The sequence below is a fragment of the Leucopleurus acutus genome, assembly GCF_964270905.1.
Source record: "Leucopleurus acutus genome assembly, chromosome: 3".
NCBI lineage: Eukaryota > Metazoa > Chordata > Mammalia > Artiodactyla > Delphinidae > Leucopleurus > Leucopleurus acutus.
This window is the reverse complement of record NC_139145.1, coordinates 40,031,117-40,175,295: the sequence shown is the minus strand read 5'-3', so window position 1 is coordinate 40,175,295 and position 144,179 is coordinate 40,031,117. Positions and strand designations below refer to the sequence as shown.

The following is a 144,179-nucleotide window of genomic DNA, read 5'->3' as shown; positions in this document are numbered from 1 at the left end:
CAAGGGATATACACAACAATCTGACACCTATCTTTGAGTTGTTCTGATGGAACTTAAGATCCCTCACTCAAGTGGAGGAAGGTGACTTCATGCTGAGCATAAGCACACAGACCCCAGACTGGATGGAACCTGGAGGAAGGTGATTAAGACTTCCAAAACACCATCCTGTTACCTCACCACCAACCAATCAGGAGAAAATCATGCCGTCTGCCACCCTCACCCCAAATGTTACCTTTAAAAACTCTTCTCTGGGCCTCCCTGGTGGCGCAGTGGTTGAGAGTCTGCCTGCCAATAGGGGGGTTGCGGGTTCGTGCCCCGGTCCGGGAGGATCCCGCGTGCCGCGGAGCGGCTGGGCCCGTGGGCCATGGCCGCTGGGCCTGCGCGTCCGGAGCCTGTGCTCCGCGGCGGGAGAGGCCACGGCAGTGAGAGGCCCGCGTACCGCAAAAACAAAAAACAAAAAACTCTTCTCTAAAAGCCATCGAAGAATTCAGGCCTTTTGAGTACAAGCCACTGTACTCCTTGCTTGGTACGCTGCAAATATAGGCTGCACTTTCCTTTACCACAAGCTGGTGTCAGTATATTGGTTTTGCTGCATAGCAGGCGAGTGGACCCAAATTCAGTTCAGTAACATAATTAACTGCTTAATGTCTTTCTTCTCCCCCCTAGACTGAAGCCCCAAGAAGGCAGGGATGGCATATCTTTTAATTCACTTCCCAGACTTGGGCAAATTAATTCTTTTGAGCTTTGGTTTTCTCATCTGTAAAATGCAGGTGTTACTGGTAACCCTCCTTCTTAACTAAGGATTAGGATTAAATGAACAATCCAGCAATTCCACGTGTGGATTGTAAAGAAGAAATGTTGCCTGCCATTCCAGTTTTACAAGAGTCAAGCCATTGGCCACTGCAGGCACCCACCTGAGGGGAATTCAGGATGGAGAAAAAAACAGGAAACATTCTGTGCTTTGGATATACTGGCTCCTAGAGAGTTAAGGTGCATATCTAAGGAAAAAGTTCAAATTACCCCATACATAGAAAAGCACTAAAATCATTAACTTGAGGTGTCTGTTCTTTGTTCTTTGTGATTAGCAGTAATTTTTTCATGCTTGACTACATATTTTCCTGGCAAAAGTTCACAGATATTCTGGCTCCTCCCTTACCTTTTCAGAGCAGTTCCTCACAGCTATCTGAGAGGCTGTATCCCAGGCTACAGTCCTCAGTAAGGTCCCCAAATAAAACTTAACTCACAGGCTTCCCTGGTGGTGCAGTGGTTAAGAATCCGCCTGCCAATGCAGGGGACATGGGTTCGAGCCCTGGTCCGGGAAGATCCCACAGGCTGCGGAGCAACTAAGCCCGTACACCACAACTACTGAGCCTGTGCTCTAGAGTCCGCAAGCCACAACTACTGAGCCCACGTGCCACAGCTACTGAAGTTCGCGCACCTACAGGCCGTGCCCTGCAACAAGAAAAGCCACTGAAATGAGAAGCCTGTGCACCACAACAAAGAGTAACCCCTGCTCACCGCAACTAGAGAAAGCCTGCACGCAGCAACGAAGACCCAATGCTGCCAGAAATTAATTAATTATTTAATTTAAAAAAAATTTAAAAACTTAACTCACAACTTTTACATTATGCATTTTTCCTTCAGTCGATAGGGTATATACCCAAAAGAATTGAAAGCAGGAACCTAAACAGGTATTTGTACACCCATGCTCATAGTAGCACTATTCACAATAGCAAAAAGGTAGAAGCAACCCAAATGTCCATCAATGGATGAATGGATAAACAAAATGTGGTCCATACATACAACAGGATATTATTCATATATGACTAAATGAAATTTTCATACACACTACAACATGAACCTTGAAGATGTCATGCTAAGTGAAATAAGCCAGACATAAAAGGACAAATATTTTGTGATTCTACTTTTATGAGATGCTTAGAATAGGCAAATTCATAGAGACAGAAAGTAGAACAGTGGTTACCATGCACAACAATGTGAGAGTACTTAATGCCACTGAATTGCATGCTTAAAAATGGTTAAGATGGTCAATTTTATGCTACATATATTTTACCACCACCACGACAAAAAGATTAAATGAGATCCTTTTATAAGGCCTCTTAGCATAGGGACAAATATTCATTATTATCACTTTTTTCCTAGAAGTGTTCTCATAAAGAGAGGAACCAAGAGCTAGGGGAGCAGAAGCAAGCAAGCTGGCTAACTGTGTGTGGTCTGCCTCGGGGACCGTTCACAGCTGAGATGATATTGGAGTGAGACTTTGCTGCAGAGTTGGAGGGGGAGGCTCTGAGAGGCCAAAGCTGCAGCTCCTATGAGCCTGAAACGACCACGACCATCAAGCTCTAGAAGGGGGGCTCCGCACAGAGCTGGGGGGCGGGGGTGAGGGGTGCGGTGGTCTGCCTGGGTGAGCCCTTCCCCATAAGGGCCTGAGGGCCCATACTTTGTCTTCACCAGGCAGGAATTTCTGGGCCTGGGGACATCTGCGTTTGGTATCTTGATCGCTGACCTGTCCCAGCAGCTGCTAAACCACGATACGCTTTCTCTGAAACCCAGTGGGCAGACAGAAAACAAGTGAGCCTGGCCTTCCCGGCTTTTGTGTCATAATTAGTATTCTATTCCTCCTGTAGAGAGAAAATAGCCAGAGCACCTGCTCTGAGAGGCGTCCGTCGGCGCCAGATCTCCCCGGGGCATTCTTTACATGTATACCATTTCAGGGGAAAGACCTTCAGGAGCCTTAGTCTAACCCACTCATTTCACAGCGAAGCCAGCACAACGCCAAGGAAGTCGACAGACTTGGAGAGCAAGGGCTATGGTTCAAATCCCAGCTGGCCACTTCCAAACTGTGCAACTTCGAGCAAGTTCTTTAACTTCTGGAAGCCTCATTCCTCCTCAGTAAAGTAAAGATAATAATACCTGTCTCTTGGAGATCTTCTGAGGAATGAAGGTCAAGGAGAAGTTTAAACTTGCGGCAGCTGGCTGGAGGGAGGTTTGGCCGCACCTCCTCCGAGAATGCTCTCTGGACCAGCCACATCTTTTCACGCTCCATCTCTTGCCTGCTTATTGTGTTTTTGTCTCCCTGACATCTATCCTCACCTGACATTGTTTATGTGTATACTCATTGGTTTTATTCTTCCCCCTTCCTCCACCAGAGAGTAACTCTGACCCGTTCTGGCTCAGCAGCTAGGGCTGGATCTAGCCCATTAATGGCATTTAGTAAATGTTTGTGGAGTAAATGGCCCTCAAGAGTTACTCTGGGGTTAGATCAAGCCTCATTTCTTCAAAGTGCCATACAACACATGGGCACTTTAGGCAAATTATTTCAGTAACTGTGGAGAAGTCATCAGCCTAAGAGAGAGACATTTAGCTGTGTGGACCAGAAGTAGTTCATATCTCCAAGGCCTAGACGAGGACAGTAAATGAAATGAAGGCCTCTGGTACCAGTCCCTCCTTTGCTGGAACCCAGTGTCCAGGTAACGTGGGCAAAGCACTGGGGTTCTGAGGGTAGAGGTGGGAAGAAGATGGAAGTGAGAAGGGTAAGGCTGAGTGGGGGGGATAAGATAACCCAGAATGGGGATTGGCTTTTCTAGGATTCTGACTCTTGGCTGTGCAGTACATTGCAGAGTTGCGTTCTTAGAAATCACTGTATTGAACCAGGCCATCATAGTAGCGAAATACGTAGGCTCTGGGTCCAAACCTAGGTTCATCCTTTACCTCCTGTGTGATCTTGTCACCGCAGAACCAGTCCCACAGTGGCCCTATTCTGGTTCTAACAAGACACTGAGCTGTGTTTCAGGGACGACAGAACAAAACCGCAAGTCATGCAGCCAAAGCATGTACAGAGGAAAAAATTTTGACCTCAAACAAATTCATCCCCTTCCCCCATCCCCCCACCCCCTCAAGAAACCAAAGGACCTGGGACATGACCGGAAGTTGAATGACGGAACCCAGAAGGGAAGGATCCATTGTCCAGGAAGATCTGGTGGTGAAGCCCCTTTCCCACACCTTTTACCCTAAATGGCCAAGTTCCAGAGCCCTCCAATCAGAACCTGCCTGGCCAGACCTTCAACATACCAACCGTCCTCCCCTAATTCATAAAAGTTTGACAGAACCCCAGATGGGGAGACAGATTTGAGCTGTGCCTCTTGTTCCCTTGCCGGCCAACCTCGCAATAAAGTTCTTTCTTTTCTCAAATGCCGGTGCCATAGTATTGGCTTCTATGCACGTAGGGCAGTGAGCCCTTTGCTCAGTAACAATCTGGAGTCAGGTTTGTTTCCTCTCTGGGTTTCAGCTTCCTCATCTGTGAAATGGGATGATAACAATACAAGGTACTTTGAAAAGTTATCCCCTGGTTAAATGAGGTCACCCAACAGTTAGCATAGTGTGCTACTGAAATACATTTCGAGTCCCAAGATGGAGTCACTCCCACCTGGGGTGCCAAGTCAGCAAACCAAAACTTAGATAACGTTCATGTCCCAGCAAATGCTCCACCTGACCAGGAACACAGTATACCCAGGCAGCCAATCCCCAAAAGCCGAGCTAACTCTGGGCTCTATACTTATTTCCTTGTTCCTTATTCTTTATCCTATAAAAGCTTCCTGCCTTCTGTCCCATTTCGCAATTCTTTGGAACCTTGGGAACCGAGACTGCCTGCTTCATGAAGTGTTAAATAAAGTGTTTGCATCACCTGAATTGTCCTCTTTTTTTTTTTTTAACATTTATTTATTTATTTATTTGGCTGCACCAAGTCTTTGGTGCAGCATGCGGGATCTTCATTGTCACGTGCGGGATCTTTAGTTGCGGCTTTCAAACTCTTAGTTGCGGCATGCGGGGTCTAGTTCCTTGACCAGGGATTGAACCCGGGCCCCCTTGCATTGGGAGCGCAGAGTCTTAGCCACTGAACCACCAGGGAAGTCCCTATATTGCCTTCTTTACTCATTTGTAACAGCACTCAGCACAGAGGAGCAGCAGAATCCTTCTTAGCTATATTTTCATTCAGATGAAATGTTGAGATCTAGCGTAGAGACATGACGCCAGTTGGTGGCAGAGCTTAGAACTCACTGCTCTCAGTTCATGCTCTGTCCTCTATCTGTGGTGGCTGCCATCTCTTGTCCCCAGGGCCTTGGGTCTAAGAGGGGAGCCTGAATATGTAAACAATAAATCTCAGGAAACTACAAGGATGACAAGTGAGGCTTAGTATGTGTAGTCAAGTAGACCCATGCCTTGTGATATTAGGATCTTCAGAAAGAATCCCCTATCCAGAATGATGGTAACGAATACAGTTTGTTGAGTGCTTTCTCATATGTACAAGACATAGTTTGAGTGCCTAAAACGATTATGTTATTTATTCTCCACAGCAACCCTAGGAAGTAGGAGCTGTCATGACTCCCATTTTATGGATGTGGAAATTAAGACCATAAGGAGTTTAACTGGTTCAAGGCCATAGTAAGAAAGTTCTAGGGAATTCCCTGGTGGTCCAGTAGTTAGGATTCCGCACTTTCACTGCAGAGGGCCCTGGTTCAATCCCTGGTGAGGGAACCAAGATCCCACAAGCCACACGGCACGACCAAAAAAAATAAAGATAAATAAAAAAATTTTTAAATTAAAAATAAGAAAGTTCTAAGTGGAACTATGTGGCATTCCCTCCTTGCCCCACCACAGATTGACATTCCAGTATTAAAGAGTCCTGCCTAAGAATCACAGCATCTTTTTTTTTTCTTATTTTTTGGCCATGCCATGCAACATGTGGGATTTTAGTTCCCCGACCAGGGATCGAACCTGGGCCCTCAATATTGAAAGCATGGAGTCTTAACCACTGTACCGCCAGGGATCATAGCATCTTATACACTATACTTGGTATAGTATATAAGACTATACTAAGTCCTGGCAGTTATGTACATATTCAAAATGTATGAATCTGTTCACAGTAGAATCTCAGAGGTGACAGGAGTATTAGCAATAATAACAGCTAATACTATGTCAACTATTGTTGTAAGTTCATGTAAACTTTAAAAGCAAGACTACAAAGTAGGAACCATTATTATTCTTGTCTAACAGAGGCATAGCGAGGTTAAGAAAGTGGCCACTGGAATGGCGTGGCTGATGGTCAATAAGTGGAGCAGGGAGCTGAACCCAAGGAAAAGCCACAGGCAATCTTGTGTCTGCACTTTGCCCTGTTCTGCCTCTTGGTAAATGACCTGCCCAGTTGCTTGATAACCTGTTGGTAGGCTGTTTGTAGGCTCAGGTGACCCTTTGTGAATCTGAAAAACAAAGCCATAAATACTCTCTTCAGACACATAACTCTCTGTGATTTTAGGGGCTTCCCAAAGCCTCTGTCAGAAAACCTCCAAAAAGTAACCACATTTCAATCCAGACCCTCTACCTCTAATCTCCCCATAACACCCTCCATCATTGCCCTTTAGCCTGGCTCTACCATCTCCAAGAGTGGGAACGTCCTACCTCCCAGGCAGCGCATTCTTCAATCAGCAAGATTCAATAGAAACTTCTCCCCTCTGATGAGATGATGTTGCCTCCCAGAGCCTGCTGCACAGAGCCTGGAGCCTTGGAGAGCAAGTCAGCTTCCAGCTCCCAGACAGCTCTTCAAAGGACAGCCCTGGGTCCATCCCATCCCACCCCTGCTTCCTGCAAAGTTTCTGATAGGCAGGGAGTCCTGGCCTCTCATCTAGTTGTTTGTCTCCCTCTTGAAGCAAGAGAAGTAGAGATGAGGGTGATGCTGCTTCACAAAGGATGTCCTTGTCCCTGCTGAGAGCAGGTATGGATGGAAGGAGCCTAAAGAGTCCTCCTGGGGCTTCCTTGGTGGCACAGTGGTTGAGAGTCCGCCTGCCGATGCAGGGGACACAGGTTCGTGCCCCGGTCCGGGAAGATCCCACATGCTGCGGAGCGGCTGGGCCTGTGAGCCATGGCTGCTGAGCCTGCGCGTCCGGTGCCTGTGCTCCGCAACGGGAGAGGCCACAACAGTGAGAGGCCCGCGTACCGCAAAAACAAACAAACAAAAACCAAGAGCCCTCCTGATCCAAGAACTGCAGGTGCGGATACCCTTCTGCTGGCTTGCTATGCACGCTTGGTCAGAGGCTGGACTGCATGTTTCTGGGCCCAGGTTAGTCTTTCTGCAAAACTAGGGGGGTTGATTAGATTGAGGTTGCAAACCCAAAAGCTCATTGAGGCCAAGCTAATGATAGAAATACCTAGGAATATTCATTTCCTCTACAAAGAAGAAGGTTCTCTTCTGAACCTTCTTCAAAGAAGAAGGCCACTTTCTTTTTCTATTTCTGATGGAGCCCTGGAGGCAAACTATCTAAAGTAATAAAGACAAAACTGCCAGCGGTGAAGAAAATGGCAATGAGCACTTGGTCTCAGTGGAGGGGACCAAAGGGGACTGTCGCCCACTTCCCGTCTGCAGGGGCAGCTGTGGGATGCCGACTCTGTCTATAGGAGCGTCTGACACTCAGCATCACCAATGTGGACACAGAGACCTGGTGATAGTAGATCTTATCCACTTTCTTTTTTTTTTTTTTTTACAAATTTTATTATTATTATTTTTGGCTGTGTTGAGTCTTTGTTGTTGTGCGTGTGAGCTTTCTCTAGTTGCGGCGAGCAGGGGCTACTCTTCATTGTGGTGCGTGCACTTCTCATTGTGGTGGCTTCTCTTGTTGCAGAGCATGGGCTCTAGGTGCGCACGCTTCGGTAGTTGTGGCTCGTGGGCTCAGCAGCTGTGGCTCATGGGCTCTAGAGCGCAGGCTCAGTAGTTTTGGCTCACAGGCTTCGTTGCTCCATGGCACGTGGGATCTTCCTGGACCAGGGCTCGAACCCGTGTCCCCTGTATTGGCAGGCGGATTCTTAACCACTGCGCCACCAGGGAAGTCCCTTACCCACTTTCTAAAGAAGCCAGACACATGAATTTTTATGTGAAACTCCCAATTTTTAGAATGTTGGCTCAAATTTTTCTTAAACAGTGGGAGGGCCAAATACATGTTCTGAACTGTGATCCACCGGTTTGCAATCTCTGGAGCCGGTGGTTTTAAAGCTCCCTTTCTGCTGGAACATTCTGTGGAGGGAGAAGTGAAGAGAGCAGGAGGGCAGGAAAGAAGGAAAGATGGCAGGAGCCACAGGGGAATCTCTCTGAGACCTGGTTTGGCCTCTGCTGAGCCTCTGAACCTCTGCTAGTTCAGCAGAGGGCAGGGGGAGGGGGAAAAGGAGAGGAAGGCCTGGCCTTTCTAGGCCAGGAGAGGCTGTGTTCAGTAAACCATCCTTTCCATTGCTTTCAGTTCTCACTTGGGAGAAACATAATGGCCCCAGGCCTCAGGAGTGTCTGAGCAGGTCTGAACGGGAGGCCCAGGTCTGTGGCTGGAGAGGCGGTGCCCTGGCTCCCAGGGCTGATGGAGAGGGGGAGGGGAGGGGGCACTCAGCATCCTAGGCCAGAGGCGGGCCCTGGGCCTCAGCCTCAGGCTGGACTGCTGCCTGCTCCCTGGCTTGCTTCTAGCTCCCAAGGAGCCCTGGATATCTTTCCAACTGGGCCTCTGTGTCAAGAAGGGAGTTTATAGCCCATGGTTAGCATGGCTGACCGCCAGCCTGGCAGATGGCCAGAGCCCAGAGCACATTGGGAAGGAGCATAAACAAGGCTCCTGGTGGGCAGCTGTGACCCAGAATCTTCCAGCAGAACAGAAGTAAGCAGGGAGGAAGAACACCAGGGGGACCCTTCCCCTGACCTCTCAGGCTCCCTGGGCTCAGGCATCAGCCAGGGACAGGATGGTGCTCCCTGAGGCCCCAGGCAAGCAGCCGTCACAAAAGGGCTGCAGGAGTTCACTTTTAAGGGGCCTTTCAACCTTCTGAGACTGTGAGTCCATGACTATGATCCAGCTTTTCTCACACTGTCCTCTGTACAGAGGACATCTGTGGTTTCCCCTCGCCTGGAATCCACTTCGCTCCTTTTGTTAGAGGCACCCTAGTTATCCTTCCAGAAACAATCCCTCCTCCACTCTCAGTCCACGTGGATCAGGTGAGGCTAACCTGGCCTTTCTACCTGCCTGGCTCCAGGGTGGAGGAGGGATTGTTTATATGTGCCAGGCCTGGCCTGGCCTGGCTGATCAGCCGATTTCTACCTCTGCTGGGTCCAATGAGACCACCCGAAGGAATTTTGCTGGAACTCTTGGGAAAAGAGACATTGTCAGCAGTCAGCTTCCTGCACATCTGGAGGTGCTGGAGACCATCTGGCCATGACACCGGAGGAGCTTCCTTGAGGACGACGCCATCACAGAAGGAGACCCCATGGAAAGAGAGGGAGAGAAAGAGATGGAGAGAGAGGGGACCAGATTGATGGATGCACTGATGTGTATAAGAGAGAGATAGAGACCTGAGACTTGATGAAACAGTTTAAGCCCCTGGATCCAGCTTTAACTGATGAAGTGTTGGATCCCTGGACTTTTCAGTGAAACAGTGAAGAATATGCCACTGTGGCATAAAAATTACTTTGAGCAGAAGGCATTTGAGTTCCTGATATTTTTTATCTGCTTGAAAGCATAGCTTCTCAAAAGAACTCAATTGTCCTAAATCCCTCCCTGGGGAGCAACAAGGGAAGATTGACTAGAGACTAGAATTACCCACCTAAACAGACACTGTCATAAAGTGATCATATCTCCCATCTAGTCTCCTAAGGGCCCATTTCTCTTTCCTCATAGTAATTTGTTTTCCTGTAACTGCCCTCCTCCCTCCTCCCCTTCCTCTAATAAGATGGTATATAGGGACTTCCCTGGTGGTCCAGTGGGTAAGACTCCGCACTCCCAATGCAGGGGCTCTGGGTTAGATCCCTGGTTGGGGAACTAGATCCCACATGTATGTCGCAACTAAGAGTCCACATGCTGCAACTAAGAGTCTGCATGCCACAACTAAGAGTCCACATGCTGCAACTAAGACCCAGCGCAGCCAAAATAAATAAATAAATAAAATAAATTAAAAAAAAAAAAGATGGTATATAAACCCCAAATTCTTTTTTTTTTTGGCTGCACCGGGTCTTTGTTGCTACGCACGGGCTTTCTCTAGTTGTGGCGAGTGGGAGCTACTCTTCGTTGCGGTGCGTGGGCTTCTCATTGTGGTGGCTTCTCTTGTTGCGGAGCACAGGCTCTAGGTGCGTGGGCTTCAGTAGATGCGGTGTGCGGGCTTAGTAGTTGTGATGCATGGGCTTAGCTGCTCCGTGGCATGTGGTATCTTCCCAGACCAGGGCTCAAACCATGTCCCTGCACTGGCAGGCGGATTCTTAACCACTGTGCCACCAGGCAAGTCCCTAAACCCCAAATTCTAACCACCTCCTTGAGTCACATTTTTCTGTAAACTTCTGTATATTATGTGATTAAACCTATCTCTTTTTCTTACTAATCTGTCTGTTGTTGGTTTAATCCACAGGCCCCCATTTACATAACCTAAGAGGGCAGAAGAAACGTTTTTCCTCTCTTACATCAGTTATATAAGCAAAAAAAAAAAAAAAAAATCTACCTCTGACATCAGCTTCCAGGACTCCAACATTCCACACGAGATTATATAATTATATTATGTAATTATACAGTAAATCTGTGATTTACTCTATAATTTGCTTAAGGAGTAAATTCTACTTTACCTAACTTTTTTTAGGACATAGAGAAGCCAGCAATAACCCAGGCCTCTGAAATCCTGCTCTGGTTGACTGAAACTAGGGGAATTTGCCCAAGAAGCCTCAAGGACCCTGGCTGCATTCCTGACCTGCCTGCACGTCCAGCATACACCCTAGACAGCCCTGGTCAGTACCGAGACCTGCAAAAGAGAATGTCACAGGTCCCAGTGGTGCCCTTTATTCATTCATTTGCCAATTGAACACATATTTATGGAGCACCAACTGTGTTCAGATATGATGTTCTTATCCTCAGAGATCTTAGAATTTGGTGAGGAAAACAGACCAGTAAGAAGAATTTCATCAGAATGTGATGACTGCTATGCTAGAAATAAACACAGAGAGAGAAGGGACCTCTAGACTGGGGAGAGTGGCAGGCATGTCATAGAAACTTCCTGAAGGAAATGACCCTTGAGATGAGTTCCACAGGATGAGAAGGAGTCAGCTGGATAGGGGGTAGAGGAAATGCTTTCCAGGCAGGCAGAAGGAACAGCACGAGGTACAAACTCCAGGGGATGGGAAAGGCTGTGGCCTGTCAGTGGGAGTGACTGGGGTAGAGACGGAGTGGGGGGAAGTACAGGGGATTCCCATCAGGGAGCAGGGCCTGTCTGACAAGCTGGCTTTGATGAGGACTGCTTCCCTGCGCATACATCACACAGGTGGCTCAGACCCGAATCTGAGGCCAGGGCAAAGCCTGACTCATGCCGCAGGGGAAGAAACAAACTGGAGGAGCCCCAGGCAGGGCCCCAGGTCAAGGGTGTGCAACAGAGCCCTGGCCACAGAGAAAGCCTGGACCTCCCTATTGGGAATGATTGAAGGCAGGGCCTGTAATCTCATCTTCCATCTCCGGATTCCTCCCTTTCCCACACGTGTCCTTGAGCTCTGCAGGGTCTATAAGGATGGGAGAGATCATGGGTAAAAGTAAGGACTTTTGAAGCCAGGCAATCCTGGCCCCCAGCCCTAGCTGTGTCACGACGCGTGGCCTTCTTCCTCAACCTCTGTGTGTCTGTCTCCTTGTCTGCAAAATAAAGCTAGTACTAGTACAGATTCAATAAAGTAATGCGTATCTGGTGACACAGTCATGCATTCATTCATTTACTCTTTCTTTTTATGTTGTCTCTTAGCATCCCTTTCTTCGGGGATCCACACCACTCTCTGTGTTTTGTTAAGACTTTCAGGGGACGTCCCTGGTTGTCCAGTGGCTAAGACTCCACACTTCCGATGCAGGGGGCGCGGGTTCAATCCCTGGTCGGGCAACTAGATCCCACATGCCGCAACTAAGAGTTCACATGCCGCAACGATAAATAAGTAAATAAATAAACATTAAAAAAAAAAAAAAAGACTGTAGGTTACAGAGCCTTGGCCTCTTCCGGGCCACAGGGATGGGGCACAGACTATGTCCATCCAGTCATGCTATCCCCTTCTTGGCAACAGTGATTGGTCCCTAGGGTGGACCTGAGATTCAAGCAGGCCAACCAGAGACTGGATTTCTCTTCCCCACTGTTACTGAGCTGGAAGAATATGAGTTTGGAGAGAGAGCGCATCTACCTGTGGGTGACGTCACTTCTTACAAGGAAATAGAGCCAAGATCACGATGATGATAATGATGAGGATGATGAGGATGATGACATCACCATGCTTTGCTTGAAGCCAAATCTGTTCCAGAACTTCCCAGTTTGAAGAACATATTCATTCACATTTTCCTTAAGCCAATCTAGTTTGGTTTCCTTTATATGCAGCTCCAAGACTCTTAAGCCATTTGGCATGTGAAACGCTGACCACAATATCTGTCCCCATAGGAAGAGCTCAGTGAACTGTCACTACAATGACGAGGGTGAAAATATCTTAAGCTCCTTCACCATCACCCCTTTCCCTCCCAGAACACAGTCTCAGCCCTTACCTTCTGGCCTGGGGAACATGCTACTAGCTGTGTTGGCTTCCCATTTGCAAGAATGGCCTGGGGGTGAGGGATATGGTGACAGGCAGGCCAAATACCCAGTGCCTACCAGTTAGCATGGGAGCTGCAGCAGCCCCGCCGAGGTCCCCAGCTGCCCACTGAATGTGATTTGGATCGACTGCCTGGTAGAGTGGCCAACAGCTGGAGTCCCACTGGAGACCACTGGCCTGGTCTGCATCCCGTCACTACAGGAGTGTGTCTCAGTCACTTTATCTTTCTGGGCTTCTGTTTTCTTTTCTATAAAACTGGCTCAATAAAAGCCCCTGTCGCTCAGAGAAGGAGGACTTCTCTGAGGACTTCTTGTGAGGACTAAATGAGAAAAAATTAATAACAAGCCTAGTATTGACAGTATGCTCAATATATTCTAGGCATTGTTCTAACCACTTTACAAACTATTAGTCCAATTGACCTCCACAGTAAGCCAAGGGGATAGGTACTATTATTATTCCCGTTTTACAGATGAAGGAACTGAGGCTCGGAGAGGTTAATAACATGCCCAGCGTCTCAAAACTAGGAAGGGGTAGAGCTGGGATTTGAATCCAGGCATTCTGACCTGAGTCCACATCAGTAGAGGTCGAGGCAGGATCAAAACCCACGGCAGAGGGTTGAAGCAAAGGAATTTAATAGGGGCAACTAGTTAGAGAGGGGCTAAAAGAGACGAAAACCAAGGAAAGATGGGGCAACCTAGAGGTTAACAACTGCAGGAAATCACTATTTCCCCAGGGCTGATGGGACAAAGGGAGGAGTCAGTGTCACTGCAGCCCAAGGAGAGCCCTGGCTGCCTGGCAGGAGCTAGGACATTGGAGGAAGGGGCCATCCTCTGGAGTCACTGCCCGAGGTTGCACGAGTGGTGGTGTCAGGGGTAGGGGATGGGGTGGATACATCTCAACTTCTCCCCACCCCCTGCTCTCTAAGCTGCTGGCACCTTCCATTAGCCAAACTGAAAAGGAAGCCAGTGGGCAGGGGAGCCTGGGAAACATAGTTCAGCCCCCTAGATGTGAGCCCAGCAGAGGAAGGGCAGGGTATGGGTCTGAGAGCAAACAGTAAATGACCTGCATACCCACCATGCCATACAGCCTCTTCATCAGAATGCAGGGCACATAAGGGCAAGTGCACCCATAAATGGGAATTGTGAGGACAAGAATTTAGGTCTCTGACTCCTGGTTCAATGTTGTGTCTGGTACAGGAGCAGAACCCAACAGTTACCGGCATCCTGTGACACTGAAAAGCAGAGGAAGGGGCAACTGGGGCTCCGGATGGTGCCTCCTGTTCTTGGCCTTTGCACATCTGGAAACTTCTACAGACGGCTCTACGCAGCAAAGTGCAGATCCGCAGCAAGAAGCAAGCACTGTTTTTCTCTTTCAGGGGTATGAGAGCAGCCTGAATATCCCCAGCAACTGCTTTGGGATCTGAGAGAAACAGATGCAGCTGCTGCTGAAAAACAGGAGGCAAATACGTGGGGTGAGGCGCCTCTCAGCTCCCCACGCCCTCCTTTCCCAAAGGCCGTCACCTCTGTCCCTGTGGAGTTCCCTCATTCCCCTCACCCCTGCAGGCCCCATATAACCTCGGTGAGTAGCTGGGAAGCAGCTGCCACCTGCTGCCCTGGAAGCCGGCAGGATCCTACAGGTGACAGCATGAGCAAGGGCAGAAGGTCCAAGCCAGAGCGCAAGAGATGTGGAGTTGAGCAGGTCCCGCCAGGATGGAGTAGAGATGGTCATGGGAACCCTTCCCTTTGACCAGAATTCTGCCTCTAGGGATTTATCACACAGGTAATCTTACACAAGCGCATAAAGACTTCTGGACAGGGCTATTCACTGCAGTGTGGGTTATGATTCACAGAAGACGAGGACAAAAAAGCCAATCGGAGGTGATTTGATTAAGCAAATAATGGTGTACTTCAACAATGGAACGTTCTGTGCACCTACAGGGAATGAAACATCTACATATGCTGAAACAGGCTCATCTTCCAGACAGGCTGTTAAGTGAAAAAGGCAAAGGCCAGAACAGTGTGTCTAATATGCTGGGGCGGAGCCAGGGGTTGGGGAAGAAATGTTCTTACGGGTATTCATGCAAGCACCTCTTGCTATCCAAATCTGTTTGGTTTCTGAATTCAGATAGCAGGGGTTCCAAGCAAGGGATGCTACATTATTGGAATCTTTGACTCCTGTCTTTCATTCCCGATAGCAAATAGCAAGAGTTCATTAGTAACGAGTTCATCCAAGAGGCTATCTGAATCTATTTTGTTCCGAGTTGGAATAGTGTTTGGATAACCAGAGTAGACAGTAGGGATATCTGTATATGTAAGGCTCTCACCCTGTGTACATGTGTATTTTCTCTCTGGGAGGATACACAGGGAATTGGTTAGCAGTGGTTGCTGCGAGGGAGGGTAATTCAGCCCTGGGGGAATGGGGTAGAAGTGAGACTTATTTTTCAGTTCACACATATGTGTGGTGGTTTTAATACATGGCCCCGCAATTTTTTAAGAGGTGGGATCTGTGTCCTGTCCTGTTCCATCTGAGGGGCTTTGCATCTGCTTAGTCCGATGAATAATGGTGGAAGTGATACTACATGACTTTGAAGGTTAGGTCATAAAAGGTCATGCAGCTAGATCTGGGACACTTTCTCTCAGACCCCAGCCACCATGCTGGGAGAAGTCTAAGGCACGTGGAGAGGCCCTGTGCAGGCACTGTGGTCCCCAGTGCCACCTGGGCTCCAGCTCCAGCTAACATCATATGCAGCCGTGTGAGTGAGCCATCTTGAAGTTCAGCCCCCATCAAGCATTCAAATGACTGCACTCTCAACTGCCATGTGACCACATCAATGCCAGAGACCCCAAGTGAGAGCCACCCATATGAACCAACTCAGCAACAGAACTGCAAGAGACAACAATACATTGTTGTTTCAAGCCACTGAGTTTTGGTGTAGTTCTTTGTATGTGAATATTAACTGGACCATATATATCATCACACATATTACCTATTCAAAATTAAGAATATCAGGCTTCCCTGGTGGCGCAGTGGCTAAGAATCCACCTGCCAATGTAGGGGACACGGGTTCGAGCCCTGGTCCTGAAAGATCCCACATGCCGCGGAGCAACTAAGCCCGTGCACCACAACTACTGAGCCTGTGCTCTAGAGCCTGCCAGCCACAACTACTGAGCCCACATGCCACAACTACTGAAGCCTGCATGCCTAGAGCCTGCACACCGCAACAAAGAGTAGCCCCTGCTTGCCGCAACTAGAGAAAGCCTGCGCGCAGCAATGGAGACCCAACGCAGCCAAAACTAATAAATAAAATAAATATATTTTTTAAAAAACTAAGAGTATCTTCCTTGTAAACATACAGGGATGGTGCTAAATGTTAAATGTACAGTATCTCGGGCTTCCCTGGTGGCGCAGTGGTTGAGAGTCCGCCTGCCGATGCAAGGGACACAGGTTCGTGCCCCGGTCCGGGAAGATCCCACATGCTGCGGAGCGGCTGGGCCCGTGAGCCGTGGCCACTGAGCCTGCGCATCCGGAGCCTGTGCTCCACAACGGGAGTGGCCACAACAGTGAGAGGCCAGTGTACTGCAAATAAATAAATAAATAAACGTACAGTATCTCATTTATTCCTCACAAGTTCACTGTAGTTATCTCCATTTTACCAATGAGAAAACTGAAGCTCTGAGGGGTTCTCTGGTTACCTGCCCAAGATCACACCTCACAAAAAGCAGCCCTAGGATAAGAAACCAGGAGGCCTCTCAGTCCCAGGGTAACTGTCCCTCCCGGGACCCTGCTCTCATTCCTTCCCACTGCGGGCCTCACCTTCTCCAGTGACGGGTTGGGAAGAGGTGAGGGGTGGAAACTCACAGCCCACAGAGGCCTGGTCAGTAACACAGAGGGGTGAAGTGGGCGTGGTGGGCTCAGCTCTGGGAAAACCAGCTCAGAGTTGCCAGATCGTTGGATTTTTTGAATAGAATCCAGAAATCGGATTTTTTTTTTTTTTTTTTTTTGCGGTACGCGGGCCCCTCACTGTTGTGGCCTCTCCCGTTGTGGAGCACAGGCTCCAGACGTGCAGGCTCAGCGGCCATGGCTCACAGGCCCAGCCGCTCCGTGGCATGTGGGATCCTCCCGGACTGGGGCATGAACCCGTGTCCCCTGCATTGGCAGGCGGACTCTCAACCACTGCGCCACCAGGGAAGCCCCCCAGAAATCAGATTTTTATGTGCACTTTCTGTTTTAATGTTGGCAACTAGTTATGTGTGTGTGTATTGTTATTTTTGTTTTTTTCATTGTGTAGACTGACAGGCAAAACAAAAACAAAAGCCTGCGGATTTGCCTCTTTGGACTAGAAGATCCCCAAGGAGTCTTTGGCGCAGACGTTCTGACTTTCGGCAGAGCCTCTCCGGAGAGACAGTGCAATTCCAATCCCAGGAGGCTCAGATCTGAGAAAGGAGAGGGGTGATAAAGACGGAGATGTCCCAGCCTCTCCAGCAGTGGGGAGGGGAGGCAGGGGGTGCCGGGAAGCCAGGCCACAGGGACCCACAGCAGTGCTGGAGGGCAGCTGAGCCTGTGGCCAAGCAGCCGCCATAAGCTGCCCGCCTTCCCAGAGCTGTCGGTCTGCTCCCCGGGGCCGTGGAAGGCAGCCAGGGCACCGGGGGAGACTGAATTTCCATTGCAATGGGAAAGCACCTCCGCCTGCCCACACCAGCCATTTTCTCCACTTCTTCTGCTCACCCCACTGCTTTTCCAACAGGAACGCTGTCCCCACCTCTTCCCCATCGACCCTTCTTAGCGGAGGGGGGGATCGATCCCGACCTCAGCTGTCTCCCTGGGCCTCTCCCTCCCCACTCCCCACTCCCCAGTGTCTTCGATTCCCTCCTGAGCTTGCGGCCCATTCCATTTTCAGCTGACTTGTCTTCCTCTGAGATCCAGCCTGGCAGAGCGCTGTGGAGTGATTGATGAGCTAGGGAGCTCTGGCTGGCAGGCGGGTGGGCAGCCAGCCAGAGACACGGCTCTCACAAGACAGCCCGGCCGCCCAGGGAGAGCCCCCAGCTACTGGGGTTCTCCCTGAGGTCCCCCCGCCGCCACCCAGGTTGACATGGCAGCCGCTCTGGACAAAGCAGATAACCACGAGGGCCACCGCGTACAGTACCTGGCACACAGCAGTCCCTTAGGCAATGAGAGCGCTCTATTCTCCCCTCCAAAAACAGACCCAAGAAAATGAAGACCGTGAGCTCCTTCAAGCTGGGAATGTTCTCATTCAGCCATGCCTCTCAGTCCAGGTGTTTATAATGTGTACACTCATTCATTCGTTCATTAATGCAGCATGAGTCTTTGCTATGAGGATCAGCTCTTCATTACAATTGCTAGTGAGGTCTTGGAGGACAGGGTGCTTTGAATCCAGGCTCCGTCGCCTCCTAGCTCCGTAAACTTGGGCTCGTCACTTCAGCTCTCTAAGCTGCAGCTTCTCTCTCAGGGTTGCCGCCATGAGATTGTTAGATAATATGGAAAAAGTGCTTAGGACAGACCCTGGCATATAAAGGAGATCAAGAAATGTTTTCAGCTGGGGCTTCCCTGGTGGCACAATGCTTAAGATCTGCCTGCCAATGCAGGGGACGTGGGTTCGAGCCCTGGTCGGGGAAGATCCCACATGCTGCAGAGCAACTAACCCCGTGCACCACAACTACTGAGCCTGTGCTCTAGAGCTCGCCAGCCACAACTACTGAGCCCATGTGCCACAACAAGCCCGTGCTTGAAGCCCGTGCACCTAGAGCCCGTGCTCCACAACGAGAGAAGCTACCACAATGAGAAGCCCACGCACTGCGACCAAGAGTAGCCCCCGATCACCACACCTAGAGAAAGCCCTCCTGCAGCAATGAAGACCCAATGCAGCCAAAAATAAATAAATTAATTAAAACAAAAAAAGAGAAATGTTGTCAATAAACAGCAAATAAATGAGGGCCTACCACGTGCCAGGTTCTGGGGCTACAGCTCTGAGCGAGGCAGATAAGATCCCTGCTCTCATGCAGTTCACCTTGGAGAGAGTCTGGAAGACCAACAACAAAAAAATAACTGAATGGACAAACAGGAAATAGCAGGTAGAGCTAAAAGGGCATAGGATGGAGAATGGCAAGGAACGACGGTGATGGGAGCGATGGCCTGAAGGCCCCTCCAAGGAGGTGACACTGGAGTTGAGTTGGGACGAGGCGGACAGGTAAAAATCTGAGGAGACAGCATTTTAGGCAGAGGGAACAGCACATGTAAAGCTCCTGAGGCAGGAGCAAAGCTTGGAGTATGTAAGAATCAGAAAAAGAAGAGAGAGGGGCCCACGTGGCCAGAAGAGCAAAAAAGAGAAGGTAGGAGATGAGCTTGGAGACCTAGAACAGGCCAGAGCAGCACGGACATGTAGGTCAGGATGATGGTTTTATTTTAAGCACAGTGAAGTGGCTATGCTTTTGTTTCTGTTTTGCTTTTCAGTCTTCACAATTTAAAAAAAGAAAATGCCACAACTAAGTAGCCCGTGTGCCGCAACGAAGATCCCGCGTGCTGCATCTAAGGCCCGGCACAGCCAAAGTAAATAAAAATAAACAAATAAATAAATATTAAAAAATAATAATAAAATAAAAATTAAACAAACAAACAAAAAGGATTAGTTGCCAACATTTTAAGCAGGGGAGTGGTGTGATGAGGGAATAGAAGAGGGAGCAGCTGAGAGGTTCTCATGGTGACTTGGACCAGGGAGGTGGCCATGGCAGGTGCAGGATGGTCTGAGAAGTAGCAGGGACAGGTCTTTTCCTAGATTCCCAGGAGGAGAGAAATTGGACCAGGTGTCCATGATGATTCCTGGGGTTTTCATTTGAGCTGCTGGATCAATGGTGGTGCTGTTTACTGAGATGGGGCAGCTCCATAAAGTGTATGTTGCTTTATGCCATCAGTCAAGAACAGGAGGCACAGTACTTAACCAGAGGTGATCTCTGCCCTTAGGAACTCGTGGTCCGGATGGGGAATCAAAGAAATGAGCAAGCAATGACGATTTAGCGTGACAGGTACTATGACAGGGAAGGAGAGGAGGAGAACCCACCCAGACATGGGGGAGGGGCCCAGCTCCCCGAGGAAGGACCTCCGGGCCGATGTGCTCCAGCCCTTCCCTCCAGCCTCCCTCTGCCCTCCTCCCTCACTATACTCCAGCCACACTGATCTTTCTACTCTTCTAAAAAGCCACTTTGGGGGCTTCCCTGGTGGCACAGTGGTTAAGAATCCGCCTGCCAATGCAGGGGACACGGGTTCAATCCTTGGTCTGGGAAGATCCCACATGCCGCAGAGCAACAAAGCCCGTGCGCCACAACTACTGAGCCTGTGCTCTAGAGCCTGCGAGCCGCAACTACTGAGCCCCCAGGCCTGGAGCCTGTGCTCTGCAACAGGAGAAGCCACTGCAATGAGAAGCCTGCGCACCGCAATGAAGAGTAGCCCCTGCTCACTGCAACTAGAGAAAGCCCGCACACAGCAACAAAGACCCAACACAGCCAAAAATCAAAATAAAAATATATAAATTTTAAAAAAGGGCTTTTTCTTTCCTGTCTCTGAGCTGTGCACATGTGCTTGCATCTTTTAGGAGTGCCCACTTCTATCTCAGCCTGTTTCTATCCCCCTCTATGTTCATCTCAACTTAATTTTTTTTCCTGCTGAAATTGTTGAATTGACCATCTCCTCCTATAAGAATCTGTAAGGGAATAGGAACAGATCTGTGTCTTATTCACTCCTGGATCCCAAATCCTCAGCACAGCCCTGCACACGATAAGTACTCTATAAGTATGGGGGGACTTTCTTGGCAGTCCAATGGTTAAGACTCCACACTTCCAATGCAGGGGGCACGGGTTTGATCCCTGGTCGGGGAACTAAGATACTGCATGCTGCATGGCGTGGCCAAAAAAAAAGCACTCTATAAGTATGGGTTGAATGAAGGAGTGAACAGATAAATGAAGGTAAGGCCTGAAAAATGAATTGAGTTAGACAGGCAAAGAGCAGGGGAGGTAAGACTAGTCCAGGCAGGGGGGATGGCTTGTGGAAAGGCCAGGAGGCAAGACAACACAGTATAATCAGAAAACCAAAAGTACTGACATATCGGCAGCTACCTGTATTTTCTCCATGCCCTCGGCCTGGCCAGCACACAGGGGGTCCTCAGTAAGCATGGAGGCCTCCCTGCTCTCTCCCGTGTGGTGAACAGAGAAACTGCAGCAGGATGGCCAGAGCCCAGGAGCTCCCGGGGTAGGGACTGTGCCTCACTCTGGGCCAGGCCCAGACCAGCACATCATAGGTTTTGGACGTTGACTGATGCTGAGAGGACATTCACACCTCAGCTGCAAAAGTGACGGGACTTGATAATTCCAGAATGTTAGCTCCAACAAAGTCTTTAGAGCCCAACCTGCCCCTTGTTACCAATGAGGAAACTGAGGCCCAGAAAAGGGAATGGATTTGTGCAAGGTCACACAGCAAGTCAGTGAGGTGGGAGCCCAGATGTCCTGACTGCTGATGCAGAGCCTCTCCCACCCTGTCCCCACTTCTACCAGTCCCCCTCCTTCCCTCTCCATCCTTCTGCCTTTCAAGATGTCAGAAACCAGCAGATTGGAGCCAACAGAAAATCCCTGAGTGCCTTTTACCAGGGTGAAGGCATTGTGTTACAGGGAGGGCAGATGGGGCGACCCATTAGCAAGCAAACACTGAGTTCCTGTGGGTTCCATTAGTGCTTCTAATTAACCCATTAGCACCCACTGGAAACGGGAAGCACAGAGATCCCCAGAGGGGATGAGTAATGGAGTAAGACAGCTTTGATAAGGCCAAGGGAGCAGAGTTGGAGAGACAGAGAAGGGGTCTTTCCTCTTTCCTTAGAGAGGGTGCCAGGTACTGTCAGGGATGAAGAAGACCAGGCAGGACTCAGAAGCCTGGCATTTCAGAGCTGCAGGGAACCAGCTGAGCTGACCCTTTGTACAGATATGAAAACTGAACAACAGAGAGGAAGAATTTGTCTCTGAGTCACTCATGGAGAACCCAGGATTCCTGGCCATCACACTACATTACAGGACTCAAGTGTGTACCAGGAATTATGGCTAAAAATACAGCAAACCATTATTGGAGCACCAAGCTAACTGTTTTACATATTTATCTTATTCTCAGCAATCCTGGGAGGCAGGTACTATTACCTCAAAACTGAGGCTCAGAGTGGTTGAGTCACTGCCCCAAATCACACAGTTAATATGTGGAAGAGCCAATATTCAGACCCAGGCAGACTGATCACCAAATTCTCATCTTCATCGTCATGCCATCTTGGGGAGCAGCAGAAAGAGACAGAACCACCATTTGATACATTGTCTGCACAGCCCTTCACTGGGTCATGCTTTTTATTTTAAGCACTTAAAGATGATACTATTGTCCTATTTTACAAGTGGAAAACCCAAGGCACAGTGAGGCCAAGGAGCCCACCTAATGTCACACACACAGATACTGTCAGAGTCAGGATGCAAACCGGCTGATCTCACTTCATCGCCAAGGCTCTGGGCCACTCCACTGCATGCGTGTGAGGACCCCTACTCTAGGACAACCGTGTAAATGTGCCTACCTCTCTGCTTGGCATCCAGACTGAGCCTTCTGCTTACTCGGGGAACCACTGAATGAAACCGCCTGCCCTGGCCAGGCACCATAGCAAGCACCTGTATGAGTTACGTTAAACAGGCGGTCCTGGTACGGAATGCGGAACTAACAAGCTACCACCAACCAGAAGAATTTGGGAAAGGACAAAAGGAGAGAGGAGACTCCAGTCCACATGCCCTACCAACCTCCCAGAATCCTTCTCGCTGGAATCCATCTTGGCTGAGTGATGTGCGCACCACCAGGAAGGACCCCGAGTCAGAGTGACTGGCCAGAGACAAGCCGGAAGCTAACCCCATTACCATAAAACCTGAGACTGCAAGCCACGTGGCAGAGCAGTCCTCCTGCGTTTCCTTACCCTGCTGCTCTCCACCCGGGCCCCCTTCCCAATAAAGCGTCTTGCTTTGTCAGCACGTGTATCTCCTCGGACAATTCATTTCCAAGTGTTAGGCCCACTCTCAGGCCCTGGAAGGGGTCCCCCTTCCTGCAACACACTTTTTCCTCTATTCATTCACTCAGACAACAAATGTAATATTGCGTGCCTGCTGTGTCTGCCAGGCCCTTGCTGACGAGACCAGTGGGATTCCAGCACTTGTGCAGCTACCATTCTACTTGGGGGGCAGGAGAGACAGATAGCGATTCCAACAGGGTAGGGATGAGCATTGGGTGTCATGGCATCACCTAGTCCTAGGGGACAGAGAAGGCCGAGCTGAGTCTTGTAGGCCAATTAAGCATTGTCCAAGCGGAGAGGAGCTAGAAGCAGCCCACACAGAGGCCCAGAGGTATGAGAGCCCCAATTCCAGTAGAAGCTGGCTGGGAGCTTTTACTGGAGGAGGCAGGTGGAACTGGAGAATCAAGAAGTGGCTGGAGTGTGGACTTTACCCCCAAGACAATGGGGAACCACTGTAGGATATTACATGTATCATGAAGATTTGCATTTAGAAAGCTTGACTCTGGAAGAAGGATGTGATGGGTTGGGGGTAGATACCTGGAGGTGGGTTTGGTGGTGGAGTTTCCAAAGATAAGGAGGACTAGGGTGATTGATTTGATCCAGGAGTGAGAGGCAGGGACGTGGCCTGTTACTGACTAGGATGACAGGAGAATCAGGGTGGGGGTTGGGAGGATGAGAGACAAGTTCCTTAGACCTGTTGGGTATGAGATGCCTAAGGGCGTCCAAGAGACTCTGTCTAGAGCGTGCCTGCACTTACTGGCCTGGATTTCAGGCCTACTGGTCTTAAGATTTTGCAGAGAACTGACTCCAGACCTTCTTACCCTGTGCCTCAACTTCTTCATCTGAGGACTTCCCTGGTGGTCCAGTGGGGAAGACTCACGCTCCCAATGCAGGGGGCCTGGGTTCAATCCCTGGTCAGGGAACAAGATCCCACATGCATGCTGCAACTAAGAGTCCACAAGCTGCAACTAAGAAGTCCGCATGCTGCAATTAAGAAGTCCGTGTGCCACAACGAAAGATCCCACGTGCCATAACTAAGACCGGGCACAGCCAAAATAAATTAATTAATTAATTTTAAAAAATTAAAAAAAATTTTCCTCATCAGTACAATGGGTAATAACATGATCTCGTAGAGTTGTGAAGATTAAAAGGATATAAAATATATAATTAATGTATAAAGCATTTGACACAGTCCCTGGTACATGGGGATGCTTCATAAAGGTTAGTTGAATAAATATATGAATGGATGATTCTTTGGGCTGTGGCTGCTAGAAGTTATTTGGGAAGAAAGAGTTGATTTAAAAATTCATGGACCTTATTCACACACCATGATCAGGTGGGATTTATCCCAGGGACGCAAGGATTTTTCAATATCTGCAAATCAATTAGTGTGATACAACACATTAAGAAATTAAAGAATAAACACCATATGATCATCTCAATAGAGGCAGAAAAAGCTTTGACAAAATTCAATACCCATTTATGATAAAAACTCTCTAGAAAGTGGGCATAGAGGGAACCTACCTCAACATAATAAAGGCCATATATGACAAACCCACAGCTAACATCATTCTCAGTGGTGAAAAGCTGAAAGCATTTCCTTTAAGATCAGGAACAAGAAAATGATGTTCACTCTCACCACCTTTATTCAACATAGTTTTGGAAGTCCTAGCTATGATAATCAGAGAAGAAAAAGAAATAAAAGGAATCCAAACTGGAAAAGAAAAAGTAAAACTGTCACTGTTTGCAGATGACATGATACTATACACAGAAGATCCTAAAGATACTACCAGACAACTACTAGAGCTCATCAGTGAACCTGGTAAAGTTGCAGGATATAAAGTTAATGCACAGAAATCTCTTGCATTACTATACACTAACAATGAAAGATCAGAAAGAGAAGTTAAGGAACCAATCCCATTCACCACTGCAACAAAAAGAATAAAATACCTAGGAATAAACCTACCTAAGGAGGCAAAAGACCTGTACTCAGAAAACTATAAGACACTGATGAAAGAAATCAAAGATGGCACAAACAGATGGAGAGATATACCATGTTCTTGAATTGGAAGAATCAATACTGTGAAAATGACTATACTACCCAAGGCAATCTAAAGATTCAATGCAATACCTATCAAATTACCAATGGCATTTTTCACAGAACTAAAACAAAAATTTTTTAAAATTTGTATGGAAACACAAAAGACCTCAAATAGCCAAAGCAATCCTGAGAAAGAAAAATGGTGCTGGAGGAGCAGGCTTCCTGACTTCATACTATACTACAAAACTACAGTCATCAAAACAGTATGGTGTTGGCACAAAAACAGAAATATAGATCAATGGAACACGATAGAAACCCCAGAAATAAACCCACGCAACTATGGCCAATTAATCTATGACAAAGGAGGCAAGAATATACAATGAAGAAATGACAGTCTCTTCAATAAATGGTGCTAGGAAAACTGGACAGCTGCATGTAAAAGAATGAAGTTAGAACATTCTCTAACACCATACGCAAAAATAAACTCAAAATGGATTAAGGATCTAAATGTAAGACCAGATACTATAAAACTCAGAGGAAAACATAGGCAGAACACTCTTTGACATATCTTTATGGATCCACCTCCTAGAGTAATGAAAATAACAAAAATAAACAAATGGGACCTAATGAAACTTAAAAGCTTTTGCACAGCAAAGGAAACCATAAACAAAACGAAAAGACAACCACAGATTGGGAGAAAATTTTTGCAAATGATGTTACTGACAAGGGATTAGTCTCCAAAATTTACATACAGCTCATGCGGCTTAATATCATTAAAACAAATCATCAAACAACCCAACCCCAAAACGGGCAGAAGACCTAAATAGACATTTCTCCAAAAAAGACATACACGTGGCCAAGAGGCACATGAAAAGATGTTCAACATCACTAATTATTAGAGAAATGTAAATCAAAACTACAATGAGATACCACCTCACTCCAGTCAAAATGGCTTATCATCAAAAAAATCCACAAACGGGACTTCCCTGGTGGCACAGTGGTTAAGAATCTGCCTGCCAATGCAGGGGACATGGGTTTGAGCCCTGGTCTGGGGAGATCCCAGATGCCACGGAGCAACTAAGCCCGTATGCCACAACTACTGAGCCTGCACTCCAGAGCACACGAGCCACAACTACTGAGCCCATGAGCCACAACTACTGAAGTCCACACACCTAGAGTCCATGCTCCACAAGAGAAGCCACCACAATGAGAAGCCCATGCACCACAACAAAGAGCAGCCCCCGCTCGCTGCAACTAGAGAAAGCCTATGCACAGCAATAAAGACCCAATGCAGACAAAAATAAACAAATTAATTAATTAAGAAAAAAAAAGATGTGGTACATATATACAATGGAATATTACTCAGCCATTAAAAAGAATGAAATAATACCATTTGCAGCAACATGGATGGACATAGAGATTGTCATACTGAGTGAAATAAGTCAAACAGAGAAAGAGAAATATTGTATGATATCGCTTATATGCAGAATCTAAAAAGAAATGATACAAATGAACTTATTAACAAAACAGAAACAGACTCACAGACTTCAAAAACAAACTTATGGTTACCAAAGGGAAAAGGTGGTGGAGGAAGGATAAATTAGGGGTTTGGGATTAACATATATACACTATTATATATAAAACAAATAATCAACAAGGACCTACTGTATAGCACAGGGAATTCTACTCAATATTCTGTAATAACCTGTATGGGAAAAGAATCTGAAAAAAGAATGGATATATATGTGTGTGTGTGTGTGTGTGTGTGTGTATATATATATATATATATATATATATATATAAACTGAATCACTTTGCTGTACACCTGAAACTAACACAATATTGTAAATCAACTATACTCAATATAAAATAGAAATTAAAGTTTTAAGAAAGAGAAAAAATAAAAATTCATGGACATTTTTCCTCCTTCTTCAGCATTCAGGGCTGGGTTGGAGGGTAGGGGAGAAGTGTAGTAATGCCAGTGTTAACCTGGAAACGACTGGGTAAGGGAGGGGATGGTTCCATCTTCCATCCTCACCCCTACCCTGGAGAGACACATACACACCTCTAGGTATTGAATAATTATAAAACTATAAAACTGGGGGGAATGGTGCGGGGGTGGTTGGTTGGAGGACATTAGAGCCCTTATAAAGGAGGCTCCAGAGAGATCCTTGTCCGCCATGGTGGCACCCTGATCTCTGACTTCCAGCCTCCAGAACAGGGTGTAAGGCTTTGGGACATTTGTTTTGGGAGGAAAGGAATGGCCAGGCCTTTTCTGTGCTCTCTCTCAATGGAGCTGGGGATCTTTCTGCAGGAAAGCACTTTTTAAGCTAGGGAATAGAAAAAAGAGCTCAAGGTAGAGCTCAGAATTGAGTGCATTCATTCATTCATTCACTCATTCATCCATTCATTCAACTAATTAAGTGGTTCTCAACCAGGGGTGATTTTGCCCCTTGGTGAACATTTGTCAATACCTGGAGACATTTTTGGGTGTCGTAACTGGTGGGGAGGGGGAGGTGTGCTATTGGTATTGAGTGGGTAGAGGCCAGGGATGCTGCTAAATACCCCAAATGCACAAGACAATCCCCACAACAAAGAATTTTCCAACCCCAAATGTCAATAGTGTGGCATTGGAGAAATTCGGATCTAGTTAGTACTTACTGAGAGCCTATTGTGTGCCTACTAGGAGATACTAGGAAGAGGAGACAGTCAACTTTACTACCAGGTAGGGGAGACACACACTAAATTTATCAGGTGATGATAAGAGTTATCAGGAAAACGTGAGAGATGCTGGGGGCTGCAGCACAGGGAAGGGACCTTGACTTTTCTTTTTCTTCTTCTTTTCTTTAATTTATTCATTTTTTGGCTGCATTGGATCTTTGTTGCTGCATGCAGGCTTTCTCGAGTTGAGGCGAGCAGGGGCTACTCTTCGTTGTGGTGCACAGGCTTCTCATTGCGGTGGCTTCTCTTGTTGTGGAGCATAGGCTCTAGGCTCATGGGCTTCAGCAGTTGCAGCATGTGGGCTCAGTAGTTGTGGCTCGCAGTCTCTAGAGCACAGGCTCAATAATTGTGGTGCAGGGGCTTTGTTGTTCTGCGGCATGTGGGATCTTCCTGGACCAGGGCTCGAACCCATGTCCCCTGCATTGCAGGCAGATTCTTAACCACTGCACCACCAGGGAAGTCCCACCTTGACTTTTCAACTGCAAAGAGCTGGAGGAATGGAACTGCTAAGGCAAAGCCCCTAAAGGCTGTGGAGAATCTGGTTTCATTTATTCTGAAACTACTACTGAAGTCCTTCCTGTGTGTTAGGCACTGTCCCAGGTGCAGAGTATAGATCACAGGGCAATACAGATACAAATTCCTTCCCTCTTCAACAGCACAGCCTCTGGCCCCTAAGGAGACTAAAATAATGCGGAAAAGTGCCTCCTGTGGGCACTGAGAAGGTGACTGAAGCAAATATGGGAGGTGAGGGAGTGAGCTTCCCAGGAAGCAAGGACCACCAGTGCAATGGTCCTGTGGTGGGAGCGCAAGCATGTGGAGGAAATGGGGAAGGCCAGTGTGGCCGACTGGAGTAGCAGGAGATGAGTCAGAAAAGGTCTATGGTCTGAACGTTTGTGTTCTCCCCAAATTTATATGTTAAAATCACCCAAGGTGAAGGTATTAGTGAAACAGGAGGGAAGGGGGCAGGGCACAACCTTTAAAAGAATGACATAGCCATAGGACATGACAAAAACTGGTTAGAGCGAACTAGGTCCAAGATGGCGGATGAGTCAACTTCTAGTAGACCTTGAGCCTTATTACAGGCTCACTGTAACACATCAGGACTCTAAATGACACACCCACAGGCACCATGACAGTCCCAAGGCCGACCAAAGATGGTAAAAAATTGGGTGGTGGCCCCAATTCCTGGAAATCCCCATCCCTTCCCCAAAATATTGATAGTTGGAATAATCCTCCCACTCATTAGCCTATGAAATCACTCACCCCTACAAAAACTGACAACCCCATACCCTGAGGCCTCTCTTGTCTTCTGAGATGGCCCACACTGTGCCTGTGGAATGTGTTTCTCCCAAGGCCTATCGCCTTCTGAGATGGCCCACACTCTGTCTGCGGAGTCTGTTTCTCCCTAAATAAATCCACTTCTTATCTATCACCCTTTCCCTCACTGAATTCTTTCTGTGATGAGGTATCAAACACCTGAGCTTCATTAAGTCCTGAGGCCAGGTGTGTGATCTCAATTAATAGACTGTGGGATTAAAAGACCACGGGTTTGGGCTTCCCTGGTGGTGCAGTGGTTGAGAGTCCACCTGCTGATGCAGAGGACACAGGTTCGTGCCCTGGTCTGGGAAGATCCCACATGCTGCGGAGCGGCTAGGCCCGTGAGCCATGGCTGCTGAGCCTGTGCGTCCGGAGTCTGTGCTCCGCAACGGGAGAGGCCACAACAGTGAGAGACCCGCGTACCACAAAAAAAAAAAAAAAAAAAAAAAGACCGTGGGTTCAAGTTCCAATCTGAGTTCCATGGTTTCATTAGGAGGTGGGGCCTTTGAGAGGTGATCAGGTCAGAAGGGCTCTCATGGGATTAGTGCCCTTATAAGGGAGGCTCCAGAGAGTTCCTTGTCCCCCACGGTGGCACCCTGACCTCTGACTTTCAGCCTCCAGAACTATAAGAAATAAATTTCTGTTGTTTATAAGCCAGTAGTCAGTCTGTAGTATTTGGTTACAGCAGCCCTAACAGACTAAGACAAGAGGTCATGGGGCCCAGATCATTGGGCCTTGTAGGTCACCATAGCGATGTAAGCAGATAGGGTAGGGGGAACCCGGAGAAAGAGAACCAGGCATGGCTTTCTTGACATAAAAGAAGCCATTTTTGGCCTAAGCCATTTTGTAATCTATGCCTAGCCACAAAGCTTGCCCTTGAGCAGGTCTCAGTAATCAGTGATCTTAAGGGAAGCAAGGGAATGCAGGAACAAAGGAAAAGCAAAGAAGAAACAATAGTTCAGTGAAAAAAGTGTCCTAGTTCCTCCTCAAGGGATATACATAACAATTTAATACAGTCCTTGAGTTCTGCAGGAACTGAGGCCCGCACCCAGGTGAAGGATGGAATGATGATGTTGACCCACAGGACTTCAATCAACTAACACCTGGACTCTTATCCATCATGGCCCCAATTCTATGCTGAATTCTCCTCTGCTCAGGCCCCTTCACGAATATGCATGTACCCTTAGCTTAAAACTTCCCCAAGTTTGCTGTTTGGGGGAGACACTATTTTAGGGAAGATCCCCAAGTGTTATTACTTGCTGCGAGTAATAAACCTTTCCTTTTCTCGATCTTTGGCTTGGTTGTATCTTTTTCTGACCCCCACCAAAAGGCGAACCCAGTTTTCGGGTAACAACAGGATTAAAGGAGAAGATGTCTGACCAGCAAGAGCTGACTGTGAGAAGCTTGTAGAAAAGAGTAACAAGAGGGGTTGTGGGCTGTCTACACTGGCAGTAATAAGTCCACAGGAAGCAATATGGAAGGAGAGGGGAGGAGAAATGGGTTGCAAAGCTCCACAAGGAGAAAGCAAAGGAGTGACCTTACCCCCTAGACCCTGATCTACCGGGAGTACCTGGGAAAATTAACAGCTTCCCTTGAGGGGACAGTAAGGGAACAGGGTCCTGGGGTGGTGGGCAGGGGAGGGCAGGTTTCAGGCCAGGAAGGGGAAGAGAACGTGCAGAGAAGAGGCTGAGAATCAGCAGTTTTCTGATGAGGACTGTGGGCTCCTGACAGCACCATGGCAGGGTGGTCGCAGAACGGGAGTCAGATTAGCTGTGCCCGGGCTTGTGGGAATCAGGGTCTCGGTGATGGAGGATAGACGCCGAGGGAAGCTCGGGCTCCTGGTGGGGAAGGATGTAACAGTTCCACAAATGGTTACTCTCACAGCTCCTATTCTGAGCCACACCTTTAATAAATGTTTGCTATTACTTCTATTATTTCGCCAGGAAGCAGAGGAAGGAGCTTCTGAATTCCTCCGGGGCGGCCCTCCCAGTTCACCCCGGAGGAAAACAGGCTGGGGCGGGTCTCGGATTCCAGCCGCGCGGCTGGAGCCACAGCGCACCCCACGGCTGCCCTCCGGCGGCTCCTCCCGATTCCTTATCAGCCAGGAGATCCCCAACCAGGCGCGGACCAGATGCTGCTTTCAGAGCCCTAGGCAGCTGGGTGTGTCTTCCCTGCTTTGCAAAATCGGGGAGCAAAAAAAAAAAAAAGAAAAGCCTGGACGAATATGCTGGCTCAGGTGTGGGACTCGCCTTAGAACTGGGCGGCAGCGGAGTCGGGTCAGAAGCCGCGTGCGGCACCACGCGGAGAGTGGAGCGCGGGGGACGGAGGCCGAGACGCAGGCACCTCCCCTTCCCCGCCAGCTAAGGGCCTCTGCCAACCCCCGCTGCAGCCCCGGTCCTGGCCCAACTGAACCTTACAGGCCCCGGGGGCCGAGGCGCCCGCATCCCGGCCCGCTGGCCCACTCCTCCCCGAGGGAGGCAGCCCCCAACCTGGCTGTTGGCCACATGCTGAGTGGCCTTGGGCAGGTTGCCTCCAGTCTCTGGGCCTAAGCTTTTCTCATGTTAAAAGAGGACGCTGGGACTTCCCTGGTGGCGCAGTGGTTAAAAATGCGCCTGCCAATGCAGGGGCACACGGGGTCGAGCCCTGGTCCCAGGTCCCACGTGCCGCGGAGCAACTAAGCCCGTGAACCACAACTGCTGAGCCCCTGTGCCACAACTACTGAAGCCCGCGCAGCTACAGCCCGTGCTCCATAACAAGAGAAGCCACCACAATGAGAAGCTCGCGCACCGCAACGAAGAGTAGCCCCTGCTCACTGCAACTAGAGAAAGCCCACGCAGCAACAAACACCCAACTCAGCCAAAAAATAAATAAATAAAATAAATTTATAAAAAATACATAAAGAGGACGCTGGACTCAATTTCTCCAAGGTCCCTCCAGGTTGGGGCAGTCCCTGCAACGACCTACCTTCTCCGGATTTGAAACTCTTCCCTCCTGGCAGCCTTCAGGTGGACCCTGGGTTATCTCGGATGGTATTTATCGTTTCTGCATCCTTGGGGGCAGAACAGTTGCAGTGCAGCTGTGCTTCCCAGCAGAGGTCAGCATACTTTTTCTAAGAAGGGCCAGATGATAAATATTTTAGCCTTTCTAGGCCAGGCGTTCTCTGTCACAACTATTCTACTCTGCCCTTGTAGCAAAAGCAACCATGGAGGATGGTAAACTAATGAGCGGGGCTGTGTTCCCATAAGCCTTTGTTTATGGCAGCTGATTTGAATTTCTTATAATTCTCAGGTGTCAAGAAAATTTTCTTTTTATATATTTTTTTCTTTCACTTAAAAACACAGAAAGTGTTCCTAACCTAGCAGGCTGCACTAAATCAGTTTGTAACCCCAGGCTTTGTAATGTGGGCTTTGGGGCTGATTCCTTCACTTTTCTGGAGCTGTTTCTCATCTGCAAAACACTGACAAACTTCAGCATGGTTGTGGGGATGATGTCAGACCACAGATGAAACTACTACATAATTGATGTCATTCTCCCTGTTGTAGCTGGTACGTGTCCCCAGCAGAAGATGGGGGCTTAGAGGTCAGGATGGTGTCTTGTTGCGTCCCACACTCCCCTCATTTCCTGAGTGCAATTATGTGACAGGCACTGTGTTAGCTGCTCAACATGCAAATCTCATTCAATCAGCTCAGGCTCAGGAGATAGAAATTGTAGGCAGATAGGGTAAGGGGTCCTGGATAGGGAGAACCGGGCATGGCTTTCCTGACATAAAAGAAGCCATTTTTGGCCTAAATCATTTTGTGATCTAAGCCTGGGGCACAAAGCTTGCCCTTGAACAGGTCTCAGTAATCAGTGACCTTAAGGGAGGTGACGGAATGCAGAACAAAGGAAAAGCAGCCATGAAACAATATAGCTCAGTGATAAAACAGTCCCAGTTCCTCCTCAAGGGGTATACGTAACAATCTGATTATGTTTTTGCATTCTGCAGGAACTAAGGCCCCCACCCAGGTGGAAGAGGGAATGGTGATGTTGACCCTCCTGACTTCAATCAACTAAAGTTTGGACTGCCCAGGCCCCTTCATAAATATGCATGTACCTTTAGCTTAAAACTTCCCCAATTTTGCTGTTGGGGAGAAAATCCCCAGTGTTCTCCTTACTTGTTGTAAGTGATAAATCCTTCCTTCTTCCTTTCTTTGGCTTGGTTGTTTCTTTTGGCTCAACACCCAACGAGAGGCGAACCCAGTTTTGGGGTAACAAGATGACATATTTCTACTTTACCGGTAAGAAGGTGAGGCTCAGAGCCCAGATTTGAACTGGGTGTTAGGTCAGCCTCCGGAACCCCTTTCTTTGTTTCCTTGTTTTTCTGTCTGATAAAACTTAGAGTTGCTTAGTCTAGCAATGTGACCTCAAACAGAATACTATTTTTCTAGATATCTGTAAACTCTTTGGTCAAAGGACAAGCTATAATTAATACCCGTTATGTGCACCTGTCATTTGCTCCCATTTTTCAGAACAGAAAACTGAGGCTTGAAGAGGTTGAGGATTGAAATCTGGGCCTGTCTGACCCGTAAACTGAGCCCTTTCAACTGAGAACAGTTTCCATGTAACTGGTTGCATAGGCTCCAAACCTAGGAGCCCTCTAGGTCTCCTCCCGTCCCTTCCCCCATGCCCAAGTTGTTTTGATTCATCCTCGAAAATATATCCTGAATCTATCATTTGGGGTAGGGAAAAGAGCTGCTTTGGGGCTACTGTGATCTTTTGAAAATGCATATTAGAACCTTGGAAGCCTTCCTAGTTGACTTGGAATAAAATCCCAAGCCTTACCTAGAGGGCCCTGGGCCATCTAGCCCATCTCTCTCCCCTGTCCCCCACTCATGGCCACATTCCCTTAGCTCCAGCCTCAGTGGCTTCCTACCTTCCAGTGCAGCGAGAGGCTGCAAGAGATAACGCAGGCGCCGTGTGGTCACAGAGAGATCGCCTGGTAAATGGCAGTGTGATGGGAGTGTGACTGCGATCAAGAGGACAGTCTCTTCCGGGCTCTCAACCTCAGCACTGTGGACATTTGGGGCCAGATCCTTTTTTTGTTGTGGGTGGGCCATCCTGTGCCTCGAAGGATATTTAGCAGCATCCCTGGCCTCCACCCACTAGAGGCCGACCCTCTTCAATTATGATAACCAAAAATGTTTCCAGACATTGCCAAATGACCCAAGGAGACAAAACTGCCTCCAGCTGAGAATCCTGGGTCTTGGGGGAAATGCTGCAGGAGCCGAGAGGGTGGCGTGGAGGCAGCAAGAGCAGGAGGTGGAATGTGAAAGGCAGCAGAGGCTGCCTCCCCTCCTTGCACAACTCCACAGTCAGCTCCTCTGGCTCTGTCCCTGGAGACCCTCTGTCTCTGCTGGAGGCTTCCTTCCCATAAGGCTGCAGTAAACTGCGTGTGTGTGTGTGTGTGTGTGTGTCTGTGTGCAAGAGCTAGAGAGGGAAGGGAGAGAGGGAGAGAGAGATTGGGAGGAGAAAGAGAGAGACTGCAGATGGAGAAGAGATAAAAGCTCTTTGAGGCTGGAAGCCCCTCTGGCCCCAGGTCCCAAGCCTCTGAACACACCAAGCTACAGCCCTGGGGGCCTCTGGCAATGGAGTCTAGGGTCCTTTGCCCCTCCACTAAGTGACCTGAGGGAGATGACTTAGTGGCCCCATCCCCAGGCTGGAAGGGGTGGGGGTGGGGGGATGGGGAGGCACCAGCCTGGTCTCCACCATCCCCTCCCCACCAGACAGCCCACCAGCCGGTCCTGTCCAGCCGGCCTCTCAGGTTCATCAGAACCTGACCCCTCCCCGCCCTGGTTCGGCAACCATCCCTCTGTATCCGGAGGCCTGGAGTCTCCCCGTGGCTGCCTCCCTGCTTCCACCCTCACCCTTCCTATCGTTTGTGCTCCAAGAAGCAGATGGAACGACCTACTAAGATTGCAAGTCAGATCACGTCATCCTGGCTCAAAGCACTCCAGTAACTTCCTCGGCCCCCAGAATCAAATCCAAACCCCTGGCACACCTTCAAGCGTATGTGGTCCCCAGCCCCCATCTTTTACCTGAAGCTTCCCCTGCCTGCTCTCCCCAGTCCTGTGTCCTCAGCATTAAGGTGTCCCTTACCTGACAGGCCTTCCTGCCCACCCCGTCTGAAAACAGTCTCCTCAAACTCCGGCACCTCCGCCTGTTGTGTAGTCTTCAAGGCACTTTTGACCACACGTCTTACCTTGTTTCTTTCTTGCCTGCCTCACCTAGAATCTCAATTCCTTGCCTGTCATTAATTTCTGCATCCCCAGGGCCCATGTGGCCGGCACATAGTAGAGCTCCATAAATATTTATCGAATAGACAAACGAATGAACAATTCGACAGCCTCAAGAGCCCCTGTCCTTGCTACGGCTCTGCATCTCATCACAGGCTCTGTGGCCTTGTGCTCAGTGAGGCTCATAGGCAGGGACGGCTCAGCCCATGGTGGTGGGGCAGCAGGCGCAAACAGGACAGCCCTGAAAAGGTGCAAAGATGTCAACAGAGGCAAATGCAAGGATGTCCCTGGTCACAGTGGGGAGGACACTTGGGGGACTTGGACATCTTTCCATGACTCTAATGATGACTCCATGGCTTTCCCTCCTTTTATCAGTCTCTTTGTGACCCTTTTTGAGGGCGACTCATTGTTACTATTATTAAGCTGGCTTCCCTCCACGGAAGTACCCACCCCCGGGAGAAGCCGCGGGCCCGCTTGGGCCCACAGACGGTCGTGGTGGAAAGTAGGTGGCCCCTCCTCCCCTGGGCCCAGCCTTCCCAGGCCAGGCTGCGGAGCGTGCCACCAGAGGGCGTTCCAGGCCACCGCATCCCTGTGCACTGGCGGCCAGAGGCGGGCAGGGCGGTGCTGGGCTCTGCTGCGTGTACGCCTGCTGGGGCCTCTCTCCCTCTCCCTCTCTCTCTCCCATTCAGGTCTTCCTGCAAGAAGTGGGGCTGGACCTGGCCGTCTCTGTGAAGGGGGCTCCATATCTCCACCCCCACCTGCAGTTAGCTCCTCTTTGATTGAACCCCTCCCTGTGTAGTCACAGGCCACGTGACTTTCTGAGCTGGAAGAGGCTTAGTCAGGGTCTCGCTGCCTTACCTCGCTGAGGGTTAATCCAAGGCCGTGAAACACAGTGTTGAGTCTGGCTTTATATCCGCACTCTGTCATTTAAGAGCTGGACCACCTTGAGTGGGTTCCCTAACCTCTCTGAGCTCAGGTTGCAGACGGTCCAGCCTTTTCAGGCTGCGGGAGGTGACACATGCAAAGTGCTTAGCACTGTGCCTGGAGAGAGCCATTATCAATATGAAAGTGGCCTGCTGAAGGCCACCTGTCAAGCTGAGGTGGCAGACTTGGGCCCAGAATCCTCAAACTCTCAGGCCCCAGCTCTTCCTGTTGTGGTGGGCAGAGGCCCCCTCTGCTTGCACCCTTACTTGGGGGAGAGGTCTGTGTTACCAGCCGAGGTCGCAGGACAGTCCCCACGTGCCTCATCTGTGTTTTCCTGCCGTGGGCTTCCCTTGGGAATGGCTCCACCCTTCCTCCTGGCCTGGCTACACCTGAGCTCCCTTCAAACCAGCCCAGGGGTGGGGAGAGGGGGAGGCAGTCTCCAACGTGTTGGGAGGCGGCTCTGCCAGGATCTAGTACATACTCTGTCCCAGCCGTTCTACTTCAGGAGACTTAATCCTACAGACAACAGTAAAATAATGCACAACATTTCCCACTGCAGCTTTGTTTGTGATTACAATAGTTGGAAGTAACATAAACGCCCCTTCAGTAGGTGACTGGTCAAATACGGTGGAGTCATAGAATGAAACACTAGGCAGCTGTAAGAAAGAATGAGGACGTCTTTGGTACCAACATGGAACACCCTTTAAGCTGTATTAAATAAAAAATCAAAGCATTACAAAGGGGGGAATATATATACACATAAAAATGTATACATATTTGTGTACATATGCATCAGATCGCTCTGAAGGACACATACAAAACTGATCATTTTGTTTACCCGGGGTGGGGGGGATCAGGGTGGCAGGAGACCTGGGTGTGAGGGGAGATTTTCTTTTTTCTTTTGGCTTTGCTGCGTGGCTTGTGGGGTCTTAGTTCCCCAACCAGGGATTGAATCTGGGTCCTCGGCAGTGAAAGCGCAGAGTCCTAACCACTGGACCACCAGGGAATTCCCTAGGGAGATTTTCTTTGCAGTCCCTTTTGTTACTCTTGAATATTGAAACGTGCATGTGTTACCTGTTTTGAAAATTAATTTTAAAACTCTCTTTAGGGACTTCCCTGGTGGCACAGTGGTTGGGAGTCCGCCTGCCAATGCAGGGGACATGGGTTTGAGGCCTCGTCCGGGAAGATCCCACATGCCACACAGCAACTAAGCGTGCGCCGTAACTACTGAGCCTGTGCTCTAGAGCCCGCGTGCCGCAACTACTGAAGCCCGTGCACCTAGAGCCCGTGCTCTGCAACAACAGAAGCCATCGCGATGAGAAGCCCGCGCACCACAACGAAGAGTAGCTCCCGCTCGCCGCAACTAGAGAAAGCCTGCGTGCAGCAACGAAGACCCAACGCACCCATAAAAAATAAGAAAAAAAATACCTCTCTTTAATGAAAGGAAATGGTGACCAAAGAAAAAATTATGTAATACAACATAATAGGATATGATATAATGTAATATATTTGGGTTGGAGAGAATCCAGCTGGGATGCTTCTCCCCTCTCTGTCCCCCTCCTTTCTCCTCTTCCCTCTCTTTAGGAAGCTGCCTTTTCTAGACCAGCTTACATGGTGAACTGTCTCTGAACTCATTCATTCATTCACTTGTCATTGATTTATTCACCAAATGAGCTCTGGGACAGAAGCAGGATTTAGGCAGACATAACTACTTTCTGCTGTGTGTGGGGCAGAGAGGTACTGTGAACACGCAACTAGCCAACAATGTCATTACACTCAGCATAAGTGCAGTGAAGGAGAGGTCACATGGCAGCACAGAAAAGGGGACCTGACCTAGCCTCTGGGTTGGAAAGGCTTTTCTGAGGAAATGACTTGTTTTTCCCATTTATTCTTGAACAAGCTCTTATAATCTCTTATGAAAGAATTCAAACACATACAGAAATAGAGAATATATTATCATGAACCCCATATGCACCCATCACCCAGCTCCCACAATGAACAACATGGCTAATCTTGTTTTGCCTCTGCACCACACCCACTCCCTCACTTCACCTCCACCCAGTTATTTTGAAAGAAAATCCCAGGCCTCTTATTATTTCATCTGTAAATATGTATCTCTAAAAGATAAGGACTCTTTAAAAAGAAAAATTTAATCACAACACCATCATCACGCCTAAACAAAATGAACCTTTCCTTAGGAGAGGAAGTGACATTTAAGCTGAGAGCAGGCCAAGCAGGTGCAAAGGCCTGAGGCAGAGACGGGCATATATATGGGCTTCCCTGGCGGTCCAGTGGTTAAGACTCCATGCTTCCAAAGCAGGGGGCACAGGTTCGATCCCTGGTTGGGGAACTAAGATCCCACATGCTGCGTGGCATGGCCCAAAAATTTAAAAAAGAGAGGCATATATATATATAAGTAGATTTAAGGAATAAAGACAAGGCCCGGGTGGCCGAAGCAAAGAAGACAAGGGTGGTGGGCAGCGGCCAGACCATCTGGGGCTTTGTAAGCTGCAATAAGGAGACTGGTTTTAAACGTTATCCTCATAGCAATGGGTAACCCCTGAATGGCTTTAATCAATGTTGAGAGATGATCTGTGGGCAGTAAAAAAAACAATTCTAGCCGAATACCTGGCTCCTCATTGAGCCTGAAATGTGCTTTCATGTTTTGCAGGTTGAGGAGTTATTTCTCTCCTTCAAGATGTTTGGACATCTGTGTTCCTGTTTGACAGAGTGTGAACTCTGGAATCGGGCCGAATGGTGTTCAAATCCCACCTCTGCTCTTTATAAGGGGTGTGACTGTGGGGAAGTCTCTCTCCCTTTCCAAGCATTCTTTCCCTCATCTATAAAAAGACCCACAAAGTCCTTGCTTCAGAGCTCACTGTGGAGATAGAATGAAATTCCATAGGGGAGTCGCAGTGTCAGGCCTTTCCCTCCCTGCTTCCTGCCCCCGCCATACTGTCTTTACTGGGAAATGCGCTGTAGAGAGTGAAAGAGAAGCCAAGGGCTCAGGGCCTACCTGGGGTAGGAGGCCTCACCCTGCCAGCAGCCTTGAGCTCCGCTTCCTAGTCTCTCTGAAGTCCGGTCCTGAGGTTTACAGCCCCACGGGTGGGGCTGGGGTGGGGATCACGGAGGGAGGCAGTATGGCAGCTAAGCTTTCCTATTGGCTGTTGGAGACCAGTGGTGTCCCAAGTAGAAAACGGCAGGCTCTGGGGAATCAAAAAATGTGGCAGGTCTCCTCCTCCACTGCCAGCAGTGTGGTTTTAGTTTATGATAAGGCCTGAGTCTTCTGCCTGGCTCAGAACCCAAGGCCTTCCAGTCAAGGACAAGTTCCCAGTAAAGATTAGATTGTTACCCTTGGCCAGGATTTGCAGTCTCAGGAAGGCCACACCCCGGCAGGTCCACCCCATCAACTTTCCCTCTATGTATGCACACATACGCAGGCCCCTGGCTCAGGCGGACGCTTATACCTGCACACATGTGCACACTGCCTTGTGTGTATATGCACTTTTCTCCACGCATACTTACCCACCTGCCTGTGCATATATGCACATAAACAGGCATGCATGTGTAAACTGACACTTATATACACACCTGCACACTTACATACACACTGCCACCTACACATAACCCACAATCCTTAAAACGCACACACACAAACTGCACACACTCAGATACACTCACCCTCATATTCAAGACATACTCCTGCTGTGGTAGATCATTTCTAAAGATGGCTGCCATTAATTCTTTTCTTCTCTGCACGTGCATGCTGCCTTACCTATCAGAAGGTAAATTCTATTCCCTTCCTCTTGAACGTTTGTGGAAGAAGCAACATTCTGAGATTTCTGAATCCAGGCTTTAAGAGCACTGGCAGCTTTTACTTCCTCCTTGTTGGAAGTCAGCTGCCACGAAAGAATTGCAACCATTCTGAGACTACCATGCTGTGAGGAAGCCCAAGCTATTCATATACAGAGAGAGGGGAGCCATGCTGATGTGCACTAACATGTCAGAAACAGGAGGGAAGCCTTCTTAGACCTTCTAGCTCAGCCTAGCTACTAGTGGAATGTAGCTTTGTGAGTGACCGCCGATGATGCCATTTGGTGCAAATGACTACCCAGCCACACCCTGCCCAAATTTCTGACCCACAGAATGATGGGAAATAATAAATAAAACTTTAAATAGTTGTCTTAAGGCATTATGTTTTGCAATAGTTTGTTATGCAACAATAGGTCATTGAAACACCCATACATATTACATACTCACTTATGTTCATGTATACAAACCCATGTACACAAACATGTGTGACACGTGTGCATACATGCACATACCTTTGTACTAGGCACTTCCTTTTTTTTGGTCATGCCACACAGCTTGCAGGATTCCCCGACCAGGGATAGAACCCAGACCCTCAGCAGTGAAAGCCCAGAGTCCTAACCACAGGAATACCAGGCGATTCCCTGTACTAGACTACCCTTTCTCCAAGCAGCCTCGTGCTTTGAAAGGCTGATACCATCCTCAGTTCCAGCAGAGGGATCCTGAAGAGTCTAAACCAAACTTGGTGGTCTCATCCCCTCCAAGATGGGTTTAGCTTTGGCAACATTTAGTTCTAGCCAATGAGACACGGGGGGAGGTAGGATTGGGCTTCTGGGAAAACTTCCTCATTCTTAGGAAAGTCACCCTAGAAGCAAATATGCGATTATCAGTCGCTGGATTCTTCATGTCTGAGTGTGGGATATGGAAACGCTACAGTCATTTTGTGACCGTGAGGATGCAGAATTAAGCAAAGTGGAGATGTGGACAGGCCCTTAAAGACATTATTGATCGAGGCAATCAGTCAACTTGAGAGTCCTCCCTCCCCACCTCTGGAATTCCTGTCATGAGAGATAAAACTTATTTATTGTTTGGGGAGGGTTGTTTGTTTGTTTTTGCTTGAAGTCTAAGGCATCCAACTAATATCTACCCTCCCTTCAGTAAATAAACACTCTCACATACCTGTGAACAAACAGATCCAAAGCTGAGCACATGTGCACTCTGCTTTGCATGTATATACAAGCACATAATAATACTCCACACGTACACACAGTGATACACACCCATACACAAAGGAAGCATATATCCTTCTACATACAGATACAGGGGGACCTACACATACTTTGTTACACGTGCATGCAATTCCTGTGCACAGTACCACAGACATAAACGCACGTGGGCCACGTGCATTTTTATACAGAGAAGCACAAACACTGGTCACGTTAATGTCAATGTGAATTTACCTATTCCTGCCCACGTCTGAATAGCTGTAACAAACATACAGCTCTGAGGGGCTCCTTGGCTGCAGTGAGAAGCCACTGGCAGAGGCCAACAGCACCTCACCTGGGACTGACAGAAAGTTCTGGATAGAGATAGGAAAGAGGGACTTGCAGACCAGAACATGGCCCAGGAGGCAGGAGGACAATTCCAGTGTGACCTGGATGTGCAGCTCCATAGTCATGGTGGCTGACCTCAACACAGCACCAAAGAAGGCTGTGAGAAGTTCGCTTCCACCCTCAAAGGGGAAAGAAAACCTCCCCGCACCTGCCCAGCATCTCCTTCTACACTGACACAAAACCTATGCTGTGAGGAAGCCTAAGCTAGCTTGCCCTCCAAGGGCCTCTTCTGGCTTTCCTCATAGGCAAACACTTGACCTGGACATTGCATGAAAGTGAATTTTCACCATTTATGGCAGTGGGCACTCTAGGTAGAGAGACAAGTGTATGCAAAGGCACGGAGGTGCAAAACAGCATAGTGAGTGTAGGAGATTCCAGTGACCATGAGTCTGCAGCAGAGAGTCAGTGTGCGACAGAAAATGAGGCCGGGGAGGTGGGCAAGGGCCATGTCGGGCCCCTGGGTTCATCTCTGTACTCCACAGCCCTGTCCACTCACCCTGACCCCCAGTGCCAAGTGACTCTGCACTTAGGCCTTCATCTTCCATCCACTGGTCTTCTCATGCCAAACTCCTGCATCAGACTGAGAAACAAGATGTTTGGTTTCTTTCTTTGGGGGCTGCGCTATGGCTTGTGGGATCTTAGTTCCCCGATCAGGGATCGAACCCGGGCCCCTCAGCAGTGAAAGCGCGGAGTTCTAACCACTGGACCACCAGGGAAGTCCCTAAATGACGTTTTGGAAGATAAGGTAGCAATAAGCAAATTTCCTTTCTGTCTTGCATACGAGGTTATTTGGACTTTATTCTCTCAATCCCCCTTCTTGTATCTTCCCATAACCCAGAGGAGTTACCAAGGAATTTTTTTTTTTTTTTTTTGGCCACACCTCACGGCACGTGGAACTTCCCTGACCAGGGATTGAACCCTCACCCCCTGCAGTGGAAGTGCAGCGTCTTAACCACTGGACCACCAGGGAAGTCCTACCAAGGATATTTTTGTTACATTAGTTTTTATTTATCATCTGATAATGTAAATTCGTCTTCCAGAAATTTCCTATTTCTTTTTTTTTGAATTTTATTTATTTTTTATATGGCAGGTTCTTATTAGTTATCTACTTTATACATTAGTGTATATATGTCAATCCCAATCTCCCAATTCATCCTACCACCACCACCACCCCAGCTTTCTCCCCATAAGTTTGTTCTCTACATCTGTGTCTCTACAGAAATTTCCTATTTCTAAGTTTAAGGAAATGCAAGTTCTAAAATAGCACATATGATACAATCTCATTCTGGGTAAAAGGTTGGCATTGTATATTTACGTGTGCCAATAAGGTCTGGAAGGATACATACACCAACTTGTAAACAATAGTTATATCTGAGTGATGGGATTACAGATGATCCTTATAGGTTTTTAGGCTTTTCTTCATTTTTTAGAATTTTATGCAAAAACATATGTTACTTTTATCAGCAGGAGAAAATGATTTCAAACCTAAAAAAGACTTTAATCTACATTTTAGCCAAAAGTATGAAGTTGGTTGTAAGAAAGTGAGAATAAAGAGAAAACTTCAGGGAGAAGTGGGGAAAGGAGACATGAAATCAACTTGTGCAGGATGGAATCTTCCAGGTGTCTTCAGGAGCCCTGACCTACCCTTAGCAAGGGAGTCTTGCAGCCCATCCTCTGAACCAAGGCCAGTCAAATAGGTGAAGGGGATCACAGAAACAGCTCCCACCTCAAGGAAGGTCTGATCTAGGTGGCAGTATGAGTCATGTGCAGGAAAAGCATGCCAGGCAGTAAATGAGAGGTGAGCTGAAGAGCTAACTCACCTGGGGGTGGGAGACATGGGTTCTGTTCCCAGCTCTGGCACCCAGCGACCTTGGGCAAGTCGTGTCACCTCTGTGAACCTCAGTCTCTTATTTGTCAAGGAGGTATAGTGACAATAATTGGAATGCTGTGATGATCAGATGAGATAACTTACCTGTGACTGCCTTGTGAACTCTGAGGTGTGCCATAGGTCATCTTTCAACCTGCAGCAGGGCCTCTGATGCAAAGGAATCCATCCCTATGATGGAATTTCAGACCCAAGCAGTAGGCAAGTGGAATAGACCATGTGGGGGGCAAGGCCACCTTTGGATGGTCCTTAAAATCCCACCATGCTGGCTACAGCCTGCACAAATCTGACATTTCAGAATATAAAGTCAGGAAGGGCACTCACGTCTTAGCTCAAGGACCCATACAGCCCATTCCTCTCTGTAGAGCAGTACACCCCAAGGAGAAAAAAATAGGAGTGGCTACTTCCTGGCCTCCTCTGAATGTCCAATCCTTTTCATAATTTAACTGCCTACTCCGGATAATTACTTTTCTCCTGCTTATGAGCTTAGAGCAATAGTAGTTCCCAATAACTTAATAAGGCTAAATTATAATGAGTGTCCTGCGGAATTACACACTGCATTAACACCAAATGAATTCGTTAGAAATTCATTAGGAGTGATTCCTAGGGCTGCCACAGGAATTAATCACGGTTAGCCTGCGGCAGGAGAAGGGGCAATGAATAATTGCACAGGAACTGGATGAAGACCTTTGGCATCTGACTTTGGCCTGAAGCAATATTTTTAAGAGTCATGCGGTGCTTTGGTTGTAAGTTTGGAGGCGAGGTTGTTTGGCTGTTGTTGGATCTACCTCCCTTGCTTCCTCCTCCTTGCTGGCTATGGTCCCACCAAGGATCAGACCAGGAGATATGGGGGTGGGCATGCCCAGTTCTGGGGTGTTGAGAAGTTATAGAGAGGACTTAGGGTTCTCGCCTGCCCGGCATGCATTTCCCCTCCCTCTGTATGAGCCTCTCCATGTTCCTTCCACGTTCCTTGAAGAGCTACCCCTCCCCCTCGGCACATGGGTCTTCACGGGACTGTCAGTCAAGAGGCTCCGCCCACCCCCAGGAGTTGCATACAACCTAGCTAGGCCAATTGAACTTTGTCTCTTGGTACTTTTTTTTTATTAGCTAGCATCTATGAAGTATTTGCTAGGTGCCAGGCCCCTTCCTAAGTACCTTCATGTACTGAGTTATCCAGTCCCCCCATGTCTCTAGGAGGCAGGTTTAATTGTTAGCCCCATTCTGCCGACCGGGAATCTCAAACAGGTTAAGTAACATGTCCAAGTGATACAGCCAGTAATTGGTTGAGCTGGAAATTGGAGTCTCAGGTGCAGGGCTATAAGGATGGAGGGTGGTTGAAGATGATTCACCGGATGTCAGTGCCCCATGGGGTCTGTCTCTTCCTTCCTTCTTGCTCTCTAGTGCTATGGGCTTTCGGGAGGTCTGGTGGTTTAGCTTTTCCATCCCTTCTATGAGCTACCCTATACCCTCCAAGAAATCCACTCCCACTTTTTTGCTAGTCACCAAGAATCAGTGTCTGTACTTACATCTGAAAGAGCCCCAAGTCACCCAACAAGTACCTGTAAAGCCCCTTAAGACAGGCCTCGGGACTTACCTGGTGGTGCAGTGGACTCCACGGTCCCAATACAGGGGGCCAGGGTTTGATCCCTGGTCAGGGAACTAGATCCCACATGCATGCTGCAACTAAGAGTTCGCATGCCACAACTAAGGAGCCCATGAGCTGCAACTAAGGAGCCCACCTGCCCCAACTAAGACCTGGTGCAACCAAATAAATAAATATTAAAAAAAAAAAAAAAAAAAGACAGGCCTGCCCTGGCTCAGCTGACATACAGGTCACACAGAAACATAAGGCCAGTTTCCTGCCCTCCAGCTGCTTACATCTCAGATAGAAAAGCAATGGTAACGATTGAATCCCACACCCTCCTATGCAGATTCTAAGCAAAAGAGAGTCAGACCTGGGTGGGCTAGATGCGTGGAGAAAAAGGCTTCATGGAGGGCACAGCATGTGATCTTTGGGGGTAGTCACTGTCGTGGACACCTTTCCATCATCTGCCACGCCACAATCCCTTCTTCAAACACTGTCCCTCTCTACTCAGAACAGCTGGTCCTGATTGCTGAGGTGGTACCTCAGGACCCCATTGGTGGGGCAGAGCACCTGCACCCTGTCTCTGTTCAGAGAACTCCTCACTGCATGGACCCCACCTTCCAGTATGAGGCTGAGAAAGCCAAATGCTCATCTTCTCACCACCCCATTACGTGGCAACGAAGTGCCTGCCTGTCACTTGGGCGCCACCAATCAGACATTCTCACAAAGACATTTTCTCTGCAGCTTGCAATGAGAAGAAGCAGGGGCAAGGGAATCCATTCTGGTGGGGGGGGGGGCCGTGTCCAGTGCCCAGGGGAACGGTGGCTGCAGTGCCAGTATGCAGTGCCGCTGTTGGTAAGGGCTACAAACTGCCCAGTCCAGCTTTTGGTGGTACTGGCAGCGGGATCCTCACAAAACCATTTCTGTGATGTGATTGTGGCTATGGTTCTAGCTGTTTGTCCACTCTCGTCCCTACTTGTTTTCCAAGCCTGAAAATTCTGTGATCTAATTGATATCCTCACAATAAATTTATTTTCTGCTCAAATCAGTTTCCATTGCTTGCAATGAAGAGCTCGGCCTCCCTGCCCACAGCTGATTGGACCAGAGGCGGACACTTGACTCGTGACAGACCAATCAGATTATCTCTCTCCTGACTCAGCTTCTGTTGCGTGTTTTGAAGGCCCTGTTGTCTGCGAGCACATGGACAGCAGAGAAAGGGCGTCTGTGCAGAATCAAGTTGAAAAAGAGAGAAGATGAAGATGAAGAGAGGGGGAGGGGGAGAGAGAGAGAGAGAGATTCCTCTAGTTCCTCATGAAGCCCTCTATTTCCCCTTGGGTTCTCCGAGTTGCCCCTGCATCCTTAAAATATTAGGTTGAATTATATGAAATTGTTGTTTTTATAGGTCAAAAAGGTCAGATAGCAGCAATTATGTGTGCTGTAACCTGGTAAGCTCCCCTTTTGGCCTACGCTGGATCAAGTGGGTTTCTAAGGGCTTTGTCTACAACAGTCAGACATTCCATTAGCTCAAAAATAGGGAGTGGAGGGCTTCCCTGGTGGCGCAGTGGTTGAGAGTCCGCCTGCCGATGCAGGGGACACGGGTTCGTGCCCCGGTCTGGGAGGATCCCACATGCCGCAGAGCGGCTGGGCCCGTGAGCCATGGCCGCTGAGCCTGCGCGTCTGGAGCCTGTGCTCCGCAACGGGAGAGGCCACAACAGTGAGAGGCCCGCGTACCGGAAAAAAAAAAAGGGGAGTGGAGCGGGCAGAGACAGAGCAGAAGCAGGAAATAAGGGTTTTCCATGTCTGGCAAAGACTGTCCCCAGTGAGAAGGCTGCCTTGCAGACCAGTGGCTACAGGACTTCCCATCTCCTCTCTGGGCAGTGACTCTGAGGTCACTGTCCTCTGCTGGTTTGTAATCCATGAACTTCCAGAAGATCTTCAGCCCCACCCTACTCACCTCAAGTAATACCACAGTTGACCCTTGAACAACAGGGGATTGAACTACCTGCCTCCAATTATATGCAGATTTTTAAAAACAGTAAATACTATGGTACTACACAATCTGCAGTTGGTTAATCTGCAAATGCAGAGGAACCACAGATACAGGGGGGAACTAAAAGTTTTTCATGGATTTTCAACTATACAGAGGGTCTGTGCCCCTAATCCCTTGCATTGTCAACTGCATTCATGTTAATATATGATCTTGAATAATGTTTTTGTTTTTGTTTTCTACACATGGTGGTGTTTCCTAGTCACGTGTGCACTTTTCCCTACCTAACCTGACTATCCAATAACAGGGGACTGGTTGAAGAAGTTGTGATATACCCATACAGTGCACTGCTATATGGCCATTAAAGCGATGGCTGGGGCTGCGGTGAGCAGGCGGGCAGTGGGAGTGATGCAGAAGACTTGATAAGGGTAGTTGGCATGGAAAGTGAGGTTGAGAACCACCCACTGATGAAGGGGAGTATCACTGAGCTGTTCAAAACCTGGCTGAGGGCGGACCATGAATTTGTGGTGATGTGCATCCCCCGATCCCATGCCTTTTCTTCTGGTTGTAGCCAGCAGTCCTGGAGATGGGAGGTAGAAAGACACTTATTTTTAGGTCCAAAGATGGGGACCTGGGAAGTCAAGGTGGCCAAAGGACATTGAGGATCCTAGTGAAAGAAGTGAAGCAGCCATGGGCTGGATAGGAAAGGAAGTGAGGCTTAGAGTAGGGGATGAACTGGGGGAAAGGGGATGAGCTGTGAGGCTAGGAGATTCATTCAATGGGGGTGGGGACTATCTTCTATTCTGCTGCATATCTTCCTTCCCTAACACAGCCAGGTGCTCAGTAAATGTATTTTGAATGAACGAATATGTGGGTTATAACTCTGACATTAGAGCCAGAGACTGGCATTCTGCTTTTCGTCAGAGAACCAGCGGTATCCATAGTGGTGGCAAGTAGCACTTCAGGTCAGAGAAAACTGAGTTCAAATCCAAGCTGCATCAACAAGCTGTGTGACCTTGAACAAGTCACCTAACCTTTCTGAGCCTAGGCTTTCTTTTCAGTAAATAGGGATAATGACAGCTTTCTTGGAAATTTGTTGCAGGGATTAAATGAGATGCCATGTGTCGAGCACTTAGCACAGTGTCTGGCACTTTGGGATCACTTGCTAAGTACTGCAGGAGGAATAATGGTCTCCAAGAGCCTGGCTGGTTCTGGAGGCTGCATCCTAATCCAATTGCTGCATTTAGTTAGAGTTCATGAGCGCAAGACCTGAAGCTAAACTGCTTCCTCAGTCAACTAACTGTGACATTTCTGAGCCTGTTTACTCATTTATACAGTGGGAATACTATCAGGACCTATCCAATAGACTGGTGGGTAAAATTGGGTGATAATTTATGGAAAGCATTTAGCATACTGCAGGTGCACAGCAGAGGCTGGCTGCTGGGATTCCTCATTATCTGAGATGCAGAAGGCCATGAGAGGAGCTGACTTTGTTGAGGGCGGAAGAACAGTTTTGGACCTGTCAAACTTTGAGATGGCATAAGACATGAAGTGCAGCTGTTAGGTGGGCAGTTGGATGTAAGTCCAGAGGGGAGGTCTGAGATGGGGAAAATATCTGGGAGTCATCAGCATACAGATGAGATTTAAAGCCATGGACTGGATGACATCACCACGGAAGTGAGGGCTTACAGAAAAGACAAGACTGAGGACTGAACTCGGGGTCATCTGATGCTTTGCAATGATGGGGATAATTGCCACTGCAAAGCTGGTGACCAGACACAGTGGGGCTGAAGCTGCACAGCCAGCCTGCCCCAGCAACATTTACTTAACATGCTCTTATATACTCGGCCAGGCTCTGAAAAAAGCGCTTTACAAAAGTTAACTCATTTCATACTCATAACAACCCTTTAAGTTAGAGGCAATTATTATCTCCATTTTGCAGATGGGAAAACTGTGACACAGGAAGATAGTTAACTTGCCCTTGCATACACAGCCAGCAAGTAGCAGAGCTAGGATTCAAACCCAGGCAGGCTGACCTCTGAGTCTCTATCTCTTCCAATTTTAAACTTCTAATTCTAATTTCTAATTGTGGATAAATAAAGTGCCAACTGGACTTTCCAAGGGAATGCTGAATTTCTTAGTCTCTGACCCTTGAGAGCACAGCTAGGCGAATCATCCTGGAATAAACTACCATCAGAGGTCCCATTGATCCTCCAGGATCAGCCCCAATTAGCATTTCAGATCCTTGGTTGAGGAAAGAAGAGGAAGGGGGGTTTGATCAAGGAATCTAGAGGATTGGCCAAAAAGTCTGTTTGGGTTTTTCTGTAAGGTGTTATGGAAAAACCCCAACGAACTTTTTGGCCAACCCAGTATAACACTGATGGATCAATTACTACACTCACGGCTCTGGAAAGTCCTGGGGTGGGGAGGTCAGGGAGAGGTCAAGGGTTCCTCTTCCAACCAGGGACTCCAGCACCTGCATTTCCTACTTTCTTCACTAGTTACTCTTAGAATAATGGTGGCTGATTTGAGGCAGGAGCCAGAGTCCAGGTGGGAAGTTGGGATGGCCCCGGGAGATTAGCCTTGGGGCCATTCTTTATCTCCATGGGGTATAGCTGCTCTATTCGTTCAACTGCCCCATAAAACCTCACTGTGATAGGGAGGCAGTTTGAGTTCATTTACCCCTCTTGGAAGGTTCTCAATAATGAGTGTCTGAGCAAATAGGTGAACCCCAGTTGAAGAGGGAGAGAGAGAGGGTGTAGACGGGAGGCGTCCACATAAACTCCACACATAAACTCCAGTGAAAGGGAGCACAGCTGAGTCAGGTGTCTCAGTGCCAAGGCTGTCCTTTCCCACACCCTTGCCACTCCCATCCTGCCCTTGACGCTGGCTTTGGATGAGCTACTAAGGAGAAAAAGGTTCTGACCATGCACAAGGAAGTCGATGGGAAAGGGACTTAATTGGGGTTCTGGAGAGCCCATCTGCCAGCTCCTGCCCATGTCCGCTGGCCTGGAGCTTCTCAGGGTAACTGCAGCACAACCAGCAGGGAACTTGTCAGATGCAGATTCCAGGGCCCCACCAGGCCTACCAAATCAGAACTCCTGTGGGTCAGGGCCCAGAGGTTTCTGTTTTTCACAAGCCCTCCCCTCCTGCACCCTCTGCAGTGTATGATAAAGATCACATTTGAAAAACTGTCTCACAGCCTATTCCAGACTGATCTGAACAAATAAAACAAAATCAGAGGGATCCCAGTGCCAACTAGCTGCACAGCCATAAGGAAGTATGAAATTCAGCCTCTTTCCTTAAAGGGGTTATAATCTAATTGGGAGGGACTTCCCTGGTGGTCCAGTGGTTAAGACTCTGCATTTCCATTGCAGGGGGCATGGGTTCAATCCCTGGTTGGGCAACTAAGATGCATATGCTGCGTGGTCAAAAAAAAAAAATCTAATTGGGAGATAAAAGACATACTTTGTGAAGAGTTAAATTAATGCTACAATGAATAATTCAAAACAGTAGGCAGATAGGCTGGACAAACTGCCAATGAGTGGGAAAAACAGTATCATTCAATGAGCAGCTACAAAATACTAGATCCTATGCTAAGCCCTTTATTGATATACTGATTATCTCACTAAAATCCTGGAAAACAGGTATTTTTATCCCCATTTAATAATGAGTAAATTAAGGATTTGGCTTATTTGCCAATCTCTCTCACGTCCGCCTTCCCTGACCCTTAAGAGGTGACCAGGGTGATGCCTCTGTTTTCCCACAATACCCCAATGTTACAGACTTTATCTCAGTTATCACACCGTGTTACAATTGCCTGTTTACTAGGCTGGTTCTCTCACAAGATTTGAGGACAGATACTTGGTAGTTCCAGAATCTAGTGAACAGTAGGTACTCAGTATTTTTTGAATGACTAAAGATTGTGTGTCTGAAGTCTCAGGGCTAATACTGTGACTCACAAGCCCAGGTTTCCCCCTGAGCGATTACAAGCAGCTGGTATACACCTGGGGGATTCCTTTAAAGGACAATCTACAGGTTGGAGTAATCAGAGAAGACTCCCGGGAGGAGGTGGAGTTGGAAAGACAATTCAAATTTGGAAAGACGGGTGAAAAGTGAGCAGTCATTCTATGCAGGCCAAGGCATAAAGGTGAGATTCTGCAAAGGGCACACCTCCTCCGAGCCTAGAGACCCCAGGGGATTTCGGGAGACTACACCCCTTTCCCTTAGCCTCCTTAACCATCTTAAATCGAACCTACATCCCATACTTCTGTGAAATTACAGGCAGATGGCAAATGCTCTATTGTTTCCCCATGCCCAGACCGGTATGACATGTTTTTTATTAGTGGATTTCTCCATTTGGAAAGTCCCTTTTAAGAATTAATGGAAGGGCTTCCCTGGTGGCGCAGTGGTTGAGAGTTCGCCTGCCGATGCAGGGGACGTGGGTTCGTGCCCCGGTCCGGGAAGATCCCACATGCCACGGAGTGGCTGGGCCCGTGAGCCATGGCCGCTGAGCCTGCGTGTCCGGAGCCTGTGCTCCGCAACGGGAGAGGCCACAACAGTGAGAGACCCGCATACCGCAAAAAAAAAAAAAAAAAAAAAAAAAAAAAAAAAATTAATGGAATAGTTATCAGTTTCCATGAAGAAATAAGACTTCACCCAGCTTTGAGCTTTTGTCTTCTTAAACACTGAGTATGTATTAATTTTACAACTGAAAAACAAGACCCCATGGTGGGATTATAGGTAGGTTTTAGTTTATTTGTGCTTTGTTCTTCCCAAAGTATCTACTATGAACAACTATTGCTTTTATAAACAGAAAATTAAAAACCCTTTCCTCCATAAAGATTGTTTAAAGAGGAAAGAAAGAGAATCTCAAGGTGGCACAATTCATGATGTTGGGAAGCAGGATGTTTGGGGGAAAAGAACTAAAGATGTTCTAAATTCTGAGTTCCAAGAACTTCAGCACCCAGGCAATCTGGGGCTAAACCAATTCAGTCTCAACATGGCAAAACACATTAAGAGCTGTAAGAATGTTCCAGATCCCATAACTTTGTAATCCCATCCTGGGGCTTTAGCTCAAGGAAATACTTAAAAAAAATTATCTACATATAAAGAAGCTCACTGTGGCCTCTCAGTTAATGGGGTAACCTGGGCTCCCCCTAAAAGTCCAACAGCAAACATTATGCAGCAATTTCTAACAATAAACATGGCAGCTTAATAGAAACATGGGACTGTGTTTACAAACTAATACCGAACAAAGAAAAAAAGAATGGAATATTGCATTATATAGTGACTATGGCTATTATACACCTGCTATAATTAGAGTGGTGGGAAAGAAAGCAGGGATGAGAGAGGAGAGAGATGAATGAAAGAGGCAGGAAGACAATTAAAAAAGTAAAAATAGTTATAGTGTTAGGGTAATGGGATTATGGAGGACTTTTGGAAATCTGTTTAAATGATGATGAAAGTTGCCTTGGTAGTAAATATGAACTATACATAGGGGCACTGTGACTTTGAGCAAGTTACTTAACTTCTCTGAACCTCAAGTTTCCTCCCTGGCAAGATGGGGACAATAATGGCACCTACTTCACAGAGTTGTTTGGAAGATTAAATGATATAATTCATATAGAGCACTCAGCATCATGCCCAATGCATGATAAATATTCAATAAGTGTCAGCTATTATTGTCATTGTTATTTCATCATTATTATCAATGAGGGGAAATTCTCATATGCTCCAGGTGGGAGTGTAAACTGTTCTAGCCTCTGAGAAAGGCATTAGGGTATAGATATAACTTACATATGAGTTTATATATAACTTTAGATACAAAACCCCTTTAGTTCCAGGAATTGCATGTCTAGGAATTTATCCTTAGCAAATAATCTCAGTAAATAATCTGACATGTACACCAAGGGGTGTGAATGAGAATGTTTATCTCAGAGTTATTTATAATAGAAAAAGACTGGGAACAACCTAAAGACCTGGCAATAGTTACATAAATTATGTTTTGGTTTTTTCATTTTTTCTTTTTTTTTTTTTTGCGGTACACGGCCCTCTCACTGTTGTGGCCTCTCCCGTTGCGGAGCACAGGCGCCGGACGCGCAGGCTCAGCGGCCATGGCTCACGGGCCCAGCCGCTCCGCGGCATGTGGGATCTTCCTGGACCGGGGCACGAATCTGTGTCCCCTGCGTCGGCAGGCGGACTCTCAACCACTGTGCCACCAGGGAAGCCCCTCAGAGTTATTAATAGAAAAAGACTGGGAACAACCTAAAGACCTGGCAATAATTACATAAATTATGAAACATACATACCACAGAATATGTATGATATACCTTTATGTAATGATATACACGTGTACTTACATCATTACATGAAAAAGAAATGATAGAAAAATATAATCTTATTTATAGAAGAAAGTATAGGTGTGCATTTAAAAGTCTAGAAGGATAGCTACCGACCGTTATCAAGGGCCATCTCTGCCAGAACTGTCACTTGCTCTGAATTATGAAATTTTAATATATACAATTCAGCATCAGAAAATCCACGATGAGGTGTGGGTGAGGGGAGTGCGGGTGTGTGGTTTTGTGTTTTTTTAAAGTGAGACACCTGGCTGGAGTGAGGAATTCTAAGATTGGAGATTGCAGACTGGCAAAATGTGGCAAAGCTGGTTTCATCAGTTCAGAAACCACTCAGTCCCAGGTCTGGGGGGTTAGCAACTGTGGTGAATTCTGCTTTGGAAAGAAATGATGGGGATTCTTGGAGAGCCCACTCTGGAAAAGGAGACAGATGCAAAACTTTCCTTATTTATAACAATAAGAGTGACGGCCTTTGTAAGTGCTTCATACTTTCATGGCCAATCGGTTTGATCCAGAGAGCAGTCCCACGAGACAGGCAGGGCAGGAGTTATCACCGAGGAGATGGGAGTCCTTAATGTGAAGTGGTGCCAGAATCAGAACAGGGACAGGAAGTGGGGGCTGAATTACTAGCCCTCCCAGTGGTGAAGCTGGAATAGAGTGAAATTCACCACGCTCCCAGCCCATGCCTGGCACATAGTAGGTCTTCAGCGCACCTGGCACTGCCTCCTCTGATCGGCTCCCTGGGCCCTTGGGCAGCTGCTTCCCTTTGCTCGCACCATCTACACCCATCTCGTGCCTGTTCTCCTTCAAGTGCTCTTTGCTGCAGACAACTCATTGTTTCCTTTCATTGTGGCCCTTCCCACCTTCATCACATTGTTCCCTCAACTTAGAATGTTACCTGCCTCCATTCTCAGTGTCTTCCAACCTTACCACTTCTGTAAACATCCAAATTCCTTCAAGACCTGTATTAAATGCCATCTCCTATGCAAAGCTACACCAGCCAGCTGGACACCATCACTCCTTCCCTAGGCCCCAGGCCCCAGATATGCACGTCTCTCGGGACACATCCCATCCTGCTTGCACAGGGGTTCTCTGCAGGTGTATTTTGTCCCTGGACCAGACTGGAGGCTGTTTTGGGAAGGGGGTATGTCTCACTGCTTCCTCAGTGCTGGCCCCAAAATGAGGTGCCCGAGGCACTTTGGTCGATGAACGCAGGGGTGACTGAGTAAATGAGGGAAGACGGGAGCGTGGATACAGGGAGGGCTGGGCAGAGGTGGATGACACCTCAAACCCTGTGGCAGAGCTGGCCCTGGCCTTGCCAGTGGCAATGGGATTCCAGCCAGCGAGTCCCCAGGGTGAATAACCTCAGGTTTCTGCTGCCTGCCTACATCATAAAATTGCCGGTGCTTCCTCTTCAGGGGTGGGAAGGAGAAGTGGGGTGACTTTGGGGCTGAGCCTCAGCATCTGGGAGGGTTTATAAGCTGAGGCACCAGACCCCTCAGCACCGCAGCCCTGCTTCCTCATCCTTCTTCTCCTGAGCCTCCAGCTCTCCGGCAGCATGTCCTTCACCGGCAGGTATGAGATGGAGAGTGAGAACAACTATGACGAGTTCATGAAGCGCCTGGGTGAGTGAGCTCCTGAAAGCACCTTCCTGGGGCTGGGCTGTCACGGCCAGCTCTGCACAGGGAACCCAAAGTCTGCGAGGCTCAGAGAAGCTGAGTGACTCGTGCAAGGTCACACAGCCAGTAATGGGTAAGGTGGAGAGTTGATTGGTTTATTCATTCAAACATTTACTGAATGCTTGCTACACGCAGGCCAACCCAATGTTACTGATGGGGTGTCTCAGCAAGACTTGCCCGAGGTCACACTGTGCATCAGTGGCAGATGTCATTAGACCCCCTGGACCCGAGGATGAGATGATGAGTGATGTCACCACATCCTGCCTGGGGAGAGGTGACCAAGGGGTGGGAGCACAGAGATCAGGTTTGACAAGCCACTCGTTCACTAAGTCACTGAGCAAACGGGGGCCTCTTACAGTGCTAGGCACTCTGGGTGGAGATCAAAGACCCCACTCTTCTGTTTGATTTGCAGCACTGGTTGTGAAGAACCAAAGAGACAGTGGACTTGACAATCCTGCAGAAATCTTGGTGTGCTAGCTAAGTGTGAGGCAGTGCAGTTTTCTAGATTGAGGACAGCCCCAGGGGACCAGGGCCTACGACCTCCTGGTAGGAAATGGGCCCCAAGAGCGGGATCCGTGTGCCCTGGGGCCTTGGGAAGGCAAGAGCCCTTCTGAGTCAATCACTGGGACTGGCCCTGAAGGAACAGTGACTTGGTTTCACCTACAACAGTCTAGATGTAGCAATCTTTATCTGTAAAACAAGAGCATTTCAAGACAGTCTTGAAGGTCTCATTCATTTTAGAAATTTGTGAGGTTGGCAAATTTCTGTTCTACTACTATCAGAAGAGCAGCTATTATTTATTCTTAACTATATGCCAGCAGTTTTACCAGACACAAACACTGTAATTTAATCCTTGCAACAGCCCTGTGAAATGGGCCTTATTATCCCCATTTTTTGGATGAAAACACTGAGGCTGGGAGAGACAGTGACTTGCCCAAGCCACATGGCTCACGACATGGGGCTTGTGCTCGACTGTCAGGCTAGCCTGCCGTAGGGGAGGCAAGCTCGTGCCCAAAGCCACAAGTCGTAGGCAGCTCTTACATGGCCACTCTGCTTGTCCCCTGGCCCAGGGCTCCCCAGCGACAGTATTGAAAAGGGTCGCGACCTCAAGACTATCTCAGAGGTGCAGCAGGACGGGCAGAACTTCACCTGGTCCCAGAACTACCCCGGGGGCCCCTCCATTACCAACAGTTTCACCGTCGGCAAAGAGTGCGACATGGAGACCGTGATGGGCAAGAAGTTCAAGGTGAGAGGCAGCTGGCCACCCCTCCCTCCTTCGCCAGGACTCTGGCTGACTTCTTGGTCCCCACCATGGCCCTGGGAGCTGCTCCCCGAGCTGAGGCTTCTTCTCGAGTCTAGCCTCCAGCTTTAACAGCTTGAGTTACTTGGCAGTTTAGCCTCTCCTAGTTTTTAATGCTACCGTCAATAATGGACACTATAATGATAGTAAAAATTGTTAACATTTGCTGAATCCTTCACACATATATCCCAGACACTTGCTGGATCTGTCACACATCTTAATGCAGGTAAGCCCGTGAGGTCGCTACAATTACTGCCCCGTTTTACAGATGGGGGAGTTGGGCTGAGTCATAGGATGAAATAGCTGCCTGGATCCCACAGCAGGGGCGGGCCTGCATAACCAGGCAGTCTGGTTCCGTAGAGCATAACCACATTTTTTTTTAAATTAATTTATTTTATTTATTTATTTTTGGCTGCACTGGGTCTTCATTGCTGCACGCGGGCTTTCTCTAGTTGCAGCGAGCAGGGGCCACTCTTCATTGCAGTGCACGGGCTTCTCATTGTGGTGGCTTCTCTTGTTGCGGAGCACAGGCTCTAGGCGTGCGGGCTTTGGTAGTTGTGGCCCATGGGCTTCAGCAGTTGTGGCTCGCGGGCTCTAGAGTGCAGGCTCAGTAGTTGTGGCGCACAGGCTTAGTTGCTCCGCGCCACGTGGGATCTTCCCGAACCAGGGCTTGAACCCGTGTCCCCTGCGTTGGCAGGTGGATTCTTAACCACTGCACCACCAGGGAAGCCTCCATAACCACACTTGAATGCTGCCTCCAGCGTGGCCTAGAGATTAATTGCCCAGGCCCTAGAACCAGACTCATCTGGGTTTGAAACTGCAGTCTTGGGTAGCAAAGAATTGAAAGGTGGTTGTTTGTCCCTTCCTACCCAGACTGGTCCCCCAGGTCTTCCACCCATTCCCCTCTGTAGCCTCCAACCCTGGTCAAGAGAGTACTTTGCTCCTTCAGGCTTCTAGGCTGCCAAGGTGGAGGATACGTAGTCATAATATTCATATTCTGCCACTTGGGTATTTTAAAAATTTAACAATTTCTCACAGATGTCTTTCTGTGTCAGCACATATTGACTTGCCTCTTCTTTTTTAATGGTGGTACAGTATCCTATAGTATGGAAATGCTATCATTTATTTACCACTCCCTCATGAATAGATTTTTAGGTTATTTACCAGTGGATAATACAGCATTGTATTACAAACAATGCTGCAATCAACACCCTTGGATGACATTAGCATCATTCTAAAAATGATGATCATAACTGACTCCATAGTTAACAAGGGGTGCTCAACACCAAGCCAGGCACTGCTCTAAGCACTTTATATGTATCATAGTAAATCATTTAATCCTCCCCATAACTCCAGGAAGTAGGTACAGTTACTACCCCTATTTTAGAGATGAGAAAACCGAGGCACAGGGACTTCCCTGGTGGCGCAGTGGTTAAGAATCCGCCTGCCAATGCAGGGGACACGTGTTCGAGCCCTGGTCCGGGACGGTCCCACGTGCCGCGGAGCAACCAAGCCCGTGCGCAACAACTACTGAAGCCCGCACGCCTAGAGCCCGTGCTCCGCAACAAGAGAAGCGACCGCAATGAGAGCCCGCGCACCGCAACCAAGAGTAGCCCCCGCTCGCTGCAACTAGAAAAAGTCCATGTGCAGCAAAGAAGACCCAACGCAGCCAAAACTAAATAAATAAATGAAGATAAATAAACAAACAAAACCAAGGCACAGAAAGGTTCAGTGACTTGCACAGGTTATCTGTATCTTTGGATGTATGTAATCAGATGTCTATAGGGTAAATTAATTCCCAAAGGGTGATTGCTGAGGCTGCAAGCAGGCCCTTCATCCCTGAGGGGCTGGCCTGTGTTTGGGGGGTGCTCTGCAACTCTGTGTTTTGCTTCTCTTCCAGGCCACTGTGCAGATGGAGGGTGGGAAGGTGGTGGTGAACTTCCCCCACTACAACTACACTGCGGAGATCGTGGATGGCAAGCTGGTGGAGGTGAGTGTCCCACTGGTTCCTGGCAAAATCGATGAGAATGCTTTTCTGCCCCCAGCCACGGCCCCCAAGAGGTGGTCCTCTGGGCAGCTGGCTTTATGGGCAACCCCCCCCCCCCAACCCGCCCAACCATGGGCCAGGCTCTGTGCTGAGCACTGGGTGCACATGACCTCATTTGACCTTCACAATCACCCTGTTAGGTAAGGATTTTTATCCCCATTTTGCAGGTGAGGAAACTGAGACACGGGATGGCTAAGTGATTGGCCGGAGGGCACAGAGCTTTTTTGACAGAGCAGGGATTTGGCTCTGGGCAGTCTGACTCCAGTGCCCACGCTCGGCCACCGCAGGGACGCACGTCTGGACCCCTCCCAGAGTGTGAATGAAGTGGGGAGTCTGGGCGGGCCCTGCAAGGGTAGCCATCGCCATTCCACTTCCACAAGGGACTTTAGGCCCTTGCTGCTAGATGTTCTGGTGTTTCAAGAGAAGCTGGAAATTGGCACTTCCAAGTGAAATTTCCAGTCTAGCAAACGTTGCCAACTAATTAAACATTTATTGAAACGCTGACAGGGACACACCTGTGGACTGACCCCTCCCACACGCCATTCTCTGTAAACACAGGTTGGAGGTGCTGCCCTGGAGGGCCCTCATCTCACATCCCTCTCTTCTCCCTGGGGCTCCAAAGTTTTCCCAAGGTGAAAGAAACAGTGTGAGGTTAAGAGGAAAAGGAAGGCGTTTCTACATGTCATTCTCCCTTCGTGAGCCTGTGTCCTGGGCTAGAGTCCCCCTGGGGGAGGTCTGGTCTGTCCTCCCCAAGCCTCTCCAGAAGGGAAGTGATGAGGAAAGCAGGGTTTGCCTCCCCCTGTCCTCTCTCTCTGTCTCTCAATCTCTCCCTTGTTTCCTTGTTTTCCTCATCTCAAGCCCAGTCTAGAGAAAAGGAGCACGTGGCCCAAGAGGCTCAGTGCCCTCGCATTACTCCCATTTTACAGAGAAGCCATAGAGTCTCAGAGACACGAGTAACTTGCCCAAGGTCACACAGCTACTTTGTGGTGGAGGCAGATCGCATCAGCTGACTTCTAAATTCTCTGCCTGCTCTTCCCAGGCCAACGGGTCTTCTTTCTCCCCTTCATTTTAGTTAAAAAAAAAAAATCTAAAAATAAATAGATGTACAGTGCTTTAAAAATATATCTATGTGTATGTGTATATATATATACATACATATATATACATATATATATGTATGTATATATATGTGTGTGTGTGTGTGTGACATAAGTGACTACACATTTTCTTCTGGATGGAAATCAACCTCTTGGAGAACCTGATGAAAGCTAGAGGCAAAGCTCCCCAGCCTGTAAGGACTGCAGGGAGAACACAGGGCAGGAGAATGGAGCACACGTGTGCCCAACTGAACTGATCTTCCCAAATGGAACAAACCCGTTTCCTAATTCCTAGAGGTGCCTGACTGTGGAGCCTATATGGTATGAGCAGAGCCCAGAGTTCAGGGCCATTATACACACGCACGCGCACGCACACACGCAGGCAGGCACAGGCGTGCACACACGCAAATGCACACGCACACAGACTAGGCACCAGAGACAAGCCGTCTTGGTTGCAGATCTCCCAACTCCGGAGGCCCAGAATCATTCTGGATACCTCCCTTCTTCTCCACCAACATGGGTGCATTTTGCAAGCACCCCTCCTCCCATCTCCACCCACCACCAGCACCCCTTCTCTAGACCGTGCCCCAGCCTCCTCCCCAGCCTCCCCCTCCACTTCATCTTCCATCCATCCCATATGCAAATCACACATCACTTCACACTGCTGCCCTTTGACAAAACTGCTTCCACCAAACTCCATTTGCCACCCACCCCTCCTCAGAAGAAAGCTGCTTTCCTCTGCTGGGGATCTGGACCAACTGATGCTAAGCACACATCCCAAGACAGCGTGTCTTGGCCTTGAGCCCAGGGCACCACACACAGTGGGCCTTGGCCGAACAGTCTCCTCTTGCAGCCTCTTCCATGAATGCTTACACTTCCTGAGGACAGAGAATGTATCTTCCCATCACCGAGCACAGGGGCCCCATAAATGCTAAATGGTGCAGAGGGTGAGCACGGCCCCTCAGACTTACAGGGGTGACTGATTTCTCTAACCTTCAGTTTTCTCATCTGTACAATGGGGACAAGCTTGGTGTCGTGCAGATGGGCCTGGCATGGGTGAACTGATATGGACAGATGGGTGGAAGATTATCCCACGAAAAGCCACATCACGCCAACATCTGTTAGCACTTTGGCCATGTAGAGTCCACACAATGAGTCCTGTAACAAATTGGGAAACTGAGGCCCAGAGAAGCAGTGCAGCAGGCTCACTCCCACTCAGGGCTGGGACTGGAAGCTGGTCTACCTTCTCTGGGCCCCATGGTCACCTTGGGGCCCCTGCACTGACACCCCCTGTTCCTGCTGCTTCTTCCAGACCTCCACTGTTGCAGGTGTGTCCTACGAGCGCGAGAGCAAGAGGATGGCCTGAGCTAGTAGGCAGGGCTCCGCGGGGGCCGCAAAGACACCAATAAAGCTGATGTAACAACAGACATTCTGCTCCTTCCAGAGCCTCTGCCTTTGTTCTCTGCTGTCTTGGGGCAGTTCTGGCTGGTGGGGGTGGGAAACCCCTGACGATGGCTACACAGGCCACACCTTGGCCCTGAGATCTCTGTGGGACCTGTGTCATGGCAGAGGGAGACGGGTATGGACGGAAGACCCCTGGCCCCGGGGAGAGGGCAAAGGCGGTGCTCAGGATGCACGGCGGGCACACTTCTGTGGACCCCTCGCCCCAGCCTGCCATCCACATTCTGCGTGGAGACCAGCCTTTCAAGAGACAAATATCACCTCGGAGGGGTGGCACACTGACTCTCAGATGGGCCACAGCAAGGTGGGGAAGGGCTCCGTGCTGCTGGGTCCCGAGGCTGCACGGACACTGGGATGCACCCCCCAGGGCTTAGCCAGGGAAGGTGTTTCAGCATAGCTGTGGCTCTCTGCTAATCTGCTGTGGAGTCGTTCCTTTGGGTTTCGGTTTACCTGCTGGTACAAGAGGGGGCGAGGAGGACCAATGAGGGACTGAGGAGAAATGGGAGTCTATGAGATGGCAAAGGGGTTATGGGAGTGCCAGGCAGGAAGCGAGCTGTCAGAGTAGGGCTTAGACAAGGGGGTCTGGGAGAAACTTGGAGAAGCTGCAGTGGGCTGGGAAAGGTGGTCAGAAGGGTCACTCTGATCCCCTGGTAGGTGCCTGGAGCCCTGTATCAGGAAGGATTCTGAGGCAGCATTTGGACTGAGCAGGCATCCCTGCCTGATTACAGCATCTGTCCGGGGCATGGAAGAAGAGGAGAGAGCTCTGCCTGTCCCGTGGCTAGATAATCGCTAATCCTGATGTGTTTTTTTTCATTCTCCTCTTTCATACTCCTTGGGAGTATTCCCCATCCGGGTACCACCCTAACTTCTATTTTATTACTTTTTTTGGCCGCGCCATGCAGCATGCAGAATCTTTAGTTCTGGACCAGGGATCAAACCTGTGCCCCCTGCAGTGGAAGCATGGAGTCTTAACCACTGGACAGCCAGGGAAGTCCCCACCCTGACTTTTTTTTTTTTTTTTTTGCGGTATGCGGGCCTCTCACTGTTGTGGCCTCTCCCATTGCGGAGCACAGGCTCCGGATGTGCAGGCTCAGCGGCCCTGGACTTACGGGCCCAGCCGCAACGCGGCATGTGGGATCCTCCCGGACTGGGGCACGAACCCGCGTCCCCTGCATCGGCAGGCGGACCCAACCACTGCGCCACCAGGGAAGCCCCACCCTGACTACTTCTTACCCCATATTTTTCTCTATGGCAACTCACTTATTTTTACTACAATGGAAACTTTATATCACTTATATACATGGAAAGCCAACATCATTTGCCATAAATAGACTAAGACTACTTAAAAAAGTCAAAGCTGAACAATGTTGACTTCTAGCTGGATTCTGCTGCCAAAGCCATGATTTTGAGGCCTCCCTTAGTGAAAAGCGTAAGAACCTTACAAGAGCCAGTAGCATCAAATGGGAAACTCTCTCCTTCCCTAATCAAAAATCCTGCAGGACTCCTTGAAAAGAGAAGAATGCACTCACTATAAGAGTTGAATTATCTAAGTGTCCATCAGTGGATGAATGGATAAAGAAGATGTCTCTCTCTCTCGCTCTCTCTCTCTGTCACACACACACACACACACATACACACACACACACAAACACACACAGGAATACTATTCAGCCATAAAAAAAGAATGAAATCCTGCCATTTGTGACAACACAGATGGACCTTGAAGGTATTATGTTATGTGAAATAAGTCAGATGGAGAAAGACAAATATCGTATGATTTCAAAATAAAACAAAAACTCATAGATGCAGAGAACAGATTAGTGGTTACCGGAAGGGAAGAAGGTTAGGCGGGTGGGTGAAATGGTTAAGGGGGTCAACTGTATGGTGGTAATGGATGCTACCTAAACTGGTGCTGGTGATCTCTCTTCAGTATATACAAATATACCGCAAAGTATATACAAATATACAGCAAAGTTGAATTATAATACTGTATACCCGAAACATATACTACAAAGAGAGTTGAATGATCTAAATTATCTTGAATATACAAGTCCCACATATGGGTTATTAGAAATAAGGTTTGCCCGACACCTTGCGAAGGGTCTGGCACACAGCAGGTGCTTAGCAAGTGCTACCTGACCTCAGGTCCTTGCAGCCTGTGTAATCTATGGCCTTTCACTCTCAGGGGCCAGCCTCAACTTGGACGGACAGCACAGCCCAACTCACTGGCAGCTCAGTCCTCGCCTCCCCCACCACATTGTGCCTGAAACTTGTTGCTTTCCAAGGGCAACACTCAGCCTCCCACACCCACCCACCAAGCCAGGACCCTGTGAATGCCATCATTTTGCCAAGACTTACTGCTAATTAAGTTAACTAGGTAAGCATTAAATTAAACTAGCAGTGTTGCTGTTTCCCCTCCAGACTGAATAATTACTCATAATGAGCTTGGATAAGAAGTCTGTAAATAACAGAGAGGTAACCATAATTCGGCTGAAAATTGAGAGAGAGAGAAGGAAAGGAGAAGAGTAGAAAAGAAAGAAAGACCTGAGGGGGAAGAAAGATTGTTTATACTTTGGTAACCAATTCAAGGACAAATTCAAACACTGCAGCCAGTGTTACAGAGTCACAGATTCATGGAATAGAAGGATCTCAGAGCTCAACTAGTTTAAACTCTGTATTACACAGACATAGAAACCAAGGCTCAGAGAGGGGAAGAAATTCACTAAGGTCACACAGCAGATTAATGAAGGGCTGGGCATCACTGGCTGATGGAGGCTACAGTTTCTCATTCCAGCTTATGCGGGTAAGTGGAGTAAGGTGAGATGGGGTGAAGTGTCCATGTTGCTGGCATCTTGGAAAAGAGGCTTCCTCAGCCAGTAGAAGGGACAGTGGTTAAGAGCTTCGACTCTGGAGTCACATTGCCAGGGTTCAAATCCCTCTTCTACCACCTAGAAGCTGTGTCACCTTGGGGTAAGTTCATCCATTTCTCTGAGCCTCAGTTTCCTACCTTGTCAGTGGGGAAAACAACTGCGCTTACCTAATAGAGTCGTCATGCTACAAATTAAATACTAGCCACTGCGACCGTGACCACCATCATTCCATTCTCAGCACTGTCATTCTCAAGCCAGTGTGATCAAAGTGTTAGGAGTGCCCCCTCCACTCACTTTAAGGCACATGGGCATGCTGCAGTATTTCTTGGCATCTTGTCTTGTCCATGTGTAAAATAGGCTAATAAGACCTTCCCTTCCCGGGTGACAGGAGTTGCAGGAGTTAAAGGTAAAAATCCTCGCTAGTGGCCTCCATAAAGTTAGAGGCGTTTCACCATTTTGCTGTGCTGTTCAAGGTGCGGTAGTGACTCCCTGCTCAGTTCAGGTGCCCTTCACCCTGACCCTTGGAAGTCATCTCTAGCAACCATTTCCCTCCTGCCAAGCTCATCTGGTGAAACGGGGGCTTCTCAAAGCATCTTTAAAGACTACCACTAGGTGGCGTTCCACCACACACCTGTGGCCCCCCCAAGGATACCAAGAGGTGTTTGTATGCTGGGGGTGGGGCAGGGGGGTGAGCAGTGAAATCCCAAGTGATTGGGCCATAGTGTGGGTGTGTGTTTCCTCTGGGGGGGGGGGGCGGCAATGCGGAGGCCACAAGGCTCCTCAGTCTGGCATATCTAAGTGCAAAACTGAGTCCACACCACTTGCCCATGGTGAGACCTTGGGCCTCTCTGAACCTCAGTATCCTCATTTGGAAAATGGTGATAATGATGCTGTCGTGAGGACAAAAGAAGAGCAGGGGGAATAAGAGACCATGAGGAAAGTGTCAAGTACAGGGCATGGAACACAGTAAGTGCTCACTAAACAGGGCCCTTCTTGGAGGTTCTACTGGTGTGACTGGGAACACACTAGGTCAGAGCTTCTAGAGCAGAGAGATGTGGCCAGACCTGGCTGTGCATGTGCATCTCCTGGGGGTCCTATTAAAAGGATAGCCCAGGCCCCACTGCAGACCTGCAGAACAGGACACTTTGGGTATGACAACCAGGGAGATGTCACTGTTCTGAAGTGCTCCCCAGCCAGGTGTGACCTTGGAGACCAATCCAGTCCCAACCCTCCCATTTTGCAGATGAAAAAACTGAGATCTAGAACAGGGGACTGACTGGCCCTCGTCCACACAGCTAGGGAGTAGCAGAAGGCCTGATTCCAGTATATACTGCCTGCTGTGGCTCTGGTAAGGGCAGGGCCTGAAACAATTGTCCGAGCTGGGCCAGCAGATGGCTGACCACTTGAGTTCTTCCTCCTTTAAAGCTAGAGCTGGGACGGGGGGCGGTGAAGCTCTGGGGCTCATCTGGGCCCCTCCTCAAAAGGGAGAGGCCCACTCATCTACAATATTTGTCACAGAACTCACTGCTGAATAATGATGCCACATATTCCATGTTTTCTTATCATAAACCTGAAGTGCAGCCCAGGCTCACAGCTTTCTCACCTTACAAATGAGAAGACGAGTTCAAAGTGGAGAAGCAGCTTTCCTCAAGGTCATCTAGCTAAGAGCAGACTCGCACCTTCCACCTCTCGGGCTAACGTTCTTGTCCGTACACTAGAAGCTGCAAGCTTCCAGCCTAAGAACCACCTTAACCTGCAGTGTGTTTTACTGGTCTTCTATTGCGTTGCAATTTAAAAAAAAAAAATTTTAATCACGAAAAATTAGATTTCCTAGCAAGTGCAGATATCCAGTTTCTCTGAAAATCTGAAGTTGTGGCAACATAAGGCTTATATCCCTGAAAGGTTGTAAATAGCCAGAGCTGAACAGAAGCCACACCCCCTACAGGGGACACACTGGCTTCATCAGTCCCCATCACCTCGCGCTGTCTCAGTCATCCAGCGGATTCACTATGTTACCTGCCTGGTCCTGGTGGGCCTTTGGATTTGAGACGCCTGCCAAACGCTATGGCCTTTCTGCTGAAATTCGTCACAAATGGCTTCCCTGAGGAACAGAGAATGAGGTTAATGAGATTGGTAAGATTCTTTCCCAGGAACTTGCTGCCAGGGATTACCAGAGGCAGCCCAGAGGTGGGGTCCCTCCCAGGGGATGCTCTGGGGAAGCCCCAAGCCTGGTCCCAGATCTTCACCTTCACAGATGGGGCTGGGGGAACCCCTCCCACATCAGAGCCTGTTGGGGGCAGGCAGATGGAGCCGTAAATCACGTTAGCCTGTGGCAGCTGTGCAAAAGCTATGTTTCTGTACGTTTGTTGCTGAGCACACTCTGAGAATCCCCTTGACCCCGTCAGTCAGCAGCACGAATGCCTGGCCACTCTTTTGCGAACCCATATCCATTATTCTGTCGTGTCTTCTTCACCAGGTGAGCAGGACGGCCAGCTGGAGCCTTGCACTTATTCAAAACTCGACTGAGGCATCTCAGGGCGGCGGGGCAGCTCCAGGCTGCCTGGGTTTGAATTGTGCCTCCTTCCTTCACCACACTTTTAGGCAAAGAACTTCTCTGTGGCCCTGTTTTCTGATCTGTAAGGTACAGCTGCCTTGTAGGGTTACTAGGATGATTATAGTAAATAGTATGAGCGAATTCCTTAGCAGAGAGCTTCATAAACAGCAAACGCTTAATAAACGTCAGCTGGGTGATTAGTGTCACGATCACCAGGTATATATTCTGTTGGCTGCAGGTGGTTTAGGGCACGGTCATCAAACCCAGTAAACAAACTAACAAGATCGTTCCAGATGATTTAACAGCTATGATGAAAACAAAAGGGGTAAGGAAAGAGACCTGGGGGATGACAGAGACCTCTTTGGAAGGTGACCTTGTGGGCTGAGGTTTTTCAACCATGGCACGGCGGTCATCTGGGGCCAGTCCATTCTTTAGTGTGGGGGCTGTCCTGTGCGTTGTAGGATGTTGGGCAGCATCCCTGGCTTCTGCCCACTGAATGCCAACCGTGTCCCTCTCCCAACTGTGACGACCAAAAATATGTCCAGACATTGCCGAAAGTCCCCTGGAGGGCACAAATGAGCCCCACTGAGAATCACTGATATAAGGGATTAAGAGAGGGGAGCATTCAGATGACAGAATAGATGGCTTTGGAGAGATGGACTTTGAACCCAGAGGGTATGAGGAAGTGGAACCTTAACCCTGACCTTAATCCAGGCATTTGTGATGTTTAGCCGATTTCCTTAAACTGAATCACTCTCACTACCTCCATAATGGGTTCTGTTTTTCTGGAGAACCCCACCCGATTCAGAGCTGGGATGTCAAGCCTCACTCACTCCCACTGCCCAGCCTGTGTCCCAGGGAGGCCCAGCTCCAGCTCCGAGGGCAGGAGCCCGTCTTGCTGTCACCCAAGCCCACAACCTCTTGGCACCAGTGTGAGTGCCCATCCCCGGAGGCTGACGTGGGAGAGGGAGGGAGGGCTGGCTGAGAGAAGGCCAGGAAGAGAACCCAGAGAGGCCACGAGCAGGTGATGTGTTTATTGCGGGACCACTTTTTTTAGGGGCTGGGCTGGCTGTGAGGTTCTACTGGGGGGGTGACGACGACACGGATGGACGGACCCTCCCAAACGCCCAGCCCCAGAAAAGACAAACACAATAACTTGGAATCCAAACCAGTTGCACATAAATAGAAGGAGGTTGGCAAAAGAAAAAACAACAAATGAATGTGCACTTTCCTATGCTAGTGTGACAAAGCGGCCCCGCACCGCCCACGTCCAGGCTCTTCTTTACTCAGCTTCCACGCTGAGGCTCCCATCTGCTCTGAAAACCGCCTTCAGATCCGACTCCTGGCAGCCCCCCTGCCAGTCTCCTGGACTGGCAACCAAGTCAAGAAAACCAAGATGGGTTCTTCTCAAAAAAAAAAAAAAACCAACCAAAAACCGCCTTCGTGGTTCTCTGCACCTCCCAGTCCTAGGGGGTGAATAATGGGACCTCTGACCCTAAACCAACCAAAAAATAAAACACGCTGAGCACAAGCCGTGAGTCAGAATAAAAACATATTGCACATGCTTCCAAGAGTCTTCCTGAGAGCCCTCTCACTGCAGAGACCCAAATACTGGCTTCTGATCCATCCTGTCACTGGCTGTCAGTCGTGTAACAGACCCTGCACACCCCCAAATCCCCAAAGCCAGTTGGCATCAGGCATACGATCCCACATTATGAGCCTCTGCTCTGAGCCAAACTTGAGGCTGAGGCTGGGTTTAGCCTCAAGCAGGAGATGCATGCGGTGGAAGGACATGAGTATTGCTGGGTTTAAATCTTTGTCTACTTTTCAACAAGCTTCCTCCTCTGGGTGGTTATCGAAGTTCTACAGGTGAACAGAGCATCCAAGACGTGGAATCTTCCAGAACCGAGAGCCTGGAAAGTGGTTCTCCCCAACTATATGCTTTTGCAAAGGGCGCTCTGTGGTTAACCACAGGGCTGCCCCAAGCCGGGTTAAAAATCTACAGCCCTTGCGTGGGACAGGCAGTGTGGCAATCACCATCATCTATTCTCCTAAGGACTTTTCAAGTATCACAAAATCCCTGATACAGCATGTAAACAAGACATCTTACTGAACAGAAAGCTAGGTCACTTTGGGAAGCAGCAGCATGTGAAATATCTAAAAGGCTGAAGAGGGTTTTAGGTTCCATAACAAAGCAACAAGACAGCTGCCCACTGTGCCTCGGAAGGCAGACAGACGCTCGGGCACGAACACACACACAGGCCCCTGTGGATGGAGCCAGGGAAAGAAAAGCACCGCAGATAGCATCTACCGGGGGTCTGGAGACACATCAGGCTGCCCCCTTTTCAGTGGTGTAGCTGCCATCGGCAAAGAATAAAGGAGTCTTTGATGCTAAAACCTGGACGTGCTCATGAACTGCTGGTCTGCATCCAGTCCCCAGTCTCCTGGCCTCTTCCCAGGTCTTTCTCGACCCGCTGGGCCCCTCTCCAGGGGCTGGCCACCGAGCCATCCCCTTGCATCCCAGCCACACGTGGAAGATGTTTTCCAGAGCAATGCTCTTGGGTGAGGTATGTCACTGCCTGTTTTGCCCCAGGTCAGTTTTATTTAAAAAGAGCATGCACCCTCTCCGTTCAAGGGTCCTGAGGCTCTGCGGGGACAGCCTCCCAGGCGCCTCACTGGGCTGAGCTCCCTTCGTCAGCATCCTCTTCCTCTGCCCAGATCTCCAAGGCCTCCCTGCGTGGCTAAAGGTGCCCTATCTGTCGAAACAGCCCGCAGGGAACGCGTGGCTCCCGCTGAAGTAGCTGCTCCCGTAGGTGGCGGCGAGGCAGTGTCTGGGCTCAGCTGCAATAGCCATGTGCATGCTGAGGGACGTGGGCAGCGGCACGGGACACACGTCCAGGGGCTGGAGGGTGGGGTACAGGGCATGGAGGGATGAGCCGCTGCCCCCTGAGAGCAGGGTCCCCGAGTGGTGGGCCTGCAGCGAGTCCCGATAGGCCACGCACAGGTCCTGCACGGGGGTCTGGAACTGGGCCAGGGCCATCGCTGTCGGCTGGCCGAGGCCAGGGTAGGCGGGTGGCTGGAACAGCACCTGGGTGGGAGCTGGGGGTGTGCCGGGCACCATCGCCAGGGCCTGGCTCTTGACCGCGACGGCATCCTTGAGGATGTTGTCATAAGCTCTGAAAGGAAAGGACTTGGGTGAGACTTGGGAGGTCAGAGGCTCCAGCACCAGACACCTGCCTTGCTGAGGGGGATGCCAGGAGACCCATGTGCTGTGACTGCTGGGCCTCTCCCAGCCTGGGCTCACTGCCTGAAGCACCACCTCAGCTGTTCTCTGACTAAACTCAGGCCTCAGATCTCAGCTTGGATCTGCTTCCTACAAAAACCCTCTTCTGACCCCTCAAGACTAGCCTAGCTGTCCCTGCAGCCCCTCTGCACTGCCCCACCTTGGCGGTCAACACCGCAGATGATAACTTCCGGTCACTACCTGGTCCCTCGTGCAGAGTTCGAGCTTCGACCCATCTGCTATTGCTCATCGCTGCATCCCCACACTGGGCACAGCGCCTGCCCTGAGAGGGCAGAGCTCCCGGTGCCTAGGTGAGCACAACCTCTGCCTTCCAGGCACTTCCAGCCAGCTCCATCCCCGGCTAAGCTAGCAGATTTCAAGCAGGTTGCCCCCAGGGACCTAAGTGTCTCCATCTGAAAAGGGGGATGGAACAGGTCTTCTGCCATCTCAAAAAAAAAAAAAAAGCTTCCCGTAGTAAATCTTTTGGGAAAACAAATCAATTCGAGGCTTCGGTAAGAAAGGAACAAGTGGAAGCTGCAGCAGGTCTGAGCAGGGGGCTACCCCAGAGGGACAGCCTCGGGGAAGAGGCAGGGCTGGTGGCTCAGTATCCAGGGGCACCCACCCTCACTCAGGCTAGACCGTGTTCTCCAGCTTTGGGCACCCTCTAGAAGGCAAAGATTCTAAAGTAAGGGCTAGGGAGCAGGACTGATTCCACAGGAATGGGACAAAGGCAGTTGCACCAGGAGGCTGAGAGATGACTCTTCAGGGGCTGGCCCCATGGTCAATGGGGCCAGCATCCAGGAGATGCCACCAGCCGTTGGGTGGAAGAGAGACCAGGTGCAGCCAGGCGAGGGCTTTCTGTCCTCTCTGCCCTCCTCCCTGCAGTCACTACTGAGCTCTTTTGCTTCCGATATCAGTTTCAGGGTGTTCTGTCTATGATGCCTTTAAGCATCCTCTCTGAAACACTGAACACTTCCTCCCCAAGATCCCCAAGGACCCTTACAAGGAGGCTGTGGCCTCTTACGTGAAGCCACTCTGGGCTTAGCTGACTAAGAGTCAGCTTTGTGGCCATGTCTGAGAAAAGCAGCTCATAATGAGAGTGTCTCAATATAATCACCCAGAAGACTGACTGATACACTGGGTCAAAGAGCCCAAGACACTCAGAAAGATGTGCACAGAGCCCTTCTGCTGCTGCACTCTTGACTTACAAATTGCAAACAAAGCTACTCAAAATAGGAAGGACCAACTCCCCGAATCCCAATTCTGTCAGGAGTCACCACGGCCCACTTTCCGTGAGCCATCAGCCCACCATAAGCCTCCAGGAAATTGCCTGAAGTGGGTCTTGTGAGCAAGTGGAACTTCGGTATTTCCGAAACACAAAGGATCAGGAGGGGAACTTACACCAGCAGGATTTCGATGCATGTGCTGAGATGTTCCAGGGAGTAGTTTGAGATCCTCTGCAGATCTCTGGTCCAGTAGGGAGAGAGCTGAAGGCAAATCCTAGAGGCCCCGACGCAGGCTGCGGCCACCACAGAAGGCTGGAATTTGTAGAAAATATGATCTGAAAGAGAATCACAGAGAAAGAGTCAGCATCAGAAAGCCTGGTCCTGGAGCCCTGCATTGTACTCCCCGGCAGACAAATGATTAGGTCCAAGGTTGTTCATTGCTCCCGCAAACACACACACACACACACACACACACACACACACACACACACACACACAATGAAAAATTAAAACAGCATGAATTTCCATTCTTGAATCTTAAAACACCTTGGCTCTCTCAGTCTGGGATTTCTTATGTCAGCCTAGAGCAGCAGTTTTCAAAATACCATCCCTGGCTTCTAGGGGCTGCAGTGGGCTTGCTGATGGGCTACAAGCAGAACTGCCAAACACCTGTTCCTTCCTTTGGCTGTTAGGGGTGACCAACACACTGTTTCAAAGGCTTCTTTTTGAGGTTATGACTGAAGGCTACTTAGTAACAAAGCCTGGCCCTCAGTAGGCACTCACTAACAATCTGTTGAAAGAACTAAAGAATGAATGAATGCCTGTAAGTGTTTGATAGTCTTAACTAAAATTGGAACTTGACTTATGTTTACTGGGGAATCCTCCCCCCCACCACCCCAGCTTTACTGATGTATAATTGACAAATAAAACCTGTACATATTTACAGTGTACAGCGTGATGTTTTGGTACATGTACACACTGGGAAATGATCTGAGAAATCTTAACATCCTACTTTGATATCTGGCAACATGGCAAAGCTGGGACTACTTATGCGCAAAGGCAAACCGTTGAAATTTCCACAATTCTCATGAAGAACAGTCAGTTATCAGCGCATTATTATGCTGTCTTAAACTGTTTATGACTTTCAATGATTTCAACATTTGCCTGTTAAAGTATGAATTAGGCAGGGTGGTACGGTTACAGACACAGAGTCAGACTCCCCAGGTTCAAATTCCAGCAATGGCCTTGGGTAAGTTACTTCACGTCTTGAGTAACAACTAAGGAAACTGATTCATAAAATGAGAATAGCACAAATGATTTTCATGTGAAGTCGCTGTGAGGTTCAAATGAGACAATGCATGCAGAGAACTAAAATAAGGTGCCTGGTACATAGTAAGTGCTCATTTAATGCTTGATATCACAATTGCTGATGTTGTTACTGATATTACTGATATTTGGTTTGCAGTGGGTTATCAGGTGGTTGTATCAACAGTATTTCTGACCTAGTGTTGTACTTAATACCTAGATCTTTAGATACTTCAAATAAAAGTCCCCAAACAGGGCAAAAGTTTATTGCTAAAGCCAATGTAAACATAATCCTCTCTCCCACCCTACCTGTATAATGATAGCTCTTCCGGAGTGACCTACTTGTGGATTTGCATTGTGTTCTAGATTAGTGTATAAAAAACTACCAGGGCTTCCCTGGTGGCACAGTGGTTGAAAGTCCGCCTGCCAATGCAGGGGACGCGGGTTCGTGCCCCGGTCCGGGAAGATCCCACATGCCGCGGAGCGGCTGGGCCCATGAGCCATGGTCGCTGAGCCTGCGCGTCCGGAGCCTGTGCTCCGCAACGGGAGAGGCCACAACAGTGAGAGGCCCGCATACCGCTAAAAAAAAAAAAAAAACAAAAACTACCAGGTGATCAGTAAATAGGCTACCAGCTGCCTGCATACAAGCTGCTACTTCTCTTTTACACGTTACTGCTAACACATGGTTGAATCGTCGCTCCTTCCCTGCTGATCCCTGCCAAGTGGAGTGATCTGGTGATTTGGGTGGATGGGCCCCCATCAGCAAGGACTCCCTGGGGCAGGTCTCTCAGGGCCCCTGACCCCGGCCCCCATGTGTGTGTGGGGGGAAGGGCGGACAGGCCCTGACATCAGCCCCACCTTGCAGGGTGACCTCTAGGAAGTAGTGGGCGTACTCCTTGAGGCACTCTTTGGTCTTGCGGGGGCAGGTGGTGGGCCAGCTGTGGCAGTGGTGGTCCTTCTGGCTGACGGAGGCCAGGAGGTAGTAGTCGAGGAAGTGGGCGGGCGTGGGCAGGCAGAGGTTCCAGCCGAAGGCCTCCAGCAGCAGCAGCTCTGTGCTCAACAGCTCCTTCTTGGTAAGGGAGAAGTTCTGGCTGCTCAGGATCCTCGTGCTGTTTATCTGTTCCAGCTTGGGGACGTGGTCTTCCCTATCCTCGAACTTACCTGAGGGAGAAGCAGAGGTTACTGGGACTTTTACAACACTTGCTGTAAAAGCCCACCTTAAAGTACCTGGACGGTGCTGGCAGGGAGAAGAGCAAGCCCAAAGGCACACATTCCAGATCTGTCACACCTGGGCTCGAATCCCCAGGCCATCACTTCCAGCTGTGCTGTGTGGTCATGGAAAGGTGTCTCACCCTCTCTGTGCCTCAGTTCTCTCACATGTAAAATGGAACTTATACATCCTAAAGATTTTGTCAGATTCAATGGGAAACCTCACACCAAACGTTCAGACCAGCAATGAGGATCACAGAAGGTGATCGACAGCAGTTAGCAACAGCAGCAAGGGCCTGGGGAGTAAGGTGGCCCTCCCATCTGGTCCTCACTAATTCAGCCTCAGGACTGGTCAGGGGGCCATTGTCACGGTGACCTTGCAAATCTGGTCCTGTCCCTCCAGACGTGGAAAAGCCCTTCAGTGGCTCCCCAGTATCTTCAATACTGAGTTTAAACTCTGTCAATGGGTTCTTTAGTTTGGATTCCCCCAGACACAGTTTGCTTGGGATGTGAGCCTAGGAAAGATCTGTAAGTAGGAAGGCAGGAAAGGGACAAAAGCCAAAAGGGCACTTGATCTTGAAGAGGTTTCTGCACCCCTATGCTCACTGCAGCATTATTCACAACAGCCAAGACAACCTAAGTGTCCCCTTTCAGATGAATGGATAAAGAAAATATGGTATTTATATACAATGGGATATTATTCAGCCATAAAAAGGAGGAAATCCTGCCATTTGGGACAACATGGATGGACCTTGAGGGCATTATGTTAAGTGAATAATGAGAGAGTCAGAGAAAGACAAATACTGTTATGATATCTCTTACATGTGGAATCTTAAAAAAACAAACTCAGATACAGAGAGCAGACTGGTGGTTGCTGGAGGGGGTGGGGGATGTGCAGATAGTCAGAAAGGACAAACGTCCAGTTATAAATTAGCCCTGGGGATGCAACGTCGGGCATACTGACTACACTTAACCGTATTGCATATTTGAAAGTTCCTAAAAGAGTAGATCTGAAAAGTTCTCATTGCAAGAAAAAAAAGTCTAACTATGTGAGATTATGGATGTTAACTTATGGTGGTGATCATTTCACAATATATGCATATATCAAACCACTGTACACCTTAAACTAATGCAGTCTGCCAACTGTATCTCAATAAAACTGGAAAACAAAAAAAGTGGCGTCATGTAACTTCCAAAGCGAGGCTTTAAGAGGTCTTGCATCTTCTGCCTTTGCCCCGCCTGGAGTGCCATTCCCAGACCTCTGTGCAAGGAATCAAGTCTAGCCTGTTGGAGGTGAAGAGGCCACAAGGAGGAGAACCAAGATGCCCAGGCAACAGCCCAGCCAGCACCGACTCTCACACACGTGAATGAGGCCACCCTGGACCTTCCAGGCCAGCGGATCCTCCAGCAACTGTATGAAGGAGTCCAGGTAATACCTGCACAGGAACCACCAAGCAACCCACATCGTTGTTGTTTTAAATCACTTAGTTTTGGGGTGACTTGCTTTGCAGGAACAGACAACTGGAATACATTCATATCAATGCACAGTGGCAAAAAGATGCGAAACCCCGCAGACAGACATGTCACACGGCTCGGGAAGTACTGAAGGAACAATGACCTCATACTGGAAGGTCCTGGAAATAATCTGCAGGAAATAAATCCGCGTGACGCTAGATACAAACAAACAGAAATAAAACACAAGCCTGGGGTTATCCCACTCACGGGTCAAGGAACCGAGGACTTCCATAGCAACGTCCCCCTGGCAGTCATCAGTTGTGGAAGGCCCTAGTGGCAGCCTCTGCTGAGGAGGGCTCTGCAGGCAGGGGGCGTGCAGCCACCACACCCTCACTCAGGGGAACCACGCACACCTGGCTGTAGCCTCGGCCACGGAAGTTCTCTGCAGGCACCGTGCCCTCCTCGCCTACGAGCCTTTGTCCGCACAGTCCCTCTGCACAGAGCACCCTTCCCCATCCCCTCTTCACTCCGCCAAGCTCACCCCGTCCTTCACCTCGAAGCCACTGCCCCCTGGAAACCTTCCCTGACCATGGTCCCCACGTGCTGCCCGATGCCCACATCGGATGGTGGTGGCCTCGGTCTGGTCACCTTGGCCTCCAAGCCTAACCTCACTGGCTGCAGAACAGCTGCGGGAGCAGGTGTCGGAAGAGGCAGTGGGTGACCAAGTTGAGCTCCGAGCACACATCTGTGCCGATGAAGGGAACAGCCAACAAATCATCCACACACCTGTGCTCAACTGCCAGCGCCCCCTGACCCAGTTCTCAGCAGACGCTCAGGCTCACTGAGAGATAAGGAAGTAACCACTTCAGGCAGGCGGCCCTGCAGCAGATACAACACATTCCTCACGAAGGCCTCAAAAGACGTCACTGAGAAATGAAACACTGACTCTGGGAAGCCTGCATCCTTCTTCTCAGGGAGCCAGGCAACAGCCCACGGGGTGGGCAGAGATGGTGACGTGAAGCTCTAGTGCTTGCCACGGAGGAGCAGAGATGATGCTGACCGGTCCCGAAGCGGCTTACAGCAAAGCAACCCAGACTCATCTCCTTCCAGAGCCCCATCCACGGCCCCTCCGGCGGAGCACACACCTTATTCCCTTGCCTTGTACCAGGCCAACTCAGGCAGGAAAAGGTGGGGACAATGCTGCCCCTTGCCCAAGGGGAAGAGGCTCTTGAATGCTGAAATCCTGGGTAGGGGGGACCCTGCTGACCAGGCCTTGCTGCCTTCTGCAGCCTCAGGGCCCCTCACCCTCCCCAAGCACTGGATCCAGCCACACTTGGAATCTGGCCCCTCCTCCAGCGGGCATGCTCATCCCCTCACCCCCTTATCATGTGTCCTCCAGAGCTCAGTTCAGAGGCCGCCCAGTGTCATCAACGCACTTCTCACACTCGGATTGTTTCATCTCAAATAGTAGTAACAGTGGCCAGCACCTGACCATGAATAGGTCATTAACAAGTGTGAGCCCCAGAAGGATAGGAACCATGTCCCACATATTCGAAGGTGTGCCCCGAGGTGCCAGCACAGTCCCCGGCACACAGTAGATGCCCAATGCCTATTTGTTGAGAGAATGAATGGTTCTCTCTGGATAGCTGAATTGTAGGCCATTTGAATTGTTCTCCGACACTCTCTGATTACCTGTATCTGCTATTTTTTTCTCCAACAATTCACTTATTCTTTATGCAAATTAAAAAGAAAGAAAATAATATTTTTCTTGCAAAATTGTGAAGGTTTCCCTGAACCTTGGGCTGACCTGAGCCAAGGCTGTTCGCAGGCACTCGATAGCTAGAGCTCTTTTCTTCCCAGAGCAGAGGGTGGCACGGTGAAGGTCACCGCTCTGGCAGAAACCTTTGCATCTGGTACCTTTAAAATGGACAGATCTGGTGTCAGCACCTTAACCAAGCGAGCAAATGCAGCATCACTATTGCATCGTGACAGCGGTGGCACCAAGACCCTTCCACGGTCTTGCTGGCAGCCAGCAATCTATTCCGATGGCAGATGTGCTCAATCAGATTAATTTCTCCCTGCCCTCAGCGCTTTTCAAACCTTTCAGAGTTCTGCCTTTTCTGCAGCCACCAGGCCCAAAAGGGATCACCCTCAAATGGAAGGGGCCGTGGATTACTGAGGAATCTGATTCATGTGCTCTCTCTGCTCCCCACACTGGGGAGGCTACATGGCGACCCACCGCACTGCAGAGCAGGGCGGAGCTGGGTCTGAATCCTCGACAAGTTGACCCTGGACCTAAAAGCACTAAACTCCACAGGCTGTTCATTTCTTCTCTAGGAATCCGCCCCAACAGAGAAAGCATAGCTATGCAGGATGCAAAGTGCTGTAAGAAGTACCCAGCACACAGAAATGGACAGAGCTCCCATGCTGGGGCTGGGCACCAGGCTTTGTGCTGGACACACAACAGATCCTCCCAGGTAGGTTCTGTTCGGAGCCCCAGAGGCTCAGAGAAAAAGCTCACGCAAGCGCTCAGCTCCACACCTAGGAGTGACCTTACAGCCCCTGCTCCTAGCGAACAACACATTTCACAGCCAGCAAAGATTTTATGAGTTTCCTGGTGTTGCACGTGCCCGGCAGACGTTTCCTCCCCTCCTCCCATGACCGTGAGCCGGGCAGCCCTTTGTCCCCAGCCCGCCACCACCGAGCACCGCCACTCAGCTGCTTGCTCCCTATTGACAAATGGCACAGACAGCAGATGCCCGGGAGTCTTTAGGCAGGTCCCCCAGGAGGGGTGGGGTACATTAGTCTGAGTCTTTGCAAGTCAGACAAGAGCCACAGACTGTCTTCAACTTGTTTGATGTACTTTTTATTTGGAAAAGTTTCAAATCCACAGGAAAGAAGAAAGAACTGAACAATGAACCCCGATGACCCTTCCCCAGATTCACCAACAGCTGACACGGAGCCACACAATTGCCGTGTGTGTGTGTGTGTGTGTGTGTGTGTGTGTGTGGTATATAAATATTGGTTTTACTGGACCATTTTTTAATTAAGTTGCAGGCATGACATGCCACCCCTGGATATTTCAGCATCCATCCCTGAGGTCATTTTCCTACCTAATCATAATGTTACTAGCAATTGCAAGAACATCTGCATTAATGTAGTTAACATTTTCTAACATTCAATCCATATTTGACTTTCCCCAAGGGTCCCAAAAATGCCTTTATAACCTTTGTTTTTTTGATCCAGATCCAAAAGGCTACACATGGTGTCTGTTACATCCCGTTGGTCCCATTCTTTGTTTGTTTTTCATGACATGGACTCTTTGGATGAATCCAGGCCACTTGTACAATGTCCCATATTCTGGATCCCCTGATTGTTTCCTCATGATCAAACGGTTTGAGCAAGAAAACTACAGAGGTGACGTTTTGTCCCTCTTAACAGATCACATCAGGAATTGTACAACATCAGTTTGTCCCAGCAATAGCGATGCTACATTTGATCGCTTGGTTAAGGTGCTGACATCAGATCTCTCCATTTTAAAGGTACCATTCTCCTGTGAAATTAATAAGTCATCTGTGAGGTGACACTTCAAGAATAAGTGAATATCCTGTTTCCCAACAGCCTTTAACTCAATGGTTTCGCATCCATGGAGGATCCTTTCCTGAATAAATTATTACATTGGGGTTGAAAAAAAGAATTTTTAACAATTCTACCATTTCATCTACATTTTTCTTTTTGGATATTCACACTGTCCCAAATTTGAACAGTGGGAGCACTGTCAACATACTAAGGTTAAGAAAAAAAATCCTAAGCCTATCAGAGCACTCACCCTGAATCTGGGAGGCCAGCCACATGCACATGAGCCCCTAGTGCTGGTGGCAGTGGTGAAACATACAAACAACACCTCTGAGGATGCTCTGCACACCAGCTGACGGATTGCTCCCACACTCCCAGGGGCTGGTGCAAAGAGAGCCTGAGCCACACTTGGCAGGTCATAGAGTTAGTTAGTGGACTGATGACCGTGAGGCCACCAAGTGATCTAAACTCTTAACCACAGACTAGGCCACAGTGGCCAGACACTGTAAGCCAGCAAGCCTCAGGAGTGACACTAACACACTGGCTTTTTTTTTTCTCTCTCTTTTTTTAAATGGCATTTAAAGAAATTATAGTAAAATGCACATAACAGAAAATGTACCATTTTAACCGTTTTTAACTGTACTGTTCAGTAGCATTAAGTACATTCACACTGTTGTGTAACCAATCTACAGAACTCTTTTCATCTTGCAAAACTGAAACTCTATACCCATTAAACAACTCCCTGTTTCCCTCCACCAACCCGATAACCACCTTTCTACTTTCTGTCTCTATGAATTGACTAAAGACTGGCTCTTTCTTCTTCTACCTACTGTCCTGACAATCAAGCCTTAAAACAGACCAAACAGACTCCTGACTTTTCTGAAGTAGGGTCAGGAGAAGCAGTATTTTTAATTGCTTAAAAAACAAAACAAAACAAAAACCAAACTCTTTATTTTGGAAAAATTTTTAAATACTAAAAAAATAGAGAAAATGTTACAGTGAATCCCCATGAATGCGTTATGCAACTCTAACACTCATCCACATTTACACTGACTTTAGAAAAATTCTTAAATAAAAACAAAAACAGCACAGAATGGGAGTCTACAAAAAGCCAGTGTTGCCCGTTTCTCAAGCCCAGGCCCAGCGCTGCCCACTCTCCAGACAGGTCCCAGTTAATCCCCCCAACAGTCCTTCATGCCTGGCAAGATGCCCATTTATAGACTCATTCAGGATTACCTGCTGCCCATTCAGGAGGTAAACCTAGGCTCAGACATGAGGCCAAAGTTCCCCGGCTAAAGAGAACCAGGTTTTAATGCAGTAGCTATTAAAACTATTCTTCTTTGCTAAAGAAGTACAATGCCTTTAAAAAGAGTCAAAGCTGCTCTTTCTGAAGAAAGGCCTCTCTCCTATTTGAAGCCCTCCCCCCGCCCTTCATCTGAGAAAGAGAAACAAAATTTGATGAGGAATTGAGACCCCATGGCTACCCTCCCCCTTCCCACAACTCCCTGCCCTACTCTGTATGCTGCTGATGATAAAGGGAAGGGAGGGAGGCAGGTCAGAGGGTAAAGAGCCACCCCAGTGGCTGCCTGGCCCTCCAGGTGGACCTGACATCTTCTGAGCTGACTGTAGAAAAGAGCTGGGCGGTAGAGGAGCTGAGGACCCAAGAGGAAAGAGAAAGCCCTGGTGGAAAGGGCTTTTCACCAGTACTTGGGAGAGAAAGCACTGGGCCCTTTAGTCCCCAGGCTGGGCCAGGCTGAGTGGAGACCTTTCTGATACTAATTCTTCCTTCTTCAGATCCTTCCTTCATCGAAGGGGAGAGCAGTGGCCATTAGATGGGGCAGAACCGGCCATCTTTATTTACAGCTGGAGCCCGTGCTCCATAACAAGAGAAGCCACCGCAATGAGAAGCCCGCGCACTGCAACAAAGAGTAGCACCCACTCACTGCAACTAGAGAAAAGCCCGCGCACAGCAATGAAGACCCAATGCAGCCAAAATTAAATAAATTTATAAAAATAAATAAATAAATAAAAGAAAGTGATCTGCTGTGGGACAAATGCTGCTGTTGTGTAGCAGCTGAGAGCAAGGACTCGGGAGGCAGGGTTGGGGGGCGGTGATGGCCACCTGGGTCCCCATCCTAGCTGTGTGCCCATGGGAAAGTTACCCAACTACTGGGCCTCGGTTGCATCCTCTGTCAACTGAGGAAAATAACAGTGCCTACTTCACAGGATTGTTCTGAGGATTAAATGAGCAAACCCACACAAAGAATTCAAAACACTGCCTGGCATAGAAACAATAAATATTAACCGTTCCATGATCACTGAGGCCAGGATCTGCCCTCCACCCGCAAATTCTGATTATAGAAAAAAATGCAGTGAGTTTGCAAGTCGTTTTTATTTTATTCTTTATATTTTTTTCTATTTTCTAATTTTCTACAAGGAACAAACACCACTCTCCTGCTGAGGAAAAGCAGTTTCAATTTCTCAGAAGACGGGCCCCTAGAAGCCAGAACCAGCAAAGTAACTGCCAGAGAAGGTTCCTGAATGTGGATCTGCCCTAGTCCAGGACTAGGACACAGGGAAAGGCAAGGCATGCTCCTTGAAGACCAATTGAAAATCCACTCCTAACATGAAAATAATCTCATCTCACCACCCAGAGAGGGGACAGGCTGGCATATTTCCTTTGGGCCTGGAAGGGGCTTTTGTTTTTGTTTAGAGGACAGTGATCTTTATTTTAATTTTTAAAAAATAAATTTATTTTATTTATTTATTTTACTTATTTATTTTTGGCTGTGTTGGGTCTCCGTTGCTGCGCACAGGCTTTCTCTAGCTGCGGCAAGCGGAGGCTACTCGTTGCGGTGCACAGGCTTCTCATTGTGGTGGCTTCTCTTGTTGCGGAGCATGGGCTCTAGGCGTGCGGGCTTCAGTAGTTGTGGCTCGCGGGCTCTAGAGCGCAGGCTCAGTAGTTGTGGCTCATGGGCTTAGTTGCTCCACGGCATGTGGGGGTCTTCCCAGACCAGGGCTCGAACCCGTGTCCCCTACATTAGCAGGCAGACTCTTAACCACTGCACCACCATATAGTTGATTTACAATGTTGTATTAGTTTCAGGTGTACAGCAAAGTGAATCAGTTATACATATACACATATCCACTCTTCTTTTTTTTTTTTTTTTTAAGATTCTTTTCCTATATAGGCCCTTACAGAGTATTGAGTGGAGTTCCCTGTGCTCTACAGCAGGTTCTTATTAGTCATCTATTTGGAAGGGGTTTTAAAACCAACTGAAAGGTGCCTTGTTGGTACGATCGAGACCAATGCTGACCAGGCGGTGGGTGTCCCGTGGAGGGCAGGGTGCTGTGACCAGGGGAGTGAACACCCACCACGTGGAGCCCGAGTCTCCTAGGCAAGGCAAGGAGGGGCTCTAATCTGGAAGACAGTCTCTGGGTGTGGGGAACGGGTGCCTAATGAAGGACTCTGAGCTCTGCCCTCTCAGACTTCAGCACCAGCAGGAGAATGCGTATAATGCAATTCTGGCCATAAGAGCGGAGAAGGTACTACAAGACACAAGTATTCACTACAGAGAGGGTTCAAGGCTACTGCAAATAAAAAGAAAATAAAGATGAATGCCTAGTTCCCAGCAGCCAAACTGCAGACAGCGTGAGGAGTGGACAGGCTGCCCAATGTCAATGTCCGGGTCTTTGTGTGAGCCGGGCTGTTCTCCTAACAGTAAGGACACTTGGATTTTCTCAGAAGGGCAACTGGCTTGTTCCAGGCAGGTGCCCAGAGACCTGCTGGTCATGCTTGGCTTGAAGTCTGCTTCTTTAGGACGGGGACTTGATCTATTTTGTACATTACAGTCTCCCAGGCTCAGCGCATAGTAAGTACGTGTGTGTGGAATGAACCATCGTCAACGAAAGGGCCTGTAGGCACCCCTACTGTTTACCCCCATCTCCCCGGGGCTGAACACAGAGTCTGCCGTATCGCAGAGGTGGAATAAATGTTTTTTGACTGGTTTACCCATGCAGGGTCGAGGGCTCCTGAACACTGCATGATTAATGAACCCATGCAGCTCAAGATTCCCCCTCCTCTCAAAAAACCCCAGGTCTTGGCCAAACAGGTCTGGGCACTAGAATTGCTAAGGCAAATGGTGTGATTTCTGAATTTCCAGCCCAGCCAGCTATCCAACCGGCACGTCACACAAAATTCCTCCCCCCAGATAGTTCTAAGCCTGCCAGTCTGCAGAGATGGGAACAGGAAATGGAAAATCACCGTGTCCTCACTCACTGTGCCGTAGCACTGGAGGCCCGAGCCCGGATCTGCTCAGTGTGGCCCTCACGTGACAGACCACTGTTTTCAGTCCGCCCATGCTGTGTGGCCACTGCCAAAATGTCACCGATTAGAAGATGTACCACTGATGTTGCAGCAGCTTTTTGGAGGAAATAATAAACTATGGTCATATGAAGCACACACATCAAAGGTAAGACCTATCCTGGCTTCTGAAATGTGAAACCATGGCAGGGAGGAAACTGAGTGCTGGCCACTCTTGCATGAGAGGCAGGGAGTGTTAAATTATTTTCTGCACGGGGGCAGCCACATTTCCTCACAGATTTGGGTTTAATCCTATAAATAAATCTTAGGCTTTGTCTGAAGTACACCGCTGAACAAGGCCACCTGGAAAAATTGCTCCCTTTGCATCTGCTGCCTACAATTAGTGCCCCAGAGGGGTCCCAAGCATTCCTAGCTTTGGGGGGAGCTGGGGTGCCTTCCTTCATCCTTGTCCAGAAGGGAAATCCAGGAGGGATTAGGACTGCTTCCCCCCACTTTGCTGTGGAAGCTGCTTCTCAGTCATCAAAGCAGGGGGAGGGGAGGAGAGCGGAGGGGAGGGATGCAGGGATGAGAGAGGGGGAGTGAGGCACTTTCCTAAGAGAAAGACAGGCCTCTCCTAGAATCTCCCGAGACCCAGAGGCAGTGCCTTTTTTGATACCTGCCCTAAGAAATGAGGCTACTGATTTCTGGCTTAAGAAGCCTTAAAAGCAGTTGGTCTGGGAACTCATTTCTCACCTGGACACCCTGGACAGGACAAGGCAGAAAGGCAGGATGCAAATGTACTCTCTGCTGGGAGCATAGACAGAAGCTCAAAGTGGATGAGGGGCCACGATGGGGGAGAGACAATGCTCCTCTTCTGATGGTGTGTTGCTCTCGTGGAGAAGCACGTGCTTCCAAAGGCTCCCACACATTAAGTTCAATTTAAGAAAAAAGGGATCTGCTCAGCTGTTGGTCAAAACCTCTGCAAGGCAATTCAGTGCTACCCACCAAAACCTTAAATGCACACACCTCTGACCAAAGCAATCCCACAGACATACCTCAGTGTGCAAAGATGCAGAGGAAAGGACAGCTGTTGTCATATTGTTTAAAGCAGTAAAAAAAAAAAAAGAAAGAAAAAGATGGCAATGTAAATATCCATCGACAGGGAATCATTCTATAAATGTCAGTGTCTATAATATGGAGAACTCTGCAGTCAGTAAAAAGAGTAAGGTAAATCCATACAGACGGGAAAGATGTTCCCTAAGGTACCACGAAGAAAACACCTTTGGTATTAATCCACTTGTGCAAATGTAATGGATTCTGATTATTCACTGTGCACACTGATCTGGTGAATACAGAACCACGCTCCTAGAGGAAGATACAGGGTTAGGTTCCTTTGAGCCTCTGATCACACCCGATCAACACATAACCTTTTTTGTGTATTTCTGTTTACTGTACTGTTGACTCATGATCACTGAACTCACAGCCAACGGCACTTACACCTTATACCTGAGCAAAGCTTACCTAACACACACATTTTCTCCTAAGGTACGCACACCACAGCCTTCCCAAACGTAGGAACACAACACCGCAATTCAGCACGATGGTTAGGGCCCGTTTTACACAGCAAAAACACCAACAAGCAGAAAAATGAGAAAACATGGCACTAAACAGCAAAAAAAAGGACACCTGTTATTAGTATGAGAGCTGAGAAGGCACAGCGCTGCCTTGTTCAACCTCAGCTGGGAACACGCACGCCAGGCGATTCACATCTTCTGCTGCTCAGCACGTGTCCACGAATGACCCGAAAAGTTCCGGGAGTATTGATTTTGGGGTTACAAATAAATTTTAGTGAGTAGGCGAATTCACAAGTATGGAATCTTGGACTCATGAGGGCTGACTGTATGTCTGTATATGCACAGAACATTTCTAGAAAATACACTCAATCCATTTTGGAAAAAGATGTAAGGAACTGTTGCCAGAAGTTATCTCTGGAGAATGAGATGGGTAACAGATTTTTTATTTTATTCTTTGAATCTCATTTACAAGTGAGCACACCATTTCTAATTTTAAAACTCTACAGGAGGGAGATGGGCCTTTCTGCAGGTAAGCACAGCAGAGCGTGACAGACTCACGCCAGGCTACGGGACCCTGCCCTGAAGGAGGACCTATGTGCAGAGAGGGGTCCTTCCCTTGCAGAGGCTGTGGGACCACCCTCCTGCTTGATGTTTCCCACTCCTGGGGAGGAGGATGAGGGCTGAGATGAAGGCCAGCATTGGACTCAGGCTCACCTACAAAAATATGGAAGTCAGAACTTTATCCCAAGAAACAGATGGACTTGTCCCCCTGAGCTTTCACAGCTTTTCACAAGCCAGAAGCCAGGAGCAGGACAGGGCTCACCAACAACTCAGCACTAAGAAACCTTGTTTAGGGGCTTCCCTGGTGGCGCAGTGGTTGAGAGTCCGCCTGCCGATGCAGGGGACACGGGTTCGTGCCCTGGTCCAGGAAGATCCCACATGCCGCAGAGCGGCTGGGCCCGTGAGCCATGGCCGCTAAGCCTGCGCATCCGGAGCCTGTGCTCCGCAACGGGAGAGGCCACAACAGTGAGAGGCCTGCGTACCAGGAAAGAAAAAGAAACCTTGTTTTCCCAGGGAGTGGGGTGGAGGTCTGGAAGTCACAATGAAAGAAAACAGAAGTCTGTAAAGAGAAAGGATGACGGAACTGGGATTAGAAAGGAAAAAAAAAGAATAGAAAAACGAGGAAGGGAGGGAATCTGGCAATTTTGTTTAAGGGCAGTTTTTGGGGTTTTTTTTGGCCACACCACGTGGCATGTGGCATCTTAGTTCCCCGACCAGGGATCGAACCCGTGCCCCCTGCATTGGAAGCGAGGAGTCTTAACCACCAGACCACCAGGGAAGTCCCTTTATGAGCGGTTTATACGGCTGTTAATCTATGATTCATTCCCTCCTCTCACCCTCGGAAATGAAAATAGGTTTGTTTTCCCAATCCTGAAAATACATAAGTACATCTAGAACTGGAAGGATACATCCCAAACTTTGGGAATGGGACTATGGATTTGGGGGGAAACAATTTTTTTACACTAAGTCCTTCTGTATCTTTTCTATGTTTCTAACAATAAAAATGTATCTCATACTTTTTGTATCATCACATTTAAGGCCATGCTACCGTAGCAATACCACCAAGCATGCCTCTTGTCTTTCTGGTTTTCTTTCCCTCCCTCTCTCCTTCCTCAGGCTGGTCCATGCCCTGAAGCTAAGAACTCAGCACCCAGTCATCTCTGAGCAGTGACAGCCAGGCAAAAGTAAAACTCCAAGTTTCCTTAAAAAGTTCAACATAGAATGACCATATATGACCAGCAATTCCACTCCTGGGTTGCTACGCAAAAGAATTGAAAATAGATGTTCAAACAAACTGGTGCCTGAGTATTCACAGCAGCACTAATCCTAACAGCCAAAACGTGAAAACAACCCAAATGTCCATCAACAGATGAATGGATAAAAACAAATGTGGTCTATCCATACAACAGAGATTATCTAGCCATAACAAGGAATGAAATACTGATACATGCTACAACACGGATGAACCCTGAAAACAGAAAGTGAAAGAAACCAGACATAATAGGTCACATGTTGTATGATGCCTTTTCATATGAAATACCCATAACAGTCAACTCTATACAGACACAGAACAGACTGGTGGTTGCCAGGGGCCAGGGGTGGGAAGGAATGGGGAGTTACTGCCTAATGGATACATGGGCTCCTTTGGGGGTAATGAACATGTTCTGGATCTAGAAAGAGGTGATGTCTGCACAACAGCGTTAATGTACTGTCACAGAACTATATACTTTACAGTGGTTAAAATGGTAGAGTCTATGTTGTGATATGACTTCTACCTCAATTAAAAAAAAATAAAGCAAAGTTCCAAACTGTGTGACCTTGGGCCTCTCTGAGCCTACAGAATGGTCAGATGACAGCACAATCACACAGGCTGGTTGTGAGGCTTCCAAGTGATGTGTGTGTAAAGTGCTTGGCACGGGGCTGGGCGCGTAGAAGGGGGACCAGTGAGCAATGAAGCTGCCCCCGCCGGGACGACGGTTATTACGTGGCACTGTGAAAGCCAACTCACCTGCAAGTGGTGGGGTTTCTGTGTTGTCAAATTGTCCTTTTAGTTAAACACCAACAAGCAAAAGACAGTTGGGGAGGGGTGCTGTGTGAGATGAAAGACTAAAGAAGAGAGTGGCTCTTTTCTATTTATGGTATATTTATATCTAGATTATATTTATACTAGAATTCTCTCCTGTGTCAAGGTAGGAAATGCAGTTAACTTGGTCCTAGAAAGGCAAAGGGTGGCTTTGCCAGTGGTCCCCCAAGGAACAACCCACAAGCTCTTGCTTTTCTGCCCCCTTCCACAGGCTTGGAGACATGTGTCCTTGACTGCCTCCTGTTTTATGGGGGCAGAAGGGGCTACGTGTAGGTGAGAGGGCTCCACCTATGCAAAGGCCCTTACCTGGAAGCAGCTTTAAAAACCTAAGAATGGACAGATGGGGGCAAGAAGGACTATCCCCCTTCTTATCTGGGAATTAATTATTTGCAACAAAATTAGCAAAACTCAGAACTTCCTGAGGCAAGGTGAACCCCCTTGTGGCTGACAGTCGGCCTGGGGAGAGGGGAGGGAGGAATGAGTAGGATTTCAGGCTGTCATGGAAACTTTTCTTTCCTGGGGCCTCTGAGCATATGGCAGGTGTCCTGAAAAATCCGTTCCTGCTGCCCAAGGCTGGCTGCTGTCCTCAGACATGTGGGTGAGGGCCTCTGCCTCTCCCTCTGAAAGGCCCCCTCCCTCTGCCACGGCAGCAGGCACAAAGGAGTCCCCAGTGCGCACCTCTCATCCCAGCTCCCCAGACAGATGCTGGGAGCCTCGGTGAACCCATGGAAATCCGAGTCCCCTGCCCCCAGGGCCCTCGAGGCAACCCGCAGATCACAGACGGCAGCAGGCCAGAGGCCACGGTGCAGACTCCTCGAGGGCCGCTGCAGCGGGGACAAACCCCCCAGCTCCTCCCAAGACGAAACAGAGCTGCGTGCTGATTTGAGACTTTGAAGTAGTGAGCAGGCTGGACTCCCAGCAAGACAGGCTACCCTGTATAACATGGGAAATCCAGTTGGCTCAAGGTAGAGAAAATCACAAGTCAGGAGGCTGTAAACCCAGAGCAGCCAAAGGGATTAAGATAACAGCAGGTGGCAGGTGCCAGGGTGGAAAACAAGGCAGAATTCTGAAAACTCTAAAGCCACGTGTCTGGACCTGGGTGATTGTGCTGGAGGGTCTGTAGCAGCATGCCAGGGACAGACAAAGCCACAGGAGAAAATGGGCATCAGAGGGAATCAAGCACTGGGGAATGGGGAAGGGACCCATAAAATAAAATAGGACAATAACATATTGTAGCGGAGAATGTAAGATGTGATTGAATTTTAAGGAGAAAGGACTAGATGTCAAGGAAATGTGACTGCAGCTGGCCACTTTGGGGTGTCCCACTCGTCTGCATGAAGGGCAACTTGGCCCAGCTCTAAGGGAAACTCTGGCTCCATTCATTTCCTTTAGCCCACAAATATTGTTTTCATTTTATTTCATTTTATTTTCTTTGGCCACACCACACGGCATGTGGGATCCTAGTTCCCCAACCAGGGATAGAACTCCCGCCCCCGGCTCTGGAAGCACGAGAGTCCACAAATCTTATTTTTTGAGGCCTTACTATGTGTTCCTTTCCCTCCCTGAAGCTCACTGCTTAGCGGGGGGAGGTGAGTGTCAATCAAAAGTCCATGAGGCCGTGCGGCTGTACCTCAGGGAGGCCTTATGTACACCCCACTCCCAAGGCGGCAGAGGAGGCTTTCTCAGGGATGTGAGTACAGGGCCCAAGCGCCATTTAACCAGGACCAGATGGGCAGGGGGAAGGAATGGGAAGTGCTGTGGGCAGAGGGAACAGCATGTGCAAAGATCTGTGACAGGAGGGGCTTGGCTGGAACCTAGGGATGGAAGAGGAGAAAGGCCTGAGGTCAGAGAGGCAGGACCCTGATGGACGGTCCTTCTAAGACTGTCGGTAAATCAGGGGGCAATTTTTAGTTGCAGCGTGGCATGGCAGACTGTGCTTTAAGCAGATGACCAGAGTAGTAGCATATTCATTTCCTACCTAGGCAGACAGATGGTCAAAGCCATGCCGTGTTTTGTTTTGTTTTTTTAAGATTTTTTTTTTTTTGGATGTGGACCATTTTTAAAGTCTTTGTTGAATTTGTTACAATATTGCTTCTGTTTTATGTTTTGGTTTTTCGGCCGTGAGGCATGTGGGATCTTAGCTCCCTGACCAGGGATCGAACCCGCACCCCCTGCATTGGAAGGCGAAGTTTTAACCACTGGACCGCCAGGGAAGTCCCCATGCCGTGTGTTTAGTGAGGCCTCACTGGAAGATACAAACTCCAAGAGGCCTGTGCCCAGGCCTGGAGACTACACAATGGGTCCTGCTTGGGGCCCACACAAACAGTCACATTTCTAAACACCTCTAAGAACAGTGGTTGCTAGGGCTCCCCCCGCCACCGCCAGCAATTTCAGAAGCCCTATGTCAGAAAGCAGGTAACATGGGGTTAAGACACAGGTTCTGGCACCATGCAGTTCTGAGCTCAAATCCTGTCTGCTATAGATGAGCTGGGTGACCCAAGGCAAGTTTCTTAACCTCTCTGTGCCTCGGTGAAATGGGGGTACTAAAAGTATCTGTCTTCTAGTGTCACTGTGTGGACTCATTAAGATCAAGCTGCTAAAATCCTCATCCCTTGGCCTGGTACGTTATAGATGCTAAAGAAAATGTTGGTTATTATTACTATGGTTCACATTCAGCTAAGGATGAACACGGAAGACGTGCAAAGACCATGGAAATGTAGAACGATTCGGGAGCGCCCGGGCTCACCGGGTGAGGAAACAGCACGGGGAAAGAAGTGGGTTCCACGTACTTGCGAGCAGAAGGCAGGAGACTGCCACGGCGTAGAGCTGCTTGGAGGTGGTGATGTTATAGCGATCCAGGAAGTGGTCCAGCAGGTAGACGGCCAGGTGCCGGGCAGCGGGGCAGAGCTGGCAGTGGCTGCTCAGCAGGGTTAAGATGTCAACAAAGAACCGGCGGCTCTTCAGGAGCGGGGAGTGGGCTCGGAAGGTGGGCAGCTTCAGCTCCTGGAACAGGCAGGGCAGAAGGGGGGTCAGGGCTGTCTCCCGAGAGCCTCAGAGGCCCACCTGCTGGCTGGTGAGGAAGCACTGATTCCCTCCACACCCTCTTCGTTTTCCTTCAAGTCCCAGGATGGCAGTTCCTCTATTCTAGAAACTCCTGGACCGTCTCCCACCTGCCCTCACTAAGCATAGGCTCGTAAAGTGTCAAGAACATGAAGACAGAGGCAGGTGAAGGAGCGGGTCATTCCCAGCAAAAGCTCGACTATCTGAGATGCACGAGGCCATAAAACATGTAGGAGGCCTTGAGTTGGAGACCCACATCCAAATCTTGGTTCCTCTACTCAACCAGTTTGACGGACCTTGGTCAGCCTGCCTTCACCTTCATTTCTTCCTCAACAGCAGAGGATTAAATGAAAAATGGATGTGAAGCACCTATTTTGAAAAAATTCGCCATAAAAAAGTTGTTAAAATAACAGTACAAAGAACTCCCAAATAGCCTTCACCCAGATTCATTAGTTGTTGACATATTACGTTTTCTCTCTCTGCAGACATACGTGCTTTTTTCTAAAAGTAAGTTCTAGACATCATATATCCCCCAGGAGGTGACTTTTCCTTTGTAATTCATACACTGCCATGTCACCTGAATTTATTTAGTCTAACGCAATACAAACCAACAAGAGAAATGTCACCCAACCAAGATTTTTATGACGGAAAAATTTTTCTTGTATATCTATCATATTTATAATTTAACCAAAGTAGACAAGACACAATTTATTTAGGAAATGTCTTAGCAACATTTTGTCAAATAGGGAAACAAAATTGAGGAAAAACAGGAAAAGAAATGCTGGCAGAAAGGGAATTGTGAGAGCTCACTAAGGGCAGCTTCCCTGGGGGAGGAGATTAAAACAAATTGGTGCCCATCCTCCATCTAATGCCCTCTCTTAACCCTGGGGCTTTACTTAAATAGCAACAGCTCTGGGATGAGAAGATATCTGTTCACTCACTCATTCAAGAGATATCAGTTCATTCATTTCACTCAGTATCAAGTACCTCCTATACATCAGGCATTATTCTAGGCACAGGAGGTACAATCTGGAATGAGATAGACACAGACCTAAATATAAGATTAAAACTATAAAACTCTGGAAAAAACACAGGAGCAAATCTTCATGACTTTAGATTAGGCAATGGCTTCTCTGATCTGACATCCAAAACGGAAGGAACAAAAAAAGAAAAAAATGCATAAGTTAGACTTCAAAATTTAAAACTTTCAAAAGATAACATCAAGGGCTTCCCTGGTGGCGCAGTAGTTGAGAGTCCGCCTGCCGATGCAGGGGACATGGGTTCGTGCCCCAGTCTGGGAGGATCCCACATGCTGCGGAGCGGCTAGGCCCGTGAGCCATGGCACTGAGCCTGCGCGTCCCGAGCCTGTGCTCCGCAACAGGAGAGGTCACAACAGTGAGAGGCCCACGTACCGCAAAACAAACAAACAAAAAAAGAAAAGATAACATCAAGAAAGTGAAAAGACAAACCACAGAATGGGAGAAAATGTTTGGAAATCATATATCAACAAGAGACTCTAATTCAGAATATATAAAGAACTCTTACAACTCAGCAATAAAAAGACAAACAACCCAATTTAAAAATGGGCAAAAGGGCTTCCCTGGTGGCACAGTGGTTGAGAGTCCACCTGCCAATACAGGGGACACGGGTTCGTGCCCCGGTCCGGGAAGATCCCACATGCTGCGGAGCGGCTGGGCCCGTGAGCCAAGGCCGCTGAGCCTGCGCGTCCCGAGCCTGTGCTCCGCAACGGGAGAGGCCACAACAGTGAGAGGCCCGCGTACCGCAAAAAAAAAAAAAAAAAAGGGCAAAGGACTGAATAGATATTTCTTCACAGAAGATATAGAAATTGCCAATAAGCACATGAAAAGATTCTCACATTACTAATCATTAGGAAAATGCAAATCAAAAGCACAATCAAATACCACCTCACATCCATTAGAATGGCTATTATAAAAACCAAAAGAGAAAATAAACAAGTGTTAGCGAGAATGTGGACAAAATGGAACAAACTGGAAGCCTCAGTACACTGCTGGTGGAAAAGCAAAATAGTGCAGCCAGTGTGGAAAACGATCTGGCAGCTGCTCAAAATGTGAAACACAGAGTTACCACATGACCCAGCAGTTCCAATCCTTGGTGTATTCCCAAGAGATGGAAACACAGGACCACACAAAACCTTGTACTGGAATGTTGATAGTGGCATTATTCATAATAGCCCCCAAATGGAAACAACCCAACTGTCCATCAACTGATGAATGGAAAAATATGGTCTGTCCATCCCATGGAATATTATTAGGCCACAAAAACAAATGAAATACTGATATGTGTTACGACATGGATGAACCTTGAAAACATTATGTTAAGTAAAAAAAATCCAATCATAAAAGGCCACATATCCTGTGATTCCCTTTATATGAAATGTCCAGTATAGGAAAATCTGTTGACCAAAACTGCCTGCCTCAGCCAGGCACAATAATAACCACTTGCACGAGTTGTGTCACAACAGGAGGTCCCGATAGGGCACACTGCCGCTGAAAACTAACCAGGAGAATTCGGGAGGGGCCAAAAGGAGGGAGGAGACGTTGGCCCATAATATGTCCTGCCAACCTCCCAGAAACCCTCACGCTGGAATCCATCTTGGCTGAGAGATGCACACACCATCAGGAAGGACCTTAGTCAGACCAAACAGGGGCACAAGCAAGATGACTGGCCAGAGACAACCTGGAAAGCTAACCCCATCACCATAAAACCTGAGACTGTGAGCCACGCGGCACAGCAGTTCTCCTGGGCTCCCTTATTCCACTGTTCTCTGCCCGGGCGCCCCTTCCCCATAAGGTCTTTTGCCCTGTAAGGATAACGTGTCTCCTCGGACAATACATTTCCAAGCGTTAGACAAGAGTCCACTCTTGGGCCCTGGAAGCGGCCCCCCTTTCGGTAACAAATCCATACAAACAGAAAGCAAATTAGCAACTGCTGGGAGCTGGGGGCAGTTGGGGAGGTTAGTGGCAGGGGGACCTGCCAATGGATATGGGGTTTCTTTTAGGGATGATGGAAATGTTCTGAAATTAGATAGTGTGGATGGTTGCACAACTCTGTGAATACCCTAAAAGCAACTGAATGTGTACTTCAAAAGGGTGAATTTTATGGTGTGTGACTTGTATCTCAATAAAGCTGTTATAAAAAAATAAGATGGACACATCACCCACTCTCATGGAGTTTATGGCCCAGTTAGAAAGAGATGGCCATCAAAGAATAAGGCAACTGCAGAATTCCAAACCATGATCAACACTACGGAGGAAAGCTGTGGACTCTGGGAAAGCTCCTCTGAAAGCGAAGCCTGGTGGAGATTTCATGCTGGGACCTCTTTTCTTCTGGCTTATTCCCCCAGAGCCCTGAGTCCACAACACAGCTCTCTCAGTAGCCCTAGAGCTGTGCTCAAGGAAGATGCCCAAAGCCTGAATCAATTATTTCCTGTTCCTAACATTATACATGAAGAACTGAGTTTGACAAAGTCCTACAAACCCCAGGGCTTAACTAACTAGCAATATTAGATCTGAGACTAGAAGAATTTTAACGTATCCTTTTTCTCAACCTTTTAATTTTTTTTTATCATGGAGAAAATCTTTTTTTAATAAACAATTTTTTAATTGAAGTATACTTGATTCACAATATTTTGTTAGTTTCAGGTTTACAGCAAAGTGATTCGGTTAACATATATATATATATTTTTTCAGATTCTTTTCCACTATAGGTTATTACAAGATATTGAATATAGTTTCCTGTACTATACAGTAAACGATCCTTATTGTTTATCTATTTTATATAGTAGTACGTATCTATTAATTCCATACTCCTAATTTATCCACCGCCCCCTCTTCCCCTTTGGTAACCATAAATTTGTTTTCTATGTCAGTGAATCTGTTTCTGTTTTATAAATAAATTCATTTGCATTGTTCTTTAGATTCCACATATAAGTGATATCACATTATTTGTCTTTCTCTACCTGACTCACTTCACTTAATATGATAATCTCTAGGTCAGTCCATCCATGTTGCTGCAAATGGCATTATTTCATACTTTTTATGGCTGAGTAATATTCCATTGTATATATGTGCCACATCTTCTTTACCCAGTCATCTGTCAGTGGACACTTAGGTTGCTTCCATGTCTTGGCTATTGTAAATAGTGCTGCTATGAACATTGGGGAGCATATATATTTTTGAGTTAGAGCTTTTGTCTTTTCTGGATATATGCTCAGGAGTGGGATTGCTGGATCATACAGCAATTATATTTTTAGTTTCTTAAGGAACCTCCATACTGTTTTCCATAGTGGCTGCACCAATTCATATACCCACCAAGTATAGGAGGGTTCCCTTTTCTCCCCATCCTCTCCAGCATTTATGATTTGTAGACTTTTTCAATCATGGAGAAAATCTTAACTTCTTTATGGAAAAGATCTGACTTCTCTGTGTATTATTCATCTGCATTGTTTGATGGATTCATGCTGCTCCTTGAATGTGGGGGTCTGGGTCTGCTCTTGCTTATGTTTGTTTTGCCACCACCCTGGTGTGATGAGAACATGGTCAGGTGCCCGAAACTAAATAGTGAAGGAGTGAAGGAAGGGAGGGGAACAGGAAGGGAGGGATTGCAGTGATGAGTATCAACCACCCAGGGCCCAGAGGAAGGTGTGGCTATCTGTGTAGAGTAGCAGGTCCGTGGGGACTTCAAGGAGAAGAGACCTGTCTAGCCAAATTCTGGAAGGATGTCTAGGAATTAACCTGTTGAAGAAGCAGGAAGGAAAGGAAGCTCAGCAGGAAAAACAGCACCTGCAAGGCCACACTGGTGTCCTGTCTGGGGAATCTGGAGCCCTTGGAACAGCCGGAGAGGGAGGGTATGCTTGAACAAAGCAGGCTGCGAGGGTGGGCAGGGTCCCAGCCTGTATGTCCTGCTAAGATATCCGGCCTGCCCTGAGGGCAATGGGGAGCCAGCGAAGGGTTGAGAGCAGGGCACTGACGTGGGTGCAGCAGCCACGTGGGAAGACCTCTCAGCCAGGCTCGTCCTGGGCTACAGCCAGACAGCTGGAATCAGCAGCCAGCGTGTGGCTGCAGCCCCTCAACGACAGGGCCCTCTCCCCACCCTCCAGCAGCCTCCGCAAGCTTGCAGCCTACTTGGGCATTTCCTCTAAGCAGAGGGCTCTACGGCTCCTGACGAGAAGCAGGCAGTCACAGATCCTTGGTGTTCCACAGGCAGCAGCTGGGGGAAATTAGCCAAGCGACCTTTGGCCCAGGCCGCGCTGCCCTCATCAAGGCGGTTCAAAGGCCCCAAACACAGTAAGTCAGATATGCAATGTCCTGACTTCCCTCCCGGCTCAGCTCAGCCCAGCCAAGCTTCACTCCCTCCCTCTGGATTTGCCCTTGTGTCAAGAGAAACTCAAAGCAATACGTTGTAGGTCTTTCCTCTGAACACTCCCCCGGGAAAAGGGCCCACTGGCTTGAGCAGATTCTCACAGGAGGCCATCGGTGCATAAAAGAAAAAGCTATGGACCTTCAGAACAGGCAACAATAGCTCCGGAAGGAGTTAGCAGGGAGGGCTTCCTGGAGAAGGCTGGTCTCAAGGGTGGGCAGGCTTCTGAACACTAGAACAGATGCCTGCGATGCTTCCCAGCCCCATTTCTTCTCCTCCCTCAGACACGGGCTTAAAGGTCACTTCCTGAGAGAGGCTTTCTCTGACCCTTCATCATTCCAGATCAGGTGCCCCTAGTTTTCTCTCTTAGCACGCTGTTCTTCGCAGCCAGGTATTTACTTATTTATGTGTCTTTTCCTGCTAAACACTAGCTTCAGAGAACAGGAGCCATGTCCATCTTGCCGATACCATCTGCCCAGCGCCCAGAGCCTGGCCCAGGGGCAGGTGCTCAAAAAAATATCTGCATGAGCAAAAAGGAATGAACAGCCATCAAAAGTCATGGAGGAAACTTACATGCATGTGACTAAGTGAAAGAAGTCAATCTGAAAAGGCTGCATACTATGACTCCAACTATATGACATTCTAGAAAAGGAAAAACTATGGAGAGAATGAGAAAAGATCAGTGGTAGCCAGGGGGTTGGTGGGGAGGAGATGAATACGGGGAGCACAGAGGATTTTTAGGGCAGTGAAACTACTCTGTATGATACTATAATGATGGATACATGTCCAAACTCACAGAATGTGCAACACCAAGAATGAACCCCAATGTAAACTGTGGACTTTGGGTGACAATAACGTGTCCATGTAAGTTCATTGGCTGTACCAATGGACCCCTCTGGGGGGGGTTGTTGATAGTGAAGGGGGCTGTGTGTGTGTCAGGGGGCGGCAGGGGTACATGGGGAATCTCTGTACCCTCCGTTCAGTACTGCTGTGAACCGAAAACTACCCTAAAAAACAAAGTCAATTTAAAAAAAAAAAAGAATGAACACAAGGACATCCCTCCCTGTTCCAAATACACCCATCCCTGCCATATATGGGGGAGCAACTTGGCACAGATTGTGAAGTCAGGCAGTTCTGGGGTGGAGTCTCACCTCCACTATTTACTAACCTTGGGCATGTGAATTCTGAACCCGTGTCCTCATGCAAAAAACGGGGGTCACAGTGCCATAACGTAAAGCATCTGGCACTTAACAGCACTCAAGCAAGCGTCAGTGGCCTTTCCCTCAAACTGGGCAATCAAATCTCAGGTAAGTTGAGCTTATCTGCCTCTGTCGGGCTCTCATAGGAAGCTGCTTTGTACGGTGGAACGAGACAGTCTACCTGAGGGGTTATAGCTGGGCCTGGGGGTCTGTGCAGAAAAGGAAGCCTGACCACTCCATGTGCTCTGCGGAGCCCCGGAACCAAAGGGAATTAGGAGCTCTGAGCCTCTGCTTTTCTCCTGCACCTCAGAGCAGGGCGATTCTTTGGCAAATGAACAACAATGCGGGATGCCAGCATGCCTACCCTGCTTAGTTGAGAGTCCAGCCGATTACTCCCCTAACCCAATTAGCGGGGAAAGGCATTCATTACAAGGGCTTTGCTCTAAGGATCGCATTCCTCCCCAAGCACTCTTGACCTAAGTCAGCTCCGGGTGCATGAAGCCAGACCCTCCGCTGAGTGCTGAGTGGCCTGGATTCCAAAAACCAAAGAGCAGCCTGCTGAGAGGCGGCTCAGGAAGCTCTCCTGGATTAGGCAGGCACTTGGCAGGCACGCAGCAGCTGGCGCGGGCGGAAAGCGGGCAGGAACCAGTCAGGCAGGGTGACTTTGCTAGAGCTGGGGCCAGGGGCAGCATCGGCGTGGCCGGCACAAAAGCTGTGGGGAGGGCACTGAGAGGAGGGGCGGAGGGGCGGGCAGAAGCTTCCTGAAACTCTCCCTCCCCAGTTCTGGCTCTTTATCACCTGAGCCAGACGGGAGAGCACCTGTGCCTCAGGTACATCTAGAGGCGGGAGCACAGGGACAGATGGCCATGATAGGGTGAGGGCAGGGGGATCCACCTTAAAAAAAAACCCTGCTCTTGTTATCTCAGTAGTCTACCATATTTTTAAAACTAATAACAATGGACTAGGAAAAAAACTATTACATGTATACCAAAGTGGTTACAGTGGTTATCTCAGAGGGCTGGGATCCCACATGATTTTTACTTTCACGCTCTTCAACACTGCCCAGATTTTTAAAAAACTTCACTGTAAAAAAAAAAAAAAAATCCGCTTTATTATTTCAATTACTGTGTTTCCAGTTTGAAAAAAATGGAGAGAGGGACTAGATACCCACTATATTAAGGCCCAGCTCAAACCTTATCCCCGAGGATTCCCTGGCAACCCTGCATCATCACTTTGACAAAATCAGCTCTTTAATAATAGCATCCCTCTTGCCAGTGCTGGGCTAAATATCCCGCTTCATCCTCACAAGATGCAAAGACCCCACCAAGGCACTACCCAGAAGTAGTGTTTTTCTTTGTTTCTTCTTTTTACTAATTATAAATTATGTGCTCACTGATACATTTTCTAAAGTAAAAAAGAATAACAAATATCACTGATAATCCCTGGTGCAGCGAGAAGTACTATTAAGTTTCACACGGATTCTTCGGATGTTTCTCTGTGCAAACTTTCACAGAACAGGATCCTCATCTACAAACACGTCCCTTTCACAGGAATCTGTGGTTTCAATGGCTGCCTGGAGTTTCATTGTGAGGTTGTGCTGTGACTTAACCAGACCCTGATTCTGGACATTTGGACTGTATCTCCTATCTTCCTTCGGGTGTCGTCTGAGAGGCCTTCCCTGACCCCCCTCTGCTGCAGCAGCCCTACAATCGGCAGTTACTGCTGACTCAAGTGTTCCATCTGTCGCCCCCGCCCTGCCCCTACCACCCACAATGTGATCTCCGGGAGGGAGGGAGCCACCTCTTTCCAGGTCTTGGTTGTACCCCTGGTACCCGGCACACAGTGAGGGCGAATGAATATCTGTTGAATGAGGGCATGAATGTATGAATGAATGAACGGAGTGTTTTGTGATCAACACAGGTGCGACCCAAGCAAACACCAACCGGGGGAACTTCCCTCCACCTGGGGCCTTCTCTAACCTCCTCTCCCGAGTCTCCCTTACCTGGTCCTGCACCCCTCCCTGGGGTAACCAATGGGGTGGGGGAACGGCCCCCGAGTGGGAAACCCCAGGGATACCAGAGGTGCCATTTTGGGGGAGAGGAAGGCGGTGGGTGTCAAGACAGGCTTGAGTCCTTTAGAAACACTCTCCTTGCTGCCTAAGAGCTCTGCCTGAGGCTTTCAAAGCAGAAAGAGGACTACCTGAGAGGTGCAGGGCTCCAAGAGAGGCCAGGGACAAGTGAATCATGACCCACATGAAGCCCCAAACCGAGCTACACACAGAGGCAGCAGGGCCACCTGTAGAGGCTTTGGAGGTTTCCATGCTTCCCCCTCCCCTCCCCCCAGCACGGAGGTGCTGACCTTGGCAGAGGTTGGCAAACCCTCTGCACCTGTGCTGGGCTCAGATGTGCGTGGGAACATGGGCAAGGCCAGCCCCAAGTGCACTTCAACAGACCCTGAGCCCGTAGCCAGGACCCCAGCCCATCCCTGTTGCAGGAGAGACGGGGAAGAAAATTCAGTGTGTGCCCCTCACAAACAGCCTCTGCCGGCATTTTAAGGCTCACCTCAGAGGGCTCTGAAGGTCATGCGTACTGTGAAAGTTCAGCCAGTCACCCCTGGTTTCTCATATTAGGGGAGAAAGGGAAGTCTTCATTTGACCCCTTGGTGTCCTGCACTGTGTTACTTTCTAATTGACTATTAACCCACTCTTTCTTCTGATCTCTGCTTAAAAGTCACTTCTGAAAAGTGTTCCCTGGTCATGCCCCTGTCAGTCCCCGAGCATCCAGGACTTTCCAGCCCTCCATCCATCCATCCCTCCATCCACCCCTCCCTCCCTCCCCCCATACAAGCACCACCTTCTTCACCCCTGACTGGGCATCACGAGGGCAGGGACTGGGTTCATCTTGTTCGGCTCTGTGACCCCAGCGCCTGACACAAAAGAGATACTCAATACTTACCCAAATCTCCAAATGTGGGGAACCGCAAATACTTGAAATGAAAAGGTAAGAAAAAATGAGTTGCTCCTGATCTCAGGTTGAATAAAATTATTCATCTAGTTGAGCAATTCCAACTACTCACAAAGCCTGGCAGTGTGAGGACGGGGGGTGGGGGTGGGGGAAATGCTGAATTCCAGGGGAAGAGAAAGCTGTCCTTGCCTTGGGGTGGTGTGTGCCTCAGTCTACTCAACAGCAACACAGGGTGACCGGGGAGGAAGAAGGTCAGTGTTTACAGAGGGCTGGGAGCTTTAAGAATCATAAATTATGTCCTCCACACTTGGTCATTCCAAAGGCAATGCTTCCCAACATGTGTTCCATGACACCCCAGCCCCTGAGAAAAAGGGTTCTCTGGGCCATTAGTTTGGGAAACACTGCATACACATTAGCCCATTAGAGGCCCTGAAACATTTGTTCAGGAAAAAACTTACACAGTCTTGAGAAACGCTAGGTTAAATTTATTTATCCACAGACCACTACCACCTGCTGTCCTTTTTCAGGGGCAGACTAACAACATCCCAGAGAGCTTGTTCTGTGAAATGGTGCTTTAGGGTGCCGGCAGCTGGGCCCCGGTGCGCTGGGGAAAATGAAACCCCGGCGCATCTGCAAGGCAAGACTCTGGTGAAAATCCTTGGCTCACTGCCTAATAATGTGATGATTCGAAATCAAGAGATTAACTGAAAAGCTTGCTGAGATTAAAAACCCCAGCTTCCACCTGAAGAATGGCCCCTGGTAAGAATTTCCACATGGCTGTGGTATTAGGAGCCTAGGAGGGGCACAAGAGGCCACAGACGCCAGCCACAGAAGCCCCGGGCAGCCAAGTGCTGGCTGCCCTGCCTTGAGGGGTCCAGGGACTGGGCCCAAGATTAAATCTCCTGCCCCTGTCCCATCTCTTTTTTATATATATATATATATATTTATAACTTTGGCAGCTCCCAATTCTCCGTAAACCACAGACCTGGTTCCTCCTTGGTTACCCTCTGTTGCTACTGCATAGACTGAGGCACATGTCACCCCAAGGCAAGGACAGAGCTTTCTCTTTCCCCTGGAATTCAGCTCCCTGAGTTTTATACCTCCCCTCTGGTCTTCATGAGTATCTGGACTTGCTCATTATGATGAATGTATCATATTTATAACTTGAAAACATGTATGTATGTATCATATTATACATACCATTTTCTATGTACGTATCATATTTATAATTGGAAAGCTTCTATGTCATTTGCCAGACACTGCATCCCATGCATTTTGTCCTCTCATCCTCCAACAGGCCCAGGAGATGGGGATCGTCAGCATGTCAGTATTCCAGACAAGAATGGCTCAGAGAGGCTAAGTAACCTGCCGAAGGGCTCCTAGTTAATAAAGCACGGATGTGGGCCTCCCTGGTGGCGCAGTGGTTGAGAGTCCGCCTGCCGATGCAGGGGACACGGGTTCGTGCCCCGGTCCGGGAGGATCCCACATGCTGCGGAGCGGCTGGGCCCGTGAGCCATGGCCGCTGAGCCTGCGCGTCCGGAGCCTGTGCTCCGCAACGGGAGAGGCCACAACAGTGAGAGGCCCGCGTACCGCAAAAATAAATAAATAAATAAAATAAAATAAATGACGGATGTGAATCTGGGCTTTCTGACTCCGTGATCTTAACACTGTGTTTTGGGGTCCCCATGGGATAGTTTAGGTTTGTGTTTTCCTTCCAAAATAATGCTATAGTTAACTGATTATAAAATATCTCATCACTACAGAAATTGAAGAAAATACGATGAATACAAAGAAAATTTAAATCACCAGCAATCTCTCCACCAGGAGATAACTGTGAGTATGTATGAGTGTCGATATATGCCCTTCTGACACTGTTTCTCTGCACACAGACACCCCCGACAATTTAACCCAATTTAGGCTCTCCATCCCAACACCCACCCTCTTGACATGGGCCCGGGCAGAGGTACTGCCGCTAACAATAGTACCCAGGAGACTGAGGCACAGAAGTTCAGTGGCCAAGGCCACATTCCGGGTTAGTGGCAAATCCTGGCTTGGACATCAGAGGAGCTGGCCGGGCCCGGGGTGTGACATTGCTTTGAGTGTGACAATTGCTTCATACAGCCCAAGGTGCGGAGCACGGCTGAGCTGCTCTCCCACACCAGCCACTGAAAGAAAACCACTCTGGGTCTCCTCCCGTGCTTCCCACCATGCTCATCCTCCCTGCTGCCAACGGCTACCTCCCGAGGGAGGCTGGGCCTCCAGGCCCTGGGCCAGCTGCTTGGGAAACAGCTCCAGGGGTTGAGTCAGCCTGAGAACAAAGAGCAGCAAGACGTGAAGAAACGCCATGGGTAACCAAGGTGACCAACAGGAAGTGGAGACATGCAAATTGAAAGGGAAAAAGGGGACGAGGTGGCTTGGTTCTTCAGAGGCCTCAGGAGGACACACCACAGACCTGGGAGGCCCTGCAAAGCCGGAGGATCACTCACCCTCCCTTCCTCTCTTGCCCGATTGCTTCATAAACCCCGAGGAGACATTTTCCGTAAAGAATCAACTTCTCTGCGGAACACTATTTCAACATTCTCGAGAGGGTGGCTTGCAGTACATGAAGCCAACAATGCTGGTGACATCCTCTCCTGCTGATATCTGGCCTGCAGCTTCCTTCCAGCAGAGAGAAAGGTCACCCCCAGCCACCCCATCTCTCCCGGGCCCCCTGAACTCTGCAAATGGCAGGAAGGCCAGCTCCAAACACACCTCCTCATTCCCAGAACCGAAAACACCCACAACCTTTTTATTAAACGCCCCCAGAGTTCTTCCATTCAGCAGCTTCCTGATATGACCACGCCCCACACCTTCTCGACTGGGGGTGCCCCTCATTCTCCCACACCCTCCATCACCTAGGGGGAGGGGTCATGATGTGCCCCCTTCTACGGTGGTTCTCTGCAACAGGTCCAACCCTGGACTCTCTCTTCCTGTTCCCCTGGGTCACCATTCCTAAGCTGTGGTCTCAAAAGCTCTTCACTCCGCACTTCCAGCTCCCCTCCCCAGTTTCCAGATTCCTTCTGATGGATTCTCCTGGGCACCCAGACCCTACCGTGCAGCCCAAAACGAGTCAGTTAGGGTAACCACCACCACTAACCCCCGGTCACTCCAGCTGGGACTCCAGTCCCTTGCTGACCTGGGTTTCTGCAACCGTGGTCAGTTGATCACAGGCACTGGAATCTCCTGGGGATCTACTGAAACATGGAGGCTGCCCCCAGGTCCTGAGTTGGATAGTGTTTCACCCAGATTCATGTCCACCCAAAACCTCAGAATGTGACCTTATTTGGAAACAGTCTTTACAGATGCAATCAAGTTAAAATGAGGTCACATTGGATTAGTGTGGAGCCTAATCCAATGACTGGTGTCCTTATAGGAAGAGAAAACAGAGACGCACAGACATACAAAGGGAAGACCAGGCAAAGACAAACACATGCAGAGGGCCAGGTGAGGATGGAAGCAGAGAACGGAGGGATGCAGCTACACGCCAAGGAACGCTCAGGGTGGCCGGCATCCACCAGATGTTGGAAGAAACAAGGAAAGATCCTCCCTGCGAGCCTTTGGAGGGATCACGGCCCTGCAGACACCTCGATTTCAAACTTCGGGCCTCTAGAACTGTGAGGGAATAAACTTCTGTTGTTTTAAGTCACCCAGTTTGAGGCAGCCCTAGGAATCTATTACACTCCCCATTTCCTGACTTACTGAATCAGATGTCCTGGGATGGAGTTGGGCACCTAAATATGCTTTACAAGCACTTCATGTGAGCCTGATGCTTGACTATAAGCTCCGTGAAGACAATTTTGTTTTGTTCATCGCTTATATCCCCAGTAGCTAGCAGTGTGTGGCATGTGGTCGGCTGCTAAAAAACATGTGTTGAATGCAAGAATGAACCTGCGCCGATGTGCAAGAACTACTAGTGCCTTGCTTGATCAGGACATTAAGGCAACTTTAATTATCAAATAAGATAATATGCAACAAACATTCAACAACGTCTGGCATACTGTGCCCAATAAACACCTACTCCCTTAATTTAAAGGGCAGTGGGAGTCTTGAAAGATTACACAGAAACTAGCAATTAATTGCTGGAAGGAGCTTTCTAAGAACACTGCTCATCATGAAAAAATCCCTCAGCAATGGAAAATCTCTTTGTTCCAACAAGTAAGAAACATGAAATCTTTCACTGTTTGTTAACTAGTCCTTTTGACCCTATTTCCTAAAACTCTCAAGTCTCCCCACTTCCTGCCCTGGTTCAGAAGCCATCTCCTTGGATCATTACTAACACTCAGGTCTCCAAGGCCAAGGTCATTTTCCAGTGATTCAGCCCTCGCTCCTCACAGCTCTCCATGTGTCTCAGGATAAGTGTAAACACCTATGGAGACCTGCATCCCAGAGCCAATGCTCCCGGTCCATCTCCCCCTCCTCCCCTACTCACCAGACCGCCCCTGGCAGGTCACTGATGTGTGACTATCACACGTGGCCCTGAGCCCTGGTAGATGAACTTCCTCCACGTCTCACCTTCTCTTGGAAGCTCTTCACACTTCCCTAGGCAATGGGGTGTCACCGCTGGTACAGTGGTTAAGAGTGTGTGCTTTGGGGCTTCCCTGGTGGCACAGTGGTTGAGAGTCCGCCTGCCGATGCAGGGGACATGGGTTCGTGCCCCGGTCCGGGAGGATCCCACGTGCCGCGGAGCGGCTGGGCCCGTGAGCCATGGCCGCTGAGCCTGCGCGTCCGGAGCCTGTGCTCCACAACGGGAGGGGCCGCAACAGTGAGAGGCCCGCGTGCCACAAAAAAAAAAAAAAAAAAAAAAAATAGAGTGTGTGCTTTGGAGCCAGGTTGCCTGGGTTCAAGTCTTGGCTCTGCCATCTACCTGCTGTATGACGTTGGGGAAGTTATTTAACTCTCTGTACTTTAGCAGGCTCATCTGGAAAGTGGGGATAAAATGAGGAAAATTTAGTACTCACTATAGGGGGTTACCGGAGGATTTAGATAACAGGAGGGAACATACTGTCGAGCACACAACAAGCACCCATTAACGGGAAGAGCATTGCTACATTTCACTGGCTTTTAGGACCATTAACAAATAGAATGGCCAGAAGTGGTTTGAGATGATTAGCCTCAGCTGTGCTAAGAACACCCCCTCTCCCAACCCCCAGGACCGGAGTGGGGCTTGGGGCTGTGGTACCTCCTGGGAGAGCCTCTTAGGGTCTGCAGGTCATACACGGGGTTCAGTAAATGACTGCCTAATGAAGAAGCCGTCTGCCAGTAAGCCACGGGGATGGTCCAAGGAAATGAGCCAGAACTCTGCCTTCCCAGATTCACGGCCAGGCCACCTGTGGCCACCCGGCTTCCTCCCTCCTGATCCAAATGCTGAATCCCCTTCACCTGAACCAGCCTTCCAGGGAGGATTCCTACCTGGGAAGGTGTCGCTAGGGGTTTGACTCAAGTTCCCCCAGAAAGTGCTTTACGGCCCATCTTAAAAGTAACCATGCAAGATAAACCCTGAAATATTAAGGGATAATGGAGTATTATGTCTGCATCTTGGTCCAGGAGGGGAAAGAAACCGCCTGACAGAAAAAGGGGATGATAAGACAAATGTGTTAAAGTGTTTACAACTGTGTACTGTGCTGGCAACTCTGCTAAGTTTGATAATACTTCAAAACAGAAAGTTAACACAAAAGAAGAGACCAACAAGAGATTTCCACTCAGAGCCAACAGCTCTGTACCACTCGCCCCGGGGTGGAACCGCCGCTGAGGGGAAGTCCCTGTTACACATCGCTGCCTTCAAGGCTGCATGCGACTCCTCTGCTTTTTCAAAGTCAGATTCCGGACAGCAGACCGCGAGGTTTCAAGGTCCCAGCTCCCCCACTTAATGGGGGCCTTGGCCAAGTGCTGAAGCCCTTGGAGGCTGTTTCTCTCCCAGTAGATGGAGTTACTGGCAGCCGTGCTACCTACCCCACCAGACAGTGAGGTCCAGGAAGGCGATGTGTGTGTGGGCTGTAAGGCTCAGACCCCAGACCAGGCATCCGTGATGAGCACACACCAAGGGGCTTGTGGCTACTCTGCTCAGAACTGGGGAAACACGGCCCCAGCCTGCTCTCACGCACCTGCCGTCCAGAGAGGGAGCCAAATCCAAATGGAACAATCCCACTAAGAAGTGTACAATTACAAGTCACGCTGGGTGCTGAAGGCATAATCGAGGGTAGGCTGAGAACGTCACAGGGGTGCAGACTGACCTTGTGTGCGAGTGGGAGAAGGTTCCTCTGAGGAAGTGATGTTTGACGGCCAACTAGAGAACAAGGAGATTGCAGCATATTCTAGTCCCACAGAGTAGGGAAGTATACAAGCCAAACTGTTAACAGTGAACGCAAGTTAAGGATACCATGAGGAAGTAATAGGCCAAATTAAGAACAGGGGGTGTCCCTCAGGACAAATGACCTGGTTTCTCCAAAACCCAATGGCATGAAAAAAACAATTTTAAGGAGCTGGGAGACAGGGAAACCATTACAGAATAAAAGACTTAAGAGTAATTTTTTAAAAACCTACTGAATAGAAGATATTTGCAAATGATATGACTGATAAGGGGTTAATATCCAACATATATAAACAGCTCATACAACTCAACATCAAAGAAACAAACAATCCAATTAAAAAATGGGCAGAAGAACTGAACAGACATTTTTCCAAAGAGGAAATGAAGATGGCCAACAGGCACATGAAAAGACACTCAACATCACTAATCATCAGGGAAATGTAAATGAAAACCACAACGAAATAGATTATCACCTCACACCTGTAGAATGGCCATCATCAAAAGAGCACAAATAACAAATGTTGGCAAGAATGTGGAGAAAAGAGAACCCACCTACACTGTTTGTGGAAATGCAAATCGGCGCAGCCACTGTGGAGAACAGTAGGAGATTTCCCAAAAAACTAAAACCAGAACTACCATATGACCCAGCAATTCCAGTCCTGGGTATATATGTGGAAAAGCAAAACCCAAAAAACAGAAACACTAATTCAAAAAGATACAGGTACCTCCATGTTCATAGCAGTGTTATTTACAATTGCCAAGGTATGGGAGCAACCTAAGTGTCCTTCAACAGATGAATGGATAAAGAAGATGTGGTACATATATACAATGGAATACTACTCAGCCATAAAAAAGAATGAAATTTTGCCATTTGCAGCAACGTGGATGGACTTGGAAGGCATTATGGTAAGTGAAATAAGTCAGACAGAGAAAGACAAATACTGTATGATATCATATGTGGAACCTAAAAAATACAACAGACTAGTGAATATAACAAAAAAGCAGACTTACAGATATAGGGAACAAACTAGTGGTTACCAGTGGGGAGAGGGAAAGGGGGTGGGACAATATAGAAGCAGGGGATTTTAAAAAAGGGTTATTACAGGATTATATGAAATCATGTATGTGAAACTTTTGAAAATTATAAAGCACTATAGAATTTAAAGAAACTTACATTCAATTAAAAAATATAATGCATGGATCTTATCTGGATTGTGATTTTGAACAATGCAACTATAAATGCCATTTCTGAGACAGCTGTGAGAACTGAATTATGGACTGAGCAATAGATTATTAATGAATGACGGTGAGTTTTGCAATAATGGCATAGTTGTTATGTCAAAAAAAGAGGTTTTTATTGCTTAGTAGATATTTATGGGTGAAATGACATGCTGTCTGGGGAAGATGAAACAGGTACTGAAGCTGGGTAGAGGGTACATGGGGATTCATTCTACTTTTCTTTCTACTTTTGTGTATCTTTTAAAATTTCTATAATAAAAAGGAAAACACAGTGGTGCACTCCAAAGAGTCAGCAGTACTGAGTTACTTGCATTTTTTTTTTTACAAGGATCAGGAAATTAACTGTTATTAAGCAGAAAGTTATCTACCTCATCATATTTGATAACTCCACCTAGTTTAGTGTATGCATGAACCACAGTGAAACCAATTCCCCTCTGATGGGCATTTAGGTTTTCTCCAAGTTTTCCTTACAATAACTGAATCCATCCAATTCCTGATGCTTTTCTCTGTTCTTACGATCCACCTCACTCCTTGTCATCCCAACCCACCCACGCAAGTCAATGGATGACTGTTTTTGGACTAAGTAAGTAGCTGGTGCTACCAGGGGAGATGTCCCTAGCACAAAGAAGGCCCAGGCCCTGGTACCATCTGCTCCAGTGACCTTGCAAGGGAGCCAGTGCCGCAGGACAATTCAAATTCCGCCTCAAGATTCAAGTTTCCAAGTAACTGCCACTTGGGGGTAGAGGGAAGCACACACTGCAACAATGGGGCTCAGAGGGAGCCTGGGGAGTTTTCTGGCCAGGGCCGAAGGTCAGCAGCCCTCACCCAGCCTGACACAGGTCTCAGGCTGGGTCCCTGCTGCATATGGGCCTCCCCAGATCCTGGAAAGTATTCAGAGTTCTCTACCCCTTCCTTTCCATCCGTTAGCGCTTTTCCCATTCTGGGTTCCAGATTCTTTTAAACATAGCCAAGGGACACCATTTTGACCTCCTGAAATGGCATGGAATTTTTTTTTTAATAAGTTTATTTATTTTATTTATTTTTGGCTGCGTTGGGTCTTTGTTGCTGCGTGTCGGCTTTCTCTAGTTGCAGTGAGCGGGGGCTGCTCTCCATTGCGGTGTGTGGGCTTCTCACTGAGGTGGCTTCTCTTGTTGCAGAGCATGGGCTCTAGGCGCACGGGCTTCAGTAGTTGTGGCTCGCGGGCTCTAGAGCACAGGCTCAGTAGCTGTGGTGCACGAGCTTAGTTGCTCTGCAGCATGTGGGATCTTCCCGGACCAGGGCTTGAACCCGTGTCCCCTGCACTGGCAGGTGGATTCTTAACCTCTGAGCCACGAGGGAAGCCCGGCATGGACTTTTCTTTTTTTTTAAAGGCTAATATCCAGGGTTAGCAAAGTTACTGGGAAGCTGACACCCTCCCACACCACTGGTGCAAGTGCAGGCTGGTGCAAGTTTTGATAATTTATTAACTGGTGAAACTCAAAGTTCTTAAAATCACACCCCAAGACCAGCAATTCCATTTTAGGCATTTATTCTCATGAGCACACTCGCAGACAGAAGAATAGGATCACCACTGCAGTGCTGTGTAAAATCAAATGGTACAGGAGAAATGACCCAAAAGACCATCAAGAGGGAGATGAATGAACAAATTATGTAATACACATACTGTGGAATATTACTCAGCAATAAAAAAGAAATAAACTCCTAATAGATACAACATAGGTGAATCTCAAAAATGTTCTCAAAAGTGAATCTCAGTGGCTTCCCTGGTGGCGCAGTGGTTGAGAGTCTGCCTGCCGATGCAGGGGACACGGGTTCGTGTCCCGGTCCGGGAAGATCCCACATGCCGCGGAGCGGCTGGGCCCGTGAGCCATGGCTGCTGAGCCTGCGTGTCCGGAGCCTGTGCTCCGCAACGGGAGAGGCCACAACAGTGAGAGGCCCGCGTACCGCAAAAAAAAAAAAAAAAAAAAAGTGACTCTCAAAAGTGAATCTTTAAGTTAAAAAAGGCAGACAGAAAAGAGCACATACATATAACTCCATTTATATGACACTCTGGAAAACACAAACTAATCCACACAGACAAAAAAGCAGATCAGTGATTGCCTGGGGCTGGGAGCATGATGGGGTGAGTGACTGAGAAAAGGTACCTGGGAACTTTCTAGGTTGATGGCAATGTTCTGTATCTTGACTATGGTGGTAGTTACATGAGTATATACATTTGTCAAAACTCACTGTATACTCGAAACTGCATATGCACTTAAGATCTGTACATTGTATTGTATATAAATTAACTTCAATTTAAAAAAATGAAAACGCAGCTCCATCTAAGTATCTAACAAAGAAATGAGTTAAATCATGGTATATCCATACAATAAAACATTATGCATGATACTGCAGAAGAATAGTTAATGACATACAAAGTTACTTAGTATATGCAGTTAAGAAAAAAATTGTTATGAAACTATAATATACTATGATAATATTTATATAAAATAAAATGTATATATTTGGATAAAAAATTACCAAAAAGAAATATTTTGTTCATTCATTCAACACAAATATATTGAGTATCTACACTATACCTTTATCGTTACAATGAGCAGAAAAGACCAAAAAAAAAATCCCTTCTCGTCATGGAGCTTCTGTTTGGTCGTTTCATAAAAAATATTTAAATTATTAAACTGTACACATTTAAAAACATCAAATGGTACAGGGAAGTGTGTAAATGCTACTACCACTTGCTTTAGAACACACACACTTGGTTTGTTCATGCGGAGAACAACTCTGGAAGGATTCATGAGAAACTGGGATCAGTGGTACCTTTCAGGGAGGAAAACTAGAGCCTCTTCACCATCCACCCTTTCATATAACCTGGGTGTTTTTCCTTTTTGCCATGTTCTTATATTGTCTATTCTAAATAAACACAATCGTTTCTAATTTTTTGCTAAAGTCCAATAATCAGGAGTTGGGTGGAGAAGAATGATATGGAAATGTGAGCATGACATACTACAAAATCAACAGTGTTCTGAGAAAAGATATTTTCCATTTTTACTAAAAAAAAACTCCAAAATAAAAATGTATTGTGATGACTGGCACACAAAGGAACAGAAGAACCTACACCAAAATGTCAACAAATTACTTCCAAGGGGGGGGATTGTGGGGGGGAATTTTACTGTCTTCAAAAACACAAATACCACCTCCTGGGACATGCCCAAGACCCAATGGAGGGTTCCTGGGAAGCATTCCTGCACCACGGTTCACCATGCCCCCGCAAGTCCACCTAAGCCTCGTCCTTCCATTCTGTGCTGCCCCAGGGGCTGTGTCTGCAGCAGGTGAAGGGATGGACACCCCTTGCCCTCCCTCCACACCTCATCACACTGGTCTGGGAATCCCGAGATATCACACACACCTCATGCCTGCGAGGGGCTCACAATCTAGTGAGTAGGACAAGTTACTACACAGGTGACAAGGACAATGAAAGAAGCATGAGGTTGGGGCCAGGACACATGGGGGAAGGGAGAGAGGCTTGAAGGACCAGGAAGTTGGCCCTCAAGCTGACAGCCATCCCATGACCTAATTTCATCATGTGTACCCAGAACCTGCTAATTTTGAACTTGGGTGGATGCATCTTTTGGCAAAAAAAAAAAAAAAAAAAAAAGTGGCTGTCAGTCTAATCTGAACACTCCTTGGGGCATACAGCTGGTTACTAGGAAAACACCAACAGCCTCATTGTCACCACCTGCATGGTGGGGATGATCTGCTCCTCCCCCCATGTTCAGTGAAGAAGTTCAAGGGCACAGGTGTGATAAGGAAGAATCCTGACTCCCCTGTACTGACTGGCACCCCCAGCCCCAGCAGAAAAGTAGTCAAAGGAGGAGGGCTCTAGCTCTGCTCCAGCAGAAGCAGTAAGGCCAGGTAGGATGATCAAAGGAGTAATTTAATATTTGAAAACAAATTAAGACCTACAAGGTCTTAATTTCCAAAATATACAAACAGTTCATACAACTCAATAACAAAAAAACAAACAACCCAATCAAAAATTGGCCAGAAGACCTAAAGAGACATTTCTCCAAAGAAGACATACAGATGGCCAACAGGCACATGAAAAGATGCTCAACATTGCTAATTATTAGAGAAATGCAAATCAAAACTACAATGAGGTATTACCGCATACTGGTCAGAATGGCCGCCATTAAAAAGTCTACAAATAATAAATACTGGAGAGAGTATGGATAAAAGGGAATCCTCCTACACTGTTGGTGGGAATGTAAGTTGGTGCAGCCACTACGGAAAACAGTATGCAGTATGGAGGTTCCTTAAAAAATGAAAAAATAGAGTCGCCATATGATCCAGCAATCCCACTCCTGGGCATATATCTGGAGAAAAACATGGTCCAAAAGGGTATATGTACCCCAAAGGTCACAGCAGCTCTATTTACAATAGCCAAGACATGGAAGCAACCTAAATGTCCATCAACAGAGGAATGGATAAAGAAGATGTGGTACATATATATACAATGGAATATTACTCAGCCATTAAAAAGAATGAAATAATGCCATTTGCAGCAACATGAATGGACCTAGAGATTATCATCCTAAGTAAAGTAAGACAGAAAGAAAGACAAATACCATATGATATCACTTATACGTGGAATCTAAAATATGATACAAGTTAATTTATTTAGGAAGCAGAAACAGACTCATAGACGTAGAAAACAAACTTACAGTTACCAAAGGGAAAAGGTGGGTGGGAAGGGATAAATCAGGAGTTTGGGATTAACATATACACACTACTACATATAAAATAGATAAACAAGGACCTACTGTAGAGCACAGGGAATTATATTCAGTATCTTTTTTTTTTTTTTTTTGACTGCACCACGTGGCATGCTGGATGTTAGTTCCCTGACCAGGGACTGAACCCACACCCCCTGCAGTGGAAGCGTGGAGTCTTAACCACTGGACCGCCAGGGAAGTCCCTCAATAACTTGTAATAAACCATAGTGGGAAAGAATATGAAAAAGTATATATATATATATAATATGATATATATATATATATCATATATATGATATATACATCATATATATATGATGTATATATCATATATATGATATATACATATATATATCATATTATATATGAAGACCCTGTCACACTCACGAACCCCTCAGAGAGGGTAGTCACAAACTCCAAGCCTTACCCTAACCACGCATGTCACAAAAGGGGCTGTCGGCCTCCCCTGGAGTGGTCGTTAAGTGGAAAAGCATAGAAAAGCACAGCACCTGTCAAGTAGCCGCCACGTGCCTCGCACGGCTCTCAGGTTCTCTCACTGAATCCTAACATTCCTAGAAAACATTTCCCCCAGTTTACAGAAGAGGAAATTAAAGAAGATTCACTCATCTCATCCTTCTGCAGAGGGGGGCTCTGTTCTGGACACTGCGGCCCCGCACTGAACACGACAAACACAGGCTTGTTCTTGTGGAATGTACATTCTCGTGTGGGGGAAAAGATAATAAGCAAACAGAAAATAATCCCAGATACTCGTTAAACGGTATATAGAAAACAAAACAGGATGATTCGATTGAGGGACACAGAGGAACAGTTATAGAGAAAAGGAGACTCCAGATAGAGGGAACAACAGCCTGTGCAAAGGCCCTGAGGCATGAAGGAGCTTGACTTATTCAAGGAAGAGAAAGGAGGTCAGAATGGTATGGGGTAGGAGACAAGGCAGGAGAGCAGGCCAGGGCTGGACTGTGTCAGGTAACAGAGGTGGTGATAAGGACTGGAAATTATAACTGCAATGGGATGACGGTAGAGGTCTTTAAGCAGAGAAGTGACACAATCTAGGTTCTGCCTGTTGTGGGAAGAATGAACACTGGGGCCAGGTTTAAAGAGGTTTAGAGAGGCTAAATAAGCACCTCAAGGTTTCACTGCCATTAGTAGCTTGCATTCAACACCAAGGTTTGTTTCCCCAGTGTCACATTTTATATACTGTAGTATAACACTATACTGGAATCTCATATCTGACAAAGGGGGGGGCTCCCACTATCTCTGTCATCCCAGGCTTGCTTCCTACACCAGTCAAGTGAGGATAACTGCTCCTGGTTCTGTGATGACAATTCAACAGCCTAGATGGAAACACACTTTGTATTCATCTGGCAGCATTCAACAAACAAAGAGTATGACATTATAAGCAAGGAAAGCCAGCGTAGAGAAAAGGGAACCCTCCTACATTGTTGGTGGGAATGTAAATTGGTACAGCCACTATGGAAAACAGTATGGAGGTTCCTCAAAAAACTTAAACTAGAGTTGCCACATGATCGAGCAATCCCACTCCTGGGCATATATCCAGAGAAAATTCTAATTTGAAAAGATACATGCAGTACTTCCCTGGTGGCTCAGTCGTTAAGAATCTGCCTGCCAATGCAAGGGACACGGGTTTGATCCCAGGTCCGGGAAGATCCCACATGCTGCGGAGCAACTAAGCCCATGCGCCACAACTACTGAGCCTGCGCTCTAGAGCCCGTGCTCCTCAACAAGAGAAGCCACCACAACGAGAGGCCTGCGCACAGCAATGAAGAGTAGCCCCGCTTGCAGCAACCAGAGAAAGCCTGTGCGCAGCCACGAAGACCCAACGCAGCCAAAAATAAAATATTAATTAATTTTAAAAAAAGAAATGAACAGAAAAGACACAGGCACCCCTATGTTCACAGCAGCACTGTTTACAATAGCCAAGACAAGGAAGCAACCTAAATGTCCATCAACAGATGAATGGATGAAGAAGATGTGATATATATATATACAATGGAATACTACTTGGCCATAAAAAAGAATGAAATAATGTCATTTACAGCAACATGGATGAACATAAGAGATTATAATACTAAAAGAAGTAAGTCAGAAAGAAAAAGGCAAATACCATATATCACTTATATGTGGAATCTAAAATATGATACAAATGAACTTATTTACAAAACAGAAACAGACTCACAGAAACAGAGAACAAACTTATGGTTACCAAAGGGGGAAGAGGGTGAGGAAAGGATAAATTAGGAGTTTGGAATTAGCAGATGCAAACTATTACCTATAGCGTAGATAAACAACAAGGTCCTACAGTATAGCACAGGCAACTATATTCAATATCTTGTAACAAACCATAACAGAAAAGAATATGAAAAAGAATATGTATATGTATGTATAATTGAATCACTTTCCTGTACACCAGAAACTAACACAACATTGTAAATCAACTATACTTCAATTAAAAAAAGAAACCCAGGATTTACCCTAATAAGACCAGCTTCAAGTCACAGGTGACCCCGAGTATCAACTCGAGTTTTCTGTCTCTAACCTGAAAAACCTGGACAAACCCGTCCTCCTTCAAGGTAGGCAGCCTAACAGTGAACCAATATGGCATTATGCCATGGGTGAGGCACAATTATTGGGGAACTGCCTGCCCTGCTCCTCTGAGTGGCTGGAAGAGAGATTAGAACAATCTTGCTTATATGCAAAAGGTTGAGGATTCTCAGGTAGTTGAGCTGGTTGAGTTTATACTGCTCTCAGAAATCCTTCCTGCTAGAAAGGACCAATGAGGTCAAAGCCATTCCTCCTAAGCTATGAGCAGAACTAACAACCACTTGAGCCTACAATGAACAAGGAAGCCCAATTTCCACGGCAGGCCTCACTAATTTATTTAGCCACCACCTCCAGAAAAGGACCAAGACCTTACTGCCTGGTCCACCATCCCACTGCCCCAGCTTTTTAATTGAAATACCAAGACCTGGATTTCTTCTCCAGATGCCTAAAATATGCTTGCACCTTGGGCCATTCTGTTCTGGGAAGAAGACCAAGGGGAGCAGAGGAAAGCCACAGCCCGGACAAGCAATGCAAGATGGAGATAGACTAGGTACAGGAAAAAAGAAAAAATAATTTTACTAGAAGACAGCTACCCCCTAATGAGGAAAAAACCCTGACAAGCTGGTGACTTTTTAAGAAGAACTCCATAGACATTGGGTGCAAATGCACTGGATATAAGACCTGTTTGTGTAGGGAGCCAGCTAATCCACTAAGACCTCTCCCTCCCTGTACTGGGTTGAATGGTGTCCCCTCCAGAATTCATGTCTACCCAGAACCTAAAAATGTGGTCTTATTTGGAAATAGGGTCTTGTCAGATGTAATTAGTTAAATTAAGATGAGGTCACACTGGATTAAAGTAGCCCCTATTCCAATGACAGGTGTCCTTATAAGGAGAGAAAATACAGATAGAACACCATGTGACAATAGAGACAGAGATGGGAGTGATGCGTCACGAGCCAAGGAATGCCAAGGAGTACCATGGCCTTGCCAACACCTTGATTTTGGACTTCTAGCCTCCAGAACTGTGAGAGAGCATATTTTTATTGTGTAAGTCCCCAGGTTTATGGTACTTTGTCCCAGCAGCCCTAGGAAACCAAGACACACCTTTATTTCACACCTGTTCCCCAAACCACCCAGGGGCAGGAGACAAGACACACAGGCCACATCTCTAACCCACCTGGACTCTTCCACCTTCCGGGAGCCCATCAGCACTTCTCCCTTTGAGGTGAGGGGAAAGCAGAGATCACATTTCAGGTGCCTCCACCTTCTGCCACCAGCGGCAAACTGGCAGGGGAGTGTTTGTTGTCTCCCCACATTCTCTTAGTTTTGTAGCCTCTCCTTTATTTATTTATTATTATTATTTTTTAACATCTTTATCAGAGTATAATTGCTTTACAGTGGTGTGTTAGTTTCTGCTGTGTAACAAAGTGAATCAGCTATACATATACATATATCCCCATATCCCCTCCCTCTCGCGTCTCCCTCCCGCCCTCCCTATCCCACCCCTCTAGGTGGTCACAAAGCACCGAGCTGATCTCCCTGTGCTATGTGGCTGCTTCCCACTAGCCACATAGCTATCTATTTTACATCTGGTATATATGTATATATACCAGTGTATATATGTCGATGCTACTATCACTTCGCCCCAGCTTCCCCCTCCCCACCATGTCCTCAAGCCCATTCTCTATGTCTGCGTCTTTATTCCTGTCCTGCCCCTAGGTTCATCAGAACCATTTTTTCTTTTTTTTTTTAGATTCCATATATACGTGTTAGCATACGGTATTTGTTTTTCTCTTTCTGACTTACTTCACTCTGTATGACAGACTCTAGGTCCATCCACCTCACTACAAATTTCGTTTCTTTTTATGGCTGAGTAATATTCCATTGTATATATGTGCCACATCTTCTTTATCCATTCATCTGTCGATTAGGTTGCTTCCATGTCCTGGCTATTGTAAATAGTGCTGTGTAGCCTCTACTTCAGTGTTTCTTAAATCTTATTCAGTCCCATCCTAGATATATTTGGGGTGGGGGCATTAACTACGTATGCCTTATACTATCATTTACCTAATTATTCTTTATGTAAAGTCACTACTTTTACTTAAATTTATTTTAAAAGGAACTACATCGTTACAATATATGGAAAATCATCATCAGTTAGCCTATGCAGAACTTGCTCGATATATATGTTTTTAAATTGCACATTAAAGTAAATACACGATGATTATTTTTTTTACGTTCATTCACGTACCCTTTAAAATAATCTCGGGTGACAGTACCATGGGAAATACCACCTTAAGGGGTACAGTTTAGTTGTCTGAGAACTCTGGGCTCCTAAGCAGAAAAACCAATTTAAGCTCTCCAGTCTCGTTTCTCACCTCACGACTGTCCCAGGAGGAGGCTAAGAGCAGGAGGAAAGAAAAGCACAGAGAGTTCCTAGTTCCCACGCAGGGCGACCTGAGGATACGGAGTCGAGAGCGAAAGGGACTTTAAATACCCAGACCTGCGAGTGACAAGTGCGGGGACGGACTGACCTTCTCGCGCAGGGTGCAGTGGACGTCCGAGGCGACACGCCCTTCCCACCACGGCTCATCCATCATCGAGTCTACAGCGCCGCGACGCGAGGCTACCGGGCTCTCAGGGCGCACCCTGTGTGGACACGGGCAACTTCAGCGGCCGTAGCGCGCCCCCCGGCATCCCATCCTCTCTCGTCCTCGGCCGGGGTCTCTGCCGGGCGCCCCCTCCTGTCCCGCTCAGCGGAGCTGGCGGTCGCCTCCCATCCCGGGAAGGTTGCAGTGCCCCCTCCCCTCTATTCGCGGGACCTGAGGCGACCTGGAGCTGTGCAACAACTTGCAGAATTTTTATCTTCCCTTTTGCAAAAGTTGCAGAGAAAGTTGCGGACTTCGTTAGCTCTCCAGAGGCCAGGGCTCAGGCAGCGGCCACCGGCTCGCCGTCCCCAACTCCTCCCCCGCCGCCCAGCCTTTGTCCTGCTCCCACATCCTGCCCTCCAGCCGGGGCGAAACTCACGCATCCCTCTCCGGGCGTGGGGGGCTGCGGGCGCCAGGCCCCCCCGGCCCAGGGCCGAGCTGGCTGTGCCCTGGGGTGCCTGCACGCGGATGGGCCCTAGCGCTGGGCGCTCCACGCTCTTGACTGCTGCCTCCGTAGCCCGGCTAGCCCCCGCCACCGCCGCGCCCCTGCGTGCGCTCGGGTCCCGCCGCGGCTCGCAGCCTCGGGGCCGCCGGGGGCCTTCCTCCCTCGCCGGGGGAATTGGGGGCCGGGCCTCGCGCATGCGCCGCCGGCCCCCGCACCCCGCGGGGCGGGGGGCTGGGAACTGGAGTCTTTCTTTCGCCGGCGCTGGCTGCGTTTCCTGTCAGCCCTCCTCCCCCGCCTCAGTGGAAAGCTTCCTCTCACCTTCGCGTGGGCGCCGGGTGGCCTCCTGGTCACCCCGCGGACTCACGCGGGCAGCGCTGGGACCGCGGCGCCGGCACCGCGGCGCCACCTGCGCGCGCCACTCGTGAAGGGCGCGGGCAGAATGCCCCCAGAAAGTTCTCTCTCCCGCGTGCGCTGTTCTAGCCAACCTCCCGTCGGTTCCACCTGGTTGTTTTTTTATTTCTTTTTTTTTTTTAACCGGCCCTGCAATGGGGAGGTGGATTTCCAAACGGACAGTTCCCACGAAATCACCAGAAAATCCGCTCTTGATTATTCACGAGTCCCTGATTCTAAAGGAGGCTCAGTAAATCAACGGATATTTTTTTATGCTCCTGCAAGGTATAAATTGTACGCCTTACATTGGGAGAAAACCAGTCTTTTTGGAGGGCCCGCTGGATGGAAGGCATTGTCTTTTTAATTGAGTTGATTGTTTTCGGAAAGGCACGCCCTTTAATTAGCTCCTCTGATGGCACAGAAGATTGATTGGTTTTTGTGATTCTTCTGGACGTTCACAGATCTGTTTCAAATCCAGCTAGCAACTGGGTGACTTTTGCCATGTTCCTCAGACTCTGTAAGCTTGGAACCCTCATGTGTAAATTGGGAATAAAAATTGCACCAACCTGCTGGAGATACTGAATCATTAAATAAGATACTTCATATAAAGGGATAATCGCCATGCCAAGTATAAAACAAACAACAAATAGCTGCCACTAAAGAGCCTTTGGTTTCTGACTGGTACCCAAGTACCCACCTGGAAAAAAAATTTTTAAATCAGCTTTAATAAGCTTCAATAGGTGCTTAAAGAGAAGTTTTAATATAAAAAATAAATTTAAAAAACTACCGTGAGGGGCTTCCCTGGTGGCGCAGTGGTTGAGAATCTGCCTGCCAATGCAGGGGGCACGGGTTCGAGCCTTGATCTGGGAGGATCCCACATGTCGCGGAGCAACTAGGCCCGTGAGCCACAACTGCTGAGCCTGCGCGTCTGGAGCCTGTGCTCCGCAACAAGAGAGGCCGCGATAGTGAGAGGCCCGCGCACCGCGATGAAGAGTGGCCCCCGCTTGCCGCAACTAGAGAAAGCCCTCGCACAGAAACGAAGAGGGCCAAAAATAAATAAATAAATATTAAAGGCAAAAGAAGAAAGGGGAAATTGTAGATAGAGTAAGGATCTAGTTAAAAAAAAAAAAACTGTGAAAGTGAAAACTATCTAAGAATAAACAATAAGTGCAGGCTCTTAATAAAGAAATTATAAAGGTTAAACATAATAAGAAAGGCTTGAAGAAATAGAAATAGGTGAAAATATCAACTTTACTCAAATTAACTCAATAAAATTCTAACGATTGTGGGTAGATGGGGGTGGGGGAGGGATGACACTTTTTCTAACACTCAAATGGAGGAATATCTATGGCAAAAGCTAAGATTTTTATATTTTAAAAATGGGGTATAGATCTATATATTGCCAAATCTTAAAACATATTGCAAAGCTATAATTCAAACAGTGGTGTTGACACAAGAATGGACGGATTAAAAAAAAAAAAGAATGGATGGATAAGTATCAGTGGAATAATTGAAAGTTTAGACACATCCTACATACTTAAAAATTAACTGTGTGAGAAATGTGGCATTTCACTTTTGAGGGGAAAAGGATAAATTCTTCAATAAATTGGGCAGGGGAAATTAGTTAACTTGGGGGAAAAAAGTAAAACTAGGGATTTATTTAAAGCATCATCAAAATAAATATAAGAACTTGTCAAATGACAAAACTAAGACAATTTAGTAATGAGTTTGATATTCTTTATTTAAGGGAAAACAATTCATGAATTGGGAGAGTGTAGTGCCTCACAAGCGGTGAACATTCTTCCCAAGGGATTTGGGGCAAAAGCGGGTTTTATAGAGCATTAGAAGAGGCAACGAGGAAACAGGGCATGATTGGCTAGGAGGTCCTGTTTTCTAGGGTAAGGTGAGCCAGCTTTAACTGAGCTGGAGGACTGTGATTGGTGTAGTTAGGTTTCCTAGACAGCGAGGTGTTTCCCATAAGTGCAGGCTGATTTAGGTTTAGATTTGTGATGTAGGCCAGGCCACTGGGGCAGCCTCCATTTGGTGGGTCCCAACATACAATTTAACTTTTTCAAACCCAAAGAACTACAAAGAAATATCAGCACCCCCCCCCCAAAAAAAAAAATCAGAGAACTAAAAAAGAGAACTAAAAGAAAACGCAGGTTATTTCAGAGGAGAAGGCCTAGAGCTTAAGGCATAGGAAGAAACAAAAGGCCAGGATGAGTATATATATTTTAAGAAATATGCGAGACTTAGACATCAAATATCACCAAAAGGGAAAATGACAAATTGGAGAAAATGTTTTTAACAAACATGGTAAAGGTTGATCTTACTATATAGACCTATTATAAATCAATACATATTATAAAACGCTAATACCTGAAATGCAGAAAAGGATGAACAGGCATGCATGATAGAAGAAATTCAGGGACTTCCCTGGTGGTCCAGTGGTAAGGAATCCACCTTCTAATGCAGGGGACGCAGGTTCGATCCCTGGTCGGGGAACTAAGATCTCACGTGCCACGGGGCAACTAAGCCTGTGTGCCGCAACTACTGAGCCCAAGCACCTCAACTAGAGAGCCGGTGTGTCACGAACTACGGAACCCACGTGCTCTGCAGCCCCTGCACCACAACTAGAGAGAAGCCCACATGCCACAACGAAGATCCCACGTGCCTCAACTAAGACCCAATGCAGCCAAAAATAATAAATAAATATTTTTTAAAAAGAAAGAAGAAATTCAAATGGACAATTATCATTTTTTAAATGCTCATACTAGTAAAGACATTAAACATGTTTTAGAAACAAGGTATATCTTTGTCAAGAATTTTTAAGAACACAATACACAAGATTGACAAATATATAGTGTTGGTGGGAATATAAATTAATACCATCTTCTGAAAGACAATATCACTCAAAAACCTTAAAAATGTATTATTGTGGGCTTCCCTGGTGGCGCAGTGGTTGCGAGTCCGCCTGCCGATGCAGGAGACACGGGTTCGTGGCCCGGTCCGGGAGGCTCCCACATGCCGCGGAGCGGCTGGGCCCGTGAGCCATGGCCGCTGAGCCTGCGCGTCCGGAGCCTGTGCTCCGCGACGGGAGAGGCCACAGCAGTGAGAGGCCCGCGTACCGCAAAAAAAAAAAAAAAAAAAAAAAAGTATCATTGTATCCAACTATTCCACTTCTGGAAATTTATTATAAAAAAATAAGCAGATGAATACAATGATTTTTTTTTTTTTTTTTTTTTTTTTTGCGGTACGCGGGCCTCTCACTGCTGTGGCCTCCCCCCTTGCGGAGCACAGGCTTCGGACGCGCAGGCTCAGCGGCCATGGCTCACGGGCCCAGCCGCTCCGCGGCATGTGGGAGCCTCCCGGAGCGGGCCACGAACCCGTGTCTCCTGCATCGGCAGGCGGACTCGCAACCACTGCGCCACCAGGGAAGCCCCGAAAGATTTCTTTACAAGGGGTTTCATCAACAAATGCTCTTTTATCATAGTGAACTATTAGAACAGGGACTGGTTAAATAATAATTTGGCTCTTACCATTTTTTAAGAGAATGAATAATGACTTAAGAAAATGTTCACAAGACATTAAGTGAAAAAGGAGATTAGATTATGATCCCAATTGTATATTACATTCACACACAAACACAAAAGAAACAAAAAAAAAGTCCGTAAAAATATTAACTGTGTAATCAGAGTGGTAGGATTATGGGTAATTCTAATTAACCTTTTATTCTAGTATATCTGAATTTTCTAAATTTCTATAAGAAACATGCATTACTTTCGCAAAAAGGAAAAAAGAGTGAACGTTATTTTTAAGTAATCACCGATATATTTACTGGAGTGGCCTTCCATTGAATAACAATTCACAGTGTTGTTTTGTTTTTGGTTTGGTTTTGTTTTTTCATAGCAGTATTATTTCTTTATCAGGCTACACCAAAAGAGGACAGACCTTTATTATTCACTGATTTGGAGTCTTCTTTTCCTAAACTTCAGCTCTCAGATATCTGGAGTTCCAATAGGTGAGAGGGAGACAGAATCTTGGGGCTTTTCTACCAGGGTATTTTAAGAAGATACTAAACATCATTTGTATTCTGCAGTCCTTTTTGTATCATTCTCAGGAGCCTCTCGTTTTCCCAGTGTCTCTGAAAGATAAAAACGTGTTGCACTGATGGTTTTGGTAGTGAGTCCTGTCCGCAGGTAGAAATGATGTTGGTGCCCTCAGCAGAGGAAGCTTCCTCTGGTGCACAGCAGGGGAACAACACAACTGGAGTTACTTCTCCCACCCACTCCATTCCCAACTAAGCTAAGAAGTATCCATTCATTTATTCATTCATTCACTCAAAAAGTAAAACTGTATCAAGTGCTTACTGTGAGCCGATTACCACCCTCCCACTTCCAATCTCTGAAGCTCACAGGTTCGGAACCAAAGATTTAGAGCAAGGCCATCCTACCTCAAACGTTACCAGGTATAAAATGAGAAAAAAATTTTTTTTCTCTGACTTTCCAATCTTCCACAGAGGACAAATCAATCTAATATTATAAACTGCTCACTTTAACTTTCCTTTGTCTTTTTTTTTTTCCATAGGCTATAAGCTCTCACATTAAAAATATATTTATGGTGAAATGAACGTGTTCTCATCCTGGTCCTCGGCCTTGTTCTCCTCCCCAAGGATAAGCAGCGCCTTGTGTTTCCTTCCAGAAGTGATCCACACACTTACCAACATGAACACCCATGCCTTTCCCCACTTTACACAAATGGCAGCATACGGAATGCATCCTTCTGTACCTTCTTCTTCCCTCTTGGTTGTTTCATGGCAGTGCTTGCAGAGCTGCACAGTTATCCCATAGTCCCATAGTATGGATCCATCATGATGTATGTAACCAGTCTTCTTTTGCTGGGTACTTAGGTTGTTTCCAGTCTTTTGCTGCCATAACCACACTGCAGTGAATATCCTGGGTGGCAGGATGGTCAGTGACATAAATTCTTCAGGCACTCAGCTTTACAGGTCCTAAGCTGAGGCAAAGACTTTGAGTAGTATTTCCTTAGGGTCTTAATGGTTTGCATTGCTCCATTTAGGACCAAAGGCATGAAGCCTGGCTCAGTTTATAGGGACAGAAGGAAGACATCTGGGTTATAAACTTTGAGACATAAGCCTTGTTTACCACTTTGGTCTTTAACCAAAAACCAAGCCAACCCCGTTAAACTCTTTCTAGCTCTGTGCTCTACATAGTCTAAAGGACATTGGCCAAATCCTTTATGATCCTTGATTAGAAATTCTTGAGATATATTTCTACAGATTAGGTCTGAGACCCCAGCAGGAAGAATTTTAAAAAGCAGCATTTTGCAAACAAAACTCAGAACCTAGGATATTTATAAAGCTGGTCCATACTACTTTTTTCAATTAAAAAAATAGTATGAGGGGACTTCCCTGGTGGCGCGGTGGTTAATTTAAGAATCTGCCTGCCAATGCAGGGGACACGGGTTGGAGCCCTGGTCCGGGAAGATCCCACATGCCTTGCAGCAACTAAGCCCATGCGCCACAACTACTGAGCCTGCGCTCGAGAGCCTGTGAGCCACAACTACGGAGCCCACATGCCAAAAATACTGAAGCCTGTGCACCCTAGAGCCCAAGTGCCCCAACAAGTGAAGCCACCTCAATGAAAGCCCGCACACCACAACAAAGAGCAGCCCCCACTCGCTGCAACTAGAGAAAGCCTGCATGCAGCAGTGAAGATCCAATGCAGCCAAAAATAAATAAATAAACACATTTAGAAAAATAGTATAAGATCAAAAAGGCACAAAAGGAATAAGAAAAAAATAAATTTCCCTCTCGCTGGGCCAGTTCCTGGGTTGAGTTGTACAGGCTCAAGCTCAGGAGGGCCTTGTGCTTGACTTTAATGTTCTACTGTCACCACCTTGAAATTCTTAAGAGTTTTGTCTTTGAACCTGTGTTTTGTAAACAAAGTCCAGGAGGACAGAGGAGCATGCATATGAGCAGATGACATCTGTGACATAGGTGTCTGCTGTTCCTTGCTGCCCCATGAGCATGGAATTCTAGTGGACCTCCTAGGCCTGGGAGTTTAGTGAAATCCAAAGAAGTAGAAGGTAAGCGTGTTACCTCTATACCTGGAGGGCAGGAGGAACTGACAACCCTGAGAGGCTATACTTGCACTGCACTAGACTTGCTTTGAGTGCAAAAAGAAGGTGTGACCGTTTCCTAAAGGCTGCTGTAAACAAAATACCACAAACTGGGTAAAACAACAGAAATTTATTCTCTCACAATTCTGGAGGCTAGAACCCTGAAATCAAGGTGTCAGTGGGGCTATGCTCCCTCTGAGACTCTGGGTAGAACCCTTCCTTGCCTCTTTGAGCTTCTGGTGGTGGCCGTCAATCCCTTGCTTGCGGCTGCATCACTCCACTGTCTGCCCCTATCTTCACAACATTCTTATAAGGACAGTAGTCAGCCATCTAGGATTAAGGGCTCACCCCACTCCAGTAGGATCTCATCTTAACTAACTATATCTGGAATGACCCTATGTCCAAATAAAATATTAGGACTTCAACATATTTGGGGGGGAGGACACAGTTCAACCCATAACAGAAGGCAATAACATTCTGAGAAATATGAATGACCCAGGAAGCCTATCACAGCCTTTCTTACTGGTGTTGCTTCCTTGTATTAAGCTACATGTGTCATGTATCATGACACAGAAGGAAAGGAAAAGGTGGGGCAACCTGTCATTCCTTTTCCTTTCCTCTCTTCCTGGCTCATGAGTGAGCCAGAGGTAGAGAGTATTGATAAGATGTGCACATCTCAAGAAGTTCATTGCGACAGTATTCACAATAGCCAAGACATGGCTAAGTGCCCATTGATGGATGAATGAATAAAGAAATTGTAGTATATATACACAATGGAATATTATTCGGCCTTAAAAAAGAAGGGAATCCTGTCATGCATAACAACATGGATGAACCTGCAAGGCATTAAGCTAAGTGAAATAAGCCAAACACAAAAAGACAAGTACTGCATGGTATCACTTACACGTGGAAGCTAAAAGACTCGAATTCATAGAAGCAGATAGTAGAACAGTGGTTATCAGGGGTGGGGAGCTGGGGAAAACGTGAAGATGTTGGTCAACGGGCACAAAGTTGCAGTCCTGTAAGATGGGTAGGTTCTGGGGATCTAATGCCCAGCATAGTGTCTGTAGATAGTAAAACTGCATTTTAGGGACTTCCCTGGTGGCCCAGTGGATAAGACTCCATGCTTCCAAGGCAGGGGGCACAGGTTCCATCCCTGGCCAAGGAACTAGGATTCCACAAGTGGGGGGGCCAAAAAAAAAAAACCACAACAACAACAAAAACAAAAAACAGGTAACTATGTACAATGATGGGGTGATGGATATGTTAATTAGCTCAACTGTAGTAATCATTTCTCTATGTATCTGTATGTCAAAACACATGTTGTACACCTTAAATGTACACAATTTTTATTAGAAAACAGAAACAAAAAAAAACCCAAAACAAAAGCAAAAAGGAGTGAAATTAAAAGTTGCATTAGTTGTGTGCAGCATTTCCACTGCTATTATATAAACTAAATACATATGAACATAAAAACTGTGAAATATGAATTGTGTGATTTCAGGGATCCTGCATATGAGTTAAATACTTTTGCATTGAAAAGTGGCAATGCACAATATAAAGATGAATGATAAAACTCACAGTAATATTTAAATTTTTCTTTTTTTAAATTTTTGGTCATGCCATGTGGTTTGTGGGATCTCAGTTCCCCGGCCAGGAACTGAACCCACGCCTTGGGCTTTGGCAGTGAAAGCACAGAGTCCTAATCACTGGACTGCCAGGAAATTCCCAGTTTTTCTTTACTTAGAACCTTAAATAGCAAATAAAACAATGACAAGTTGAGAGATGGCAGAAGAAAGGAAAAAAACTTTATATTTTAATAACTTTAACAGCACTTTTCCCTGCTTTTTGAACAAGGAGCGCCATGTTTTCATTGAGCACTGGGCCCTGCAAATGGAGCTAGCCCAGCTCCCACCTCTGGTCCCTCTGAACTCTACCCCAGAGGAAGCCCATTGCTATGGTCTGAATGTTTGTGTCCCCACCATCTCTTAAATTCATATGTTGAAATCCTAACACCCCAAGGTGATGCTATTAGCAGGTGGAGGCTTTGGGAGATGATTAGGTCATGAGGGTGGTGCCTTATAAAAGAGACCCTGGAGGGACCCCTGGCCCCTTCCGCCATGTTGAGGACACAGCAGGAAGGTGCTGGCTATGAACCAGGAGGTCACTAGAATGTGACCATGCTGGCACCTTGTTCTTTGTGTTCCCAGCCTCCAGAACTTCTGAGAAATAAATTTCTCTTGTTTATAAATGACCCAGTCTGTGGTATTTTGTTATAGTAGCCTGAATAGACTAAGACACCCCTTTATGTTTCCTCCCAAAGATATTCTATACCTTATGATTCTTAATCTGAACTCACCCATCCCCCTCCATGGGCAATCCTTGGGGCAAAACTTTCCCCTTCTCCCCACCATTACAATTTATCCTCACACCATTTATGCTCCTTGAAGACAAGGACAGTGCCTTATGTAAAGGAGGTGGTCAATACAGTTTTCCTGCATTAATAGATAAATGAGGGACATATGGGCCGCAGAGCTAATGGAGTCCGAAGGAATCAGCTGGCTCAGACTTCAGCTTGGTAAGGCATTATCCCCAGTTTTCAAATGAGACTCAGAAAGTTGTAAGACCCTGGACACTTATGCTCTCTGGTAGTAAAAAGGAGGAACTATTGTTTCCTTAAAAGACTGTTGTGACTATGAAAAGAAGAAAGGTACATGGAAGTACAAATTACTCTCTAATATGTGTCACTCAAAACATGCCAGAACCTTCCTAGGACATCACTTTTTTTTTTTTTAATATTAATTAATTTATTTGGCTGTGCCAGGTCTTAGTTGCCATGTGCCGGTTCTTCATTGCGTCACACAGGATCTAGTTCCCCGACCAGGGATCAAACCCGGGCCCCCTGCAGTGGAAGGGTGGAGTCTTAACCGCTGGACCACCCGGGAAGTCCCAGGACATTGCTCTTTAGAGCCTAAAACAAGTGCTGTGTAAACTCACTGTGGGGAGTTGGCAAGCAGCTCTCCTTCCACAGGGCTCAGTTTCTCCTCTGTCAAAGGAGGGGATGGGATTAGATCCCCAGGGTGGGAAACAAACCCAGGGGGACCAAGGGGTCAGGAAGACAACGTGAGAGAATCTTGCTGGGTGGAAGAAAGCTCTCACAGCCCTCCTGTGTAACTTCCCTACCCCCACTCCCCACTCTGAAGGAGACACAGGGATAGAGAAGTACTCTTCTCTGTGAGGAAGACAAAAGCACCTCCTAATAACATGTTCAAGGGCCATGCAGCCAAGGCGCCGGGGGACAACAGGGAGTGGTGAGGATTGCGGTGAACCAGACAGCTCATGGCGCATCCCAAGTGAGGCGCCCGCTGTCCTGCTCTGATTGTTCCAGCTCCAGAGTTTGGGTCCATTATTCCCAGTTTGTTAGATTTCTCAGAGAAAGAGGAAACCAAGATATCTCCTGATTTTTAAGATACTGGCTTTTTTTCCTTTCCTTTCTTTTTTTTTTTTTTTAATGCTTATGGCCACCCTCAGCATCAGACCCATTTTGTGAACGCTGGACTAGGTGTGTGATAAGGAGCATTCCAGCCTGACTAGGAGTCTGTGGGGAACAATGGAACAAGAGCCTAAGAGCTCCCCAGACTCCAGGAGGAAATAAAAGCAGCCATTAACTTAAAAGCCCCTGAGCCTGCCAGACGCCCCTCCCCTGACAGACAATGAACAGGAAGGAAACTGAGACTGGACAGTAAAAAGCAACCAGACAAGCCTGCTGGGGGCTGCCGGTAGGACCCTCAAGCTGAGGAGGTCCTCACCGCCAGCAGCCGGCTGCTGATTTCCTCAGGCCACGGGATGCCAAGAGGTCACCTTCTATGAGGGGCTTCCAAAGCTTGCAGGTGTGCAGAGACCCAGGCTTGAAGAGCCAAGAATTAGGGCAGCAGCTGCTCAGCTTGGGGGGCCTGAGGCTGGGGGTTAGGGGAGGGCGCTGGGTAATCTTCTATTTTGACATTTTTGGATTACACGGGTATCACTCTCCTTGTAACACTATTAAAACTTGATTAAAATATGTTGAAGATCCTGAACAACCCCACTCTCCTACCACCATTAGGCAACTGTGTGATATCAATGTGATGGTATCTGGGGCTGGGCACATGGAAGGTGGGGGGCATATACCCTGAGAAAACCATAATTCAAAAAGAGTCATGTACCAAAATGTTCATTGCAGCTCTATTTACAATAGCCAGGAGATGGAAACAACCTAAGTGTCCATCATCGGATGAATGGATAAAGAAGATGTGGCACATATATACAATGGAATATTACTCAGCCATAAAAAGAAACGAAATTGAGCTATTTGTAATGAGGCGGACAGACCTAGAGTCTGTCATACAGAGTGAAGTAAGTCAGAAAGAGAAAGACAAATACTGTATGCTTTATATGGAATTTAAGAAAAAAAAATATCAAGAAGAACCTAGGGGTAAGACAGGAATAAAGACACAGACCTACTAGAGAATGGACTTGAGGATGTGGGGAGGGGGAAGGGTAAGCTGGGACAAAGTGAGAGAGTGGCATGGACATATACACACTACCAAACATAAAATAGATAGCTAGTGGGAAGCGGCCGCATAGCACAGGGAGATCAGCTCGGTGATTTGTGACCACCTAGAGGGGTGGGATACCGAGGGTGGGAGGGAGGGAGATGCAAGAGGGAAGAAATATGGGAACATATGCATATGTATAACTGATTCACTTAGTTATAAAGCAGAAACTAACACACCATTGTAAAGCAATTATACTCCAATAAAGATGTTAAAAAAAAAAAAAAAGAGAGAGACCAGGTCGGAGGCTCCAAGTGGAGGCGGTGGAGGAGGTGAGAAGGGGCCAGACTGAGCATATTTGGAAGTCAGGGCCGACAGGATCTGTTGATGGAACAGATGTGGAGTGTGAAAGAGGGGAATCAAGATGACCCCAAGGTTTTAGGTCTGAGCACCTGAAGGTGGTAGTTCTCATTTCCTGAGACCTTAATCCCATGACCCAGGACATTTTTGATGTCTTGCCCTCCCCCGACCCTGGCCTCTCTACCTTCCGCCAGCTCAGTGCTTAAATCAGGGCTCTGAGAGAGACCGCCCAGACTGCAGTCTTGACCTTGCTTCCTTCTAGTCGATGATCTCAGGCAACTTACTGAACCCCGGATTCTTCATTTGTAGAATGGGGATAATCAGGGGTAGCTCCTTTATAGAGTTATATGAAGATCAAATCATATCATGCGTGGTATGCAGAGGGCACTGATAGTGAGCCCTAATGACTATATAATCATGGAGTTGTAATCACCTGAATGTAGCTTTGTATTCTGCTGCTTCTAAGCCCCAAATTATCTCATGAGCATTTTTCAGGAGATATCTCAAAAATATCTTTCAAAAATATTTTCAGGGAGTTCTCTGGTGGCCTAGTGGTTAGGATTCTGGGCTTTCACTGCAGTGGCCCGGGTTCAATCCCTGGTCAGGGAACTGAGATCCTGCAAGCCACACAGTGAGGTAAAAAAAAAAAACCAAAAAAAGGTAATACTTTCAGTGGCTGCATAATATTCTCTCATGTTGCTAAATCATTTATTTAACCAGTCTTTTATTGTTGGATATTTTAAAATACGACTGAGAGTTATTGGTAACACATTGTGTTTTATCTGTGCATTATAAATAAAATCCTAAAAACATACTTTTTTTTTTTGCGGTACGCGGGCCTCTCACTGTTGTGGCCTCTCCTGTTGCGGAGCACAGGCTCCGGACGCGCAGGCTCAGTGGCCATGGCTCATGGGTCCAGCCGCTCTGCGGCATGTGGGATCCTCCGGGACCGGGGCACGAACCTGTGTCCCCTGCATCGGCAGGCGGACTCTCAACCACTGCGCCACCAGGGAAGCCCAAACATACTTAAAAAAAAAAAATTTTATTGGGGTATAATTGATTTACAATGTTGTGTTAGTTTCAGGTGTACAACAAATTTTAAGTGCTTTACATGTAATAAGTCATTTTTTCCTCATAACAATCCTATAAGGTACTATCATCATCATCCCCATTTTCAAGATGAGAGCATGGAGGAACAGCAAGGTCAAGATCACAAAATTAAGTGGAAGAATTAGAACAGAACCCAGGCAGCTTGGCTCCAGAATCTACATTCAGAACCACTACACCAGCCTCTCAGGTCCACTAACCTCCTACGGATGCTAATACACAGCCATTATATCGTATTGAAGTAGACTGGACCGTCTCAGATCAGACCAGGCAGTGGATGCACCTGGAGGGCTTGTTAAGCAGATGGCTGGCCCCACTCCCTGGGTTTCTGAATCCCTGATAAAAAGGGGTGGGCCTGATCGTTTGCATTCCTAACAATGCCCAGGTGATGCTACTGTGCTGGTCTGGGGATCCATCCAACCCGTGAGGACCAGTCCCAAGTCCATTCCCCTCTCTCTTTCATAAGCCACCACTTCATACCTTTTCTCAGCCTCCAACACTTTGTCCCCATCCTCACTCTTGACTGATGACCTTCCTTCTACCTCATGGAGAAAATAGAAGCTGTCAGAAGGGAACTTCCACAAGCTGCCCCAGCATATTTCCTCACCTTCCTGCTGCCCCCCCTCCTGTTATTACAGATGAAATGTCTCTCTACTGGATCATTCCCATCAGTATACAAACATGCTATAACTTCTCCCAGCTTAAAAAAAAAAGTACTTTAAATCCCACGCTTAGTTACCTCCCTCTGCTTTACAACTGAGCTTCTCAAAACAGTGGTCTCTACTCACTGTCTCCAATTATTCACCTGGTGTCTCTTTTTATTTTCTAAGAAAATTTTGTGATAAAATACATAACGTAAAATGTGCCCTTTCAACCATCCTTTCAACCATTTTAAAGTGTATAATTCAGTGGCATTAATTACTTTCACCCTGTTGTGCAACCATCACCACTGTTTTCAAATTTGTTCCTATATATAGGAAATGCCAAAGAATCCAGAAGAAAGCTACTAGAGCTAATAGCCAAGTTCATCAAGGTGGCAGCTGCGTATTGTCTCTCGAATGATCCCCAACCATGTTTTTCCTCTATTTCTCCTCCCAAACTTCTCTTTCCAAATCTCCTCTGAGCTCCATCTCACTAAAGCAATGGTCAACACTCGATCCTAATTTAATTTTTCCTACTGCATCATCTGATATGATTGATCGTTTCTTCCTTTCTGTAACAGTATCTTCACTTGGTGCTACAAACTGAAGTTGTGTCTCCCACCCCCAAATTCATATGTTGAAACCTGATCCCTGATAGTATGGGATTTGGAGGTGAGGCTCATGAATGGGATTAGTGTCCATATAGAAGAGACCCCAGAGAGCATCGTTGCCCCTCCACCATGTGAGGACACAGCAAGAAGACGGTTATCTATGAACCAGGAAGTGGGCTCTTACCAGACACCAAATCTGCCAGCATCTTGATCCTAAAGTTTCCCGCCTCCAGAACTATGAAGTATAAATCTCTCTTGTTTATAAGATACCCGCTCTATGGCATTTTTTTTTTTTTTTTGCCCACGTGACATGAGGGATCTTAGCTCCCAGACCAGAGATGAACTCACGCCCCCTGCAGTGGAAGAGCAGAGTCCTAACTGCTGGACCATGTATGACACTTTGTTATAGCAGCCCAAATGGACTAAGACACTTGGCTTCCAGCCCCACGGTCCCTTGATTCTCTCCTACCTCTGTAGGAGAGAGGGAATGAGACCAAAGAGGCAGAGGTTGGGGCAATGCAGCCACAGGTCAAGGAATTGCCATCAGCCCCCAGAAGCTAAAAGATGCAAAGAATAGATTCTTCCGTAGAACCTTCAGAGGAAACATGGCCCTGCTGACACTTAGAGCTCAGACGTCTGGCTTCCAAAACTGTGAGAGAATCAATTTCTGTTGTTTTAAGCCACCAGGTATGTGGTAATCTGTTACAGCAGTCCTAGGAAACTAATAGAGTTGTCTAGTAGACATCTCCAACTAACATGTCCAAAAACAAACTCTTCTTTTATTCACCTCCCACTCCCACCCATGAACCTGCCCCTCCCACAGTATTTCCCATCTCAGTAAAGGACAATTTCAGCCTTAAAATCACTCAGGCAAAAACCTTGGTGCCCCTATTGAGCCTACGCTTTCTATCACATCCAGATCATTGGCAAACCCTGTTGGCTGTACCTTCAAAAATAGATCAAAAAGTCAGATCACTTATAACCTCCTTCCTTGCAACCACCTGGGTCCAAGCCACCAGCATCTCTTGCTTGGATATGACAATCATCTCCTGTCTCCCTGATTTTGTCCTTGCCCTTTAAACTCTTCTCAAAATACTAGCCAGAGTGATGCTGTTAGAATCTAAGTCAGACTTTGTTACTCCTTTGTTCAAAACCTTCCAATGGTTTCCCATCTCACTCAACACAAAAGCCAAATCCTTAGAATGCCCTACAAAGGCCCTTATGATCTGGGAACCTGCATCTTCCTCATGTCACCTCCTACTACTCTTCCCCTCCATCACTTGGCTCCTTGACTAACCATGTTGGTTCCCACACAAGGAACTTTTCATTGAGAATGCTGGGGGTTTGGGAGGGGAGCTGATAGGATGACCAGGCTACATTTTGTGCCATTTGAGACTGTGGACATGAATTTAAAGTGAGATCAATTGACATAGTGGTTTGTTCTCTTTAACATTCAGTTGCAGATGAGTGGATGGAGAAGGAAGAGGGTTGGGTTTGGCCAGATTAAGGTTTTGCTAGGGAAGAATGATGGAGAGAGAAGAGGGAGGACATTATGGCCATTTGTATGAGGAAGTGATTATAATATTGGACCATGAAATCTAAGCTGGATAAGAAGGAATTAAGTTAGGCAATGCATATAAAGCACTTACTACAGGGCTTGGCACATTGTTAGGTTTCAAGAAGCATGAGCTCTTACTATCACAAGCATTCATCGTAAGTACACTAAAAGAACTCTTAAACCTAAAAAGACCTGGCAAAATTAATAGCAGTACCACACTCTATCCCAGCACTTGTGATTAAATCTCAATCCCTATAAACAAGAGATGGCTTTTAAGATAGAGCAATAAAATTCAAGATAAAGATGATACTTAACAAATATGTATGTGTCTTGGGTATAAATAAATAAAAAGTATATTTTGGACTTCACTACCACCAGAGTGAAAAGTCATAATTGCTTTCTAACTCTAAGAATTTATAATGGGCAACATCCAAACATATCCTTCGATTTAAATACATAAAGATTTGTTACCCCTCCGAAGATTTCAGCCTGATGATATGGTGGTTTTCTCTTAGGGGTACGCTTCATCTTACAAATTGTCACTGACTTGCTTTCAGTGATACATTAATGCTGACACAGAAAGTACCTTTTCATCTGTTACCCATATCTGCCGAGAGGAAAGCTGTGGTTGACTAATTGGAAGCACACAATCAAATGCATCAACTTTATCAATGTGTTCTGGGTACCCAAGGCCATGGCCCATTTCCCGTCAAACTTAAATTATTATTCAAAGATTTGGCTAAGAAAAACATACTATTTCTGTGTTCACACAAATAGAGATGTTAATGAGTAGAATGTCAAAGTCACATATATTTTAAAGATTAAAACATATCAGCAGAATTCAGGAGCTGGGCCATGGAGCAAAAACTCAGCAGATGGGCACTGTGATAGGAGGCTCCGTCTGCCAAGGTCCTGCTAATTTAGGATTAAGACGAACCCTCTGTGTCGGCACTGTGGTAGAGGACATTTCTGTGCTAAGCACCTAGGTGGATGGGGTTGCCCGCTACTAAATGAGGGAACTGGGGCTGGAACCAAGGGTTGCATGTTCAAGTCTCTGGTTTTACACTTCTAACTGCAGGAGCCTCAGTTTCATTATCTGAAATGGATGTGGTAACTCCAAAATGCCTCAATTCTATCTTTCACGTTTTGACATTTCTAGTATTGAGAATGTGTCTCAAAATTAACCCATGTGAAGGGGTAGTGTTTGTCTTTAAGTGGATAAAGAATAAAGCGGAAGGCAATTCTTTTTCTGGGTGTTGATTTAAAATGTAATGAAGCAGAGAGGCCCCAGCTCATAAGGCTGTTGTGAGGATTAAGTCAGCGGAAATGAGATGCTGTGGGTAAAGCATTTAGGGGAGCGTCTGGACCTGGGGTGGAGGGGGGTGCGGAGGAGGGGCAGCTGCAGCCCTCCGATGTCCCCCTTCCCAGCCCAGAATGCTGCTAAGATTTCCATGTCACCTTATCTGCGCAAAGACCTGGCAGAGCAAGACAGAAAAAGAAGAGGGAAAACATCCCTCCCCTGCTCTGCAGGGTTACTTCTTATCTATAATTTGTTCTAACTAGGTTCAAGGACTTGGATTTCTCTGATGCTGTTTCCTGCCCCCCTCCCTTTATTTTGTTAATCACTATGAATCCGATTTCAGAACACTGTCAGATTTGGCTCACCCGTTCAACACCTCTGCAGGGGGACCTACAGCCTGCATTTATTTCCTGTTTACATGCACATCATTTATGTAAAACCATTGTTCAAAACACTCCAGGGGCTCTCCATCTGCATGTTAAGCCCACGTCGGGTCAATGGCCCTTAATGCCATCCCTGATCACCCCGCCATTGTTTCTCTAGCCACGGGGGCCCCTTGGCTGTACGCACGCACCCTGCGAGCGGCTATCTCAGGCCTTTGCGGTTATTGTTCCCTCCGCCTGAAATGCTCCCCCTCCCCCTCAGAACCCTCAGACAGTCGCATCTCACTATCTGAGGGTCTTTACTCAAGTGCCACCTTTGCAGTGACACCTTTTTTTTTTTTTTTATTCGGTACGCGGGCCTCTCACTGTTGTGGCCTCTCCCGTTGCGGAGCACAGGCTCCGCACACGGAGGCTCAGCGGCCATGGCTCACGGGCCCAGCCGCTCCGCGGCATGTGGGATCCTCCCGGACCGGGGCATGAACCCGTGTCCCCTGCATCGGCAGGCGAACTCTCAACCACTGCGCCACCAGGGAAGCCCCAGTGACACCTTTTTTGAACACCTTGCTGAAGTCATAGCCCACCCCTAACAAGCCCCCTATGCTCTCTCCTACTTTATTTTCTCTCCAAAGTAGTTAAGACCATGCAACATACTATTTTACCTTTTTACCTGGTTTATTGCCTCTGTCTATTAGAGTATAAGTTCCATGAAGGCAGGAATCTTTCTCTATTTTGTTTGCTGCTTTATCGCCACTGTCCAGAGCAGAGCTAGCACATATAGGTACTCAGTAAGATCTAGTCTTTATGTATTTAGCATATCCCTTCTTTAAGTTGGAACTGAAACAGGAGGGAAGGGGGCAGGGCACAACCTCTGAAAGAATGACATAGCCCTTGAGGCTACAATATAACCTGGTTAGAACCAACTGGGATCAAGATGGCGGAAGATTGGACTTCCAGTAGACCTTGAGCCTCATTATATGCTTCTTGTAATACATTAGCATGCTAAATGACATACTCACAGGCACCATGACAGTTCCAAAGCTAACCAAAAAAGGTCAAAAAGTGGGCAGTGGCCCAATTTCTGGAAATCTCCGCCCCTTCTCCAAAATAGTTGGAATAATCCTCGCACTTGTCAGCCTATGAAATTACCCAGACCATATTTCGGGGGCTTCTCACCTTCTGCGATGGCCCACACTCTGTCTGTGGCATGCGTTTCTCCCAGGACCGTTCTTGCCTTTTGAGACAGACTGCATTCTGTCTATGGAATGTGTATCTCTCTAAATAAATCCACTTCTTACCTATTGCTTTGTCTCTCCCTGAATTCTTTCTGTGACTAGATGTAAAGAACCTGAGCTTCATTAAGTACTGAGACCAGGTGTGTGATCTCAATTAAAAGACAGTGGGTTCAAGCCACAGTCTGGGTTTTAGCTGGGTTCAAGTCCCAATCTGAGTTGTGTGGTTTCAGAACTATTGGGCCAAAGGGATGACTATTTTCTATAGTTCTTCACTTTAGTTTTTGCTTGTACCAGTGGTTTGCCCCTTTTAACTGGTGAGTAGTATTTCATAGTGTGGATGTACTGCCCTTTGTTTAACCATTTACCCATTGAAGAACATCTTGGCTATTTCCAGTTTGGGGCTGCTATGAATAAAACTGTTATAAACCATTGTGTACAGGTTTTCACGAGATCTTAAGCCTTCATTTCTCTGGGATAAATGTCTAGGAGTGCAATTGCTGAGTTGCACTGAGTGGTAGTTGTATGTTTTCTTTTTAAAAGAAACTGCCAAACCCTTTTCCAGAGTTGCTGCACCATTTTACATCTCCACCAACAATGTAAGAGTGATCCACTTTCTCCACGTCCTTGCCAGCATTTGGTATTGTCACCCTTTTTTATTTTAGCCATTTTGTTATGTGTGCAGTGATACCATGCATTTAATTTGTATTTCTCTGATAGTTAATGATCTTGAACATCTTTTTTCCCTGCTTATTTGCCATCTGTATGTCTTCTTCAGGAAAACGTCTCTTTAGGTCTTTTGCCTACAGTCTGATTGGATTGCTTGCTTTTTTAATATTGAGTTTTAAAAAGTTTAAAAAATATATTCTAGATATAGTCTTTGTCAGATATGTGGTTTGCAAATATTTTCTCCCACTCTGTAGGTTGTCTTCTCATCCTCTTAACAGACTAAAAGTTTTTAGTTTTGATGAAGTCCAACTTAAACATTTTTCCTTTTAAGGTCATGGTTTGGTGTCAAGTCTAAGAACTCTTTCCCTAGTCAGATCCTAAAGATATTCTTCTATGTTTTTTCTAAAAGCTTTATAGTTTGAGTTTAAATCTATGACCAATTTTGAGTTAGTTTTTGTATAAAGTGTGAGATTAGGGATTTCCCTGGTGGCGCAGTGGTTAAGACTGTGCTCCCAGTGCAGGGGGCCTGGGTTTATTCCCTGGGCAGGGAACTAGATCCCACATGCATGCCACAACTAAAGAACCTGCATGCCTCAACTAAGGAGCCCTCAAGCTGCAGCTAAGGAGCCCGTCTGCCAGAACTAAGACCCAGTGCAACCAAATAAGTAAATAAATAAATTTAAAAATAAAAAAAATAAAAAATAAAGTGTGAGATTAGATTGAGGTTTTTTTTAAACCTATGGATGTCCAATTTGGAGGCTGCATTTTAACAAATCTTTAGAAACATCAAGGTCTGAGAACTTCTGGGGAGGGATTTGTGGGATTTACTTGGTGATGTGATGGTAAATGTTTCACAACCAGTTCTTGGTGAGGGAGGGGTAATTTCCACGGTATAAATACAACCTTTATAGCTGATTGCAAGCAACTGATATGATGCCCCTGAGCACAGAGTTGGGAAGAGATTCACAGAAGCACACCATTATGTAATATGCCCACACTTACAGGAGAGGCATATGACCTCAGAAGTATAGAAAATAATAAAATGTGGAAGGAAATGATGCGTTTTGAATTTATCAACTTTGTTTTAAATATAACTTATTTAATTTTAAATTTATATCAAGAACTTTGGAGGTTCTAAGAGTTTACCCTACTTGCAAGCTACATTGTCAGTTTCATGGATGCTGGCAGAAGACATGAGACTCCTGGATTGGAGACAAAGGACTTTATTACTTACAGCAACTGCAGTAACTAGAGTGTCAGCATTACCTTGTACTAGTTCCCTGAGCCCAATTACCAAAGGGTGATGCAAAATGGCACTTATCCATGCAGTGGGTTGTATATAGGAGAGGAATTCTGCGTTTAGGGATCCGAATGCTAAGTTATCATCTTTTATAATGCTCAAAGGCAGACATTATCTTTATTACTCTGAACAATAAGAAAACTGCCCTTTTTATCTTGAGGGAAACACTATACAAACAAGTTTGAAAAGATAGTCCTGAACAAAGATATTCAAGTGCTTCCACTCACAGGACCAGCTGAAATGAGAGAGACTCATGAAGAATTGACTCCAAGCAGCCTATATAATTTATTTTTTAATAATGGCTGTGTTTAACAACCAGCCCACAAAGTTCCTGAAAATGGAACAATAGGCCCTCAGAAGCCAGTACATTGGCTCCAGTACACCAATGTATTTCGAGGCAAAAAAAAGAGGAAAGACTAAGGGAGAGATTCTCTCTGGATTGATTTCACCAGCTGGGAGCCCGGGAAGCCCCATCCATGGAGGAAGCTGTTTTAATGGTTTGTTTTCCAGAATGGTTATTATTATAATGGAAATTCTAATAATAGTTATTAAAGTAAAAATAGCAACTACTCTTTGTTGCCTGTCAAGTACAGGTCATGCATTTTGGGGGCTTTTTATCTCATTTAATCCTCGAAATTACCTACGAAGTAAGGAGATTATTACTAACCTCATTTAATAAATGAGAAAACCAAGACTCCTAGAGGTCAAAGAAAAAAGCTGGGCTGGGATTGAGCTTGTCTGGCAAACTCTAGCTCTGAGGAGTTGAGAACTCAGTCTTTTTTTTTTTTCTTTTAATAAATTTATTTATTTTATTTTATTTATTTATTGTTTCTGGCCGTGTTGGCTCTTTGTTGCTGCACGCGGTCTTTCTCTAATTGTGGCGAGCAGGGGCTACTCTGCTGCGGTTTACGGGCTTCTCATTGTGGTGGCTTCTCTTGTTGCAGAGCAGGGGCTCTAGGCACATGGGCTTCAGTAGTTGTGGCACATGGGCTCAGTAGTTGTGCCACATGGGCTTAGTGGCTCCTTGGCATGTGGGATCTTCCCGGACCAGGGATCGAACCGGTGTCCCCTACACTGGAAGGTGGATTCTCAACCACTGTGCTGCCAGGGAGCTCACAGTCTTAAAAGCAACTTTTCCACTCACGTCGACTGGCATTATTGGGACCCCACCTGCCTTCTCTCTGTGCCTCTTAGGAGCAGGGCTTTGTGGTGTCATGCTGGCAAGGACCAAGGGCATAGAGTTCTGGTCTCTGTTTGCCAGTGAGTTCCAGTGTGACCTTGGGCAGATTATTCATCTCTGCACCTCTATTTCCTCATCTGTCCAATGATGGATGTTCTGATGATACTGTTCTGCCAGTCTTGCAGAGTTATCTGGAAAATCAAAGGTGCATCAAAATGGTCTGGGGTTGTAGTTTAGGTTGCATGACTTTGTACCAGCTATAAAATCTCTGCAACAACCCCCCCCATCTTAAAGTTTCTTATGTGTATTATGGGGGCGGGGCATATGCGGTCACCATGAGGCTGTCAGATTCTGAGTCTATAAGTGAGATAATAGCTCCAGAAGGCTCTGGAAAAGGTAGAAAGCAACCCCCAGACATGAGGTATTGTTTTTCACTCTCTGCTGCCCCATCTCTTTCTAATTTCCTGTGGTTGTGCAGCCACCGGGCTCAGAGAGGGTCAGGTAAGCATTTGTGACCTGAGTCTTTGGACTGCAGGAGTGATGGTGGTTCAGGCAGGGCTCCCCCCACGTGCCAGGCAGGAGGTGTCTGAGAGGCGCAGGAGCCTTGGATATCGCCTGCCTCTGAGCCTCTCAGCTCAGAGTCTGTTCAGAGCTCCGTCTGCGCCCCACCTGAGTTCCAGGCTTAGAGTTGCCGAGTGACTGGCTGGAGGAAGGCATTCTAAGCCCAGGGACCGCCAAGTACAAAGGCCTAGAAGGGGGAATAAACTTGGCAGGTTTAAGTGGCAGCAGACCAGCCTGGCTGGAGAGGGAAAGGGGAGGAGGTCAAACATTCGTAACCTGCTCCAAGCAGTCGAACCCCCAAGAAGCCAAGGAGCCCCAAGGGGGCAGGTAAGGGATGTTCCCACTACTTGCAAATGCTCCGGGTGCTCTCGAATGTGTGGATCGGTCTCTGGTACCGGGCCGACAGCCAACAGCAGCTCTGGCTGTGCCCACTGAGATCACCTGACCTTTTCTCTTCCTCTTGTCAACTTGTTTGCAGGCTGGGTCTGAGCCAGAGGTGAGGGGGCTGGCAGGGCTTAGAGATGTAGCCTTGAGGGCTTGCCTCTCCCTGCCCAGCCATTAGAGCCAACGCGATGTTACCAAGGCCCCTCAGCCTCCATCTGCCAGTTCCAGAAACCCAGTCCCCTGGGGGCAGGGGTAGGGCAGGGGGAGGCTTCTGGCAGCAGGACTGGTGAGTCCTAATATCACAGCCTATCTGAGAGGCACAGGAACTCATAACAGACTCACCTGTTTACAAAATTCCCAAAGTCCAGGCTGCACTCTGGGCTACTTACATCAGAATCTCTAAGGGGGGAGGATTTGAATATTTACAGCCCACTCAGGAGATTCCACTGTGCAACCCAGGCTGAGGACCAGGGCTGTGGTTCCTTGCAGCTCTCTGGGGCCTCTGAGTTCAGACAGAATTGGATTTGAACTCCAGCTCTCCGACTTCACCAAGTGACCTCAACCAACATTCTGAGCCTCCCTGAGCCTCTATTCCCTCCTCTGTAAAAAATGCATCGTAGTAATACACCTACCTTATGCGTTGTCCTCAAGGCCAAAGGTATTAATCCATGATAAACACATGGCACAAAGGGTTCATTCCTAGTAAGAGCCCAATAAACGTGTTTATTGTTATTACTTTCCCAAGGTCAAGCATGCCATTAGAAAGCTCCTCTTTAGGTTAAGTTGAAATGTTCTTATGGCTACAAGAATCATCTTCTCAAAACCCAAATTTCCTTGCATCACCCACCCACTTAAAATCATTCTGTGGTTTTCCTTTATTCTCAGAGTCAACAGAAGTCTTGAATTTGACTTAGCAGCCTTCAAGGCTCTGCCCCCTCACCTTCTTTTTTATTTATTTATTTATTCATTTATTTAATTTTTGGTTGCATTGGGTCTTTGCTGCTGCACGCGGGTTTTCTCTAGTTGCTGGGAGCCAGGGCTACTCTTTGTTGTTGTGCGCAGGCTTCTCATTGTGGTGGCTTCTCTTGTTGTGGAGCATGGGCTCTAGGCGCACGGGCTTCAGTAGTTGTGGCACGGGGTTCCCCCTTGCGGGCTCTAAAGCGCAGGCTCAGTAGTTGTGGCACGCGGGCTTAGTTGCTCTGCAGCATGTGGGATCTTCCTGGACCAGGGCTCGAACCCGTGTCCCCTGCATTGGCGGGTGGATTCTTAACCACTGCACCACCAGGGAAGCCCCCCCTCACGTTCTTATTTTGCAGTCTTTGCTCCCTTCACACCATGACCTGGGGGAGGGGACTCCTTTGATTCCCCGTACCCGCCCTGCTGGTCCCACCACCGGGCCTTTACATATGAAGCTCCCATCACTGCGCCCCTGGAATGCCTTCCCCACTCTTCTTCCTGCTAACTTACCCTGCAGATCTCAGCTTGGTCATATCACTCTACCAGTAAAATTCTTTACACTCTGACCAGGACAAATCCTCGCCTTGTCATTCTCATGGCACCATCTCACAGCTGACATTTTACATTTATTTCTCTGGGCATTTGTCCAATGCTCGTCACCTGTGCTAGACTCTAAGCTGCAAGAAGACAGAGACCATATCTGCATTTTGCTCACCCCAGCATCCCCGATGCCTAACTCACTGAGTTGAGGTTTGATAAATATCTATGGAATAAATGGCCCAAATTGGCCTCTTGATAAAGTCCACCTGTTCAAATGCGGCTCCTTGCAGCAGTCGGTGCCCTGGACTAGAGGACTGCCCTGCAGGGGTGGGCCGGCAGCTTCGGGACCCCCACTCTTCTCTCCTCTCCCTCCTTATAGAAGGTGGCTCTTCCAGACGTCCAGGTCCTCCTTGGACAGGTTCTGGTTGTACCACGCTTGGAGTGGGATTCAAAGTGGCCGACGGGGTGCTTTTCAAGAGTGATTTGCCCACAGAGTTCTGCCAAGTGGTGGGGCAGCTGAGAAGTGTTTCAGGATTTAATGCCCTCCTTAGCCTGTCCCCTCTGAGGCCCTTGATCTCCATGTAATTAAGCTCATACATTAAATGCGCTTTATGGGATGAGAAAGCCCCACGTGGAACATGGACTTTTCACACCAGGAGGCCATTTTAGGTTATTGTCAGCCTCAGCTTGAAAAATCGCTTGGGGTGGGGATGAATTGAGGTTGTGAGTTTACAAGGGCATCAGTGAAAATAAATACCAGAGATGAAGCTAAACTCGTCCTTCTTGGTTTTTTTTTTCTCTCGGCCACGTCATGAGGCGTGCAGGATCTTAATTCCTCGAATCCAGGCCCACGACAATGAGAGCACTGAGTCTTAACCACTGGACCGCCAAGGGAAGTCCCTTCCTTCTTGTTTTTAATCAGGGTCAATCTGAGGCAAAATGATAAAGTAGATGAAGAATATCTTTTTAAAAAAAGTGACTTGTGCTCACTTCGGCAGCACATATACTAAAATTGGAACGACACAGAGAAGATCAGCATGGCCCCTGCACAAGGATGACACGCAAATTCGTGAAGCGTTCCATATTTTTAGGCAGAGCTCCAAAGCCATCGTCAGGTTTCTAACTGTGATGATGAAGCATGTTTACGTTGGTGAATTTGAAATCATCGATGATCACAGAGCTGGGAAAAGTGTTGTGAACCTCACAGGCAGGCTAAATAAGTGTGGCGTGATCAGCCGCAGGTTTGATGTGCAACTCAAAGATCTAGAAAAATGGCAGAATAACCTGCTCCCATCCCATCCGTTTGGTATCATTGTACTGTCAACCTCAGCTGGCATCATGGACCATGAAGAAGCAAGATGAAAACACACAGGAGGGAGAATCCTTGGATTCTTTTTCTAGGGATGTAATACATACGTGCAGATAAAATGCCTCAGAGGAAAAATAAATAAAAATTAAAAAGCAACTTGCCCAGAGCCATCTTTGGGCCCTTTCTGAGAAATTCTGTTTAGGCGTTTGTCTCCAGAGCAGGGAGAGGCCTGGAATTTTGCAGAGGTTATTAGGAGCCAATAAGTAAGCACCTACCCTCCTCCTGGCCTCAGCCGCTGCATGAGGAGCTAGGCCTGTGAGGGTAACTTCCATCTTACCCGCAGAGCTCCACAGCCAGCGCCCACCTGGGCCTGAGGACAGCTGTGGAAGGGACACCAGGAAAGGGGAAAATGAAGAAAAAGAAAAAGAAAATGAAGAAAAAGAAAATGAAGAAAAAGAAAAAGAAATAGGCTCCAGCCCCATCAAAGAGTAGAAGCTGAGTCTTTTCTATTCTAGTTTTCCCCTCAGCCTGGTCCGGGGATTGGCGAAGCTGGCTGTACTTCACAGTTGGCTGAGGAGCTTGTAAAGGGCCAGACTCCCAGGTCCCATCAAGGAAACTAAAGGGCTGGAGGAGGTGCAGCTGTGTCCACACCCTTCTCTACCCTGCGAGCTTCTGACTCCCCACCTGTCCTGGGGACCACAGGCGCCATCCCTGACCACAGTGAGGCCTTCAGAGATGTCTGCTGAGTTGAGATGAAATCTGTAATTGACTAGACAGGATCCTGCTTTGTGGGAGGGAAATACTTGGGACCCGAGCCCCACCACATAGGAGTGCTTCCAAGTCAGAGCACTTGCCCACATTTCTCTGGCTCCCCTCCACAGGGGGCACACAGGGTGGTGGGGAGGGCCTACTGCCCACAGAGGGGCCCGCTCATGGCCAATGTAGCTGAAAGTGCAGCCTCTAGATGCACCCGCTTAGTTCCAGTCCCATTGCATTGACCTTTGGCATTGACCCAAGCTCTCTAGGACTCAACTTTCCGCATCTGTAAAGTGGGGATGTTGATCGTAGTAGCTGCTCACAGCGGTGTGGAGAAGCTGAGAAGAGACAATACACATAACACCCAGCATGTGGCTAATGTTCAGTTAGATAATAATGTTATTATCTTCCAGCTCAGGAAACCTAATAACAGCAACCACTGATTGTCTTCAGTGGAAGCAGAGGGCCAGATGTGAACGTTCAATGCTTCAGAACATGCTGGCCTGATTCATCCAGCTGTTTTAATTTATGTTTCAGGAATTTCAGGCTCTTAGCTCTGCTTTGGAGACAGAAGCATAAATGTTTAGTGCCAAAATGGATTCTGAGACCATCTGATTCAATCCTTCATTTCATAGATAGGGAAACTGAGGCCACCTGACGTGAAATGTCTTGGCCAAAGCCGCACAAGGAATCAGAAGAAGACAGAGCTGGGACTGGAACCCAGATTTCTTGTTTTCCCGGACAACTGCAGTATTCCTGCACTCTACCAGCTGCCTCTGTAATTTAGAATGTGTGTGAAATCCCTTTAACTGATAA

At 47.6% G+C, this 144,179-nt stretch overlaps 2 protein-coding genes across 2 annotated transcripts; one reads left to right on the top strand and one right to left on the bottom strand.

Annotated features, from left to right (window-relative positions):
- Window positions 1–54,775: 54,775 nt before the first annotated feature.
- Window positions 54,776–60,706, top strand: FABP6 (fatty acid binding protein 6; the record flags this gene model as incomplete). The annotated part of the gene is made up of 4 exons (XM_082835015.1): window positions 54,776–54,842; window positions 55,967–56,142; window positions 58,097–58,186; window positions 60,653–60,706. 4 exons carry the CDS (start codon window positions 54,776–54,778, stop codon window positions 60,704–60,706), a joined length of 387 nt encoding a protein of 128 aa, XP_082691141.1.
- An 8,271-nt stretch (window positions 60,707–68,977) lies between these two features.
- Window positions 68,978–118,258, bottom strand: CCNJL (cyclin J like; the record flags this gene model as incomplete). Its single annotated transcript, XM_082835890.1, is given in 9 exon segments — window positions 68,978–69,401; window positions 70,910–71,069; window positions 72,898–73,200; window positions 89,590–89,803; window positions 116,897–117,011; window positions 117,390–117,403; window positions 117,405–117,485; window positions 117,489–117,533; window positions 117,535–118,258. Coding segments are annotated over 9 exon segments (1,473 nt in total). The 5' UTR covers window positions 117,652–118,258.
- Window positions 118,259–144,179: the final 25,921 nt, after the last annotated feature.